Below are 142,208 nucleotides of genomic sequence, written 5' to 3'. Positions count from 1 at the left end.
TATCTGTCTCATATCATACAGTCAGAACATAGAAATAGTTTAAACAAATAATTAAGAATTTTTATAAAAGTTGCCTACAGCAGCTTTAAGGTGGGCTTACTTTCTTTTTCACCATTAGAAGACCTGACTCTTCAGTACATGTGCAAAGATGTCCAGAAATGTGTCAATCCTTTCACATCAAAACTTCAAGGTGATGCTTCAAGTTTGATTCTGCTTAGATATAGCGGTCCATCTCCTGTACACATACCAAATGTTTATCTGCTTGCTTTTTCTTTCATGCCCTTGACCGATTAGCTGCCATTGTTCTGCCAGGATGGTACACATGAGAGGAGGAAGTTTAAGTTTGTCTGACTTTTCTTTCTCCTACCTCCAGGCAGCCTAATGTTTGATTTGGGTGGTCTATTCCTAGCTTTCAGTATTCAAGGTCAAAGCCTAAATGTGTGTTTTTGTGTGTGTTGGTAATTGTGTTAAATATGAACAGAAACTAGGGCTGAAAAAGCAGAGAGATTGGATAAATTGTGTATGTAGACGGCAGCAGCTGCGTGACATGTTGCAGCAACCACACATTGTGTCACTCCTCCCTCCCACTGACCAAATGAAAAACCTGGAAATACATTTAATTATCTATACAAATCACTGGCACCAGCATTCTGCATACAATAATCTGATTATCCTAACATGTTAATGAAATGACCTGCCACGGCTTGAAGCCAGGATGCAGAAACTTCAATTTTAAGTCTTTAAAGTTTAACTTATTAACTCACTTTGTAATATTTAATCAAGACTGCTCAGTCTGTCCTCCTCCAACCTGCTCCGCCTTGCTCTGCTCCAGCAACAGTCTCACCTGTGATCGCTGTGCTGCGCCCACTCCTAAATCTTGCATGTAGACATTTGGGGTCCTGAGGAGTGTTGAGAGGGTGAAGAGGCTCCGCCAACTCTATGGCCACCACCCTCTCTCCGCCATTTTAAATGCACTATGTAACAACACGCATCAGCACCAACACAAGAGTCTTATCAGTTATGTATTTATAAACAGCAACAGAGACAATTATTTAGCTGTTATGTCCTGATGGTGTCCCAATATTTTTTATTTTCATCTATAAATATTTAGAATCCTTTATAGTCAAACCAGACTGGCACCAGATAAGCGTTTCAGCTTAGAGGGGGAGTCAGAGTCATCCATGTGACACCTGGATGAGAAAGAAAGGGTGAAGATTCTAAACAAGATCATCTACGTTTCAACAAGTACAGATGTAAAAGGTTGCTGGAGCTCTTCTGAACAAGTGTGGGTTTGCTTTGTGTAGTATTTTCCAGGTTTAGCTATGCTCGGCTTTGTCTTTCGGTCAGTCTGGAATCCTTTTTAATTTCTTCTTTCATAGTTTGTGGCTTGAGGCAGCAGCTGCCCTGACGCCCACACAGGAGCCTGGCTGATGAAGTAGCTTAATCTGGAACCTCTGATAATAAACCCTGCAGGCAATTATTCAGCTCCATGGAATAGTTGACATTTTCTCCTCAAATGCGTCCTTCTTCTGCCCCTCCACCTTATTTACCTCAATCCCCATGAATAGAGATTATCAACATGGCAGTTTGCTGGGTGTTAATTGAACAAAGTTGTGCAGCCAAGTAACCGTGTGTGTTTAGCAGCACATCAGAGGCCATGTTGTTTCCATAGGTGGAAGCATTTGTCACAGCACAAGGAAAGTGTTGATCTCAGCTATGAAGCAGAAAAGATAACGGTAACAGCAAAGGTCATATGCAGGCGTGTTGAATATTGCACAAATAGCCACATAACGCTGAACCACTTTGTTGTTTGGAAAGCAGGATGTTCAAGTAAATTGTGTCTGGTAGCTGATGTGGGAGTAACAACAGCATGCCAAGAAGTCCTCATGTGATACTACATACAAGAAAAGCAACAGTTGTGTGAAAGTTTAAAGAAAGCGATGAGTCACTTCCTTCTGTTCTTTGTTTCATAATGTTTTGTTGAAACCATTTTAGGAATTTTTTAAATTGTTTCTGCAGCCAGACTAAACATAAGCTCTGTACAACTCCTAACAAACAGTACCCCGAAAAACAGTTTACTCCCTGCAGTCTTTTTTCTGTGGGAAGTTCTTATTTTTTGTCAAATATCATCTAACAAATTTGAATGTCTTTCAAAGATAAACTGTTAACCCAAAATAAATCAATGACTCCAAACCCACAGGCCTGAACATGAAGTGTAATGACGGAACCCTTACACTGTGTCTCCCTTTAGGTAAGCAGAAACAGCCTGATGAAAGTTACATCTCAACCAGATATTAGCCTTCTCTTGGACTAGACCAATAGAAAACCTTTTTTGAGACGTTGAACATGCTGGCATCATCTGGTTCAGCAGAATAACCCTCAGCAGACTGTATCTCTGCTTCGAGAACTGATCTTGTCTCTATTGGAGCAAGTATGGCATCAACCTACAGAGGCCCCATTAACAGAGTAATGAACAAGCACATCTGGATTTTCAAAGACAGACTGCATATTCTTACAATTATAGCTATATTAATACATATATGGATTCATCCATATATGTCTTGTCAAGATTTTTTATATGGCTATACATAAACACAGTGGATTTCATTGTGAATGTCAAGACCTCGCGCTCATGTTGTGGTAGGAGCATCAGACAAGGCAGACAAAGTGAGAGCAATGGATGGAGAAATGTTATTTTAGAAGTTGAGGACTACAATACTTTATGATTCCACTTATCCTTTTCATCACTGGCTTCATCATGCAATAACCAGACATTCTTCTTCTTCTACTACAGAGCAAAATTTATACTCCATCACGTCCAGAAAGTATACTGACAATAGTCAGAGTTGCTCCCAGTTTCTCAGCAGAAAATCCGACTTCAGAGAATATTGCAGTTCTGTCTAAGAAGTCAGAATTTCCCATTTGTGAGTAAAACATTAATTCTAGGATCATGACAACTGAGACAATATGAATTTCAAATGAACAAACCAAATTTCTCAGCTGAACCAATTTTCTGTCATTGTGAACACACTCAGAGATGTTACAGAAACACATGTGGCACCAAGTCTTTTAGATAACTGTCTCAGGCTGACTTATGCTACTTCATGTCTCCTACTGTCTAGAAAAAAATATCTGGTACTTCTATTCAGTTACTTGTTGCTATTACAGACATTTTATTCAACATGAAAGTCTTCCTGGAGTCTGCAGCCCCTTCCCTCTGGGTGTAGCTTTAATCGGCTCCAATCTGCCCTGGACCCATTTATCTCTTTTAGAAGGTCCTGCCTGGTTCTGCCCTATTATTCGTACCTATTTCAGGGATAGCATAAGCAAGGGTGTGTATTGTTTTTAAGCGATTTGACAGACAGCAGACTGAATTTGTCAGTTTGTCTTGGTGTAACATTATTCTCATTCTTTTCTCTGTCATTGTAGAAACTAATGTACACTTGAGAAATAGTGGCAAAACATGAAGAAATTAGGAACATAGCATAATGAGTCCAATAAGCATAATTTCATAACTTCATTTCAGTAAAGCGGCCATAGAGTGGAACCCTTAAAACTGATATTGAGCTTAAAGAAAATCAAATAAATGTGAACTCTCCCTATAGAGCTCTGGTGCACTGAAAAAAATAAGTCATTGGATGAACATAAAAAAATTATGGAAAGGATTTCCACGTGATTACTTTGCTTTATTTCAGCACCATGTACTTGTGTTACTCTTATTTAAAGCAAATGTGTTAGGTCAACCTAATTTATTAAGATTATTCCAATGTAAAGCAAATGTGTTGACTTAACTTGTTACTATGGTTATTCAATGGGCGATTCTAAATCAAACATGTTGGCTCAACATAATATTGTGGTTATTCTTATATAAATTAAATGAGTTGGCAAAAAATAATTTATTATGGTTGTTCTAATTTAAACCAAATGTGTTGGCTTAACCAGAATTATGGTAATGCAATGGATGATTGTAAATCAAATGAGTGGCTCAACTCCATTCATTAAGGTTATTCAAATTCAAATGAAATGTGTTGACTCAACATATGTTTTAAAGGTTCCTTTAACTCAGTTACTATAGTGTGACCCAGTGTAATGCAATACAGCCAGTCCAACTAATCTGCAATGTTTAGGACAAATCATTGATGTAACTTCATTAAGATGAATATAAATCTAGTTGAAACCACCTTATTTTACAGTGGTACCTTCACACTACCTGATTCAGTAGGTCCAACTCACTAAAAGCAAGTTAGCTCAACAAATATGCTTCATGCTAAAAGACAGCTAGTTAATCGTGTGGAAATCCTTTCCATTATTTCATGATGTTAATTCAAAGACATATTTTCAAGTGTTAATCAAGCATTTTAAGATAGCACTAGGTGAAAGTGTAGGAAGAACACTCAACAATTAGAAAAGGTACAACACAATTGTATTTTCAGAATTATTATACATCGTTTTTTACACAGCACAAAACACAGCTGAGTTGGACATTGAAATAAAAAAAACAACTACAAAAAGGTTACAGTTTCATTTTCCATCTAATTCTTTACAACATAAAACATGTCAGTATAGTTGCTCAACTTAGAGAACTGTAACAATATAAATCTTTTCTACTGCAGACTTTAAACACTCATTTTCCATATGAAACTTTGCTCAACTTAGCAGCGAGTTTCATATTGAGAACTTGTGCTTTCTTTGATAAGTTCTTTCCATCCAATTTCATTATTATTTTCTGTATTACTTCAAAGGTATGCTTGAGTTACTGAGCAAGTTGAGTGCTGAACGCACTAAACTTGAGGGTAGCTCAAGTTTAGTGCGTAGATTAGTCCCAGCAGCATCACTTTTGCAGAAGATACACTGCCCAAGCTGTTCATAACTTCCACCTCCTCCAGGACAATCCCAACATCCAGATGAGGATCGGCAGCCTCTGCACCCTCTGCTCAAATGACAACGATTCCGAGGACAGTCTCGGCTTTGGCCATTTCTGCACATTCATCAACGTCCTAAGGGAGTTAGGGAAGGGTATTGGGGGGGGAGACAATTCACATGTAATTAAATAAATAAATTAGACTGACATTGATTGAGTCACTCATGGACCTTAGTTGGTGAAAGTATTTTAACAACTCTTAGGAGTTCTATTGTAAACACAAAGAGAATTTAACATACCATGTACTCTCTCACCAGCTTCTCTGGATCTTCATTTAGGTACACACAGACCTTTGAGGATGCACTCTTGTCTGACCTCAGCAGTGTCTTCCTAAATATGCAGATCAAAAACAATGAGAACAATCTCAAAACTCCAGCAGTATAGGTTCACACACTTGAAAACATAGCTACATTCAAAGGAAGTCACAACAAAAGTGATCAGTGGCTTGCAGTCTATTTGAAAGATATTTAAAATTGTTAGTATCCCTTCATTATGCCAACTAAAATGGAGTTTAACATCGTATTTAAAACATCTAAATGAAGCCGTTAGAGGTTTAAATAAAGACATGAATATATCACCAAAGAAATATGTGAAAAGTACAGAATGGTCAACACAGTCTATATCCTTCTACTTTAATGAATATGCAAAGCATTCCATGTCTTACAAGTACATGGACAGTCTATGTGTGGGCATGGATAACGTCGCATATGCCGGTGTTTAAGTGTAAAATGTTTTAACAGGTCATATCTACGAGACAGAGAGAGACTACACTCCTTACATTTCCACATCCCCACGCAAATAAAGACAAATAAAACAGACTGGCCAAATAAATGTTTAGCTGAACCCTAGCTCTATAAGCTCTCTAACACTACATTCAGTCACTTTAGATCTGGCAAAACTTACTATTAGCCACTGAAATCTATAACTTGATAGCCAATGATCCCCTTGACCAGAACTTAAGCAGGTGGATTCCAGACAGGTGATCAGGTGATGTTCTGAAAGAGATCAGATATATTTTCAGCCATTAAAATATGCAATTCATACTGAACTGAGTTGTATCTTAAGTACAAGTCCCTTGAATGCCTCATGAATATAATCACTGGACACATGCAAACACATATGTACAGAATAGTGGTGAATTGAACATGGTAGAAAGCAATAGTAACATAGGTCAAAATGAGCACAAACAATCAACACAAAAAACATCAACATTTCAAAATTCAACCAATGAACTTCAATATTGTTTCTGAGCTACAATTATTTGGGGACAACAAAGAAGAGTCCAAAAAAAACAACAACATCTTTACAGCAGAGGAATATGTATTTTAAAGAAAAAAATAGAAAGCTCAAGTCTGTAATAATGGATAATCCATTGAGAGTTTTAGCCTGACAAAATATACTAGAAATCCATAACTAACAGGTATTTTAGGAACATTTAACAAAGCTCAGAAAGCAATGCTTTCTGCAGGTTTCACCGACTGAAATGTAGGACTTTTTATTACCATAAATAATTAAGAATCTCGATGATGATAGAAAGGTACCAAAGTGTGTGTATCTACATTTACCTCCATAGTAACATTACTGAAATAGAATTAAAATAGTTAGAAATAGACTGATGTTAGATCCGTGTGTTAAAAATCCTCTAACCTCCAGGGAGCTCAGGAGGAACAAAACTGTGACATTTCTGGGTCCATTTGTGTCTCTGGCAGCAGCTTTGTACACTACATATGGCTCTGCAGACTTTTTTCGCACAAAATGTACCTAACATGGTGCGGCGATAAATGTAAACAAAAAGCTATCTGCCTTAACCTAACCGACTTAATCTACAGAACATGAAATAATGTGACACAAGTATGGAACAAGTAGAAAATGGTGCAAATGGTAGAGAAATTTTAAGTTACATATTTTTATATGGATTTAGATGAAAATAGATTGACTCTTACCTTCTTCAAATTAAGTAGATGCACGCCAGGAATCTCCCCTCTGCCCTTGAAAAACCCAACAAGGTGCAAGCCAGTTATCTCGCGTGATTTTCCGTAATCTCTTGATGTCGCTGGATCCTCTTCAGCGGGAGATGAGTCTGACACAATAGCGCTTTGGAACTGACGTCACTGTGTTTTTTTTTATTAGATTAACTTTGACAAATATTGATATTGAATAAAATAAAATTATATATATATATATATATATATATATATATATATATATATATATATATATATGTATATATATATATATATATATATATATATATATATAGGGTCCTGCGCAGTATCTTGGCACAGCCAAGATACTGCGCAGGACCCTCAAGCTCCCAGGATCAGAGGATAAGAACCACCCGCGGTGGGTATATATATGTTAATTAGATGTATTCAAGTTGAGATAACGTCATTCAATCACGTTAGCTCACCTTGAATACGTTTTAGTTCAGTTGAGAGAAAAAAACCGATTGTCTCGCGTGTTCTCGCGTGATACCCGTGATCTCACTCGTTGTCGTCAGCACAATATCAGTCTGACTATAATGAATCATGTTAGCTCAACATGATTCAATTTTATAAATGTGAAGTCGTGGAATATCTTGTTTATCCAACATGATTTTATCACGTTTTCGTTTCAAACCCAACATTATTGTGTGAAAGGTACATGATATTCTTTTGTTAATGTAAAACGCCCCGACGTTCTTTTTTTTTCGGCGGAAGATCTAGCTGACGTAATTGAATCACGTTATCTCACCTTGAATACATTTTATTCCATTTGCGAGAGAAAACCGATTGTCTCGCGTGTTCTCGCGTGATATCCCGTGATTTTCCGTAATCTTGCGTGAACTTGCGTGATATCCCGTGATCTCACTCGTGGTCTTCAGCATAGGATCGGTCTGACTATAATGAATCATGTTAGCTCAACATGATTACATTTTATAAACGTTGAAGTTGTGGAATATCTTGTTTATGCAACATGATTGTATCATGTTTTTAGCTCAAACATGGAAATTTAGTTAACAGTACATGATATTCTTTTGTTAATGTGATAACCCCTGAGGTTCCTTTTTTACAGTGTGTTCAGCTACACATAAGAAAATTGAAGCCTTTACATTTAAGAAACATAGAGTTCTGTTAAACAGCTAATTTGGCTCTCATCTTGAGCTTATTCTTTCCTCACTTCTCTGGAGTTCTCTAAATGTGAAGCAAAACCAACTGGGCTGGAGTGATTATATTGGAGAATCAAGGGAAGCTGAGAAAAGACAAATTAAAGCTTTCTGCTATTTTTCTGCCATGAGCCTCATTAAGAGTAAATATATTGTTAGCAGTGTAAAGATTCACCACATGTAGGCGGATGGCCAAATCTCCTGGGTCAACATCTCAACTCCCAGAAAGTTTTTTCAGAGTAAAGCTGCATTCTTGAGTTCTGAACATAAAACTAATCACCAACACACCAGACAGAGTCCAACAAGTCACTGTAGCTGGAAGGGAAGTCGTAGGGTGGTGTTTGCATTGAGCAAATCATTTCTAACAAAAACACAAATGAAATGTTCAGAATAATTTTTACATTTATTTTAAATGCCCAGAAAGCCTATGAGCTAAAATACAACAAATTCATAATGTGTCATTTTTGTATTTATAGAAAATGTTTTCAATAAATTGTCTGATGCTGGCAAAAAACAACTGAGACGAAAATAAAAACCATTCATGGATGAATGTAATAATTAGTTCTGTCAATTGATTAAAAAAGTTCATCAGATTAATCACACATGCAATAATCATTTTTCTTTTTTTTTCTTTTTTAATTGCAGCTTGAAGCAGCAGTGTAGTCAGCCAGAACTCTACAGCAACTAAGGGAAACTAACTGCTCTACACATGAATACAAGTAAGAACAAACTCGCTCGGCAGGTAACTGACAGATAAGATTTAGTTTATTTACTAGTTCTTGGGCGCTCCATGCCTTTCTGATGCCGCCCCAGGCAGCTGCCCACATGGCTCATATCAAATCTACCATTGTATCCACGTTTTCTAAAAATGTTTTGTTTCAAACCAAATATGTCTGAAGACAATCAGTTTTCCAGATTTTTATTTTCAAGATTTAAAGGAAGTTATTTTGTTACGTTAATTTACAAATCTCCAAAGTTAGGTAGTAACTAGTTACAATTACTTAGTTATGTTTATTTTAGACATTTTGGGGAAAAATTTTACTTTTGGGAGTATTTTGACTGTGCTGTACTTTTTACTTTTACTTTACTAATTTTATCATGCTGCTCTTGTATGAGTGAAAATATGTTGAAGCAGTTCTCCTCTTACTGGAGTACAATTTTTGGATACTCTGCCCATCTCTGGAAATGTCCCTCTCCCTTGCTGGATTGACATCAATAAAATGTAACTCTCTGGTGCGCACCAGAAGGTTCCTTTATATTTCCTTCTATGCCCCGTTAGATCAGCATTCTCGAACGGCAATCTTCGAGAGCCGCCGCCCTGCAACTTTTAGATGCGTTCCTTGTCTTACAGCTTGGATGAAATGGATAAACTGCATCACCAGCATGCAGACAGGCACTGCAGAGCTCTGCTGATGAGCTGATAGTGGAGCCAGGTTTGATGAAGCAGAGAGACGTTCAACAGCCTTTAAGGACTGGAGTTAGAGACCACTGCTTTAGGGTCTGTGTAGGACATCACTGTTAGGTCTATGAATAACATCCACATGAAATGAGAGAGTACAAATGATGAACAGATCAGAGTAAAGCTCTGCTAGACATAGTCAATATATCGGTTTTATAGTAAAGGACAAGAATCATAAACACATGAGACAATCTGGATCCCAAGAAGCTGCAGACACCATCATCTCCAGGACAGCGCGCTTTGGGTTCCCAGCTCAGATTGCTTATTTCAATGAAAGCTAATCAGCATTAAAATAAAAACAAAACATGGCCATCCACTAAATAAAAGCTATAAGCTGTAATAGTTCCTCTGCTGCTCTCCTGAGCTCCACTGGAGCTTTTGGACTCTTGAACCCTGTCGGGTTTTCCATGCCTGTAGGATTCTCTGTGGGTGGCAGCCTGTGATGTTCCAGTTGTTATTAATCAAGGACGACTCAGAGCAAATGGGATTTTAGCCTTTTACTTGAAGCTTAACTCACTTTTTAAATAAAACTTTCAGTGCTTGTTTAGAAAACCTAGTTGTAGATGTATGTGACGAAGTAAAAAAATCTGATCACCGATGGAGCCAGTTTAAATATTTACTGTACCTGTTCTGCTGCAAATCTTCAACCTTTTTATGTGCAGATGGAAAACACGCATAAATTGGGTGAAAAGAGCAAACAACACAATCTGCTGCTATCAGGATTATTTAAAAGTTATAATAGCTTTAAACTCCCTCTGAGTAAAGACCATGTGAGCAGCAGAAATCAAAGGCAGTACTGGAATAAAACAACTGCTTATTTGAAATTTTTGATTTGCTTAAGAATTGCTGATTTATTTTTTATTTTTTTTCAAAATAAAAGCTGCTGTTTGTGTGAGGTTTTATTTTCCTTTTCTTTTGGCTCTTTGTGTTAGACTGATGTGTGCCAAAGTCTTATCTCAGATTCAGGTAGGTAATAATCCAGCTGGACAGATATTGGCAAAAATAACACATCTTTCACTTTCTCGCCCAGGTTTTCCATTCCCTTCACTTAACCATTCCTGTTTTATTTCTCAGTCTCTGCCTCTGTCTCCCCCCACCAGTCCCCTCGTCTCGCTGCCATCCACTTGCTCTTCACTCTACTTATTTCTGACAGTTCGACAGGTCTGTAAGATGCCACACAATGATACCCATTTACAGCAAGGAGTGTTCATAATGACTTCAAATCGCCTGTAATGGGTAGTAATAGGCACTTCCCCTGCGGACATGTGCGTGGTACATTGCGTTCTTAACATTTCTTATTGTGCATGTATGGTCATCAAAACAGTATAAACATTGAATTTAATGTCTCCTGTTGCTCATGAAAATGTATGAACCACTGAAGAATATGTTGCTGTTCTGCTGTGAGAAAGTATTTGCTCCATTTTATTTTTCACATTTATATGTATCAGAAAGAAAATAAACACAAACATTTGTAAAGCATATTTCAAAAGTTAATTTTATTAGTTTAAGGAATACATATATTTACATATACTAGTTTTTTTTCCTGTCTTTGTCTTGTCCAGCTCTCAGTCTCAGGCAGTAAGGCTGTCTGGCCTTAAGGCAGGGATTTAACGTTATCCTGATTATGTCTGTCTATGACAGACAGACATAAATCATGTCAAATTGTATCATCAAATGAATGTACTTCATATGCATCTGATCTCAGGTGAAATAGCAAATGGACCACTGAAGGCTGTACAGTGGTGCAGTTGATAGCACTGCTGCCTTGCAGCAAGAAGGTGGGTTCACTTCCTGACTCGGGGTCTTTCTGCACGGAGTTTGCATGTTCTCCTTGTGCATGTGTGGGGTCTCTCTGGGTACTCCGGCTTCCACCCACAGGCCAAAAACATGACTGTCATGTGATTTCATATTTCAAGGCCTAAATGCATGCAGGAGGATTTGTCTTGTTTGTTTGTTTTATTTTGTTAACAAGCGTCTAAACATATATATCTAAGAAATATTGCAATCAGCTTGTTTCTAAAAGCATCTATCTAAAAATAAGATCACAAGAAATACTCAGCATCAGACCTGCAAGAAAAACAGACAGAGAAGAAAAATCCTGTATGTTTGAGTTCCAGATAAGATTGCTAAGAAAAGCAATCCACCGCTTACAACAAAGCTGAACATTGTGGCTTTTTGCTTAGCTTGAGTACCTCTTGTGGACAACTTTACAGAAAACTACTGAAATTTTCACTACTCTTCTGCTGTATGGTAAGTGCAGCATTTGATTTCCTTTCTAGCACACAGTGGGTGGCACAGAAATAACAAAGGGGATAACTGATGACACACTTGGCTGTTACTGAGACTGCTTTAACAACGTCAAGAGGAAGAAATCCATCAGAATTCTTTCTTCAGCACAAATAAACCTGGACAAAAGAGAACAGAGTGATGCTTCATGTGTTATGACAACGTGATGCAAATCTTTAACTTTCTACTGTCCAGTCGTATGATTACAAGTTTCCCTTAGTTAAGATCAATAGTTGTATCTGAATAACTGCATGTTTTTGATGCTGTTGCAGCATAATAAAAAATAAAAATAATGGTAAGCATTGTATTTTCCATTAATTGTGTAGCAGAGCCAGATAACGACAAATGGTTTGACTCTGTAGGACTTTTGCAAATATGAAATTTTTCAGCAGCATCCAGCTGCTGAAAAATGTCTCAGTCTCAACTTGTTTGAGACAAAGTTTCACATACTTGGATGCCAATCATTGCCTTTCATTTTGAAACTGGGTAAAATCTATTTATAAACCAGTGAAAGTTTTCCTTGCCGGTTTGGAACTCTGACTTCTTGGATGTTCGAGATAAACTTGCCAGCAAAAAAGTAGATTTTGGTGGTTAGTTACACTGTATGTCTGAAATCTGTGTTTTTGTAACTTGGTGTGACTCAAACTCAAGTCATAATCTCTACATAATAAAAAAGATTAAATTCTCTTAGTGCACAGAAGCTAAGAAACTGCAAAGCTTTCTGCATGAAGATGTTTCCTTGTTGCTAAATGAGACAGACAAGCTCATGAGTTAAGATGGAGAGCAGATAGCTATTTACTGAAGCCGTGTTCTTTTTTTTCATCGCTGCTCAGTAAACAGCGACTCTTGCGCTTTCATTAACAGACATGACAGTAGAAGTATTGGACCTGTTGACTCACTGTCACTAAACTTTGTAATTAGCTGATGTATTTGCTTTGACAGACAAATTAGTGTGTTGTGTGTGTTGACAGCCTTGTGTTTGGTTGCTGTTGACAGAACGCTGTCTGTGTGTCACCACTCCTCCCGGCATGCTCTCTGCTTCACACTGAAGCTGATTGCTGGCTGTCAGCTCCACTCGTGTCTGCTCCACTCAGTCTCTTTCTGCACGCGTCTCCCTCACAGAGCTGTCACAGCCTCTAATGTCTCATTCTCTGACAGTGCCACTCCTCTTCTTATTCTTCACTCTTGCCAACTTGCATTCACATTGAATAAACCTCTATTCATCAGAGTAGCAAATCAATAAAATCAGGCAGTTCTGACAAATTCATTTGTGAGTAAACGCTTTGGAGCCTTTGAGGCCGTGACTCTAAAATAAATTGATTCTTGCTCATCTTAAATTGAGAGATAATGCATCAGGTTAGTCTGTGGTCAGATCTCTGAGGAATAGATATTCAAGACTCAGATGCTTATAAATAAAATGTTGCTTCTGCATCATAATAGTAGAATGTAAATTGATTCGGAGATCTAATAAAATTAGCCAAGTCATCAGGAAGAAAGTTATGGACGTGCACCAGTTTGCTTCATTCTGGGGAACAAATCCTGTCTTCATCAAACAGTTATAACAAGTATAGAAATAATAGGAAGGAGACAGAGGACTGTTTTCTCTCTACCATGTATGACAGGCTCAGGCGGTTCTACTGCTGTCATTCATCAAAGGACTTTTTTATGTCAAATGATTGCTTCAAATACTATCTTCTCTTTGATTTAATTATGATCTGAATCTACAAATTAGAGCATTCTGATTTATCAGTCACCTGTATCTGTTTTATGTTTTCTCTAAGACATTCCCAATTTTTTTATCCTTAACAGTCACAGTAAGTAGGATCATCATTACTGGATGTTTCAGGTTTTCTCCCCAATGCACACTTTGAGGAGAAAGCTGAGCAATCTTTTCATTTCTGTCTTCTGTTTCTTCTTGTCCATTCTGCTCCGTCTTCTCAAACACAGTCATATCAGATGGTCGCTTGTACTGAGCCCGGTTCTGGTTCTACTGCAGGTTTCTTAAAGGGAGTTTATTCTCTCCACTGTCACTACGTGCTCAGCATGAGCGATTGCTGTGAAGTCAGCAACACAATGCAAGCGATTGTGGCTCACTGTTGGTCCAGGAGTTAATCCTGCAAGTCAATGAGTCGATGCAATCTGATGGGTTTCCGTAGACAGAAACTTTTTAATCTTCTTTGAATCATAAATTCAACTTTGTACTGTTTACACAGGAGGCCCCTGGTGGCCTGGTGGGGGCCCTGACTTTGGCTCTTTGAACCATTTGGAAACATATTATTGAACATGCGTAGAGGGAGGAAAGTCAAAGTGAGGTAAAACATTTTAAAAACGTTTTTCCTTCATTTCTGGCAAACATAAATCTAAAATACTGTTGTCTCAAGCTTGGTCACAAAGAGTTCCTTCACACCTTGAACCTGTTTACGGGACTGTCAGTCTGAATACAAGTGTAAATTAATTTCAGTTGAGTTTGTTTGATGCATTATTCTAAATCTCCAAACTAAAGGTAGTGAGAAAATGATTCTAAGATAACATCTGCTCGTTATATTGCATTATATATTATTCCATATGCTTGTGAATTCCCACTGAATGAAGCTATTTGGGTTACTTGAACAGTTGTTTACCTGCAGCTGTATGAGAGCCAACAGACTCTCTTGTTCTTTTGGATCATTATTCTTGGTATAAAACTTCTGTGGTGTCTCTGCCTGGTAGAACTTTTCATTCAGGACTTTTGATTGATTGTTTTACAAGAGTTCTGTGTTGTGCACAATATTTGAATAAACCTGATTGAGTGATTTCACCTGACAGTGCTTGGCAATACATTTCTACACAACACTAAACATGGAGGAACTGTAACCAAAGGTGTTCTAGAATATGAACTAAGTCAGATCAATGGTAGTGAAAAAGTGCAAAGGGAATATTGTCTCTCATGTGTTAAGATTTTTTTTTTTTTTTTTAATAAATCAACTCTGGAAATGTGCCATTAAGCATCACATTGCAAACCGTGAGCGGCGTGCAAAAACACAAACCAGAGAAAAAGTGCAAATTAACAAGCAGAGACTTCACATCACCCATCAGTTCACCACATTTTTATGATGTTTCATTCCTAAACCTCATCTCTATTTAAATAAAACACTTTGAGCTACAAAATGTGCTTTAACAGGTTAACAAGTTCCAGCAGCCAGCACATGTCCTCACACTCTGGCAGAGCTGTGTAAAAACCCCAAAGATAATTTGATATTGTATCACAGCAGGATATTCTCTCACATTTTTCTTAGCTTTTTTTTTTTTATAAATCACATTTTTAATTTCAACACATGAAAAAAACCAAGCAGAGGCTGCTGCTTTTTTGTTTGTTTCTACAAAATTCCTGCTGTCCCTCTTTTTGGCAGCTTTTATTGCTCGTATTTCCTTTTATAAATGGGACTTTATTTTTCATCAAACATCATCAGCTATGCACTTTGTCACTGAAAGTCGAGTAAAACCAAATGTCTTCAGGAGTCACTGAATCATTCATTAGCAGAGTAAAACTGCTTGTGACATAAACTCAGCAGTTCTCTAAAGTCAGTGGTGTCCTAAGTGGGTCCTGGAGGGTCGGCATCCTGCATGCTTCAGTTCTCTCCCTGGTGGTAGTAACAACCTTCTCAGCATGTCAGTGTTCTGACCTAAGGCCTCTAACAAGCCATCATTGGGTCCAGGTGCGTTAAACCAGGGAGAGAACTGAAACATGTAGGATGCCGGCCCTCCAGGACCCACTTTGGACACCCCTGTCTAAAGGCTTTATAGTGAACTCACCAATATGATTTACCTTTTTTATTTTTACACATAATGACATTACATAATGCACACATTTTGGGTTGTTACTTTAAGTAGCAATATAAAGACAAGAACTAGGTTTAAATAAGGCAGTGATTTCATTTAATCTTGATGAAACTTAACTTTCACATGTCTCTTGTCCTACAGCTTGAATGAAATGTTTTGTTTTTTTGATAATAGTATATATTTTTAAATTCAATTTGACTTCATCTGACATTTTGGGAACCATCAGCCTGCAGAGTCAACCCAGAGTGTGATGTGTTGGTGTTGATTCTTTTGCTTACACTGACATGACTTCCCCTGCATGGTGCAGTACAATGTGACTGTAAGCATTATGGTGAAGTGACTCAAAGATCCATCCATTATCCAACACACTTAGTGAGGTTGCAAGGGGTGCCGGTGCCTATCTCCAGCGGTCAACGGACGAGACGTGGGGTCACCCTGGAGAGATCATCAGTCCATCGCAGAGACACACAGGACAAACAACTATGCACACACACACCTAAGGAGAATTTAGACAGACCAGTCATCCTGACGGTCATGTTTTTTGGACAGTGGGAGAAAGTCGCAGAACCTGGAGAGAACCCACGCATGCACACGGAGAGTCCATGTAGAAAGACCCCAAACCAGGAATCGAACCCAGAACCTGCTGCTTCAAGGCAACAGTGCTGCATGACTGAAAGTTCAAATGTTGAAATTTAGAATCTTTGATCAGAGCAGTCCCTGACAGTAAGCCCTTTCAAATCACTAAAATCTGATAAGCAGACAGCGACAAACCGATCACCCTCAACTCTAACAACAACAAGCCGCCATCAGTAAACATTCAGGCCAGAGGAATGATCACACATGAGGACTTTTTGGTAATGTTCAAGAGGACCAGCCAAGAGAAAAGGCATTGAGTTCAAAAAGCAGGTTTCATATATGGACTTCGGATACATTAGCAGACATAACCACCACTGTGACCTGAACATGCCTATCAGGATGACAGGCATGTGGTAATGTAAACTTTGAGGAGAGAGTGTGTTGATCAGAACGCCATACACAGGCTGCTGTCCTGTGATCAGGGGGATTTTACAACAATTGGGCCAACATTTCCTCATAATTCAGTTATTTCATTCTAATTCCATGATTATTGAATTCCTTAATTTGTTTAAATGAGTCTTGTTTCTTTTTCACTTTAATTCAGTCCTTTCTCAGTGATTCTACTTTAGTATGTTTATGTATTCCTTGTGTCAGAATTTAAGTTTCTTTTAGATCAATTTTCCTCGTTCTCTCTCTCGCCCCTTGTGCAATTTCTTTCCCTCTCCTACGATCTGCCTCCACCTGTTTGCATTTGGATCAACTCACAAACCCAACATCATGGCACAACCAGCTTCTGGTAATCAGCTCCCAGTCAGTTTTTTCAGTGCATCTCTAATGTCGTATATTTAAATATTTAAGATCTTGTGTGTAATGTATTTAGAACTACCTTGTTGCTGAAATTTACTCTATCCATCCATCCATTGTCCGGTCACCCATCTCCCTAATGGGGTCGGGAGGTGCTGGCGCCAATCTCCAGCTGTGTTCCAGGCGAGAGGCGGGGTTCACCCTGGACAGGTCGCCAGTCTGTTGCAGGGCAACACAGAGACAAACAGGACAAACAACCATGCAACACAACTGCACCACTGTGCAACCCGAAATTTACTCTACAAAATGTTTCTTTTTACCTGTGTGATTTCAATCTGTCTTGATATTTTCTGGTTACATTTATTATAAAGATAAAGGCTAAATAAAGATTTTTGCAGATCGTAGCGGTTTGACTGCTGAAAGTCTGTTGTGTCCTTGGACGGAAAGTGAAACCCTGGCAGGCCGGATCTGCAGCTCAGACTCCTGACCTCCACTCCTGCAGAGAGGGGCCAGGAACCCCCCGGTTTCTCCTTCAGCGAATAACGTGTCACTAATGGTGGAACACATTACCCTTCATGAAAGACAAACCTTTGTATGCTCTAATAGCTTTGTTAATTCTGATGTGACGTGCTAAAGTGAAGGCTCACCTGTCATATGCTGAAGTAATGCCTGTGGGCAGGTCAGGAGGGTTTTGCTTTGCTGCTGCACACACACCTGTGTGTGTGGTGAGCTGAGGGAACATTCAGGAAGACTTCAGCCTCACTGTGAGGCTGTGAGAGCTAAACATAGTGTGAGTCCAGGACATCGTTTTTATTACCAAATGTCCTTTTTCTGATCTTGATCACACAAAGTGTGGAGTTGCTGTTAATGAGGCCATTTATTTGCAAGATTTACCATATGATGCAAGAACTGTGAAGATGTATAAATATATTTCATCATGATAAAACAAAAAAACAAATGTTACTTTTGGAATACAAAGAAATGAACAGAAATATTTCTGAGGACTGTGGGGATATTTGATTCTTTTTAGAGAAAAAGGTTCTTGCTGACAGAGGAGACGGTGTTCAGGTGTTCCAAGTGTTCAAGTGTTTAGGTGGCGGTGAGCATATTCACAGAAGCTGAGGTCAGCGGGGGACCAGTGAGTGGGATGGGTGGTCTATTTCCAGGGTGGAGTGGTAAAGTGATGGACACAGACGGAGGAGTGAGCGATGGGAAATTCATGTCGGCGTTTCCAGGACGGCGGCCCGAGGAGCTGAAAGGAGAAAGTCCTGATGGAATCTGCAAATGGAGAGGAAGAGGAAACTGAAGATCAGGAACAGCGTTATTGTTGATGCTCGCAATCTCACAAGTTCTTTTCGCTTGTGAGAGGAGCATCACAGTGCTTGTTGTCCTCGTATTTCTCTATCTCTAGATCACACAAACACACCAGTAAGAATCTCTGATCCCAGGATGTCATCAGGATGTGTGTTCTCTCAGTTCATACAGCATCATTTTCCACACCATCAGCCTGGAATCACCTCCAAAACAAACTTAAACATCCTGATTGCATCTTGGGTGAATTTAAAAAGCAGTTCAAAAATAATTATAAAGCGGCTGTTTGTTCTTAATCATAATGCTGCAATTATCTTGCACATTTTCATTTCACGCCGCACTGTGAAATTATTTGGTCAGTGAGTCTTTCTGGAAGAGGCTTACAGGTTTTCCAACCTGGTTTTCAAACATAAAGACAGAACAGAGTAAATGCTTTAAATGATATAATCTTAGTGTAGCCAGTAACTGCCTTCCTGCGTGAAAAAATTTCCTGGCTTCTGGTAGTCTGGGCTCGCTCTTCTTCTCTTGGATTTTCTCCAGTCAATTTTCTACCAGGCCAATCAGAGAACAGAATTATCAACAATGACTTCAATTTTCTGCGCTTTCTGTAGTTTTAGCGATGCAGATCATCACCATGAGTTGCTCACCTCAGCTTCTTTTGGCTGGTTCTCAATACTCCTTACATAAATTGGAGAGGGACTGTCATGGTCTCTTGTTGACTTTTTCTGGTCTCCAGTCGGCTCCCCCTTACAGCCTCCACAGTCTGAAGAAAAAGTCAGTTCTTCAGCTCTTTTGAAGGTACTTTCTGAATTGTGAATTAACATCAACAATATTCAGAAACTCATGACTTGCAAAGAGTTTTCAGCAAATCTGGAGCTTCATCTCTACTACCACACAGACCCTGACTGAGCCATCAAGCTGGTGGTCCACTCCCCTCAAAGACCTGTTCAATCTGTCCAAGCCTGAAACAGAGTATGCTCACAAGACACTTAACATTTATTGCTTATGGCTCAGTCCCCCATCATAGAGAGAGGGTGGCACAGGGGGCGAGTGAGAGAACACAGAACACAGGGCATAGATTTAACACTAAGGAATTATGACTGCATAATAAAATCAAACGCGCCATTTCAACCAAAGATTGGAATGCGCTTCTCAACCAGATGCACTCTGTGCAATAATTTTATAATTATCTTTCATTAAAAAAAAAAAAAAGGCGGGAAACACCACAGACATTGCGATGAATGAACCATGTTCAATATTCCCGATTTTAGATCAAAGCGGTCCCGACGTTCCACCGACTGGAGCCGATCAGTCGTAACACACCACACACAACAGGATGATTGGTTACAATTGTCGGAGGCGACAATCTTAGAACTCAGAATGTTCTAAGATTGTCTTAAGGGCAAAATCGGGCCAAAAAATCATGTAGTGTGGACTGGGCTTAAGAAACATAATAAAGCTAGAGTAACTGGATCAAGAAGTAAACATAACTAGAAGCATTAAGAACGATTGAACTAAAGTAAAACAGAAACAAGACTGATCTAATCAAAGAAAGAGAAGAAGGAACACAGAATAATCTGTCTAGAATAAATAAATCAAAGTCTAAAACTACTAAACAACAAAGATCCTAATTAAAGTGTCCTGACGGTTTGACAGGTTTACATGTTGGATGTGATTTTTGTCATATTTGTAAAGATCCTGAAGTGAAATAAAAGCCCTGTAATCCCTTTGATATAGTTACATGGCTCATATCAGACTCTTGCTTTTCTGCTGAATTTTTCTCTTTCACACCTTTCTAATCCCGGGCTTTAAAAAGCTTCCATTTTTTATCAGCAGGAACTCCCACTCTGTAGCTTGCCTGCTCAGTAGTTATTTGAGACAAACCCGAGTTACACATATGACTAGCATCAGCATATTAAACAAGAAAACAGTATAATCAGCAAGCCAAGAGTGGAGGCAGTAAAAATGCATAAATACAGTGAAAATGTTCAAAAAGACAGAATGCTATTTCAGCAGCTTTGCCCTCATGGCTCTACCTGTGTCAGGTAAAGGACGAGGTCAGGATAGATGGATTCACAGGCAGCCGGCTGGGGGGAGCGCAGAGAGAGGACGTTAAAGGAAACTCATCTAAAAGGTAGAGAAAAGAGTGATGGAGGCGGAGGGGAAGAGGGCACAAATGGGAGCAGCTAACATTAGTCATTCTGTCAGTGTTAATTGGTGTGCAATTATACAGCTTTTGGTCCTATTAAGACTCCTATAGATGAACCATTGTGTCCATCCATCAAATGATGTGAGCATCTCAAATGATGTTGGCGTGAGAGAATGTTTCCAAGAGCAAACAGGGGCAAGAAGAAAACTGTGAGGAAAAGTGTTAGCACAGTCAGAAACAGTTTAAATCAACAGTTACCAGTTATAAAATTTCAATTTTATTAATGTTGGCAGTCAAACTAGACACATAATCTCCCTTGCATGTTTCTAAGACATTAACAGTGTAAATATAACAAGCAGTTTTCCAATGGTGGTTTCAATTATGAATCTACCAGCAGTAGGATTTTGTTATTCAGCCACATTGCAAGGTTATCAAATATCAACGTTCAATTTGAGCTCGTCAGAGTTTGACCAAGCTTTGTGTCCTATACAGAAGTGGAATTTCTGCTGCGTTTCATGACTTCCTTGCTGAATAATTGAAGCTGATTTGTGGCAATACTCAAATTTCCATCTGGATTTTCCATAAAACACTCAGGCAGGTGCTTGGCTGTGCTGTTATTAGGGAAACTTCTCAGTAGTCTGTAGGACATCTCTTCATCACAACCATAACTGCTTATGGTTTGCCTGGTGGCATCGCATTTCTCAGCCAGCTTTTATTTCAGGCTGACCTGCAGTTGCTTTAGTCATGCTGGCATGAACAGAAAGTGCATCCCAGCTGATCCACTTGTTGAGGTCAGGACTGCAGGCAGGACTCTGAAACTCCACAGGTAGTTTGTGATGAACTGGGCTTTGTGGGAACAGCAGTGCTCAGTCCCAAACAGTGGAGATATGGGAGTATTACCCTAGTAGCAATAGTTCTTGAAAATCAAGAGGTGGAAGAACACTTTCTGGTCGACTTTTGAATGTTTAATATTATGGACCATCAATTGTCGACAGTAAGTGGAAAGAAGTGGGAAAGCATGGAAGTTGTCAGCGGGTGTTTTTATAAACAGTTTGTCTTGGAGTATGTGAATTTTTTTCAGCTTTACATTTTCCAACAGTGATGTCGTCTGCCTTAACTCTCTGTCTCCTGTTCCAAATTTACGCTCGACTGCCTGCTGACTTCATCATCTGCCACCTCTCCATGTCCCCCTGCCTCGTTCCCTTTATCTGGGCTCTCCGCTGGCCAGTGACTGCAGAGGAGCTGAGGTGAGAACATGCCAGCTCTGATCCTTCTCTGTCACATCAGCATGTGCTCTTATCAGATAGTGGAGCAGGCGTGCAGGTCTGTCTTGGTTAGCATTCAGCCTGCGATCGGCGGCTTCCCGCAGGCCTCGGTTTTGAGTGACTCGGATGGGAATGAGATGTCAGTGAGCGTGTAAGGGGACGAACACCTGCCAGCATCAATCACGGGCCTCCAGCCCCGAGAGCAGCACAGACACACACACACACACACACACACACACACACACACACACACACACACACAAACAACTGCGTATCACCACGCACACATCATCACAGCTATGCCCTTGTCCTCTTTAAACTGCAATTTGCCCAGCGAGACTCTTTACACAAATACAGTTGTGACTAGGCTGGATACACACATGTCTGGCAGCTAAAAGCTACCATTTTTTGTCTGCTTACACACATTATCAAACACTTATTGCTTTCTTTATGATATCATAGGGTGTGTAATGGCTGGCTTTTGACACAGATCCCTGTTTTATAAAGCAATGCTGAAGTAGAAAAGAATTGCTAAATAAAAAGAGAACTTGACCTGGACAAGCATCCATGTTGGCCTGAGTGAAAGTGACCAGAACAAAATGTCAGTCACAGCTATAACGGAACCTGGATAACAACACAGAGGGCAGGAAAATCCCCTTATTTATTTTAGTGTCTCAGGTTGAATCAAAAAGAGAATGAAGAGAATCCAACAGGGAGTGAGCTGGTTGAAATCACATCAAACAGATCCAAGTGTGTTCATTTTGATAATAAATCTTCCATGCAGGCCAAGGTTAACAGAGACGTTCCACAGGAATTTGTCGTTGACTCATTACTGTTTGAGAGTTGATATTTGCAGAAATGCTCATGAATAAATCATATCAAACCAACTAGTCAGTTGACATTACAAAAAATGACAGAAAATGACCTTTTTCTTAGAATTTTACAATGTCTGAAATTTAATAAAGTTTCTATTGACATTTCTCTGAGGTGTAAATAGTCTAAAACTAAAGGGTTTGGATATGATAACCATCTGTATATTTGGAGGAAAAATAAGAGGCTGCTGGTCGATACATCGCCCTGGAAGTTGAAGCTTAGGCACTATTGGATCTTCCACATAGACACTGACCTGAGTATCCCAGGACATCATGTACCAACGGACATGAACACAAGAGCGTTTTAGAAGCGTCCAACCAAACCCAAACCTCAGGCCCTGTAAAAATTTGTGAGCTGACCTGAACAGGCTTACAAATCTGACTTGGTTCAGTGATGATGAATGAGCTAAAATTCCTTAAAGAATACTATAAAGAAAATATACTGACATCATACAAAAATTGATTTCTCTCATTGTTGGGGAATTTAGCAAGTGAAAATGATTTTGACAATCCTAACTGACCCAAAAAAGGAAAGGTTTAGTCTTATTTAATTTCTGGCCGTGCCTTGATGTTATCTGCTGTTAGGAATGATCATGTTTGCTGTCATTCTTACATTAGTACTTTTACTAATTTGTTTTTTATTTAAAGGTTAATGTTCCAACAAACTTGTGTTTTCTTTTAACCTGCCTGTCTGATCTCTTGGTTTCAGGATCACTTTGCAACCTTGAACATGTTTTCTGCAGCTGTTTCACTATCTACTCCTTACTTGTGAAACTCCCTGTGTGCAGGAGGTTAGTTCCCATGTTCCATCTTCTTATTATCAGAATTGCCCCCTTCCTTGATTTATTACTCTCCTACATTCCACTCACTGGTTTAATAAAAAAGACAAGTACTGAAGAGAGTCAGAACACATGGTGAGCTGTTCGAAGGAGCAGTTTTCTGTCTTCTCACTTTTGCAAAAGGCTTGATTGAAAACTAAGAAACGTTGTCTGTGGTTCCTTTTTTATGTAGGTTCAGAAAATACCTGTAATCTGTCATGTTAAAATCCAGTATTAAAGTTTCCTATAATGTCCTTCTTTCCATCATGCAAATTCTGTATAAATATCCTCTCTCAGAGGGATGCATGAAAACCTCCTCATGCATTTCTTGCTTCTTAGCTGGACTATTATTATTTCTATTTTTTATTTACTATAATGGTCATCTCGTGTCAACATTGTGTTTGTCTCATTCATGAAAATATGAATTTAGTGGTTTTACATGAATAAATCCCTGCTTGCTTTCATCTCTTTTAGAGACAGAAAACCTTGAACACCTTGAATAGAGTGGAATACTCTGGCCTCCAACCAGTGAGATCTCAGTTTGTTTTATAGTGTTCCTGTTCTCAATACAGTCCGAGCAAATATGTGGCTTTATTAATGTCTGTCTAATGCAGCCTGTGACACTTTCCTAAATCTCCCTGGTCGTAGCCTTCTGGATGTTGGCTAATGCTGACCAAGAAGAAAGCCAGAGTGATGGACTCAATCAGAACAGAAGCCAAGTCTGATCTCCTGGTTTCAGGATCACTTTGCATAATTGCTTTTGTTCACAGGTTCATCTTCAAAGTTCCATCTTCATTTCTTTGACCTTCAAGCCAGTTTCTTCAGTAGGATGATTCTTTAAGAAATCAGCTCTAAAGTCCAAGTGAGGAAACTGACAGGGGTAGAAAAGGAGCTGATATCCAGTGTGAGAACGACATTTCATTGAAAACAACAGTGGTGTGTGTTGAAATGCTTCCCGTCACTATGATCACAGATTAGTGTATGGGAACTGAAGTTATCTAAAGTTCCACATTTTCTTCATGTTTGTCGTGGTTCATGTTGTCCAGAGCTGATGAGCCCAGCGACATTCACCTGAAGGTCATTTCTCTTGCTAGCAAACATTTTCCTTAAGCTTCAGACAAGTACTTTAGAGTTTACTCTAAAACACTAAAACTTTAGAGTTTACTCTAAAACACTAAAACTTTAGAGTTTACTCTAAAACACTAAAAGTTTAGAGTTTACTCTAAAACACTAAAACTTTAGAGTTTACTCTAAAACACTAAAACTTTATAGTTTACTCTTAAACTCTAAAACTTTAGAGTTTACTCTAAAACTCTAAAACCTTATAGTTTACTCTAAAACTAAAACTTTAGAGTTTACTCTAAAACACTAAAACTTTAGAGTTTACTCTAAAACTAAAGCTTTAGAGTTTCCTCTAAAACACTAAAACTTTAGAGTTTACTCTAAAACACTAAAACCTTAGAGTTTACTCTAAAACTCTAAAACTTTAGAGTTTACTCTAAAACTCTAAAACCTTAGAGTTTCCTCTAAAACACTAAAACTTTAGAGTTTACTCTAAAACTCTCTAAAAATTTAGAGTTTACTCTAAAACACTAAAACTTTAGAGTTTACTCTAAAACACTAAAACTTTAGAGTTTACTCTAAAACTAAAACTTTAGAGTTTACTCTAAAACACTAAAACTTTAGAGTTTACTCTAAAACTCTCTAAAAATTTAGAGTTTACTCTAAAACACTAAAACTTTAGAGTTTACTCTAAAACTAAAACTTTAGAGTTTACTCTAAAACACTAAAACTTTAGAGTTTACTCTAAAACTCTAAAACTTTAAAGTTTACTCTAAAACTCTAAAACTTTAGAGTTAAAATTTCCGAGAGAAGGATATATTGTTTGTTTTGTGGTAAAGTTAGACCTTAAATCAGTAAAAATGCCTAGAACTTTCATTTCCTCTTTTTCTTCTTCATTTTGGAAATCAGTTTAGTTTTAATATCAGCTCCTATGATATTTATTGATTTATTTAATTATAAGCTGTATGAGTGGAATTAAGAAAATATTAAATAAGACAGTCTATAAGTGGTCTGGTCCAGTTTTAATTGAAGTGTCAATGCTGCAATTGTGAGAAGATTTGTATTTTTTTTTTATTATGTATTTATTTCTGTGCTTTCTGTAAAGTATGCAATTAATACTGACTGAATTAACAAAAGATTAGATAAAAATAATTACTGATAGATTTTATATTGATATGAAAATATATTCTCACTCAATGTGTCCTGCAGACAGGCTCCAGGGCAGAAGAAGGAATCTTATTTTGACTTTTTGTGGTTCTAGTGTCATCATACTCCATGGCAGCACTGTGCACAGAAAAGTGCAACACATTCATTACTTTGGCAGCACAATAGAGACAAGCCAAAACCTTACTTTTTATAATTTTACTGCTTGAGACTTTTCTGCCTGACACTGTGATAACATTTGTGTTTATAAGACAGCCTGTTCTTGTCCAAATCCACCTGGTCTGTTACAGGAGCTTCAGTGGGATTTAGGATTCTGCAACAAACAAACTCCTAGATTAGAATCACAGTTTTATAAACTAATACCATGTGTTTATATTTGTCCAGCTGGTCATCTCTTTGGACCTGCCCAGGAACTGTGCATGTAGAGAGCAGAACTGAAGTTTAAGGTGAGGTGGCTCAGAACTATCCTTCATCTACCTCCAGCCCCCCTCCAGCTGTCTCTCTCTGAGCCTCAAGCAGAAAAGTATTGTTTGTTTTGACAGGCGCTGAAATCCATTTTCTGTATCTGTCACATGCTGGATGAATCCCTTTGAACTCTATCTGCAGTGTTTCTGCCTCATGGATTTGTTGGAGTGTTTGTAAGTGACAAGAAGCCTCAACACACCAACATATGTCCAACTCCAGATACACTGGAGAGACTCCAGCCTGTTTCTCCAGAAAAATGTAGGGATGTGGAAAGGTGCAAAAAAGACTGCTGAGCGCACATGAATGCATAAACACACACAAATCTGGTGGCCCATCCTTTATCTGCCATAATTCAAACAAGAGCCTACTGCTGTCCCCAGGGAGGAAGCAGCAAATGAGGGTTTGTTAGGATGACAAACCAACAGAAAAGAGCAGATTGGCAAAAAGAATGAGGGGGATGGCTAAGAGTGAAACAGAGTCAGTGTGTTGTCTGTGTTTTGTCCTCCATACACTTTTAACTTTTCATCTTCTCCTCTTGTTTATTTCATCTCGTCTTCTCTTGTCGTATTGTTAATGTTTTTGGTTTGACTTGTTTCCTTTTCTTTGGTCATTTTGGCTTTGTTGGTTGTCTTGTTCTTGTTTTTCTCCATCCTAATCACATAGAAATCTTGTTTTCTATAAGATGTTACATCCTACTGTTACCACTGATGTCTCAGGGGATGTGGGAGTTTGTCCCAGAGTTGTTTCAGAATAAGCACTGACACCATTGCAGGTTTTCCTGGGTTCTCCAAACTGCCTGACCGCTCATATCCCAGGTTCTTCTGTCCTCTACTCTGTCATGACTCCTGAGCCACCTCAACTCTTCCAATGGAAATCTTCTGGACCGTCCACCTGAACCGTGTTTCTTGTTTAGACATGACCCTCCTTCTAAAACCCCTCCGCTCGCCTAATTTGGATCGTTATGGTAGAACATAGATCACATGGCGGGAGGGCAGGTTAAGTGTCACAGTGCTCTTGACCAACAGAAATCGATAATTATCAACTTTACAGGGAAAACAAACTGAATTTTTTTAAAGATTGTTTTGGCTCTAGTGGCCTTTATTTGATAGTTAATTGACAGAAAAGTGGGTGATGAGAGAAAAGGTTGCCAGGCCGGGAATCGAACCTGCAACAGCCGCATCAAGGACCAAGGCCTCCATATATGCTTAACCCCTCTGCCACCACAGCACAACCGACAAACAGACATTTTAAAAGTCAAATCTTTTGATTATATCTGGTATAAGCAAAAATGTCTTGGGTTCAAATCCTGATCTGTGGTCTTTCTTTGTGACTTCCTCTCACAGTTCAAAAACTTGATTGTCAGATTGTTGTTTTTTGTTATTACAGTGAGAGTTCCTTGCAAAAGATCTTACATGATTAATAGTAAATGATTAATAAGATGCCACTTACCAGTGTGTGTTTCATAGTTCTGATCAAACCCACAGAAAGGTTTCTGGTGTATAACCTCTAGCCACTACCTGTCTAAAATCTTGAGGAACTTTTGCAGAAACTCCACTGAGAATGCTCCAACATCCCTGCAGCACCATGTGACACTGTCTGCTGCAAGAATCCACAGACAGCTTCCAGCAGCGACTCCATCCCCATCCACTTTGAATGAGTCACTGAGCACCAGGGTGGCACAAGGCCAGTCACTGTGAGCAATCACAGCAGTGTTGAGAACCAGACCTGCCACTGTCAATCAGCATAACAGCATCACTCTCACTCATTCACTTCCCTGTCAGTCTGCATAGGAGGAGAGGAGGATATTCCACTGAAGTGGAGATGATGAAAGTCAGCATTCCATGTCGTCTTCAAAACCATTTTGATCAAATTGTACAAAATATGCCAATGTTTTCAGACCCCTTGAGCTTCCATTACAGTCAAAAACTTTAACGTACTGCTTAGATTATATTTATGCCAACAGTAGTGCATTTTGTTTCATGGCAGAAAAATCATTATGTGAATGACTGGAGCGTGAAGAACTTTGGGTTCTCTGGACTTGATAAGTACAGAGCTAGTTCTCATTTCTCATTCATTCATCCTCCTTGTTTGCCTATAATATAATATTTTTACAAAATACAATAAAATATTTGGTTTAACTCCTGAAGTGTCATCTTCAGAACTTTCCTGCGTAGTTTAATGTGTCCTAGAGGACACCAGTGTTATGATGATTAAAATGACAAAATGTGAAAATGTGTATTAGAGCTTTTCAACATTTTCCTTGTGTTTTTGTACTGTCATGAAGCATTTTAATAAAGCTAAAAGAGAGTTACCTCAGATTATTAAACCGGCCCATACATGAAAAATAACATCCATATTTTTGTATCTGGAAGTTGATAGAATCTACATAGAGAACATTCTAATCCATGGTGGGAATATGGAAGGAATATAGAATATCTGAGTTCATCTTGGAACAGTTTTCTCTTAACCATAACTGTCTCTGTGTCCCAAAGACATTTTTCTCTGGTAAATTAATGATTTTTCTTGCATTAATAATTAGACTAATTGTGTGGTAATGAACTACCTCAAGAGTTCACTGCACTTTTCACAGCAAAACTAAACAGAAACCAAGGAAGCCTTTATCCTCTTCCAGCAGGTTTTTAAGTGTGTCTCGGCTGTGTTGTGCGCATGAGACACACGCGTCCACTCGCACTTTGGAAGGTTAACACTTGGCTGACCTCTGGGGTGGAAACGTCTAAAACTGCCACCCCAAGACTCCGGCTGATTTACATGCAGCTCCCTGCAGACCTGTACTGACGCCTCACCTCGACACCCATCGCTGCAGAGTGACGGATGGGCAGACAGGACGGCAACATTGGAGCACACAGGTGAACAGGCACACAAGCTGGAAGAAGATTTGCATTTTATTTTTGGTCAGGAACTAAGCCAGTGTAAGAGGATAAACCTGAACTGGAAGAATTCCAGAAAAAAGACAGATGCAAAGAAAAAGAGCTCACTTAAATATATCAGTCTCACTTATTTAATCATTAATTAAGCAATCTGACTTGAATTTGTTTCCTTAGCAGTGTAATGATCAGTTCCATGGGAAAAGAGCCCAGGAGTTTCATGTATTTCTCAAAACTATGACTTATTTCCCTCCAGAGAAATGAACTGTTAATCCAAAGAGAAGGGGATAAATATCAGCTGCCGACTGAATCAAACTATAAATTTATTTCTAGTAATAATTGGACATCCTGAAGCTAACAGACATACATCCTCACTTCAGAAAACACGGCAGGATTATTTACATGATCGGAGGCATTCATGGCTGCAGGAGTACTTTTCAGTTCCTCAGTCAAGTTTCAGAACTTCAATTGTTTTAGAAAGCGATCATAATGAACAGCATGGCTGTGGAGGGCCTCCGGAACCTGGCCCCCTGCAGCCTGGCCCTCCACAGCCTGGCCCTCCACAGCCTGGCCCTCCGCAGCCTGGCCCTCCACAGCCTGGCTCTCCACAGCCTGGCCCCCTGCAGCCTGGCCCTCAGCAGCCTGGCCCTCCGGAACCTGGCCCCCTGCAGCCTGGCCCTCCACAACCCTGGCTCTCCACAGCCTGGCCCTCCACAGCCTGGCCCCCTGCAGCCTGGCCCTCCACAGCCTGGCTCTCCACAGCCTGGCCCTCCACAGCCTGGCTCTCCACAGCCTGGCTCTCTACAGCCTGGCCCCCTGCAGCCTGGCCCTCAGCAGCCTGGCCCTCCGCACCCTGGCCCTCCGCAGCTTGGCCCCCTGCAGCCTGGCCCCCTGCAGCCTGGCCCTCCGCACCCTGGCCCTCCGCACCCTGGCCCCCTGTAGCCTGGCCCTCCGCACCCTGGCCCTCCGCAGCCTGGCCCTCCGCAGCCTGGCCCCCTGCAGCCTGGCCCTCCACAGCCTGTAGCCTGGCCCCTGTAGCCTGGCCCTCCGGAACCTGGCCCCCTGCAGCCTGGCCCTCCGCAGCCTGGCCCTCCGCAGCCTGGCCCCCTGCAGCCTGGCCCTCCGCAGCCTGGCCCCCTGCAGCCTGGCCCTCCGCAGCCTGGCCCTCCGCAGCCTGGCCCCCTGCAGCCTGGCCCTCCGCAGCCTGGCCCTCCACAGCCTAGGCCCCTGCAGCCTGGCCCCCTGTAGCCTGGCCCTCCACAGCCTGGCTCTCCACAGCCTGGCCCCCTGTAGCCTGGCCCTCCACAGCCTGGCCCCTTCACAGCCTTGCCCCATGTAGCCTGGCCCTCCGCAGCCTGGCCCTCCACAGCCTGGCCCTCCACAGCCTGGCCCTCCACAGCCTGGCCCTCCGCAGCCTGGCCTTGCACAATATGCTGGAAACCAGGCGGGACTGAACAGTGCTGCCTCGCTGACTAGCTGCATCAAGTAGCAGTGATACCTAAAATAAAATAATTATTTACGTCATTCTTTGGGCTGACAGAAAATGTTGTCTAATGTTGTAGTTAATATTGTCTTCCACTCATCTAGGCCTGGATCAGCAGCCCAGATTTCCAATGGAGGAACAAAGCTTTGCAAAGGATTGTTGTAGCTGTTTAGGTTTATTTGAAGTTTTGAGGCCTATTTTCTCCCTGCTCTTGATTCCAGACAGCCAATATCTTCTTTTTGTTGTTGTTGTTTTTTGTTTTTTTCTTAATTTCTGCATTTGACATCAGAAAACCTACATTCCACAACACCTTCTGAATCTGTAAATAACTCAACAGGCCTCAGGGGAGACTTTTTTCCTGAGATCGCCAGGGCCAGTCACATAGAAATCCAAGCAGCAGAGTTTCTGTCAAATATCATCGTCTCCTGAGGAAACCTGTCAAATGTTGGATTTATGAAAAATGTATTTTGCTTTTTTACGTTGGATCATTATAAAGATTTAAAAAAGAAAGGTTTGAAAAGTAAATAAAAGGCCTCCGACCCTGCACTGTTATAGTTTAAATGATCTGGGGGTTTTTTCAAATCATATTTCCAATGATTAAAATCTTTGAGACAAAGGACTAAACTGTCATTGATGATATAATCCAGAAACTTTACTGACCAGTAATTTGTTTAACATTTACATGTTTAAAGGTCTTGTTTTTGCACGTCTAGTCCACAACTTGCACAGCAAATGAATTCCTCAACATTTGCACACAAATCCTTTGAGATGTCTTTTTCAGAGCTCTTTCCATTTCTTATTCAGCTGCAATTCCATCAATTTTGAATCCCAGCTGCAAAAGCTGCCGCTGAATGCCATCCAGCTTCTCAGGATGTTACATTTTACCACATGGTTCTGTGCTAGTGATGCAGTTGCCTTCCAATCATCCAGCAAAATTTAATGGAAGCTCAAGGATATTTATCCTAATAAAACAATACATAATCTCTTGATTACCAATTATTTTTTTTCTGAAATTCTCCCAGGACATTTGTGTTCATACAAGCATCAGTATATTCATTCCTCCATTCCTCCACAAAAGATCCATTTGCAGACTAATGTAATTCTTTATCATTGACAAAAGCTCTAAAATTAAGTTAACACATCTGTGTAATTCAAAACTTAGATGTCATACTAAATGACAGGTTTTGGTACATATCAAAAAATTTCTTTGTTTTGGTTTCATATGTTTAGGCTTTCAGAGGCTCTGGCGAGAAGGTCTGTTGGATAGTTGAACCTCAGATTCAGGAATAATAGTGTGGTGTTTGTTCTGGTCATGGAACAATGGACCCATTGCACTTGGTTGGTCCTGGGGACTAGTCCACAGCTACTGCTGTGCATCATGTAGTAGATTTTACTACATAACGCACATATAGTGATGCACGGCTGCAGTTGCCTTCTAATCTTCAACCAAAATTTGTAGCTTTCAACTTGGAGAAGGAGTTGCAACAGTGTCCCTCTGGGCACCGTGTGAGGAGTGCTCTGGGTGTATGGGATATGTTTTGGTACCCTTAGGATCGCATATCTGCTCTTTGCATATGTATAAGTGTGATATTAGTTTTTTTAGTTTTTGCTGAAGCAGAGCATGAAGTGACCAGGATGGAAGTTGTCCTGTCCAAAGTATCTCAGAAACTCACAAATGAGGGAAAAATGGAGCAGGAGATCAATAGGCTGATTGGTGCTGTTTGCAGTGTCATACAAATAAACTTGATTGATTGATTGATTGATTGATTGATTGATTGATTGATTGATTGATTGATTGATTGATTGATTGATTGATTGATTGATTGATTGATTGATTGATTGATTGATTGATTGATTGATTGATTGATTGATTGATTGATTGATTGATTGATTGATTGATTGATTGATTGATTGATTGATTGATTGATTGTGGTTACAGGAACATGAAGCTTTTGTAGATCTATGTTCTTGTTTGGAGCTCTAGCTTTAGCTTCCTCTGCTCCATCCTTAGTGTGGTGAACACAATGTTCCCAAACTACCCAGCAGCTTGTTTGTTCTCCTTAAATTGGCTGAATGGCTGATGAAAAGCTCCAAGGCATCTGTGATTCTAATTAAGGTTAAACCTTGAGCTGCAGTCATGACTATATGATCATTCTCTCAAACAATTCTGCTGTTGCTGTCGTAAGAATAAACAAATGATTTCTTTTCACTTCTGTAATTATCAGATAATCAAGACACAGGTAATAATTGCTTGTTTCAGGTTCTTGTAAGAAGGTCAAACAAGTTGTCGTACAAAGAAAAAAAAATCTTCCCTGAGAGTCATTTTAGAGCTCTTTCATCTAAGTGCATTTAAAGTTCAGGTTGAATCCCTCAATCAGAATTTGTGACCAGTGTTTGGGTTTAGCAGCCATTCAAAGTGCTGCTTTCATCTTTCATAAGGTCTCTATGAGATGCTGCTGGCACTTAACCGACGCCGACTCTCATCTTTCAGCTGAACTTTCACACATGACCTGCTGGTATTTGGAAGACGCTGAGATGGGAGAGAAGTGAACATCCTCATCCTTGTTCACCTTCGGTTTTATTATTGGACTTCAGAATGGCAGATGGCAGGATCAATGGCTGGGTAATCCATCACAGTACCACAGCACCTCCCTGTGGTCACCTGGAGATCTACAACCTTGGCCAAAGGTTTCTGAGACAAATAATGGTTCACTTTATATTATTATTATTATTATTACTATTATTATTATTATTAGTAGTAGTAGTAGTAGTAGTAGTAGTAGTAGTAGTATTTTTATTATTATTTCCTCCACCACATGGTGCTTGGTCACCATTTGTTGCTTCTCGTTTCTCCTCCTGCTGACCAGGTTCTCAGTGGGGTTAGAATATGGAGGGTTTCTTCAACCACATTTCGTTGTTCTAATCATTGAGACCTTTTATTATTTTGCCTTGTGACTATATATATGGAGACCCTTTCCAGCCAATATAGCCAAAACATGGAGAGCTCAAGTGGCTCTCCATATCCATACACTGCTGCATTCTTGTAAGTTGCCTTGGATAAAAGTCAGCTGAACAAACATACATGCCACTCATGGATCCAAACAGGAAGCTTTACCACACAGCTCATTCTTGCTCTCATCTTTTCAGCTTCGTTCAGTTCATCTATGCAGCACCAGTTCACAACACATTGTCTCAATGCACTTAACAAAAAATAAATATAGAATTGAAACTAATCCAATCTTATAGACAGATTCACAAACAATACGTTCCAGTTGATGCTGGTTATCCAACAATGCAGTCAAGTTGAGTTTAAATTGGTTTAAAATAATGTAGCATACCATGATCAGTGTGTGAATGTGTGTGTGACTGTGTGACTGTCATCAATCACTCTGCCTGCATGAGCAACAGTCTACTGTCACTTGCAGTGACAATCAGCAGAAAGTAAAACTCTCCTTTGACTGGAAGAAACCTCTAGCAGAACCAGAACCAGACTCAGTGGAGTTTAACTAAGTAGCAAAGCCCTGATCCAGGAATACATTTTATGCGAAAGAAAAGCATTAAGTCATGGCAGCAGTAGATCCTTCACCACATACAGAAACACAACTTAACAGATGAGCTCTGAGCCATTTTCCTGGAGAGAACATGCAGTTATAAGCAGGGAAAGCTCAGCTCAGCTTAGTTCAGTAGTCTGAGAAGAACAGATAAGTCTTCTGCTCAGATATAAATAAATAACCCAAGGATATTTATATTATTAATTTGAATTGCTATTTTAATTTACTGTTAATTTTGTCATTTGTTCAGCACTTTGGTCAATTGTTGTTGATTTAGTAAAACATTGTGACTAGTCTTGAATTTTAGAAGGTTCATTCAGAGAGGTCAATGTTTGGTGACCTTTTACAAACAGAGAGGAAAACGGTTCATTTTAGACTCCTTCACAATAAGTCTCCAATTAAAAGGACTTTTCCTCAGTCTGAACGTCCTGAGTTCAAAGCTTGATTAAAGCAAAGACCGGCTGTGTTGGCACACTGATGAAATAATAACTTTGTGATAATTATGGGTCATTTGTGGATTATTAAATATAATGTAGCATAATCAGAACAGATTCTTGGCAAATATATGGGCCAGAAGGTTCCCACTGTGATTAATACTGAATTTCCTCTTGATTTTTTAAAAATCACTTCAATATACAATAAAGTTATAATTGTTATTTTGCCAACAGTTTCTGAACAAAACCTTTTAGTTTGAAGGTTATTTAGGATTTAGAGTCAAAAACTGACTGTTTTAATGGAAAAATGACGAAATGAGAGAACTTCTTGTCCTGTCCTGACCAATGGGTTGAACAAGAGGAGACAAAATCAACATCCCAGATAAGGTGGACCCAGGTGGACCCAGTCCTGATGTCACACAGAAACAATATGAAATCTCATATGACTGATAAAGTAGCAGTTGCAGCAGCACTGTTACAGTAAAATACTTTTGTTATGTCTGTTGTTGGAAATAAAGGTTTGAAAATCTAAAACATGCAGCATCAGAACCAGGAACCTAAAAACCTGATGAAGAAGGCTGGTTCTGATCTGGTTCTGTTTTGGTCCTGTTCTGGTTCTGTTCTGGGAACGTCTGTGGAACCGCATGAGATGATGATGCAAAGAAGGATTTTACATAAATTCAAGAAAGTTACTGGTCATCCTCTTCTTCTGCTTTACAACCACAGTATCTTCTGTCAGAAGCTTCTTCAGAACCACTGCAATACAGACTGCTACAAGAGATCCTTCCTGACCACAGACATCATTACCCACATCAACTCTTTGAAGAACTTTGAGTACTATGAGTTGAAACATTTAATTTTCTACTGAGATGAATACAGTATTTTGAATTAAATTGCATTTATTATGTCATTATTTCAATTTTGTTGGTTTCCCTGCTTTGCCACTTTAAGTGTCTGCAGCTACAAGGACAGATAAAAGTCTTATCTCACTGCAGCCTGATAAGAAGCTCATTCAAAGTCTCTCTTACAAATATTTCTGCACTTCTTCCTTGAAAAACATGTTTTGAACTGTGAGTCAGCGCTAACACTGATGGAGATTTTCTGACACTGTTTGCCCTCGTTTTGCCCTAAATTAAAACAGCAACTGAATACGTTCCTAATTTAACAGGTTTTGGATCATTTCATTTTTTCCCGCATCACTGTCGATAAATCACAATTTCAGTTCAGCTCATTTCTATTTCAATTACATAATTAAATAGTTGGTCAGCTGCCCAATATTGCAAAATAAAATGAAAATATGAGAAAAATAGCTGGACAAACAGCAGCCTGAAATAGCTGAATAAAGAAGTGACAAATATAAACTTTAAACTTTAAATGATGCATAGTTCTCTTGACCTCCCGACCTCAGAAGGGACAAGGGTTAAGAAAATGGATGGATGGATAGTTCTCTTGGTGTGAGCGCAAAGACTGTGAATGCAAAGTGATCAGTTAGTCAGGTGTAGTGATATTGGGATATCTAGTCTAATAAAATAGAAATAGAAATAAATAAAAGCTGCTGAAATCATTCAGAAAACTTATTTCATGATTCATTTTTCAATAAAAAATGAATTCTTCACCTTCTCAAGGTGTTTTCTTGCAGACATTATCTATACAATCTGCCATACATGACCGCCATGCTCTGCTGTTGTTCCAGGTTTAAAAAGTGGCTAAAAGAAATCTAGTGAAAATAAATTTTCTGGTCATATTTAATAAGTAAAATATACATTTTAATAAATTAATGAGTCAGATTAATTTGATAGGAATTGTGGAACTCTTTTCTCAAATGAAAGTTTGAGCTTTTCTTCATCTTCAATGATGTGCTTCATATACAGTACAGACAACATTCTCATTCAATGGGTTTCCTTTATTTTCATGACTATTTATAAGGCAAGAAAGCCACTTATCAACCTGACAGGGCACACCTGTGAAGTGAAAGCTATTTCAGGTGATGACCTCTTGAAGCTCATCAAGAGGATGCAGAGTGTGTGCAAAGCACATTCTCTGGAGCCTCTTTAAAAGACTTTTAACCACAGGATTGGTATGATGGAATTAGCCGTTTTGATAGGTTTTTAAAATCCTAGTGCACTTTGGTATCCGGCCCATGCCTTGTTGTTTGTTTCAACATATTTCATTAACAAACACAAATATTTGTCTATTTCTGTATCTCTGTATATATACATTCTGAACATTTTAGAGTGAAAAAAAAGCTAAAGAAATTGTTTATAGATGATTGTTCAAGATGAATGAACATCTGGCCATAAATATGTTTCATGTCATATCGTACACTTAAACACAGCCATGGTAAAAACTAAAAGTATTCAAAATATTTTCTAAACATCTGGGATTGAAGAGTGAAATATTGCACATGGCATATTTTGTAATGTAATCCAGTTCTATCTTTGTAAATATGCAGATAATAAAAGCCACTAGAAGTACTGAGGCAGCAGCCTTTATTTCACAGTCAGACATGAAACCCGAGGCAACGACAAGAGACATTTAGTAACAAAGCATGCACTTTCTTCTGAACCAATCAATAAGCTCACAGCACATAACCACAAACAGTTTACACAGATGAATGAGATTTTAAAACGACTTGTACACAGAGAACAGGAACAGACATTACTTTACACAATCATGACCTAAAGACATCCAACATTCCAACACATGGAGCGTATTGTTAAAACCCAGGCAGCTTAACTTCAGGCATGACTGGCTTAAAAGGACCATCAGAACAATAATCACTACAACAAAAAAGAGCTCTGATCAGACAACGAGGGTCTGTCACCATCATACTGTCCAATCAATGTGCAACAAAGCAGTCTGAATCCCTCAGGTTATAAAACTATAACCTACATATAAACTTTGAAATGAACTTTTTTATCTTACATCTAATGTCTTTAAATGATGATAGAAATAAATCTGAAGAAAAATAAATATTTTATAAATACAGAGTTGGAACTGTTGATTGAGAAGTAAAGGTAGACATGACTGATGACATCTGATGTATACATCCAACCAATCACAGGACGAGCTGAGGGAGAAAACTAAAACTCAGCAGCAGATGTTCAATATAAAGACAGCAACGAAACACACAACTAAACATGTTGAGTTTACAATCAGTGTCAAACGCTCACACAAATACAATCCACAGTAATTCAGCTCATGGTCTGAAGGCAACAAAGGAACTTTATAACAAAGTGATAATTATACTTGGACTCAAACAAAAACGGTTAAATTAAAAGCTTTTTAAGAAGGCCAGAAGACATTTTATAATTTGGCTTCATTGATTGAGTTCTCTTCATATCTGACATGATCTAAATCAAATATGACAAGTGCTGAGAGCAGAACTGAACATTTAACAGATTTCCACCCAAAAAAAGAGAAAAGATTGAGGTGAGATCATTCAATTTCAGTACATTCTTAAATGTATAATTCATTCTATGATGTTGATGGTCTATTCAGGGACAGCCCAAGGTATCAGCTGACTTTCTGTCAGACCCATCAGATCTTAAATGTGTGCTCTAATCGTACACAAAGTAAGGAGAACCTGTTCATTTTGAAAGAAATGTTAACAGAATTGTAAATTAAATTTGGTCAGTTCTGCAGCTGCAATCTGGGTTCTTTCTCTCTGGTCTGGTTCTAAACGAGACAGATTTGTCTCCATAACCCAGTGTCTTTGTTTGCATGGTAAATGGATGTTGTCCTGTTTTTTCTGTCATATGTAAAGGGAAATGGAACTGCACAGCTCAGGCTGTCCTATGGATGAGAGCCCGTTCTGACTGACACCTCCATAACAAGAATCTGTCAAGAAAAGCCGAAGGAACCAGGAATGGATTGTGTTTCCATGAATGGATCGGCTGGCTTGTTATCTGATTTTATACTGATATGAGCGTTAAAATGCATCCATCTACCTTGCTGGTTATAAACTCAGAGCAACAAACAGTTTCTTTATGACAGATTAAATACTTGACAAAGCTGCTGAATGGCAGAAATTTTTATGGGAATCAAAAATTCTCAGAAGCTTTTGAGAAGCTCAGGCCTGTTTATTTGGTATTCTAAAGCATTTTTTATGCTTTTCTTTATGTGAGCTGTCATAGTAAACAATGGAGCAAATTTACAAAATGATATCAACAATACACAGGAACAACTGCACCCAGATCACTGTTATAAAACCATCTATACAGGATATGTTTGCAACTGGTAAGAGAGTCTAACCAAAAGTTTAAATGCTCCAGTTAGAAGAACAAAACTGGGCCCAGCAGAACAAGGTGAGTTTAATGAAGTTTACATTATCAAAATGAAGCTGTTTGATTTACTAACTTGCTCCTTTTCTGCAGTTTTCTTTTGGTATTTTTATTCAACTCTAGCTCACTCTGACTTCCTGAGATTCAATCAGATTTTCTATGCCACGGACAGGAACACACAAAGCACATAGTTTTCTTCATGCGATGACAGAAATGATGCAGACATTCAGTAAATAATAACGCTCCCGTATACTTCAGAACCGAGCCCTCAGTTGGACTTAAACTCTGCCACTCTATAAGTCATAAATCTTTTTATGAATTATGTCCAAATCATTTTCTTGACACACATTTAATGTATATATTATTCTCCACAGAAGCTCTTGACATTTACTCTGGAAACAAACTTCTAAAAGTCCATTCTTTTTTTCTCCTTCTGTTTATGCCGGGATGATTTACCCTCAACGTCAGATGAAAGCAGCAAGCATCGGCATGGTTACAGCGTCACAACACTACACTGTATATACAGAGTGAGGCCTCAGCCGGATTAGAGGACAGGAAGTGGAGTGTGTGCACGTGTGTGTAGCTAATGTTTGGATTCCCGGGGGTAGAACTCAGCCAGGGTGTTCTGAGGGATTCTCTTCAGCATTTCTTTGGGGAAGATCCTCATGAGCTGCCATCCGATATCCAGAGTCTCAAACACACTCCTGTTCTCATAGGCTCCTGAACACACAAACACACACACACACAGCACATGTTAAATAAACCAGCATTCTGTTGGTCTGTGTACGGGGCTGATCTTAACCCTTTAGGATGAAGTTTTATTTCAAAATGAAACTGTTCCAAGGTCGGAGTATAACAGCTCAACTTATCCTCATACATGACTGACCGACCAACTGACTGACTAACCAATCAACCAACTAACTTATTAACTAACCAACCAACCTACCTACCAACCAACCATCTAATCAACCAATAAACCAATCAAGAAAAGATTAAAACAATAAATAACCTTGTATAACTAAGAAGTTAAATGTGATGCAGTTGGACAGTTTTATTGCACCAGTAAAACCAGAGCAAAATGTTGGCCCAGAACTTTGCATTGGCATTATATGATTTGACTGAACTGCACTGAATTAAAAATTAGATCAATTTTGACTGTATACAACAAATTCTATCTATATTTAGTAATTTATTATATTAAATAATTATAATAATTGGATATGAATTGGGCTGTTATGAAATATAAAATGAATTGAACAAGTTACTAGCAGAGCTTTACAGCAACCATTAGAAATAAATAAGAGTAGAATATCAAGGTATAACAATATATCCAAATCATGAGAAAAGACACAAATGTTGAGTTCAACAGAAAGACACAGGATGAGACCATATGATTATGAAAATAAGACCCATCTATTTAAAGGAAGGAACTGAAATTTGGTTTTGTGAATTCATGTTTAAATATTATTCCTGCCAAGGCGTGACTTTTTTTTCATTGCTTCTGTAATTCTGAGGCATTCCTAACACCAAAAAATGATCATGACAGGATATCAAGGTCATAGTTTGAGTCATAGTTTAAGCTCAAGCTGCTAACAGTGGGTCCATATATCACAAAAAGAGAGACCATTTTAATCTATAATATTTACCCACCCAAAGAGGACAACTCAAGAACTGCTTCATTTTTTCTTACTTCTTACAAAATCCGATTCTCCAGCACAGAGACAACAGTTTATAAACCTTAAAGACTTTGTTTCTCTACCCAGGGATCATAATAGCTGACACTATTACCAAACAAAGTGAATGCTGAGCAGAACTCCCAACACCTTGTTACACCCCTAAAAATTTAACAAAGTTCACTTTTGATTTTATTTACACATATTTCATACAAGAACACAAAATATCTGGTCATCACTGCACCTTGGGAAATGAAGTTCTTCTCAAACTTGGTAAGGAACTCCAGATATAGCAGGTCATCAGCAGTAAGAGCCTCTTCTCCCACCACCGCCTTCATGGCCTGCACATCTTTCCCTATGGCATAGCATGCATACTACACACACACACACAGCACACACACACATACACACACACATGCATGCATACAAGTTAAGTAAAGTGTACTAAATGTCTGTTTGTGCTGAACAGGGAGAGCTTTGAACATACAAGCTGGTTGGAAACATCAGAGTGGTCTTTGCGGGTCATTCCCTCCCCAATAGCAGACTTCATCAGTCGAGAGAGAGATGGAAGAACATTGATGGGGGGGTAGATCTGACCAGAGGAAGAGAAGAAGATGAGGACAGAAGAATTAAAATAATCATTGAAGTATTCAATTCAATCTATAATAAAATAAACTTGACATTAAACTAATCTATTTCTTTGTATACTGGAAACCAAATGGAACAAAAACCAAAGTTTTGTTTGAAACGTGGGAGAATGTCCAGCTGTTTTATGGAGGAGGATGTTACCTGTCTGTTGTGAAGCTGTCTGTCCACATAGATCTGTCCCTCAGTGATGTAACCGGTCAGGTCAGGAATAGGATGGGTGATGTCTGAAAGGCAGAAAAAGGATCAGTCTGTGACAGTCCTGGAGCTGCCACCATGCTGAGCTCCGGCAGAGGGAGTACCATCATTGGGCATGGTGAGGATGGGGATCTGGGTGATGGAGCCGTTGCGGCCCTCTACTCTGCCGGCCCTCTCATAGATGGTGGCTAGGTCAGTGTACATGTAGCCAGGGAAACCTCGGCGGCCCGGCACCTCCTCTCTGGCAGCAGACACCTGGGAGAGAACATCCAAAGCTTGGTTCCACTTCCAGCAGTCAAATCAGAATGAATGCTGAGCAGAGCATGGCAGACCTCTCGAAGGGCCTCGGCGTAGGAGCTCATGTCGGTGAGGATAACCAGGACGTGCTTCTCACACTGATAGGCCAGGTACTCCGCTGATGTCAGAGCTAAACGGGGAGTGATGATTCGCTCAATGCTGCACAAACCAAGACTTTAGCTTAATTTACACATTATTTACAAATCAGAAAAAAGCATCACATTTGATGAGCACAAACACATCTCAGAAAAAAGCCATACGTGGGGTCATTGGCCAGGTTGAGGAACAGACAGACATTGTCCATAGATCCATTTTCCTCAAAATCTGACTTAAAGAACCTGGCAGTCTCCATGTTGACCTGAGGAGAGAGGACAGATGTGCCGACTACTCTACAGCTGTGTCAAAAATCTGTCAGAAATTAATTTTAAAAGATATTTCAGCTTCAGAATAACTTTGAGTGGTCGGTATGACTAGAAGAGCACTATACAGTACGATGGCCAAACAAAAACACCAAAGTATTTGGAGTCAAATGTGAGTAGCTGTGTTTCCATTAACTGTAAAAACTGAAGCACAGGGTGTCTTAGTCAGAGTGAGTCTGGGACAGAACAGCATCAGGATCTCACCCCCATGGCTGCAAAAACAATAGCAAAGTTGTCCTCACTGTAGTCCATCACGTCCTTGGACTTCTTCACCAAACCGGCCTGTCGACAGATCTGAGCTGCGATCTGACAAAACCAGGGAAAAAGGAAATGAGTCCCAAACTCTCAGAGAAGATGATTTATTCACCTTCCACCTAAATTAGAGACAAAAACAGTTAACGTTTTTTCATAAGTATAAAATTTCAAAGGAAATGATATTGAATGAATTTATCAACAGACAGAAAATTAACTTTCTTTCAGTTTTATACAACCAGTAATTAAACAGAACCTTCACATCTCTGATATCCACAGGTAAAACAGAGTCTAGATATTTAGGACAAAAGAAAGAAGAAGCTGACTGAAATATATGAACAAGTAAGGATTAACTTTGAAGTGACAGATAGACGTGTTTGATGTTTTGGCTCCCCTTTAATTGAATGTTAAGAAATGAAGACTTTGGGTAATGTTGCTGCAGGAAGATAGCTCAGTGGTACCAAAAAACAGCAGGCCACCATGTGGCTTCATGCATTGGTTCAGTTTCCAGTTCTGAACGTATATCAAGATTCTGTTGACCATACTTTGGGTCCTGAAAGGGCGAACCCACTTCATGTGGAGCCAGTTCTCCATCATTTATTATGTCATTAAGTTTAGGCTGAAATTGATTTTTCATTGATTTTTTTTTTTTTAGTTTTGGCTCCAATTTTATTTGTATTTGTGTTTTATGTGTTGTTGATTAGGATTTTTTTTTTCATCCTTAAATATTTTTATGTAGCTTTTTTACCCTTGTTGAATTTTTAAGATGCTTTCAGATATATCTGTAAACAGTATGAACTGTTTACAAATGTCTCACATTGCATAATTCTTCATATTAGAACAAAACCTCAGTTTTTATTGGCCATAAGCTGACCTCATTTTGCATAAATGCCCAATTAAACTAAAACATAAAGTATTTCTCAAACATTTGTCCTTCAATCTGTTTATAAGCCTGAGGCTATACAGATTTTGTTTGGTTCATTAAAAAAAGAAGAACAGTGAGCAGCTTGATCAGCTCTGACAGGTGAACGGCCCGTCACAATGTCAAAAATCAGATCCTTTTCCGATCAGTGAATGCAACACATGAAAATACTAAATAAGTTTATTCATCTTTCTGCCTCCGTCAAAGAGCACGACTGGTTTGGAAATCCCAGATCCAGATCTACATTGTCTTTGGCATGCACACAGAGACTGCAGCTTTTCTGATGAAAAACAATTCAAAAAGTACATTCAGTCAACTTTGATTAAAAAAACAACTAGTTCTAAAAACTGGGAATTCATTTGTATTGATAATTAATAAACAATTAATGTATTAGTACTAAAACTTCACACTTTTAACAATCTGCACATGCATAAGAATACATTTTACTATTGACTAATTTTATTATTATTGAGTCTTCCTAAAAACATGAAAGTTGCCATAACAGTGCAGTGCTGAAGGTGAAGGACTCTATTAGACTCATTAAACTCACTACAGAGGCTCAGTCAGCTGAAGGAATGACGCGGCCCTCTAGAAGAGCTGGTGAGAGACAGAAAGCTGAAGAAGACATCATCCAGCTGTGATGGACTATGTATGATTCCCTCCTTATGGACATGGTGGACAGTCTAAGAAGCAGTCAAAGGTCACTGCAGCTCGCAGGTGGTAATGCAGACTGCAAGTCTTTTCTCAGAGTTTTTAACATATGTTGTGTTCTAGATAATGTCAATATTTTTATCTGTTCATTGAGTGACCTGTGTGTGTGTTTTGAGTTATCAATAAAGGACTACCTATTCTTCTAAAAACAGAATCAGTGGGCCATAACTCAGGAAAACCAGAATTTGTTGTGGGCCAATAGAAGTGTCAGCGGTACATCTCCACAATGAACTCTGCCTGATTCACACACATTTTGTTGACACCTTAGAAAGTCTTCCAGTTTGTGGACAGAAACTAATCTTTTAGGTGTTTTGATTCCCTGAGATGGGAATACACAATGTTGGTGAATGCATGTGTACCTCATTGTGTGGCAGCCCAGCAGCAGAGAAGATGGGGATTTTCTGTCCCCTAGCAATGCTGTTCATGCCATCGATGGCAGATATGCCGGTCTGGATCATCTCCTCTGGGTAGATGCGACACTGGGGGTTTATGGGCTGGCCTGCGGAACAACATACACAGAGACAAACACACTGAGGAAGACTGTCACAGTGATTTTAGAAAACATGGAAAACAGTCTTCACTTCAGCATTTTACACTGAGTGAATATTGTGAAAACTAAAAGTCACGACATACCCATGATGTCCAAGAAGTCTTCTGCCAGCACTGCCGGTCCTCTGTCGATGGGTTTGCCAGAGCCGTTAAACACGCGCCCTGAAACCGTATGAGAAATGCTGCTCTGCTGACTCAGAGGAAACACACTAGACTAAATATGGCTGAATGGAGAGCAAAGTCATATACCCAACATGTCCTCAGAGACAGGTGTCCGTAAGATGTCTCCAGTAAATTCACAGCTGGTCTTCTTTGCATCGATGCCTGCAGTGCCCTCAAACACCTGCAGAGAATTTAGATACAAACAGCAGAATGGCAACTTATCACATGAGGTGAGCGGGAGTAATGCAGTAATAATGGAGCCTGTCTAGTTTATGGAGACAATTTAGCCCAATCTTCTTTCAAACTGTTGCTTCATTTTCTTGGTAGAAGGTTTTGGCTGTCCCAAAGTCTTCTGATGTTTTCAATCAGTGTGACTTCTAAGCTTTTCCTCAGTTGTTTTCAACACCTGGACTTTGTTCTCTTTCACTAGATATTTGAGAGTTCATGCTAAAGTCAATCACTGCAAGGTGCCCAGATCCTATGGCTGCAATAAAAACCCAAATCACCACCTCTACACCACCTTCTTAATGGCTGCCAGAAGACATTGGTGCTGACTTGCTGCTCTGATCCCCATGTTGTTCTGGGAATTAATGTTGTTTTTCTGGACGTTGCTCTAACCCCTCAGAGGGGATTTGCTATAATAATCAAGGGTTGTCCTTAAAGTTCCCATTATTTATGAATACAAACAGACTCAAGAGTTATTAAAAAATTACAGCACAATTATTAATTTCCAAATAAACATTCCATGGTTCTGTAATAATATTATTACTGTACTGAAGCTATTGCCTTTTTTCTGTACAGTGTTATGCAGCTGAAACCAGAAGTTTACATGCACCATAGAAATACATTTTTCTCTATCATTATCTCACAATAAATCCAATTAGACTGTTCCTGTTTCAGGTCACTTATCATTATGCAGTAATAATCTTTATACAATAAAGATGCCATGCTTTGTACAATAATTTATTTTTTTATAGTTGGGAATCATGCTAATGATTGTTCTTCAACTGATAGGCAACAGAAGACCAACTTTAAGTTCCAGTGGTGTTAGTGGTGGAGGGTACTTTCTTTCAAATATTACTAATTTGTGCCTTTTTAGGGAAAGTCGACTACATATTTTTCCTTTTTGCAGTCGACTGCATAATGTAAGATTATTCACATTATGCAACTAAACATATTTTAATATCCTAATATTTAAAGCAAATGTTTTTATTTTACAGTTTTTTTTTTCTATTTTCTTAGTTTTACCTGATATGTTAAGATTTCCCACTGAGACACAAAGCACTGAATTGTTTGGAAGGTTTGGAAATGTCAGTCTCACCTGCACCACAGCTTTGGAGCCAGTGACCTCCAGCACCTGCCCACTCCTCTTGGTACCATCAGGCAAAGTGAGATGGACAATCTCAGCGTACTTTGGAAACTGTTCAAGTGACACATGACCAGCAAGCATTAACACCTCCATGCATGTTCCATATCAAAACCAACTGAATAGTCCTGATATGTCACAGTTTGACAAAGACTCAAGAATCTTATTTTATTCCAAATTAACTCTGCAGTAGAAACCCATCTGATGTCATCCACTGAATCGCCACAAACTGCTGGTGTGAAACATTCTGAGCTGGGCTTCAGGTGTCTGCAGAGGTGAGTCCAATCATAGTTGGATTGATGTGGACAAAATAATAGTTTCCAGATTCTACACACATCTCTGCTTCTTACCTTGACTTGATCCAAGATCACCAGAGGACCATTGACTCCAGAAACAGTTTTATAGGCTGAAATACAGAGAGCAGCAACCCAGTGAAATACAGCCTCATTAAAACACACCTAAAACCAAAATGATTTTTCTCACTGACATGAAGTCAATTTGAATTCTTTGAATGTATTTCAATGCTGAAAACAGATTTTCTATTGGATATTTGAAGGCTTTTTGATTTCCACTCCAAATGTAGAGAGCTAATCTGGTTGTAGGCCTGGGGTCATTGTTCAATTCTAAGACGTTTGTGGTCAAGGTTTAGTCATGGTCAAAGTTTATAGATGCTGATGGTGCAGAAAATGTTCTTTTGTTTATCTCTTCAACATCTTGGTCTGTTCTGCTGATGGGGATCTTTCTGTATGCTGATGCTGTTCAATGTCTGGGTCCAGAATAGTTTACATGTCTGAAAATAGATTAGGATTGAGATTAATGACCTATGAACTAAATAACTGGATGGAATCAATATGGATGGCAGAATATGCTGACACAAGTGAAGCACTGTGAAAAATAAAAGGCATAAGGTTATCGAAGTCAGAAAGCAAATCCATTTTCTCTCTAACAGCTGTCTGCCTGGTTACACAGTGCAGCAAACAGCAAAGCCTTCTCATTTTTTGACTTGCTTTAGCAAAGTTCTGGCTTTATAAACCCAGAAGCTTTGGTAATGTTCAGGAAACTCGGGGGCAGGTGGTAGAGATCAAATTCTGCCCCAAGCCCTCCATAAAACCAGTGGCCAGTATAAAGCAGCCTGGGCTTTCCTTCACTGAGACAAAGTTGCTGTAATGTTTACTGTCACTTTAAGTCCCAAACCATTTCCAAAAAGGTTTGAATCAGCTGGAAAACCCGAGGACAGAAAGACTAAAGTGAGCAAAGGATTCATCTCTGTATCAGCTGTTAACAGATGATGTTCAGTGACTGACACCTTTCTGACCTTCTTCTGCGCTTTCAGAAACAATCAGCATCATCATCCACACACTCACTCAGGCGGGGCTGGGAGATGTAATCCCGGCTCACAGCCATCGCATGCTCCCTGGAGGCGGAGGCGGCGGCCGGGTGGACCGGAGCGGCGGCCGTCGGTCTGTTCCCGCTGACGGCCGATGAAAACTCGGTCATGGCCCCGTTCACCATCCCTCTGAGCGCCCGCATCGCCATGTTTCCACCGCAGAAGCCGCAGCGATGGTCGAATCGTGACAGCTGAGGCGCATGCGCACACCGCAGCTGTTGCAGCTCATAAAAAGGTAATTTATATTTGGCAAAGAGATTCTAATCTTGTGTTTTCATCTACAGTGGTTAAACTTTCTGAGTAACATATATTAATATATAATATTATACTTTTAGATATTTAAAATATTAAAGTAACAGCGAACTGAAGTTAATGTAACTTACTTGTGTGCAAAAGTCTTACTAGAATAGAATGTCTGCTTTCTTTTCCTTCTTTATTTTTTTTTTGGTTCTGGTTCTGGATGCAAAGCAGACCAGAACCAGAAGACCTGAGACATTAGTCCTCTAATCCTGGAAATGTTCTTCAGATGATAGAGGCCGACTTTGTAACTGTCTTTATGCGACTCTGAAAGTTCAATGTTCAGCTGTAAAATTACATTACAGCCATACAGGAGAACTGTTCTGCTGTAGTGATGTGTCCAGGTTGTCCAGCAGGCCCCTGCTGGCTCTCGCCTGTTCTTGTCCAGGAGTCCAGAACTGTCAGGTTACCTTTCATCTACTTCCTGGTTGACGGATGGACGAGCTCAGCACTGGCAGCAATGCACTCTGCAGCAGCAGACCATGCAACAGTTGCCTTTTCTACATCTGCAACCTGTGACCTTTAACCCTTTGATGATTCAGAAAATATTATGCCTTCTCAGATACAGTCTGACGGTTTGACTATACTGGCATGAACTCGGCAAATCATTTTGTTCCACAACAAAAACACAGTAAAAATGTCATTTTTATTATAAGGAAAACAGATAAATGTGCATCTGAGATGATCACATTCAATAATTGGAAAAATAAGGCTCTGTTAGCACAAAAATTGAAAAACATCCTCAAATGGTTTTCACCCAAAGTCAGACTTTTAAGACTGCTTTAAACAACACAAAAAAGCCAAACTGAAAGTTACAATGAAATAAAGTTTTATTTGGATCAGTTAGGGGAAGAGTTGTAAAAAGGATATCTTTATATGCAGTAAAAAAATCTGATGAAAAACAAAAACCAGTGAAGGCAGCAGCTGGTACCAGAACTGTGCTCCTCTTAACACAGCTAATGTCTCTGCCGTCATCTCCACTCCAGGGCCGGCCCAAGGCATAACCAAACCGAGCAGCCGCTTAGGGTGTGTCTTGGTAATGTAAACGATTTGTAAAGCGACCTGGAACGGTCCAGTTAAACAGCCAAACATGTATGCAAGGGTCTTTGTGTTTGTGTGAAACAGTTTACATTTTTAATGAGTTGATTCTCATGGTTGGCTTTGTATTTTTCTGACGTATTTTTGGCATCAAAACGCAGTGCTTGATAACATTTGATAACAATAATTAAAACTTCTCAAGGACTCACCTGGTATTAATTACATTTTTAGCTACTGAAGTAATGCTTAAGAGAAATGTATTTAATCAAAGAATGTCATGAATAAATGTGTAGGGCTGCACCGTTTGCAGTTTTCTGGCCAATCTTCACTGGTTACTGATCTTTAAAAAGCCTGACCTGCCGATTTTGATTTTGGCTGATATGAATTTTTGTTTTGTCTGAAATGTTGCTAAATATAGCAAGAAAGTCACTGAGTTAGCAACAGTGGGATGAATATCGTTAACTGCAAACATGTTAATGTGCAGACTTGACCTGTTGGGCTGGTCTGTCAGTCAAACCTCTCACTGTAGAGCAGAAGAGGACAGAGGCTGATTTTTAAACCTTTGCTGATGATAAAATTGGTGGATAAGATGGGCTTCATATGTAAGTATTAGCAGATCACGATCCCCCAAAATTAAGGAAATCGGCACCCAGAAATCAATTGGTCGATAAATCGATTGGCCAATAAATGTGTCCTATATTATATATGTATATAATGTAAACAGCACTGACGGAGATGCAATAAGTTTATAGCAGGTGTATGAATGATCTAATGATCAGACTGCTGATTGCAGCCAGTCCACATCTTTAGCAGAACTAGAGGGCCCCAAAACCAAATTTTGCTTAGGGCCCAATGGTGGCTTGGGCCGGCCCTCCTCCACTCGATTGCAGCAGATTCACACTGAGCTCGGATCTGGTTCTGTTGGAGCTTTCTTCCTGTAAAAAAGGCACATTCCAGGGCGCTGTGTGGCGCAGTGTTTAGAGTGGGCCGGATGCCAGGCTCTAATTATACAGAGACCTCAATGAGTTCAAGTCCCATCTCTCCCCTTTCTCTCTGCCCACTTCCTTTCAAATACAAACCAGTAGAATCAAAATAAATCTTAATAAAAACCACAAGAGACAGGGTGCAATGATTGTCCAAGGGGGAAGCACAACCCACATAAGGAGGCCTGGGTCCTCGCCTGTTGACCTTTGCTACATGTCTTCCCTTCCTCTCAATTTATACTTTCCTGGCTGAGCACTTTAAAATAAAGACCATTAGAGTCAAAAAACCCACTTTAGTCGAAAAAATATAATCAATTCGACTAAAGTCAAAAGAATTCTTTAAAAAGGCAAATCTGTTTGTGCTGTCACTACATTTTGGGCCAGGAGGAATCAATCTGCTGGGTTTCCTTAGAAAACTGTTGAACCAGTTTGAAAAATAAATTGAACTTGACTTTGAATGTGTTTATGATTCAGTTGAATTGACTTTTTAGGGGAGTTTTGGTGAGACGATCTGTTGTGGACAGGATCAATCTGAACGAACAAACTGAGTTAAATGTTAGGTTTAGCTCAAACAGTGAGGACAGTCTGAAAGCCTGGACTGCAACAGGAACACGCAGCTCTGCTAGAGACTCAAATTACCAAAAAACTGAATTTAAGTGCTAAAAAATGGGTTTTGTACGTTATGTCCCCTTTAACCTGCTTTGTCTTGGTAACTAATAGCCATCGTATCTGTTAGCGCTGGGTCTCTGGGAGGTTCTGACCGGGTTCCTTAAATTTGGCCCACTCCTGCCCTCAGCTGAACCGTCTCCATAAGCAACAGATGTCCAGTTGGGGGAGTCGTGTGGAAGGTTGGGAAGAGCTCCACCTCTGTCTAGCAAGGCAAAGGAGGGGTGCCACTGTGGGTCAGGTGGAGGGGGGTGCCTGAACCTGCTGGTGTCTGAGTGAGGGGCGCTCCATTGAGCTGGGTGCTGAGGGGCCCATTTGTAGGGCTGGAACAAGGCTGGTGGAGGAGCCAGAGGAAGATGAGCGAGTAATGGAGGGCGGGGAAGTAATGGGGTGTGGGGTGTGTGGGCGGGTTGAGGGGAGTACGGGTGAGAGCGGTGACTCGGTCCTTCATGCCGATGTGACCTGCAGGATTCACAAAACAAGAATGAATACTACTTCACTTCTATAAACATATTTGCTTTGTTCTTTGGGATTTTCTTCTTACTCAAGTTAAATTAAACATTTATTTTTATTTTTTTTAGACGATCACATTCAATAATAATTAAATCAATGATTCATATTTACATTTTAAGAACAATGTTCCGAGGCATTTTTAAAATATCTTTATGAGAAGTTTTTACATTTTTTATAACTTTTTTTAAACCATGTGTTTGGATTACTAAAATATGTTTAAATATTTTGTATAAAGACACTTTTATGCTTTAAATGTTTTATGTCACAAGTCCTCTAACATTTATGAATATTTCATTTCTGATTTAGAATTATTGGAACAGTGCATTTGAAACCAAAGAATTTTCTTTCGCTTTTAGAAGTGTTCTAGATTTCTTCTGATATCTCATGTCTTAATATACAAAATACAGCGTAGATAATTATTATTTACATTTTAGCAAAAATTGTGGGTTGATAAAACATTTTATGTATTTTTAATGTTTTCACATTTTACATGAAAACATTTATTTTCACAGTTACAGTAAAATGTCAGCGGTTCTGAAATGAGTTGAGCCAGTGGGAAGGAATATGTTGCACCTTCTGAGAAAGCTGTCAGATGTTCCTACGGCAACCTGCTCCAAGGAACCTGAGACAGTGACATGTCCTTAAAGGTACAGTGACATGTCCTTAAAGGTACAGTGACATGTCCTTAAAGGGACAGTGACATGTCCTTAAAGGGACAGTGACATGTCCTTAAAGGTACAGTGACATGTCCTTAAAGGGCCAGTGACATGTCCTTAAAGGGACAGTGACATGTCCTTAAAGGTACAGTGACATGTCCTTAAAGGGACAGTGACATGTCCTTAAAGGTACAGTGACATGTCCTTAAAGGGACAGTGACATGTCCTTAAAGGTACAGTGACATGTCCTTAAAGGGACAGTGACATGTCCTTAAAGGTACAGTGACATGTCCTTAAAGGTACAGTGACATGTCCTTAAAGGTACAGTGACATGTCCTTAAAGGGCCAGTGACATGTCCTTAAAGGGACAGTGACATGTCCTTAAAGGTACAGTGACATGTCCTTAAAGGGACAGTGACATGTCCTTAAAGGGCCAGTGACATGTCCTTAAAGGTACAGTGACATGTCCTTAAAGGGACAGTGACATGTCCTTAAAGGGACAGTGACATGTCCTTAAAGGGATGGATGTACCTGTAGGAGTTGCGGTAGACTCTCCTGGTGGAAGCTGCGGCAGGCGGCCGCTGGACGGCCTGGCCTCTCTGTGGCTCCTTCTCACACTTCTCCATGCCCGCATTACTATGGTAACAATCAGAGAAAATGGTCACCCAGCAATCAGCCAATAAAAATCACTCAAAAGCATGAAAAATGTTTTAGGTAAAATTTTTCTGCACAATTTAACAAACGCAGAACAAGTTTCCAACATTCAGATGAGTAAACTCTGTTTCCCAACTATAATGATCCAGGGGTCACAGGGGTCACAGGGGTCAGGAGCTGCTCCCTGTGTAGAGCAACAATTTCTCCTCCAGATGTAAAAAAAAAAATCAGTTATTTTAACTGACAGAGATAATGCAGGAAATGAGGGACGAGGAATGACAGTGTCACTGCCTGGATGGAAACAGGCTTGATAAGCTGATCAGAAAGTGAGAGTGGACTGCTGGGTTGGTGGACAAGGACATGATGCGTCACCTCCGTTTTGGACCGTGCTGAAGGTCATCCAGGTAGTTCTGTCTCTCGATAGCGTAGCCCCGGGATGAGTTGAATACTGAAGAGAACAGCAGCAGAGTGAGATGGATCACAGAATCCTCCTGCTGGGATCTGAACGCACGAGACTTACGCTGCACTGCCTGGGCCGGGTCCATCCCGTCCACGTCGATCAGATACCTGCAGGTCACACGCAGCAGTTAGAGCAGCCTGTGGCTCCTGCTCATGCTGCAAGTGGTCTGGATGAACCTACCTGCAGATCAGGTAGCCAGTGCGGTTCAGTCCATGGGTACAATGGACCCCGATCAGCTTGTCTGCAAGAGAACTTGATGATTAAACAAATAGAAAAAGAGATGAACAAGGACAGAAATGTAGGTCAACTTTTTTTAGAAAGTTATCTCATTAAAACCAACTCTTTAGTTATTGATTTTATTGTCTATTTGTGGCTCAGCTCTTCCCTCACCGTTATCCTGGTTGTCTCGGAGGAACCTGCGGACGGTGCGCTTGAAGCTCAGGATGGTTTGGTCACTGGGAACCTCATGGCCAGCTGTGTAGATCTTCACGCACTGCAGTGACTGAGGAAGGTCCTGCAGAAACACACACATGCACACACACGTGCACACACACGCACACATACTGCCTCAACTTCAGCAGCTTCACAACACGTCCGTCTTAAGGGACCGTTGAAGTAAGGGACTAATTCAACGGAAGTCAGTGTTCTTGTTAGGCCTTCTAATGAGCCATCATTTGTGCATTAAACCAGGGACAGAACTAAAACATGCAGGATGCCGGCCCTCGAGGACCAACTTTGGGCACCTCTGGGTTAAGGGTTTAGGCTGTAAAAAGTGAATGGAAGTCAATGTAAAGTACCCCCAAGTCACAAAAACACAACTGTGTGTGTGTGTGCATACATGTGCGTGTGTGTTCACCTGCAGATTGTAATAACGTGTGGTGAAAGTCAGGTCAATGATCAGCCCCAGCTCATGGTTGTCCTCCTTCAGAGCATCCAGCAGCTCCCAGGGACCAAACACCTCAGAGGGTGGAAGCGTCCTAATCAAAGCCTGAGCAGAAGCAGACAGATTGTCACTGCTAAAAACAGACACACTTCTGTTCCCACAGAGTCCACTGTGACACGCTGCTGACCTGCTTCAGAGGGACTTTGAAGGCGATGAAGCGAGTTCCTTTCAGTCTCTTCCCCATCGCTGTGTAGTCCTGCCACCTGTTGGACACAAACCCACAGTCACACTGTCTGTCTCCATGATTGTCTCTGTGACTCTCTCTTAGTGTGCTTCAAATCACAAAACACACAATGTCTAGGACAGCTTCTGCTTCAGGTCTGTAGCAAGTGGTTAGTTCACAGATTTATTTCGATGGGCTCCACTACCAGATCTGTAACATTCAGACCTGTTAAACAAGGCCCATGACCTCCATCGCTGATTACTGCTGTGTCCCTCAAAGCAACTTTCTGATGTATTTAAACTGTTTCTAAAGACTAAATAAAACAGAGATAAAGAACCACAGGTCTGGCTTAAACCTGATCTAAAGTTGTCTAAAGCCCACAGAGGTTAGGAGAATGCATTTATCAGCTACAGTCTAGAATCACTAACAATTATCCATTCTATTTTCCTTAGAAACATTAGAATGGATAATTGGTCTTACAAAGCTTTTAAGACCAATTGTGAACCTTGTAAAAACATAAAATAAAAATCATGCAGTACTGGTCAATTTTCCCTTGAATGTATCTGATCGGAGACAAATCGATCAAGAACTCAAAACCATTTTCATTTTCTTTTGCATTCAGGAAAACAAACAACAGCAATAAAGCAGGCATCAAGCACAGCTGCAGAAAGACGAATCATCGTGTGTGTTCTGTCGTTTCCATTGAACAGCCAGCTGCCAGCTTAATTCTTCTTCAATGTCAATGTACAGAATGGCACCACTCACCGTGGCAACCTGATGGAGCAGCTTTGTTACGTTAGTTCTTTTTCTACTTTAGTGCATCATTTGCCTGGGTTGAGGTGTTTCATGTTTGGACAATAATTCACTCTGGTTCTGGATACTGTACAGCAGCTGATTAGTGGCTCCAATGCTCAGACAACACCTGAGCATCAGAGGAGTTGATCAGGAGGTTCCATGGAGCAGAGAGAAGGAAGAAATGTGAACCATCTCTTCCATCCATCATAACCCAACTCCATCTGCCTGGCATTCAAATCACAATACCAGGAAGAAATTTGAAGAGCAGCAGCAAAGCAAATGAGGTGGATAAGCAGCAACTAATGGTGTCATCCAGGACATGTTAGTGTGGAATAGCATCTCTGGTTCCGAGATGTTGACCTATCTTCACAGGGGGTCTTCAACACAAAACCTTGTCCAGTTGCTCGCCAAGAAGTCAAGAACTAAATGATCAATAAAATAACAAATATAGTTTGATGATTTTACTCGACAGAAATGGCGGGAGGGCTTAGTTTGACAAATTTACTGAATTTAAAAGAATCAGACGTTTCAGTATTTGACCTGCTGGCTGGTTTCTCATTCATTTCTTTCTTTTAATAACGTGGTGAATTGATGTTGGGTTTCTCACACAGGAACAGAACCAAAGGAAAGATTGTTGGTTTCTTTTCAGTTGTGATTAGATTTTCTTCCTCGTACGTCCGTAAAAACTTAACCAAAACCTACTGAGAGCAATGAGACAGATCTACAAACTGCCTGGCAGATGTCTCTCACCTGTCCGGGATGTCCTCCTTCCTGCGCGGTCGGAAAATGTCTTTTCGTTCCATTAAAACACTATAATTGTTGTGAAAGCCTATAAAACCACGTCAGACTCTGGAAGCATATGGAGAAGACAGACCAGCTCCTAACAAGAGCACATTCTTCTGAAAAATATAACAGACATGTCCAGTCTGTCCTCTGCTCTGACTGTCCAGCAAAAAGGTCAGTTAAAATGTCCAGCTTTCGGCTTCCAGCTTGTCTAAAGTAAAACTGAGCCGGGGACAACTGCGGGCGCATCTAACCTACGTCACAGGAAACCGCAGGTTCCTCGTCGCCCCCTGGTGGAAATCATGAAGTATTGCTTCCTTACGGACAGCATACGACCAATTCTCCTTTATTACGCTTTTTGTGATATGGAAATACAAAAATAAACTGTTTTGTGAAACATTCTAAACAAATAAAAATATTTCACTGAGAATTATAAACAAATCCTTTAGTATAAAACAATGCGTACAACAATGGAACATAATCTCTTATTGAACAAAAATAACATTTGTGTGAAAGAACAGGATTATTAATAGGTACTGAAGCATTAAATGCAATAATACCATGTATGATTAGCAAAGTTTTGCTGTTAACTGTCTTTAATATGTGATAAACTCTAAATATGATGAAGGTGTCGTCATGTTGTTCTGTAACAGATGTAAAAAAAAAAATGTTGACTTGTTGCTGCTTTGCACATTACTTTTACAAAGTAAATCAATAATTTTGGTCACGGAGGTTCCTTAATGCATGTTTGTTTTAAAAAGTCTGTTTCATCAGGTGTCAAAAGTCCATTAAAACATTCATTCGTATTTTAGTATTTTGTTGTCTTCTGATAACAGATTTAAATGTCCAAACTCTCTTGTTTCCATCAACTTCCAGGTTCCTAACACTGGCAAAAAAAAGAAAGTGACACATACTGTATACCTTGAGTGATCAAAAACAATGTTTTACCAACTTTTGATAACAAAACATTGTGCAACTTACCTTGTTTACTGTAAAATCTGAATCTGTTTTTCTACTTTCAAAATTTGATTTTCTATCTTGTACGTCCATAAAAACTAAACTGAAGTCCACTGAGAACAATGAGACAGATCTACAAGACTCCTAAAGCCTTCCAAACCATAATTCCTTCTGGCTGTCATACCCAGTGTCCGAGCAGTCAAAGTTGAGCCAGGCATAAGCTTAAAATCAAAAACAATTGCTTTTTTCTTAACCCAAAACAGAAACTTGGGTAAATAATAATAATAATAAAAAAAAAAAGATAAAGTTGGGCCCATAAAAGAAGACAAAGTAACAGACGTCAACTCAAACAAACAGACCTCTTTAAATGAGACAAAGGGAAAACTTAAGTACTGGCTGATCAGGTCACAGAATACACAAAGGGGAGAAACCAAACTGAAACTAACATTAGAGAATCCCCCATCTTTCTGCACCCTTAATGCTGAGTTGTGGTATGGACCAATTTGCAGTCCCACCTCTTTGTTCCCCTGAAGGACTGGAGCACTATTAACTCAAAACAAACAAAGGTTAAATCAAGCAAAACATATCACAGTGTAAACTAAAATGTGTGCACTTATTCTAGAATCCAGTGTTATGATGTGTTGCCTTCTAAACAAAAAGCTGTTATTCTGTAAGTTAAATCCTAGATTTTAAAGAAACCCAAATATAAGTGTGGTGAGACTGCGAGAACTATTGTGTGTGATGTGATTAAATGTTACCACATTTGCATGGCTGTAACAGCAGCCATCACACACAGCTAAATGTCTGGTTCTGCCAAAAAAACACCAAAGAAATACTAGTAAAAAAAAAAAAGAGTGAAATAGCTAGCTTCTATGCATATTCCAATGTATTCATAAATGAACCAACAGAAACATAATGCACTCCTTAAAGCAGAGAGCACTTGCAATGGTATGGTAGAAATCTCTCCACCAGTTTAAAATATCCCAAGGTCCACGAATGCATCAAAGGCCCCTGAGCCAGATCCAGGCAGAGGCCAGTGCACACACTGACCCAGAACCCTGGGATGTATTGACCAGGACCATAGTCTTGGGGCCATGGCAGGCCCCCAGATTCACCCAGGAGCAGTTCAACTACCAGAACAATAACTATGAACTTTATCAAGATGGAAACCCTTTCAGAACTGCGAGTTCTTTAGGATACAATGGAAAAGAAATTTGATGTGTTCTTTTCTCAGCCTCAGTGTGTGTGAGAAAAGACACAGAGATTCTGGAACAACGAGATTCCTCTGTTTATTTTCCTGTCAACATCAGTATTCCTCTCAAAGCTGATTGCTGATGTTCTGACAGATCAGAACATTTACGCCTGAATGACACTGCAGCATCATTCAGATGTAAACGCCTGAATTGTTGCTCTCAAAACTTTGGCTTTGAGAGTTTTGATCACAGATTGGAACGAAATGAAAGTTAATCAGATGCAACAAGCAGGAATCTGTTTCCTAGCATTTCTTATAACTGTGGAAAGAGGAAACTCTTTCCGGAAGAGTAAATGTTGCAACAATGGAATTTCAAATCATGTGACTTTGCAACTCAACCAACAAGGTGTGTTGTCAAAGAGGCGTGGTTAGAGATTTATAGCTGACCTGGAGTTTGAATGGAGAATGATACACAGACTCGAAGTCTAACAGAGATACTGCACACATTGAAGCTGATAGACAGAAGTTCACATAAACTACATGCCAGTGTGGAAAGGAATCATGGACAGACCAGAGAAGTGCAACAGGGCCGTGTTGGTGTCTGTAGCAAACTTTGACTATGGGGTTCCCTTAGGAAAAAGGCCCGGGGCCAACTGTGATGATAAGAAGCTCCACCGCATCCTAACTAAACTGGGCTACAAGGTGGAACTTCACACGGACCTGAGCAGCAAGGAAATCTATAATCTGTTCTCTGAAGGTAACACATCAATGTCAACTTCTGAGTTCTTTTAACTCTGTAGAGAGCAAATGGGCGTTCTTTATTTTCCTTCTTATTTGGATTCATGTACATTTTTTACTGTAACTAGAAAAGGGATGTGATCAGATTGTAGACAAATACCAAAGCTGACAGACTCACACACAGATTTCCTGAAGGACGTTGCAAACCTAGTTTCAGTTTCAATTTTCCCTAGACTGATGATTCCCATGACAGTTTCTCTAAAATTAGCTAAAACGTGTTGTATTATGTTAACAAGTGGTGGTCTGATTTTTTCTAAGCTGTATATCAATATAGAAAATGAAACGTGTGGATGAAGCTGCCTGAGCCATGGAGAACGACCACTCTCTTTGGTTCCATCCCTTCAAAGATCAGCTGAACTTAAAGGTCTCAAAGCTCCACATATCCTGGGAAAAGCTTTGCATTAGTGAGTTGCAGTCTAGAATAACTGAACCAGCAGGTCTGTGAAATGTGTTCTTGATTGGATGTTTTAATCAGTCTTTTTTGCAACTTATTTAAAAAAAAAAAAATCAAGCCAGACAAAAACTTCAGGTCTCATATATAACATGTTGCCTATACCAGCTGAATCAGGGAATATTTGATTTTGATGGGTGATTAAAAATCAAATAAACAATAATAATAATACATTATTGAAAAGTTAGTTTTCCAGTTGGGATTACATAACACTGAGTCAGAAAACTATGAATCATTAGGAAAGCCTCAAGGTTCAGCCTGTAATATATTGCTTTTCTTTAAAAAACTTTATGGTAAAACAACTGATTGAGATGAATGAAAGAGGAGTGCAGGAACACCTGGTGCCTGTTTCTCTGTCAACACCCCCATAATTAAACACAGTTCAATGACTGTTATACAGGAAGGCACGTTAACTGAACACATTCCTAATACTCTTAACATTGTGTACAATCACATGATGCTTGTTGCTTAACTTACTCCCTTCGTCACTCACTCATGTCAGTAATGTTGGGTGTTTGCATCGCCTCAGAAAGCAGGCGGCCTGTGAAGGACTGCTTCCTGGCTGTCTTGTCGTCTCACGGGGAGGAGGGCTGCGTGTTCGGATCAGATGGGAAACCTGTCCGACTGTCTCGTGTCTTCACTTACTTTGATAATGAATGCATGGAGAAAAAGACCAAACTGTTCCTCATACAGGTATGCCTCTATTCTTAGTGACACACAAACAGCACAGCAGTGACGATTTAATTTGAAAACAAATTACAGAAGACTTTGACTCTTCCTCACGCTGATGTTTTCTTGGTTGTTTTGATGCATCTCCATTCCACCCTTGCAGGCGTGCCAGGGCGGCGCTCTGGATGATGGAGTGGAGGTTGATTCACCAGCCAGCAGTTTCCCACACTGCCATTCTGTTCCTGTGGATACAGCTGTGATGTTCTCCACAGCACCAGGTTAATAACCAGTTAGACTGGTAACTTAAAGAAGCAACTTAGAAGCACCAGTCTATTAAAAGTGAAATCTGACATAAATCATACATGAACATAAATGAATCAGTTTATAAATATTTTGTCTTTTCCTTCAGGGTACAGTGCGTTCATAAACTTCACTGGGTCAGTCTTCCTGCAGACGTTCTGCTCATTATTGGAAGAGAAGGGTCACTCTAACCTGGAGCTGACTCGGCTGATGACCCGACTCTCCCACAGGATTGCCTACACCTTCGAGTCCAGAGGGAGGAAGTACGGCGGGAAGAAAGAGATGCCATGCTTTCTGACACGACTGACCAGAGATGTGTTCCCGTTTGCAGAAACGGAGAAAGACAATAATGCGGAAACAATATCTGCCACATCATTGGTTGTTTCACAGAGTGTTAGACAACGAATTGTTTCACTAAGTTAGGGAGCAGTTCCCCTGCCTGCTGACTCGGCACATATGAAGACTGGCATGATCAGTAAACATAAAAGTATCGAGAAGTAAACGTGTGTTTTTCTGGAAATGAGTTGTTACATAGCACATTACAAAAAGAGTCTCTTTGTGTCAATATGATTTTAAAATAATCTCCCAAAATGTCAAAGGGTTCAATAACATAAAAAAAATAAAAACTTAACTCTTGAAAAAGCAAAAATCTTAAATTGTTTTACTATTACAAACTCATCAATATAATCTGTAACATATAAAGTGAAAGAACAGTTGGGCTGGCCAAGTTTTCTACTCATCTTGCAGCACATACAGTTAAATTGTGGTCATCCTCAATGTCATATTCCATTAACCGGAGAATTAAAGTGGACAAAACCCTGAAGTTTTGTACACTTTACTCTTTGGTCATTAACTTTTATTTGTTAAAACAATCATAAAAAGTTTGGACTAAAATGTGTACTGTCTTAGTCCAAACACTAAAACAGTAAAACCTTAAAATAATGGGTTTAATGAGCAAAAACATTTTAAATGGATATACTTACTGTTTATGATTGTAGAACAAGAACTGTAATTTGGGGGGAATATATTAATTAGTTACTGAATGTCTGCTGACTTCTGAGAAATGGAGTGCTCAAAGTTCATTAGATATGAAATACTCATTCTATCTCTTTCACTTGTAAGTGAAAGAGGTGAAAAAAAAATTAACCAGAGTAATTTAGGGTTACTCTTATCAAAGCTGATTCTGCAGGATGTGCAGATCTGAACCCAGATAGAGACAGCTGCTGTGATGTATTTATGTGGCAACAACCTGAAACTTCAAACGTAACATCTAGAGCCACAGCTCTGAAGTCAGTGAGGAGTCCTGGGTTTTGGGTGGATTGTTTTTTAGTCATGGCTTCACTCTGACACTTTTGAGTAGGGCTGGAACACATCCAGACTGGAGGGACTGGTTGGCTATAGAGGTGATCGGTGGAGCAATACTGGAACATGTGCCTTAACCAGGGCAGTGGAAAAGGGGTCAAGCTCACACCTGGAGAACTTCATTTTCCTCATGATCTCCAGGATCTCTGTTTGGATGGTGGAGGGGAAGGAATGAAGTGGCTGTGAGATTCCAGACTGGCTCAGCCCAGCTGTTAGCTGGAGCAGAAGAGTTGATTTTAGCTCTGAAAGTCCAGGAATCTATCACACTGATTGTCTGTTGAATGAAACAGAATGATGATGACCAATTTTGCCTCTGATCCATGTTGGAGAAATGTAGCAACTGAACTTCTTTCAGAGATTCTGTCGTTCTTTCATTAAGAACCATCCCAGGGTTTATAAAAGGTCCTGTCTGGCTCTTTGCCAAGTCCAACAACTAGAAATAAATTACATAATTCTAAAATAGAATATTTGAATATTGAATTTTTTCCACATCCACATCAAATACTCAATCTATTTCAAGATATTCAACAAATAGATAATACAACTGAATAGATGTTCAATAGGAAAAGAGATGATTTTGAGCCAGGATTCTAAAACCCTTCTAAATATATGACTAACGTTGTTGTGTAGCTCCGATTGATTCTACCACATAAGAATTATGTTTTTTACTTTTTGGGAGGATTCCAGAAAATATTATTGTGAGGGAAAGTCTTGGTTTTAGGTTCCTGATCTTCTGATTACCATTCTGAGAGACAGCCTTCGTTTCAAGCTTCACCTGCTCATCAAACACGTCCCTGGCCTCGTTCAACCCAAGCATGGCATCATCCATCTGAACTGGTTCTCCTCTTGTCTGGAGCCAAACCAAATCAGTCAAGGAAATCTGTGAACACGCATTTATTTCCGCCTACTTCCTTGTATGGATTCTGCTCCTGAGTTGTTTGAATTACGGAAGTGTCTCTTTCCTTCAGCGTGCTCCGATAAACGAGACCAGACATTTTACACAACAGCATGAGTCGCTCTTCACCTGTAAGCATTAATTCATTTATGGTCTGTCAGGAAATGGGTCGGTGCTTTGAAAAGGTGTTTATTGCTTACAGATCTCTTCTGATTTTTCTTTATTTGTCTCACTTAAAGTAATGTTAAACAAATGTTAATTTTGGGATAAAGCCAACATGAACAAATAAATAAATAAAAACACCCAAAGCCAGCAGGTTCTGTGGGAAAAATAAATTTCCTCTTAAACCAGTTGGGACTAGTTGTTCCACTCTGGACAAATTTAGTAATTGTCCATGCATCTTTAGCATCACCCTAAGCCAGAGATTTTGGCAAACTCTGTTTTATAGCAATGTTTTAAGGTTTTTGAATGTGCATGTGTGTGTAGGTGTGTGCATGTGTGTGTGTCAAATGTCAAACTAAAATGCATGTATTGAATTTAAATCTAGATTTTTACTCAGCCACTCAGATTTTTCTCTTTGGAGCCGGTGTCTCAGATGGGGACTTTTGTAAATAAAAAGTGGCCTGCTCCTCCTTACTGGGCTAGTCTGGTATGAGGTCATGTAGTAATGGAGGTCAAAGTTCACTCCCCCTTATGCTAAGGAAACGTATGGGGTAGGGTTAAGTTGAGACCGATGCTCCGGAGTGAAAGCCTTCGTCATCCAGTCTCTCTGGCAGAGACAAAGAAAACATAGAAATATGAATATACAAATTGTTCAGCCCATTTTAATGAATCATATGACTGATTTATTGCTTATTGTGACAGGTTTAACCATGTCCTGATTTAATTAACAGACTGGAAATAGACTACAGGTTGTCTCCATAGAAGCATAGATCTTTACAGATGCTACATAGAGGCCTGCAGTTGAAGCTGGTGACAGAAGAAGCTGAAGTTTGGGTTTAACGCTTAAGATTCAGGTTCATAGTTAGCATGCTCTACCAGTGGATTCTTGGGTTCTCTCTGGGTACTCCAGTATCCTTCTCAATCCAAAAAGTGATAGGTTCATTGTTGCTTTAATATCTCATTGGTTGTTCATCCAGTTTGCTTTTCTCTGATAGACTCCCCCTAACAAAGTCGCCTTTCCTCTTTTAGTTACGATTAGCAAAATGAAGTGATTTTTTATTGGCTAAATAATGAGAGCATGTTTGTATTCTGTGTGAATTTATTAACATGAAGAACCATCAACTAGCTTAACATGAAGCACTACAAAATGGAAAAAAAAATCTCAAACCTCAACTTCACATAAAACCTGTTTCCTCCAAGTAAGAAAGTAGAAAAAGTGAAATAGTCAAAAATACAGATTTTAGATGCAGTCAAATATTGACCAAATATGTCCTTTTCATACTGGTATAAAATATGACAAATCTATAAAAAGTAAAAACTAAAAAATAAAAAAGCTTATTTACAGCATGTAGAAAGAGGCACATTTCATGTTTCAGATCCTCAGAGCTGATTGGCTGTTCAGAGGAGACAACTCATCAGTGGGAGGAGGAGGGAGGGGGAAGAAAGAAGGGGTGAGACAGTGGCCCAGGGGAGCTCCTGGAGGGGGGGAGGTGGGTGTGTCTGTGGAGGAGGGTCCTGGGGTGATGGTATTGCGGCCCACTGAGTGGGTGGTGCGAGGGGGCTTGGTGGTGAGGGACAGTGGCTGCAGTTGCTCACCATAGGGGGAGCCGTGTCCGCTGTGGCTGTAGGAGGAGTGTGTGTGCTCGGTGTGTGTGGCAGCCGGGCCGGCGGGCGAGGCCAGCGCCGTGGTGGGGGTCGCCGGGGAGTCCAGGGAGGAGGCAGGGCTGGCCTGGGACAGCTGGGTGTGTGTCAGATGAGACACTGTGTGTGTATGCGTCAGGTGAGGGCGTGTGTGTGAAGCTTGTGTTAGCGGAGTGTGTGTGTGTGGAGTCTCCTCTCGAGGTTTCTTTAGCTGTGCAGGGAAGTCGTCTGCTGCTGCAGCAACTGCGGCACATAAACACACAGACATACACAATACAGAGTGTGAGAAAAGAAAGAGAGAGAAAGAGAGCTGAAGCTGGAACCTCAGGTCAGATCCAGGTTACAGCAGCTCCTACATGATTCATTTATAACTGGATGACTGATTCAGGAAGTAGCTTGTTTTAAATTGTCAATTAAGCTGAGGCTCCATCATTCATACCAGTCCTCTTCAGAACTCCAGTCTGCTGATAATGATAATGTTCAGGTTTGTATTATTTTTCTGGGGACCAATAAGCATCCTTATAATAACTGATGTGATAAATGGAGTTCAACAGATTTTTCGGTGGGTGTATGCATACAGGTGGAGTGGAGACTGATGCAACTAGATTGAACAGATCAGGCAAACCTGGAAATAAATTTCCTATCATCTTGGCCACAACAAGCACATCATGGCAGTACATAACTGATAGATGTGTTTCTGTGTGATGGAGGTGCCAAAGATCCTGTCACTAACATGAACACAAAACCCATAAATGTCTGGGGAAAGTGAGAGGTCTGCAGCTGCTGCACTGGTTTGGTGCTTACAGACAGAACAAAAGCTGTGCTGGATGAGGAGCCTCCCTGACTCAGGTTTAAAACTTCTCATCTTTTTGTTTGATTTCTGCTTGATGCCTATTTAAAAGCAACAAGACTTTAGTTTAACCAGTTGGGAAGAAAATAAAACTAGATTTGTACCATTTCATAGGAACAAAAACTAAGGTGGTTCATATTTAAATAAAAATGTTCCAATTAACTTCCTGTGTCTGCAGTGGAACACAGTTCCTCCATAACTTACAAACCCCAAACAGACAGCTGATCACTATAGCCATGTTCTACAACATACAATAACTGAATAACTTAGCAATATGTCATCTCACCTTCCAACTGAGTTTCACTCTTCACCCTCTTCCTCTTCTTCTTCTTCCCCTGCACAGACATGAGTCAGGTGCGGTAATGTGATGGTGTGTGTTCAACAGTGATGGTGTGTGTTCAGCAGTCAGTCAGTCTACTCACATAGTTGTCTCTAGCTGACCAGTTGGGGTACAGCTTTGAGTGCAGCAGTCTCTCTTTGCGAGCCAAATCATAATATTTGGCTTGTTCCTCTTTTGACAGAGAATGCCACTGTGTACACATGGTAGCAGAGGGTAATTAACTTAGCATACACACACACACACACCCGAATGGTGCCTACCAGCTGACCATTACATTTGGTACAAGTTACCCGAAGGAGTTTTTTTGCTATGGATAATGTCTAGTAACAAAGCGACTGACCCGCTGGCCCAGGATCTGGTTGATGGTGGCACTCTCCTTCACTTTGCACTGAGACACAACTTTGGGCCTCTCCTCCCTCATGTAGAGCATGAAGGCGTTGAGCGGCTTCTTGATGTGGGGCTTCCGCTCCTCTTCCTGGTCATGCTCGGAGGTGGAGGGGGGCTTCCTGCAGGGGATCAGAGGAGGAAACATCAGAGTTCCTCTTTCTTGAACTCTGACTTCAGGAAGTCATCACAACATGGCTCCTCTTAAACCTTTGAAAGTTTTCAACAGCGATGCACTGAGAAGTAGCTCATATGAGCTCAATAGATGGGCAGTTCCACCAGGTGATTGCTAATTGATGGTGGCTAGTCTTAAGGAGATGAGTGGGGGAGAGCTGCTCTGTGAGGTGGAATCTTAGAAACTACAGCCCTGAGGAGGAGCTGTGCCTCAAAAACAGAGCTTGGTCCATCCAGGCATTTAGCAGAGCTGAATGGGAATTAGAGAATTTCTCCAACAAGAATGAAAGAAACAAGGCAACACCTCAGGTGTGTTTTGATGAGGGAATAACATTATGGCATGTTAAAAAGTTAATTTTACATATGACTGCCTGTTTGAAAAGAAACTACGAAGGCCATAAAATATTTTTAAAATTGGTTTTAATTTTAGACATTTCTTCTGTGGGTTGACCTGAATTCAGAGTAGAGATAAACAGAAACTGTAAGATACATCAAACAAAAACTTGTTTGACATCAAACAAGATGTCAAACAAGATGGCTGCTTTGGGTGAGCTGACATCACTTTTAATGATGGGAATCTAATGAATGCACTGGTGGAAACAACACCTAGAGTTTCTAAAAAATGAAATCTTCAAAAACGGAGAATTCACCAGTTGGATACAACGGATTTGCCACTCAGCCCAACATTGCAAAGAGTGTGGTTGTTGTTACCCAGGCTGCTGGATGTGACTGGCTCCAGGCTCCTGCTTCACTGCTACGGGAACAATAGCCGGATGGGGAACCGACGTCTGGGGGGCCGGAACCAAACGTGGTGAGAAGCCGCTTGACACCAGACTGCAAGGAAGCATTCAGTGTTCCATCAAACCCTGCTGACCTCATCATTGCACGAGTGGTAAACTACACCATCATAACATCATTAAATTACGCATTTTGTTTTTTGAGAAGGCTGTTCACTTATTAATTGATAAACAAGAGCACAGCTAGAACGCAGTAGGACCGGCAGAACTTCATGGTTCAGTTTTGTTCTAAACCATACCCGGAACACAAAGAACCTTTCAGTAGCTGTGACTCAGCCTGATGTCTGGACCGGCCCAGAACTATGGCAAACTGCCACATAAAACCTGATGGAGATGGTTATCATCATGGTGTCCTAACAGCAAAACAAACCAGCCGTCACTGAGGAGTTATGATGACTCATCCATCAGTAAATTCTTCCACTCAAAAACATTATGAATGTAGAGTCCAGCAACACTCAGTCCAGCTGACTGAACCTTTGACTATCAAGCAGGCTCAACCTACCCACAATTTGCAGGTCCTGTTTCATTAGGCTACCTGCTGCAGAGTGCACTTAACTGACACTAAGAGGTGGGTGTCAGTTTACTGACTCCAAAATGTGTGCAACCATGTGAAACAGGAAGGAACAATCACAGTTCAGAGATAGGGAGGAAGTTGAACATGAAATAATCTGGCAAATTCATGAATTCAGTTTATTATTGTAGGAATATTATTGAAATGTTCTGTACTGATTATGTTAGGGATGCAGCTGACCAGCTGTCTTCATACTTGCAGACTGAACACAGGGTCCTGTTTTGGGATCATTGTTCTATCTGCTCCCATATAGTCATTTTTTAAATATATCTCCTACTGATAATTATATTTGTAGAGACAAAGCAGATCATTGGGCCTCCTGGTGTTTTGGCAAAATCTTAGGATGACCTTTGACTCCGGTTTTAAGCTTGGAAATCATGTGAGATCTCTGATTTCGTTCTGTTGCTGTTAATTGAGAAATACTGTTAAACTTGGGTCTGTTTGCTTTCATCTGAATTTCTATAATGCACTCTACATATGTTCAACAGAACATCCCTGGACCAGCACCAGTCTGTTCAAAATGCTGCTGCTAGGCTCTTGACTAGAATCTCACATCATCTCATACTCCTGCCTCAGTACGACCGGGTGCAACGGCACAGTCCATGACAAAAACGACCTGACCCGAGTGGTGAAAACCGCCCAGAGGCAAACCTGGACAAACCTGGACCTGGATTGGAACTTCATTTATCGCTGCAGGTGGACATCTGAGAGAGTTTGAATCGAGATCTCTTTGAAACATCAAGAGATCTAGATTCTCTAGATGTTTTTAAAACCCGGAGAGTTTTAAATCATCTTTACACAAAATTATCTTATGAAATTCAGTCAAGGGGGTAGTTATTATAAATATCAGCTGTTTTTTTTTTAACCAGCAACAGAAAAAAACAAGATACAGTGCAGACTGTGTGCTTAAGATAAATGACAAAGAGATCTTTGGAGATTAATAGTCAGCCTCTGTTCTAAGTAGATATGCACCAAATATGTAGTTATTTCTCAGAAAATGATTTAGAAAAAGAATAAATATTACTTGACCTTTGTGCAGCAATGTGGATGTTGTACTGTCAACATTTATGGTGACCTCTAGTGGCAGACATTTAACACTACAGCAGATCCAGTTAATCTGCTGGATCAGATCTAGTGGAATTGTAAACAACTAGATAAATGCTAGAGATAGAAGTCCAGGTTTTGTGTAAAAGCTGCTGGGAGTCCAACTCTAGTCTCTATCAGACATGATTTAGAGAGATAAACCTGAAACAAACTAAGAGAAGTAGTACAGATTAATCCAGCATCAATCAGAAGCTTACAGTTCATACCTGGACATGGAGGCATTCATGGCTAGAGCCGCAGGGGAGAACCCCCCCGCAATGGGATACATGGGCTGCCCCGGCCTGCAGACAGAAACACACACATACATACACACAGTTCAGTTAGCTTCAGACTTCTGAGTCGCACATCAAAGTAGCAGCAGGTCGATGTGTTGGTTTGCACGAACACACTCTGCTGAGGAATCTCTGCATGTCCAACAGGTTTAACGAGTTCAGTGGAAACAGAAGTCCGCGGTGTGGAGGAGCAGGATGTGGAAGGTGGTATGGATGGCATGTAACAGGACATGGCAGTGTAACAGCAGTTAAATGGAGGAACTGAATGCATGCAGAAACCTTTGAAAATCCCTCTATAATTAGCAAAGTGGTGCTCAACATTCTCAGTAATGAAGATAAAGATGGATGTGTTGGAATGGAGACCCCTACAGCTGAAACACTGGAGGCGAATGCAAAAGGCAACAGAAAGAGAAAAATCCTATGCGTTTCTGATCAGCGAACACATCGTATCCATGTGATCACTGCTCTTCAGTGTCCGTGCTGTTGCCAGACTCCAGCTCCACTACATCCAGTCTCAGTGATGCGTTCATTCAGGCAGAGAGAACCATTAACATCCAGGTTGAACACACACAGGTTCTGTTCTGTTCCGACCAGCAGTACAGTGAGGGATGGGCTACATGCACAGAGAAACTCAGTACAATATTTTATGGTGTTTATAGAGACGCACCAATACAATATAAATTCCAATATTAAAAAAATTATTCTACATTGTGTATCAGTGATGATGTGTTCGATCCAAAAGGGAAGATCTATTCAGTCCAATTGCATGCTTTATTGTTAACACTGACAGGATCACAAGGCCTGTATGTGTGTAAGAGTGTGTGTGTGTGTGTGTGTGTGTTACTCACAGCCAGCCCAGTGGGTGTGGGATGGGAGTCATTCCTCCAGAAGACACAGGATAACAGGCAGTGTGAGGGCTCCTCGACATTCCTGCTTCAAAAAAATAGAAGAACAAGTCAGAGTCACAGAGGAGAGACAACATTGTACAGATGTGTCTTGACACTTGGCAGCAGGAAGCAGGCAGCAGAAAGTAGGAAGCAGGAAGGAGAAAGCAGAAAGTAGGAAGTGGGAAACAGGAAATCGGAAGAAGCCAGCAGCAAGTGGAAAGCAGGCCACGGACGTAGGGAGCAGGAATGCAGGAAGTAGGCAGCAGCGACTTACCAGGCTCAGGAGAGAATCCAGGAGACGCCCTCTGAGGGGAGAAGGCTTCTGGACTGTAGGACAGCAGGGGGCGGAGATGGGTCATGTGGGGATGCTGCACCACAGGGACGCTGTTGGACTGGAGACGAGACAGAGGAAACTCAACATGTTGGTGTTTCAGCAAGTTGCTGCTGCAACACCAACAGCAATTCATCAGCATCATCTGGAACTGACCGGGTTAACACTGCTGGTGTGAAACAGCTGCAGTCCAGAAAACCTGCTTCACATCCAAATCTTTTCACTAAACACAAATGGATTTCATCTGAGAGACACTTGGCAGCAGGAAGCAGGCAGCAGAAAGTAGGAAGCAGGAAGGAGAAAGCAGAAAGTAGGAAGTGGGAGACAGGAAATCGGAAGAACGTAGGGAGCAGGAATGCAGGAATATTTTATGGTGTTTATAATCCAACATTGCTCTTCAGTGTCCGTGCTGTTGCCAGACTCCAGCTCCACTACATCCAGTCTCAGTGAAAGTAGGAAGCAGGAAGGAGAAAGCAGAAAGTAGGAAGTGGGAAACAGGAAATCGGAAGAACGTAGGGAGCAGGAATGCAGGAATATTTTATGGTGTTTATAATCCAACATTGCTTGGATTAGTTGACAGAACGATCCACATCCACGATGTGGATCGTTCTGTCAACTAACTGCACTCTACCTTTTCTATTTATTTCACATTGAGAAGTAACAGCAAAACTAATTTTAATGTGAAACATCCATCTGTGTGGAATTAATCTAGTTATTACATTCACACATCAGGTGAATGTGATCCAAAGCTGTTTTTTCACCGCAGTCTGAATGGTCCAGTTCTTATCTTTTCACTCCAAAAACATCTGACCTGTGCCACTTCCACATGTGGAACTAAATTGGATGCACATCAGATAGGTTTCAAAGTGCTAACTGTCTGAATGGTCAAGTAAAATTTTTAATTATGTCATTGACCTGAGACATGCGTCCATAAATCTGGACATATAGAATGGCAGAATATTATAGTGATTATCAATTATGAACTTATGAAAGCAGTTTGTGTCAGTGAAGCACATCACATCCCAATCACACGACTCCTGGCTCTGTCTACACATCCAGCCTTCTCTACAGAAAAACGTCAAATGTTGTGTGAACTTTTTTCACAGAAAAACTTTTCTAAAGCTTCATCAAATAGGATGAAGTGGGGAAGAACAAAAGGGGCTCACTGATGAAGGATGTGGATCGTTCTGTCAACTAACTGCACTCTACCTTGGTTTACAGTCAAACAGGTGAAACTGTAAAACAGACTAATTTCTGGACTGATTTTTCATTTTTATTAAACAATCTGAACAACCAGATGATAGAAAAACTATGTTTGTAAAGAGGACATAAAAAGTAGTAACAATTCCACTTTTTTTTCTTAATTAAACTTGATTGAGAAATATTGTTTTGTACTTGTACAGGGTTTAAGAGCCACTGCTGGATGTGGGACGTTTCCGGTGAACTGCAGAGATCAGAACCAACATGAGCTGAGAGGAATAGAGAAAAACACATCTGGATGGGGAAAAAAATGTCTTAATCATGACTGTGACTATAATAATAATCATAATAATAATAATAACAATAATAATAATAATAATAATAATAATAATAATAATAATAATAATGGAGGAGGTCTGAAAAATTCAAATGATTGGAAAAATGAAAAATTGTTGAATATTTGCAAGTCGTTGAATCATTACACTGAACACACTAGTTGTTTTGCTGATAGAGTTCAGTCGTTTCTCTTCATTGATAAATAAACAGTTCATGTTAGTAGATCTACTGCCCTCTTCAGGCAGTGAAGAAGTACTGCAATGTTGGATTAAAGTAAATGTTTAATGATTAAGTAAATGTTTTATTTGTGCATGATGTTTGTTGAACATTCCACATCCTCTCTGCTGTTACAGCAGCATAAAAATGTGGGAAACCCAACATGCTGTGTGTGTGTAGCAGAGAGGGAGAGTCTTACCAGGTGTGCGGGAGCAGCAGAATCTCTGATAGTTGCTCTTCCTGGGATGTCAAGGAGAGGCCACTGAAACGGCAGGTACTGTGGGGAGACAGAGGCTGCTGTCAGCTGTTTTATTGTCAAGGTGTGGTGCACTTTTATATTCAGACCATTTTATCCATTGTTGGCTCACAGACAGAGCTACAAAATTGGGGTGTACCAATATAAATTGGCCAGCCGATAAATTGGCACCGATATCCTTAATATTGGTAGATGAGTGATCAACCGATACTTGCATGTGAAGCTGGTCTTATCTACCTAGATCTCAGGTCTATAATCAGCAGCTGCCCTCTTGTACTCTACTGTGAGAAAAGTTTGAGTGACAGACTGGCCCACCAGATCACGTCTGCACATTTGCAGTTCTTCCACTTTTGCTAACTCAGCAACTTTCTTGCAATATTTAGCAACGTTCAGACAAAAAAACCAAACAAAACAAAAACAAAAAACAAAGTCATTATTGGAATGGCTCAGTCAAAGTCTATACCTAAATCCAGTGCATGATCTATGGCAGGACTTGAACCATTGATGCTCTCCATCCACTTTGACTGAGCTTCATTTTTCCTTTTACAAAGAAAAAATAGAAAAACCTTCAGTCTCTATATCAGTACAGCTGAAGCAACACTCCCAAAACATGTATTTTGGTATAAATGCATTTATAAATGTATAAATGCACTGATTCTATCTAGCTCAATTGTAGAATGGGTATCAGTGACAATGTGTCCAATACATCAGAGCAGATCTATTCAGTATAATTCTATGCGTTGTGCTCTCAGCAACAACATCTGTTGTTTCTGTAGCAGTTATAGTTTCTTTATTATTTATTTCACATTGGCTGTTTTACTCCTAACTGCACTGAATGAACAAATGAAAGTTGTTTTTACATGTTTATGCATTTAAGTGAGCTGCACTAGTGCAAAGTTATCAAATTAAGTTGTAATTCAGTACATTTGAGAATTTGTTAAAAAAAAACATTTTAAGTTAATCACCATCTTTGGCCAATACTACGACTCAGATATCGATATATGCATACCACACTTTTCAGATATTATTCTTCCCCTTCATAAAGGGAAGGGTCTGTCAGGCTTCCCAGTAACAGAGGTAAGCAGACTTTCGGAAGGTGACGATTCTGTGGGAAGCAGAGGCAGAAGGCAAGATGGGAAATTTAAATGACCAGCCTCAAGAGGAGCAAATATTCCCCCTGGGATTCTAACACAAGATAAGGTGGTTAAGTGTCCTCCTCTCCTCTTCATTTGTCACTTGTTTACATTCCCCACTGCCCTCTCAGCCCCCCCCATCGATGCTGAGCCACCACAGCAGGAAGCTGCCTGCAGATAAGAACTCAGAGCTGATGGTCCTGATGAACAGGCTGCAGGGTGGACATGGGTCTGCTGAAAGGCCCTTTAGTGCTTCTTCAGCTGTGAGTGACGGCTACAGGCTCTCAACTGTGACCTTTGACCCTGACTGACAGAAGATAAACCAAAGCAAGGCAGGGAAGCCTTCTAACGCTAACCCGACACTTTCAGCTATTTATATATGTTGGAATATTGATTTATGATTTGAAAATGAGTCAACAGCTTTCACCATGGCTGGAAAGTAACAGAGGAAGATTTTAGCTGCTTGAGTCATCAGCTCAAATAACAAGAGCAACAAAAGTGAAAGAGGCAGGGCTGTGCCTGCCTCTTTCTTTCTGTTTTAGTCGTAGTTAAATTACTACGACTAAAACACTGAACAGGATGGCCCACCTGTATAGATCATCACTGGGGGTCACCTGAACACTAGGCGACCTTTAAGTGCAGACATTTTGCACTTTACACAGAGAGTACATGGCAGAGATAATGGAATTAATCAATAAAAAGTAAGGATTTCCATCTGAGTATCATCTGACATGGAGGCATGGAGGGTTATATCAAACCCTACTTCCATCATGGGAGAAGAAGTGGAGGAATACAAATACCTCTGTGTTCATCTGGACAACAGACTGGACTTGTTGAAGAAGCTAAGATCCTTCAAGGATAAGACTGTTGAGAGCGTCATCTTTTTTGAGTCAATTGTTGAGGCAGCAGCATCAAATTCAATTCTCTGAACTAATGACTAGGAGGCAGAACTCAAAATAAGAACACCAAAAACCATGTTAGTCTCATCAGCCTGGAACTACGTCAGACAAACATTTAGGCATGAATGAGCGAAACCTCCTCCCCCCACACCAGAGCAACAAGACCGGCCCCTGCACACAGCTGGTCTGTGGCCCAGGCCCGGCTTCAGCGCTTAGAGGAACCTGAGGATCAGCGCTAACTGGATCCAGCTGCTGGAAACACCACAACACTGCTCTATTCAAACATACACACACACACGCACACAAACACATACACACAATACAAGCCCATTACTGAGCCTCGGGTATGGATCTGAGCTCAGGGGAAACTTGTTAGGATTACTGCTGCTTATGAGCAGCAAACAGCTCAGGTTCTATTCAACGAACCAATGAGATGCCAGCTGAGAACGGCTACAGGAGTTCGGGGAAAATCCGGGAAATCCTGATCTGCCTTGGGTGGTGAATTTTTGACTCAAGTGTCAGAATAATTTCCTCGAGCAAGTCCATCAGACATTAATGATGGAGTGTTTCCTGAAGATGGATTGAGTCATTAGTTCAGAGACCAAAGCCAGAGAGGAAGCATCTAAACACACTCAGGAGCAGAAAGCAGCTGAAACATCTCTGGAGTCAGAAACAGAAAAAGTGACAGATTTATAAGCAGGAAGCAGCAACCTCTTCTGGAACCTCAACCTGAACCTAACTACAAGACAGAATGGTAATAAATAGTAATAATTATAATATTTGGTGGTCACTCCAAAGACAGGAGGCAGACTGTAGAGCAGGGCATTCTGGGTAAAGCACATGACCATATACAACTACAGACAATTTACCAATTGTTCAGAGTGGGACAGATGTTTGCAGATTTAAAATCTCTCATTTTTAGAAAAAAAAATATATATATCAAATCTATTTAAAAAAAACTCTGGGAAGGTGTCACTATTGAAAAAAATTTGGAGGTTATGTTCAACCACTAACATGAGAGGAGCTGGCTGGAGAAGAGAGTCAGCTCTGGCTGGGATTACCACCAAGTGCCCCTAAATGAGGAGTGTCCAAAGTGTGGCCCCTGGATCAGTTGTGTTTGCTCTCCATTCCAAGAGCAGCACATTGTGTAACCTGACCTGGGTCCCCCGAATCTGTATGACTGATTTATTCAAGTTGGCTAAAAGGCAAATGTTCAATGCTTGCCTCAGTCAAAATAAAACAAAAATTTCATCAAGCTCCCAAATAAAAACTGCATGTATTATAGTAAAGATGGTTTTATAGGCCTGTGTTATGTTTTGGATTTGCAATTCACTCTAAACAAAGTTTATTAGCCTAAAATATTTTTAGGGGTGTGAGGGTCACGTTTACTTTCTGTGCAGAACACTAAAAAACTACCAACAAAAAAGTGACTCACAGATCAGATCAGATGTCAAATAATTCTGACATACTGCGGAACATTGTTAGCTATGCTGTTAGTCGCCTGTCGCTGCGGTGAAGCAACATAAACAAGGAAGTGTGCATCAGGCAACAATGACCTACGATAAAACAGAGGTCAGAGTGGAAAAATGAGGAGGAATCATTTCACTGAGAGTCCAAAACCATTTACAGCTGGTCACATTCTATTATTATTGTTATTTTGTTCATTAGCTTTCAGCCACAATATCTGGAATAAAGACTCATCGCCTGTTCTCCCACGCATGACCATGTGACCAGCATGTTTTCTAAAGAGGCAGCATTTTAAGTGACGAGCAGGTTTACAGGTTAAATCATGAGCAGACGGATGAGTCTCTGAGCTGCAGCGGCTTGCGGCGCTGTGGGGAGGAGCCAGGGCGTTATGGGAGGAGGGCGAAATGAGCAGACAGGTCGTCTCTGTACGCCGCCTCCTGCTTCCTGCCTGCACCCATCAGCACAATAAACAGTCTGTATTATAGTTCAGCTAGCGAGCAACCAGCAGAGGTTTGTTTACAAAGACTCTGCTTGAGATAGCCGGTCCATCTCCTCATCCTCCATAAACACTCCCAACAGTCTGAGGAGGCAGAGAGTGACTCCTCTCTTCGAAGGTCCGATAAACAGCAGAACAACTCTGGTTCTGAGGCTTAATGTAGCCTTCAGAGGAAACAACGGCCTCAGTGAATGAATGAAAGTGACAGCGTGTCATCACGTCCCACAGGGGCCTGCTGAAGGTCCATCACCAACACCAGAACCAAGAAAACAGCCGAGAAGAAGGTCAGCAATGGAAACAATTAATCCACTACTGAAATAATCAACTACTTTAGTAATCAATCCTTATCTGGAGTAGAAACACTCCCTCAATCAGACACACATCACACAGAAAAAAAATGACACAAAAGTCTGCAAGGCAGCAAAGATGTCTGACGTGCTGAAGTTCATGAACGTGATTTGGCCCACCAGCTTGGTGCCCTGATCCTGCCAAGCAGCAAATCAGCCACCCCTCTCTGGTCCAGCTGTCAGAGGGAAATGTCCCCCATGGCTGCATAACACAGTAATACAAAACTTAGTCATACATCTATGATAGTTAGAGAGGGAGAGAAAAAGGTACAGTAGAAAAAAATAATTTATTGAAGTGATATACAAATACAGTTCATAATAATAAAGATGAATAGAAAACATTTTCAAGACTTTTTCTTTAGGAATATTCTGTCAAATATCTAGACATGTTCAGGACAGCTATTGATAGCAGACTGATTGCTATTATTAAAGTAGGGATACACTTGGGTCTGACTGATCACCAATATTTAAAGAGCTTGACTGATTTTGGCCTTTAGAAATTTGTTTCTGAACTAGATATAGAAAAAAGTAGCAAAGTAGGCAACAGCAGACAGGCTATTGTTATACACTGCTCTCTCAGAATGTTGTGGTTGTAGAAAAGATTGGTGGGTAAGACAGGTTCACATGAAAGTTTTGGCATATGGTTGATCACCCAAAATGAAAGAAACCAGGCCGATAAAGCAGCAGCTCCTGTGTAGCTGCCACTGGGGTACACAGAGGGCTTAACGACCATTCAGACTCTGTGATGGACAACAATGAGCCAGAAAGAGAAAGGATGGCTGCTACAAAACTGAGGAATGCAGGTGTTTGTGTGAGGAAGCTGGGCTGAGTGTTTAACCTGCATGTGTAGCTTAAATAAGTAAAGGCAAGACTTCCAAAAACAAACATGGAAAGGACAAAGAAAGGCAGACTTCAGCCCTGAGTCTAAAGGCTTCAGATGCAGCGTCATGTGAGGCTTTAGCTGTGAGTTGACAACTTCAGTTAAGCTTTTCCCCTGAGGTCATCACCTCAAACTTTCCTTTGCTGTAACACTTCACATTAAATGTCCTGAAACTTCTCCCACTTCCACAGAGCCAACATTTAAACATGGTTGGGTGCAGAGATGTATTAAACCATCAGACAGCGGTCCCTAATCCAAGCTTATCCTCAAAAACGCTGTAGGGACAGGAAATTGAGCAACACTCTGCAAATCCTGCTTGGTACCTGGCAGCTACAGCAGCTAATCTGCAGCAGAGAATCAGACGCAATCAGAGCTCATTCCTGCTAGAGGCAGGCATGCAGGCATGCAGGCAGGCTGTGTCCAGGCCTGTCTAACACGCCACTATTACAAAGCGGGTCAGAAACACACACACCGTGCACACACAGCAGACCTGCAGGCGGTGGTGCCGAGGCCTCAGTTCGCTAAAATATAATATCCCTGTAATATGAAGCAGCAACTGCAGGTTTCAGCTTCCTGAGCGGCCCTTTAGTGGTGTCGGTTTCTGATAAGGTTTAACCAGCAGGTCCCTGAGGAGCCTACAGCCGAGCCAGAACACCCACACATGACCAGAGCCTCGCAAACTCATTAAACTTCTTAAACTTCTTCACGTTCCGCTCTTTTCCTGCACAAATCTCAGGTGTTTCATGAAGATTTAATGTGAAAATGCAACAGAAAGTTTACACACATGGTTTAAGGTTATCTGTCACAGTTTTTCTTGATTGTTTACTCATAAATAGTGGTACTTCAGACACAATGACAACAATCCATGCTTTACACTGAAATTGCAGTTGTAAATCACACTTTTTTTCAAAACACTACACACAATTTCCTGCAATGGCACAAAGTTCATATGAACGGTGTGCAAATGTTTTTTGTTGAAAAAATAAAATATATTTATTACACTGTATTTGTGTGTTCCAAAAGCTATATTCTAAAATATTTTACAACACACCTGCATGTACTATGTGGAGTAAACGCAACACAGTCATTATGATGAATGGAGACGTGTTTTACACCAAGCACCTCAGTCTTCAACTGGTGCTTATGTCTAATCACACGAGGCTCTGTATGTGAATCTGAAAACAAAATACAATTTTAAGAAGATAGAACATTGTTTTGAATGTAAAGTTTCATCTTGCAGGAGAATTGGAGGGTTTTGCCCATTGTGTCGGCGTGTGTGTGTGTTTCTGATATGTGTGTTGAATTCTGAGAGCATGAGGCATTCTTTCAGAAAATGTATGTAAACAATCAAGAAACACTGCAATAAGAGCTTCCACTGTCATCCAGAACATGTCACTGTGGAATATTATCTCTGATGTCCAGATATTGAACAAGTAGCAGGTCAGACTGACAGTCTTCAATAAGAGGTCTCTTCAGACTTGTTGTAACACTGCCTGCTGCAGACATCCTGTCCCTGCACAGCAACTCTTTGAAGAACCTTTGAGTCATGACAGCCTTTACCTTCCCTTTGGGATGAATAAAGTGTTTAACTGAACTGTGATGGAAAATGTTTTTTTATTATTATTATTATTATTTTTAGAATTCATCAACAAATAATGAACAAACAATCAAGCAAGACACATAAAGAAGCAGGGTGGCATTCTGATGGTCGGCCATCAGTGTTTGGTGCTGACTTACCGTCCGGCCGCTTGGGGCCAGAGCTCCGTTAGTGATGTAGGGGCTGCAGAGGTTCCCAAGGTCCGAGATCATGAAGAAGGGATAGCCCACATACGGAGAAGGCTGGAAGAGGCCCGTGTCATACTGCTTCCGGGGCCCTGAGGAACAACATCAGCATTTAGCTGGGGGAACCTGAGTCTGGGAAACTGAGTCTCCATTAAAAACACTGATTCCATATCTGATGGGCAGACAGTGAAATGGAAAAGGATTCATACCTCTTAAACTTTTCTATATTTTCTCATATTACAACCACAAACAAATATTTTTTATTGGAATTTTATGTGAAAGACCAACACAAAATGATCTACCACTGTGGAGTAGAAAGAAAATTATGATTCAAAATATTTTTTACAAATAAAAAAACGAAAAGTGCAGTGTGTAGAAGTATCCAGCCCCCGTTTCAATCCTCTGTGAAACTAGGTTCTGCTTCTGTTGCAGCTGCTAGTCTTTAGCTCTGACCAAAGCTCCGTCTTCCACACGTTTGCTGTGTCCAACATGACTTCTTGCAAAATGAACTTCATATGGTTTTCTTTTAACAATGGCTTTCTTCTTGCCTCTCTTCCATAAAGACCTCATGTGTGCAGTGATGACTAGTAGTTGTCCTGTGGAAAAAACTCCCCCTATGAGCTGTGGATCTCTGCATTTAGTCCAGAGTCACCATGAGCCTCTTAGCTGTATCTCTGATCAGAGTTCTGCTTGTTCAGCCAGGAAGTTCAGGTGGGTCACAGTTGTTCCAGACTCTTTCCATTTCCAGATGATGGACTGAACAGTGAGATGTTGAAAGCTTGGGAAATCCTTTTATAGCCTAAGCCTGTTTTAAATGAAAAAGTCTTGAATCATGCATCATTTTCTTTCCACTTCACAGTTGTACACTACTTTGTGTTGATTCCAGTGAAATATTGATGTTTGTGGTTGAAATGTGACAAAATATAGAAAAGTTCAAAAGCTATGAATAATTTTGCTAACCACGTTATTTACATGTTTAACTAACTATAGAATGAATATTTGAAAAAAAAAAAACATTAAAAAATGTCAATTAGGATTGAAATTCAGTGACAATGACAACATGAAAGAATGTTTAATCATCATTTTGCATTCTAGGTAATGAATGCAAAATGCTAGCGCTTCCTTCTAATGTTTCAGATATCTGAGAATTAACCAGAGATGCTGTGCTGAAAATGTTTTCTAAGCTGTCAGTTTCAGCCAAAAGTAATGACTCTGTCACCATGACTACACCCACTTATGTAGAATCACTTCAAACCTTCTGGAAAGGTGGAAGTAATTTTAAATGGCTTGTGTGTTTGCTGCCTCAGAAATGCAGCAGCCTATTCAACTGTTCTGATTTGTTCAGAAATTAGCTCATAATCAACAATCCTGGGAGCTTTGACTGTCTACATCTGGATCGATCAGGAGATTCACACTTTCTTTTGGAAGAATGTCTAGATAGTTGCAACAGCAGGAGTTGATGGTTCAAGCCCTTCAATATGGCCCAGAAGGCTTAAGGCTGAACAAAATGACAAAAAGATTCTCAAGGCAAAATCTATTTTCATTACCTCTGCATTGTACAACAGTCACACATGTCACAGGATATGTCAAAGAAGAGTAGAAAAGTGTAAACTAGAGATGTACCAATCAGGCTTTTCCTAGCTGATGCTGATTTCCTGTTTGTGGTGCACAAAGTGGCTGACTGCTCAAGCCACTTTGTTTCGAGAGAAAGTGAGCAGCAGAGCTAGAAAACACAGGAATTACAAGATGGAGAACTGTTACTTATCAAAGCATGTCCCTAAATTTGATCTGATTGCTACTGCACTTAAAAGTGAATCCATGAACTGATGACTTTACAGACTCAAGATAGCAGTTCTTAAACTCATGTGTATGTTTATTTTAGATTTTGTGAGGACCTCCATCAGCATTCACATACTGCATCTGTATGGGACAACCTTGAAATAAAAGAAAATTTTGACCAAAAAATATATATAAATATTTCAAGGATCACTGAGCTAATGAGGGAACAATCTGCCGTTCTGACTGGTCCACCTCCAACCATGCCAATAATCTGTCAGAAGCACAGGCCCAAATGTGGAACTTCTGCATGAATATCTAAGTTCTACAATGTGAGCAGACATTTGTTATTTAGGGCTGAAACATTTTATTAAATAACTGATTATTGAAACAATAGTAAAACAATTTAGTTATTAAATAATTGTTGAGTTATAGAGACTCAAAGAGGTAATTTGCTGAATGAACAAGAGCAGCAATTAAATAAAATCTTTACAAAAATAGTTTGCATTGAAGATGAAAAACTATACATCTGCCCAACCCCAAACTCCTCAAGTAACAGTTTTTGCTTGACCTAGTTCCAAGTTCTGTAAAAAAAATTATCTTATTAAGCACCTCTTGGTATTCAATTATTAATAAAAGATAACCACCATATCAGCACTACTCTGTTTTGATGTTCAGTCCAGCAGAAAGGCCTGAGCTCTTCACATGTTGATGCTAGAAGGATTTTTTAGTTGTAGATGCATTCTTTGCTACAAGCCATCAAACGTTGACTAAAGGAATGCTGTTATTGCATTTTGGTCAATCACATGTTTATTGTTATTTAAAAATGAATTATTTGCATATTTTTTAATGCATGTCTACTCTTATGTAAATGGCCATAAATAGTTAAATTAAAACTCTGCAAAATGTGGCCATTTTATTTCAATTACGTTATTAATCCTCACAATAATCGATAGAATAATTCATGGCCAAAACAATTGTTAGCATCCCCAACGTTTTAGTTCAAATTTCAAACTGCAGCTCATAACTGTTGATCTAACACTGTATGAACTATTTCTTTGATTAAGAAGTCCCATAGAATTTTTATTACTAGAAGCATCATAACCCAGAATGCCATGCTGCTGCCTACCTTCCTGGAACAGCTGGCCGTGCCTGGCCCTGCTCTCGGCATCTGGATGCGGCTTGGGGCGCCTGTCTGCCTGCACACAGAGCCACAGCAGCATGAAGACACCCGGAGCACAGCGGGAAGCATTCACGGACCTCTGCTCAACTCACCGAGTCAGAGCTGCTGGTGGTCTCCGACTCGTTGACTAGGGACGACTTGACATCATCCAAGTCCCGCTCCGAGGACACATTGGGTTTCTCCTCCTCGTCTTTGAAGGCAATCATCTCATCGTTAGCCCCCAGGTCGTCTCCGTCTCTGCCCAGCTGCGGCATGTTGGGACGTTAGCCGCGGAGGCTAATGGTGGAGGCTGAACTAGACCCGAGTTGGTTTAAACAAAATGCGACCCTGGAAAAGCTCACACAGAGCATTTAGCTCACGTTAGCTGTGTGCCGAACAGAGCAGAGCATTCGTTTGAGTAAAATTAGGCCTATTATGTTTCTCACCTCTATCAGGAGATATTGAAACAATCCTAAAAGTCTCGAGCAAGTTAGCTAGCTACCTGCGGCGTTCACGGACCCTTCAATTCCTGGCGTCGAATTCCTGAGATGTGGAAGTCTCTCTCTCGTCTTTTCCACTTGAAAAACTGTCCATATAAAACACAGCTCTCATAAGAAATGGGGAAAAATATCATAAACGCCACTCATAACACACTCAGAAGCCCTGACATTATAAGACCGAGCCCAGTCCAAAAAAGTTTACGTCCACTTCTGCTGCACGGTTACTTTACTGGAAAAAGTCGAGACTCCTGATTCAATTCCCGCATCTGTAGTCCGATTTGGAAAAAGCATAATCCCCAAAACAATGATTTAATCCGTGTTTATTTCCGTACAGATGCTGGTCCTAAGGGTACAGAGGCGTGGGAACAGCCAGCCTGGTTGGCGTCTCTGAAGTAGAGTGGAAGTGGAAGGAAAAGACTGCGGAGTGGAGCTGCTGTCGGATCAGAGCGCGCGTGGGGAGGGAAAAAGTGTAAGGGTGAGGGAACTGATCTGAGAGCAGCACAGTGAAGGATCCACGGCTGCACGAGCTGAGGAACAGATCACTGAGCTGATCCCACATCAGGGCCAACAGGTTGGCACTGTTTGTTTGCGAAGGAGGCAAAGAAAGGAGAGGAGGAGTTTAGATGGGGAAAAAATGTCCTTTCGAGTTTAAAGCAGCAGTTGCACATTTTTCTGACCTTATGACCTACGTGACTATGAATGTGTCATGTTGCCAGCATGTTCAATCACACACACTTCGGCCTCATAAACTTATATAGTGAGGCCTAACACCAAGAAAGTAGCCTGAAGTAACAGCAAGTAGGAGACAGGTCGCTACAGTAAATGCAGGTTTGTTTCTTTAAGTTTCTTAAAACGAATACAGCAAAAAAATATATAATAATTTAAATACGAATATTTCAGTTCAGAAAAACAATTTTCTGTGAGAACAACAGAGCAGATTTTGAACAGGAACAAGAATAGACAACTTTATACTCATGAAATTTGTAAAGACAATAACAACTACAGATAATGTAGAATATGTTTTAGGCATATCTGATCTGAGACAAGTTGTTGATTTTCAAATATGATAAAGGGAAAATAAGGATATATTGGGAGAGGAGTAGCATTATACTTGAACTATAATAGTAAAGAGTGAACTACAGAATTGCAGGACATTTCAATAAAAACGTTGGTATTCAAACAGGCTAAATATGGAGTTCCCCAAGGTACAGTGCTTCAAGCAGTGATGTTTCTTTTGCATATTATTGATATTTGTAAAATTTCCATAATTTATGTTTGCACATACCGCTGAAGTATTTTGTCATGGAAATGACTCAATTCATTTACTGCAGACAATGGGAGAAGATTTACATTTTAAAAACTGGTTAATGTTAAGACTATATGATCTAAGATTAACAACATTTATAGTTTGGTAATTTACAACTAAACTTTTGTATGTCTGAATGAATATGTAGGAAATGTAAATAAAGATAAATGTCGTGTTATGTTTAACTGTAGAGTATGGCCGAATGAGCTGCAGGGGAGTGTATGTTCATAATTTCTGAAAGGCAGGAAGTGAAAAGAAAAAAATATTTTCAAATCAAAACTTCCTTTGTATCATCAGGCACAAGGCTGGAGCTCCCTCACCAGGGTAAACCCTCACTCAGTCAGCACAGACCTTTTACTGAAGATCTGTAGAAACATTTCTACAAGAATGTGGAACTAGGAATTTTCAGGAACACTTCCAAACTCCAGGACTTCTGGGAGGTTCTATGTCTTCAAAGGAAAGATTTTGAAAAAGTTTCAACACTATTTCTTAGTTTTTACTGACATTTCGCCACAGCTGCCTTTTTTGATCAGACATATCAACCCATCCTGCTGCCCGTAGCTGAGAACTGTCTCACTGTGGAGGTGCAGCATGCAGCAAGACACACAAATTTGTCCTGCTGCAGGACAAAGAGCACATAAACATAGCCATTACTGGTCCCACTCACAATTCAATCGGGGCCCCATGCAGAGAGCAGCCTGGCGGCAATTAGGATGCATTACCTCGTAACCCACCCTCTGTGTTTCTTTGTTAGCTCCCTTCTCTTCCTGAACATTCTCCTGTTTGCTCTTTGTGCAGCTCGGCTTCTCACAGATTACATTTCGAAATGAGGTCACAGTTTGCTGAGTTATGGTTTACATTTCATTATTAAATGGAGAAAATTTTAAAAAGTTGAGCTTTTTAAGATTCTGTATGATTACCATTTGCCCCCTAATGGTTATTTCCCCCCTTTTCTGCTGAAATTAGAAAGGGAAACTACTCTGTTATAAATAATAATAATAATAATAATTTAAAAAAAATACAGAAAAAGAGGTGTTTCCTGAAAAATAACAAATATATGGTTAAAACTAGTCTAACGTACGACCAGGACATCTTCATTATTAAAACATAATTGGCAGCTGAAAACAATAGGATGTTCTGGGTAGATTTAACCTTAATTTATGCTTCAAATCTTTGCTTAAATATATTTATATAAAGTCAGAGGTTGTATGGGACCCAAGCAGTTGATTGGCTAAGTGGTGTTCAAAGCTGCTTCTTATTGGTTGGTGTCCCAAACAATTTTGTCCACCCTTGAATGACATCATTTCATTATGACCGTTAGCATATCCATAAAACTAAATTTTCCAACAGTGAAACATGTCATCTTCTAAATAAGTAGAAATGTTTCATTGAATAGAATTCTGACTAGAGTATTCCCTGAGGACCAGGATTTAGAAAGACTGTTTTAAATAGATGTAATCTTTTGCAGCTCTTTACTTTTGGTAGTTTCTTATTTGAAGTAAATCAAGGTGGGTAAATGATGTACTTGCTTTATCTAATCCAGAGGACTCTGAAGTCCTCTGGTTTCAGTCATTCATTCACACACTGATGGTGGTGAGCCACACTGTAGCCACAGCTGCCCTGAGGCAAACTGACAGAGGCAACGCAGCACCACTGGACCCTCTGACCACCACCAGCAGACAAGGCAAAAACACAATGATGAGTTGAACAGGAGACGTTTGAACCAGCAACCCACCGGTTACAGGCTGAACTCCTACCTGCTGAGCCTCCGTTACCCAGGGTAGGACGATAGGATGGGTATAAATGGCAATGACGTTGGTGTAGGGTCACCTGGTGCACAGATGAGCTCACATTTGATGGTGATGACAGGCCAATATTCAGGGAAGCAGAGTTCTGATCAAAAGTCCTCCAAACCTTTTAGTGGGTGTTTTGAACCAGAACATGATGGAGCTGAAAACCTCTGGAGTTGCCATGGATACCAATCATGTTGTTCTGCAATGCATTTTATACATTTGTTTGGTCCTTTGGTTTCTATTCAGGAATTTTATCTCCATCTGAACACACACAGACCAGAGTTCCCCCCCTTTTGTCTGAAATGAAGAGGTCACTCTGTCACCTCTTGTCTGAGGTCGTAACGGAGCAGACATGCAGCAGCCACCCCAAGCCTCTTCCCCGTCTCCCCCAGGGTAACGGATCTTCACAGACTGGAGCTCTGCCAAACACTGAAGCCTTTTTATAATCCTCTCCTGCCGATACACACAGCTGCTGGTGTGTGTGCAGCACTGGAGCACAATGGTTGTTTCAGTGTGCACAAAGTTTTTTTTTCCTCCAGCCTGTCTGACAGGGCTGCAGAGACCCGTGAGGAATGAGATGGAATTCTGGCGTTACACAGCCGAACCCTCTAAATCAACCGTGAACGTTCGCAGGTCTCAGGTCCATAACCCCCTTTTCCTGCTCCTAATGGTGGAAGTGAAACTGGAGACCCAGGGTGTAGTCATGAATCCAGATGTGCCAATTCTCCCTCTCTTAGCATTTCATAGTTGCTGGCTGAGTGAAAAACAAAGAACACTTCTGAGTTTGGGGTAAAGAGGTGGTGCAGCAGAAACTCTGAATGAAGCTACTGTCTGTGGAAACAATTAGATTGGAAGTGAAGTCAGAGGAAGTTACTACTGATAAAACTCCTTTTTATTTGTGAAGGAACTGTGTTTTTATTCAACACAGGCGGGACTGGGAGGGATTTCTGACATCCAGCCATGGTGGAACCGCAAACAAATCACAAAAGCATATTGTAAAGACAAAGCATTCTGGGATGGGGGGGGTTCTTCCAGCCTGTTAGAATCAGCTGAACTTCTCCAGAAGTGTCTTTGAGTGTCTGAAACAAAGCTATAAAATTTGGCTGTATTATTATTCTAAGACTTTTCCAGTCTTAGAATAAGATAATAATCTCTTTTTTCCACAGCTCTGGTAAGAGTTCATGCCCGAGTTGGTCTTTACAGGCTCCATCTGCTGCCTTCATTCGTTTGTTTGGATGTTTGACCAGCTCTGGTCAATACTTACTGCAGTTCTCCATTTCACTATCAGTGCATATTTTGTTTTTGCACAGGTCAAAAGAGAAAAGTTCTTTCTCACAACAGTAACTAGATATGTTCCTTATTGCTTTTCATTTAGCTGTGAACACAACCTCAGCTCCACATTATTAAATCAAGCCACAGTGTTCTCGCTGAATGTGAAAAAGGTTATGTTCACCTCAAGATTCTTGAGGTGAATCCTGTTGCAGTGTGTAGAGGAATTCTGAGTCCGTTCATGGAGGATCTCTCATGCAGTGGGCTTCCTTCCATTGGTCCTGCAATCTGGATTCCTATTTGCTGAGTAGAGAAAATTGATCTGATAAAACCTGGTCAGATAGTTTCAAGTGTTGCTGTTCAGCCAAGACCACGTTCATTTCTCTAAACCTTCTGAAGCTGTTCCTTATGGAGGTTAAAGCAGCAGCTTTTCTTTTCTTTTCTTTTGCAGCTGTGAAGAAAACTGTGGCTGGATGTGAATAACATGACCCAGCAGTGAGATCATGGACAGCTGTAGTGAAAGTTTGCTGGAGGAAGACAGCTGGTGGACCAGCACCTGGAGCTGAGCATTAGCCCCTCCCCCCCGGCCAGTCATGGCCTCTAACTCTGGGATTGATTTTTCTCTTCCAGATCTACGCATCACTGCAGAATCTGTGCAGTTGAAAGCTGACATCAGACGATGCTGCAAATGGCTGGACTGTTTTCCACCGTGGTGATGCTGATGCCAGAGCCAGGGAAAACAGATCTTCGTTACCAATGGCAACAAGTTTCAATTTTAAGTTATGTTGTCAGGCAACAAGTTTAGCTTTTCTAATTAACCGTCAGCTGCAGCTGTCCTTAAAGGAAATAACTCTAAAAGCCGTTTCACACTTTCATTAAAGACATTCTGATGCTCCTCCAGTGAATCATCAAACGCGTCTGCTCAGCCTGGTTGATTCAGCTGTTCACTCCTGCTTTGTGCTTTCCTTAACTCACATTGAATTTTATGCAATGTCCTCAATTTTTGTCAATTCCTTTATACCAATGGGAAGAAAATGCAGAACGGACAGATTAAAAGGCAGAGTAACAAAAGTTTGTCCTGGTGAAGACTGCAGCTTGCTGATGTTTTTCAGAAACTCAAAAAGAAATGAATTATTTGCTTTCTTGTACTGCAAAGTACAAGAAAGCAAAGCAAATATATACAATTATCAAATGATGGAATCAATATCCAGGATTTAAATTGCAAACAGTAGAAGGTAGCGCTGGTGTTAAGAGTAGCCACAGTTCAGCTGATTGGTTTTGGGGTATTTATTCAGTACCATGTGGTGCAGAGGAGAAAGTACTTCTTTACAAAGTAGTGAAGTTAGAAGGAACAAAGAGGAAACGTAATATTCACCAGAGGAATTTAACAAAAAATTGTTTATAAAGATCTTCAGTATAAAAGTAGCCTAAACTAATTAATTGTGGCTCACACTTTGGATCTGTTAGTCCACTTCCTGTTGCATTATTGTAATTGCAGTCCTCCATCCTGTCCCCCCTCCCTTTTTTAATTCTTAGTTTTAATGGTCACACCCTTTTTATCCAAGGCAGCTCCATCTACAGAACCAGTCACAAGGATGGCTAAAGTTGTCCCTGCTGAACACTACAGGCTGCTGCCCTCTGCTCGATAAATCACAATAAAATGCAAAACAAAAAGGTCCAAATGTTCATTTACCTCTGTTGGTGTCAGTCTGGATAATGACTTGAGATAAGAACAAACAGAGACTAACAGATAAAGGATTCTTTGTGTGTTGTGATAAATGGTGATAATGTTAACTCCTGAGTGGTGAATCTCTGTAGCTCCTCCACAGTAGGCATCAATGGCTTCTCTGATTAATATTGTTCTTCATTCAGCATGCTTTGGTGGGTTTCCAGCTGCCACACCCTGTTCCCTCCACTAGGTGGAGAGAGCAAAGCTCTGAAAGACAGTTTGAACCCAAGCTGCTGGGTTCTCTGTCTCATTGATGCTGTTTGCTCTAGCAAACCTATGAGGCCTTCAGACACCTGCTACATTCATACTTAGTGAGTTTATACACAGTGGACTCAATTCTGATTACACAAAAAATAAATCCTTCCACTTCACAATTATGCTCTGAGAAAATACATTTGGTATTTGTTGTTGCAACGTGATAAAATGTGTTGTGATCACTTCTAGAAAGGAACAGAAAGCACAAGCTCATCTCACTATATCCATCCATCTTCTTCAACTTATCCAGGGTCGGGTCGTGGGGGTAGCACCGCAACTTCCCTCTCTCCAGCCACTTGTTCCAGCTCCTCAGGAGGAATCCCAAGGCATTCCCAGGCCAGCAGAGAAACCCATTTTGGCCGCTTGCATCAGTGACCTTGTTCTTTCAGTCATGACCATAAATGAGGATAGGAATGAAGATCGATCAGTAAATCAAGAGCTTCGCTTTTTGACTCCGCTCTCCCTTCACCACAACGGACTGATTCAGCACCCGCTTCGATGCAGATGCTACACCAACGCACCTGTTGATCTCCCGCTTCATTTTTCCATTATTCATGAATAAGATTCCCAGATACTTAAGCTAGTGTACCTGGGGCAGGACATCCCCTAATATCCCCCGACCCAGAAAAGGCTCTCTACCCATTTTCGGCTTAAGACCATGGCTTCGGTTTGGGAGGCAGTGAGCCTCATCCCAGCCTCTTCACACTCTGCTGCAAACCGCTCCAGCAAGAGCTGCAGACTTGATGAAGCCAGTAGGATCACATCATCCGTAAAAAGCCTCTTGCTATACGTTTATATTTTTTTGCATATACAGTTTTAATGAGGGCAGTCTGAGCTGAAATTAATCTAACTGATCCTGAAACAGGAGGACATTGCTCCACTCAGGGAGCTCTTGTGGCATTTATAAAACTCAGAGCAGAGTCCGTATGACGCAATATTTTAATAAGAAAACCTAAGATTAAAAAAACCCATGAGAAACAGGCCAGAAGGAGCCGAGCGTAGCATTGAGACGTTGTGTTTCAGAGTAGCTGCGGCTCCTGATGCTGCTGCGGCGGCAGGTCTGCAGGCAGGGTCAGTAGCTCATCCACTTCCTCCTGCAGAGCTGCAGCCTTCTCATTCAGGAGCATCTGGAAGACAGAGACACATCAACTGACAGACACAGCCAGGTTACTGTCACAGCTTCACACACCACTGTTGCTGCCCTAGCTTACAGAGCTGAGGCTGACGCAGAAGCAGAGGGCTTCTGCTCCAGACTGAGCAGCCTCAGCGACCCTCACCTTGGCTGAGGCCACCATTATGTTGGCCTGCTTCCGGTACAGGTGCTCCAGTGTCCCGCAAAGGATGGCAGGGTCAGCGTTGGCCAGGTGGCTCAGCGTCCTGTAGCCAGCGTTGTACAGCTGCTTTGCTCTGAACTGCACAGAAGAAGAATGTCAGTGAAGTGCCTCCAGATAAAGGCGTGGAAAAACTGCGCAAGCCTCCAGAGACAGCAGCCGGTCCTGACCTCCAGAACTCCAGCCACCTCCATCAAAGGGATGAGCTCGGCCTTCACGCAGTAACTGAGGCGGCGGTTCAGCTCCAGCAGCAGAGCTTTAAACGGCCACAACTCCTCCAGCTCCTGAATGCATCACCAAGACAAATGTTGGCAGTGCGTACAGTACGTGAATGTGAGAATATGTAGCACAGCCTGCAACTTCACAGCCACTGCATGCAATGTGCTAGCATGCTGGCCGTGGCAGTGAGGCAGTGGTACCTCAGTGAAGTGCAGCACGCAGCAGCAGAAGGCTGAGGCGGAGCTGAGCAGAGTCTGAACAAAGCCTCTGCTGAGCTGGAAGCGGTCGGCCACGACCCACACGTCGGTGTCCTTCAGCAGGGAGAAGAGGACCAGAGCTAGGTACATCCGCTTCACTGCCACCAGATCCACGCTCTGCAACGCAGACAGGCAACCAACACAGCTATACACCATTATGCTGTGCAAAGCACTAACTTTGGATAAAGATTCAAAGTAATGCTCAGATCTTTACTTTGACTTGGGAATTGTAACGTGATCCAAACTTTACCTATCATGTTTTGGAAAAAAGTTTGTTACTTCTACTGTTCCTAGTTGATTAGAGATCCTGTCTTCTTTTACAAAATAACTCATAAAAAAAAATTCTGCTCCTTTTCATAATCACTATTCCTGATATTCTGCCAGGAAAGCAGATGATAAATAATCCAACATTTACAACCTTATTATTTTTCTGTGCTTTTCTTTATTTATCTGTGAAGTCAGACTGCAGACTTCAGATTGAGCCCATGGTATTTACATCACTGAGAGGTTAAAGCAGCATGTCTGTAACATGGACCTCTTCCTTTTCTTTAAACGTGTCAAATTATTGCTTGTTTTTATTCTGTTGGTACCTTTGACAACATCCCTATTTCTATTGTACAATCTAAGATCCATAATAAGTGAACCATTGATTATCTACTCCAGAATTCATCACTAACCTTCTTCCAGCAGTAGTTTGATGAGTATTCTGAATTCAAGCAAATCCACTGGATCTTCTGAAATCTCCCCATTACTTCAGGATCATTTCCTAACATTCTTTCCCTGGAAGCTTATCTGAACTATGACATTATGTGAACATTTAAACAAATCTGACAGCTGTTGTCTTCCCATTAACTAACACTATCATGTGATATCTTTAGACCTCTCCCATCCTGCTGCTCACCCCCAGGCCTCTCTTTCTCTCTACTCTAGTGCCACACTGACTGCAGAAGCTCCTTTTTGTTCCCCAACAACCTGTTGACTCGTTCTTCAGCTCTTTTGGTCCCTCAATTCTCACAGGCTGTGCTTAAATCACCTGCTCCTGCTCTGACATCATGGACTCCCAGGGGCCTTACAGCATTCACCATCCTTAATTCAGTGCTTGGTAACACTGAATTACTCCAGAATTTCCTGCTGACCCCCGTTACCTTCTTGAGTGTCTGTCCTGCAGCCTTCCGGGCCACGAAGCTCTCTGGGACTCCGACAGCAGCAGACATCTTCTGCTCTGAAGCAGACAGCAGGGTGAACTGCAGAGAGGACATAGCAGCCACTCAGCAGGAAGCCCTGAGGCTGGCTGCTGAGTGGCGTCTGACGGAGGCTGGCTACCTGTCTGAAGTAAACCATCCAGTCAGGGTTGCTCTGAGGGACCAAATCGTAGGGGGTCACCAGGTAGACCAGGTGCAGGTGGCTGCTGAGCTGCAGTCCCTCCAAACCTTTCAACAGGTCTTTATACAGAACAGAGGAGTAGGACAGATCCACTGAGCCTGCAAGACAACAACACACATCACATGATGGTCCACCTGTCTGGTGTGTGTATCTAAACGTCCCTCAGTGTTCTGATGACCGGCTCCATGTCAGGGTTTACCTTTGTAGGCTGCCCTGCCCAGTCTAGTGACCTGCAGCAATGGGGAGTGTGTTGCTGTGATGGTGATGAGCTCCTTCTCCTGCAGTGTGGCTACGCAGTCCTGGATGGTGTCCCACAGGCTGCGCTTCACACACAGCTGCTGCTGCTGCACAAACAGCAGCGTCCCACGCAAGAACTGCTCCACTTGCTGCAGCGACGAGGAAATCTGCAGCAACACCACACAGCTCACAATCACACCTTCAACCTCAGCCTCAAACACTTTCTCTTTTCTGAGGAACACAGAAATCCAAACTGGAAAACAGGTTAAAATATCGAATAACAAGCAAGAAAGTCTTAAATGGAGATACAGTCATCAGAACTGTGTTGCTAACATCTCTGGATGTATTCCAGGGATGGAACTTTGTGTTCTGGATCTGTTGCTCACATGCAGACATCCATCTTCCTGACATTAAGACTACAGCTGATCAGAGCTGTCAAAACACAAACAGATCTCGGAAGGAAAATGACCAGGGTGATTTTACTATGTGTGTTTAGATTTAGAGAAAAAAAAAGACACGAAGCAAAAGGAGAGACATTTACATTTAATCCAATCAGTGACAGGATCAGACTGAGGATGCCTTTCCCATCGTCCTGCAGCAGGTTGCTATAGCAGCTCTCCATGGGGGCACATACCAGCTCTTTGGCCTGAAAATAAAACCACCAATTGTTGGATTTTACAGCTCTGCAACCATACAGAATTTACTAAAACAACAATGCTAAACATATGAAGATTCCAGTGCAAGCTGATAGACAGCTCTTCCATATTTCCTTACAGAAGTTTGAACATGTCTAATAAAAAGCAATAAGATGCTACCATGCTCCTGTCTTTCTCCTGCAGGATGAGGATGCTCTCCCCGATGGTGTCGATTCCAGCCCGACCCGCTCTGCCCACCATCTGTTTGTACTGGCTCCTCTTCAGGAAGTCCGTAGCCACATAAGGGGACCGCAGGATCACCCTGCAGGAAGACAGCCACAGAAATATTCCTGTTATTGTTTCATTTGGTTTTGAGTCGCCACTGAAACTACACTTCGCTGAGCCATCATTCTACAAAAAAGCAAATATTTCATTCTGAAATACTTTATTCATCCTAAAGGGAAATTAATTATTATAGGTCATATAATCTAAATAACTTCAAGGAGTTGCTGTGGATGGTGATGCTGTGGAGGAAGGATGCCTGGTACCAGTCAGTCTCACAACAAATTTGCAGTAGGGTCTGACTGAAGACTTTTGGTGTATGACAGTATCATCAGTGTTACGACATACTAATAGCTCAAATTCTGGACAGCAGGGACTAATTGCCACAGTAACATTTGTTGCTGCCTCCATCAGTTGCTAATCCATCTCCTTTGCTTCTTCAGCTGTCTAGAAACATGTCAGCCCTCCAGGAAACTTTGGAGGGTTTAAGTAAAGAAGTGAAGCTGATCTGACCTGCGGGCTGGCAGGTTGATTCCTGCTGCCAGGGTGGAGGTGCAGGCCAGCAGACAGAGCACGCCCCTGGAGTAGGCCTCCTCCAACAGCTTCCTCTCCTCAGCAGTAAGGCCGCTGTGGTGGTAGGCCACGCCGTAGGGCACGGTCCTCCTCAGCACCGGGCACATGGAGCCGTTCCCACCGGCCTTCAGCTCCTGGAGCAGCACGGCCTTCTCAGCCTCCTGGTGCTGCAGAAAGTCTCTGAGGGGAGAAGCAGGAAGTCTGAGCAGCAGCAGGTGGATGCATGGCTGCAGGAGAATACCAGGTGGAGCAGTGCACTCACGCCTTTAGATACTTGCAGATCATTCCTGCAACATTCTCACAGTTTTTCTTTGTAGGACAGAAGACCAAACATGAATGCAGAGGGATGACTTCTGTTACCAGGGCGATGATGTGGTCTGGGTCAATCTTCTGCATGGAGCTGGAGTACTGCAGAATGAGATGGAATCAGGTTTCACCTCGTTACTGATGACCTCACAGCTCTTTTCATCCTGCTATCTTTGATCTAAAAACTGAGAATCCTTCACGAATGATTTGTTCTCCATCATTGATGATACTGCTGACTGCCAGTCAGTCACATGGCAGGAATAACTCCTCCATGACAACTCATTCCACACAATCTGATCAATACCAAACTCACTTTATAGTTGAGCATTCTGGAGAATCTCAAGCAGTTTTCCTCCTTCGGGTCAACTTCATATATGGTGTCGTTCAGTTTGACGTATTCTTTCAGCTGAACCTGGAAACAGACAGCAGACTGGAGCTAATGCAGAATCTGCTTGACAGAACCAAACTGACTGTTTTTGTCCCTGGAGCCTGCGACACAAAGTGTGTTTATTTTAAGATGATCTTTTTCACACCATTAAGAGTGAGAGCAAAGACAGGTTAAGATAGGGTTATAGTTGACATTGAGCTAGGTTTCTGGCCTGACCCTGCACCTTGCCTGAACCTCCATTTTGTGTAACTTGGGCCAGATCGGACATGCTCTATTTGGAAGCATTTGGAAGATGTTCCTGCAGAGCAGCTTCACCTGTATATGATCCCTCTATGAAGGCTCTCTTTTCTGTGAGTACTGCACTAACTTATACATCAAGATTAACAACCTCACCTCTTGTTCGGCTTCCACACACTTAACGCACAACTCTAAAAGCTAAAACAGAAAGGCTTTTGGGCTTTTAGAGGTTCACGTTTTAGAGGTCTGCTGTTGGTCACAGACAGACCAATGGCGAGTTGAGTTTGGTCAAGCACACTCATACAATTCAGAGATCTGATGGAGATATTATTCAGACTCTACACCCTTCACTTACTGGCCTGAAGTCATTTGTGTAATTTTCTGCCCCCAGAAACGTCTGCAGGTCCTTGATGTTCCCCAGGGTGGCGCTCATTCCAATAATCTGGGTTGCTTCTAAAAAACAGAGGAGCGCTTTAGATTCAATTATTGATTACAATCAGAATAAACTTCATTCAAGTGTGTGGGACCAAAGTATTTGAATTTGGTCTCCATCAACTGTATGGTGCAATTATGAAAAAGAAGCAAAAAAATATAAACAAAGAAAAACACACATGGTTAGTGAGGATTAATTAACTTGATTCTGTCTGACAGAAGAAGCCACTCACTGCTCATGTACCGAACCTTGGACAGAGTCATTTCGATCACAGCCCCTCTGCTGCCATCACCCAGCATGTGGAGCTGCAAAACCAACAGGAAAAACCCTGCAGTCAACTTTCTCTGAATCCTTCCTTCCCCTCCTCAGCTGCCACTGAATTGAGAAGAGTTTGCACCTCATCAACCACCAGCAGCCCCAGGTGGTCCAGCCTGCTGCTTTCTATCAGTGAGTTGACCAGGCTGTGGGCCTTTTCTATGGTAGCGATGTACAGGGATCTCTTGTTTCTTCTCTTCACAGGTGGAAACTTGCCTTTGCTGCCAGCGTACTCCTCCACCATGAAGTCCAGCTCCAGGCCAAAGGAAGCCAACCCACGCACCTGGCAAAGCCCGATGGAGATATAAACACAGATTGGGGGGGAAAAGAGGGCGAAAGTCTGAGATGAAGCCGACTCCTGTCAAGAGCTTTAATTCTTTAAGCGTTTGTCAGATTTTATTATATTGTGAGCACACGGAAGGATAAAAACTAAGAAATCATCTTAAGAACCCATGTGTTTACTTTTTTTTATCTGTGTATGACTGGAACTGTGGAAGGTGCCATTTGTACCAGAAATGAGGAGGTGTGCTCAAGTACCTTCTCCTGCACCAGTGATATGTACGGTAAGATGAACAAACAGTCCTTCCTCCTGCACAGCAGCTCTCTGAGGATGAGGATCTCTGCCACCAGGGTCTTCCCTCCGCTGGTAGGAAGAGAGTAAATCAGGTTCCTTCTCTGCTGAACACACTCGAGGTTCAGACACGCCTCCTGCCAGTCTGAAGCACAAAAGCAAATCAGCTGATAGATGCTATGTTATTCTGTAAAGTTTGTAGCTATTCAGAGGCATTAGTAACTCTCTTGATTAACAATATTCTCACCGTATAACTTCTGGATTCCTCTCAGCTTGTGCATCAGCTCTTTGACCTTGCTAGGGAGTCCAAAGAACGGCCCAAGGTCTGGAGTCTCAGCTGATATGGTTTCCATAGCCTGAATGGCGACACTGATCTCCTCAGAAACAACCGCCTCCTTCAGCAACGCCGTCCGAGACACACCGACAGGAGTCGCTGCGTTCCCCAGCATGGTCTTTTTCAGAAGGTCCGCCACACTCCTCCTCGCCTTGTTGTGTCTCCTGCTTCCATCCTCAGAGTTTGTTTCTCCTGCGGCCTCAGTGTGAGAAGGTGTAGAGGTTTTGTTTTGGACCTGCAGCTTGCTTTTCTTTGCCTGATCTTGGATTTGTTCCTGAAACTGCAGCTGACTGGGAGGCAGGTCCTCAAACGCCTTGTCCTCCGGCTCATGGAACACCGAGTCAGTGAGTGGGCCCTTAGGGGACTGGAACATGGAGTCTGCAAAAGGCTGCCGAGTCCTGAAACTCTGCAGGTTCTCTGATCGCAGTCTTTCATGTTGTTCTACTTCCTCCAACTTTGCGAGGATGGCGGTGTCCTCCAGGATGCTGTCATAGTCACCAAACAGATCTTCACTGTCGCTGCAGTACTGCCACCAAAAGACAAGAAGAGAGGTGAAAATGGCCTTAGAAATGTACAACTTTTAACAAGCAAGTCACCAATGTGACTGCTGTGCAAACAGAATAAATCTTTGACTTGTTTATATATATAACTGGTAGAGTAAATGTACATCCATCCCACAGAACCCCGTGGTACCTCCACAGCTCCATGTTCTGCCATGATGCTGCTGTTCCTCCTGGAGAGGAGGCATTTCGCTGCTCTTCCTCCTCCTCCTCTCCCCTCCTTTAGGAGAGGGATCAGGTGAGTCTTAAGAAGGTCTCGCGATCTCTTCCTCGCGCAAACTCGCTTAATTTTGACGTGGAGCCTCCCGCAGCTCATTCCTGACTGGGCCTGGTGTCACTAACGCGTCTGAGGCATCCTGGAGCACACACGACAATAACTGTCTGCTTCCGGGCTGTCGGAAAAATAGTAAACATGAACTCAGAACACTACAACACGCGGTGTAGACAGCTACAGTTAGCTCTAAACACTTCTCATTTTGTTCCCACAATAAACTAAACAGAAATAACATTTTTTTTTAAATTACCCTTCTCAAAAAGTTAAAGGACAGTAACTGGAACTATGCAGACGTAGCCTGAAAGTACAAATAAAATGTGACGACCGCTCAGCACATTCAAACTGATGAAGACTCACGTCAGAGCAAAAATGAAGAAAATCTGACGTCACTTCCGTTGTCATGTGTGGCCTGCTGTTGGATGTTTAAAATATGGGTGACATTTCTACAATATATTTCTCCTATAATGATTATTGGAGGAACTGACGGTGTTTTGCCAAACTAACACAAAACATATCAAATCGTGCTGTTGTTGATAGACAACCCAAAGTGACGTAAACAGAATTAATGAAAGTCTAAAAGGTCAATCAAACTTATTTGGGTTGTAACTGGTTAGATTTTGTTGATTAAAATATTTAGATCTCAATATATTTCCAATTTACAAAACATGTTAATTTAAAAAGTTTTATAGACACACAATTTCTCTCTGCAAATATATTTTTTTTTTATCACAGGGTGTTTTTTTGTTTGAACAGGGTGTTTTTTTTGTTTGAACCTTTGCAACTGTATTAAAAAGACATATATGCATTATATTTAATGTTACCAAAAAAGGTGTCGAACTTTAGAAAGCTTAATTAAAACTGTAAATGCGGGCGGAACCACAGTGACACTGCCAGTGTTTACCGTCGTCCCGGAGCTTCTTCCTGTCCTGCCAGGTCAAAATGTTGTGTGTGAGAGGGCTCCAGAGGCTAAAGGCTGCTTTCTGTCTCCCTAGGAGCACAAGTGAGTATCTGTCGGTCTGAACGGGTTTCCGAGGTGTTAGCTATACACCCTGTTTGTTGAAACGGAACGTTTGTCAATGTGAACGGGCTGTTGTGTTCTCTGTGCAGCACACAGGAGCCTTACATCCGCTGAAGTCCTGCCGAAAGATGACGCTGTAAGAAAAACACTGGCAGAATGTTATGTGGCTGCAATACGAGTCTGTAATAACGATACGTCTTTCTGTGTAGCTTCTAAAAGTGGAGAATCCGTCCAGGCAGACCAAAAAAGGCTGCGTGCTCTGCAACGTAACAGTGGACTTTAAAAACATCCAGGTGGGTCAGTGAACGCCTCGTGGTTCCAAATGCAACCAGAAACAGCCTTTGTCTAAACCTACTCCTCTAAAAATTCTAGTCCTGCCAGAAAATTTGGAATCGCAACTTTAGAGGATAATCTGTGTGTAGTAACAGCTCATTTTCTATATCCTGCAGTGCGATAAATGATAGACTCATTCAGTATTTAGGAAAAATAACGATTTTAGGGGAAATACAGTGAGCCAACAGCTTCCATTCCGAGGCTAAAAGTTCCAACCATCCATCCATGTTGCCCTTTCATTAAGTTGACCTGTATTTGCTGAAGGAAGCGTTCTTTGCTCAGTGGACAGATCCTCAGTAATCTGGACTGACCTCGTCCCTGCATCGTCACTATGGAGACCTCCAGCAGTTTTATTCTTCCGATTCTTTTAGATGGCATCATTGAAACCATTATATACTTGCCAGTGCAGTTTAGGATTACTTCAATCCTGCTTTCATCCAATTATATTCTTTGTAAGGTGTAGATTGGCCCTGTCTGTACATGAATCAGATTGCTTTCACCTAGTTTTGTATAGTTTGCTCACATGGACTCCCATTTCTGTCATTTTTAATTTGTTCAAATTTTCCTATTTCCTCTGTTAAAATGTTTCCTTTCTTATTACCTTCCAGTTTGTTTGGATTCAAAGTTTTAAACCTACCTTAATGGGAAAGATCTATTGGTCCCCAGGAATAATAATAATAATAAAAAACAATACTGTTTGAACTGACAGGAAACAGAGACCCAACAAAACAGCTGTCAGTTCCACATTTCCATCTCTACTTGGATCTCCTATTAAATCCAGTGGCTGTACTGTGTTGCAGTAACCTGATCTCCACTTGTCCTCCCTCAGCTTCTGTCTCAGTTCGTCTCTCCTCACACCGGCAGGATCTACGGCCGACACATCACAGGTGAGCTGCGGCTGCTCAGCCTTGTCCAGAGTTGAAGGCTGCTGTTGCTCACAGTGTCTCTCTCTGTCCTCCAGGATTATGTGGAAGAAAGCAGAAGGAGATCTCTAAAGCCATAAAGAAGGCTCATTCATTGGGTGAGTTAGATTTCAGCTTCTCCCAGTGTGTTACTGCTGGTTTGGAATAAAACAAACACACACACACACAGAAGAGCGCTGCCAGCATCTGATCAGGTGGTTGCAGCAGCAGCAGCTGATGGTTGCATGTCAGCAGTGTGATAGACCTGGTCTGCTGTGGTGTTCTGATAAAACTCATTCTATAGATTTTATATACCCAAAGTTTGTTTTACTCATGTTGTTTCCTCATTTTGCTGAAGGTCAGGGTTTCTTGTTCACCTGCAGGTTTCATGCCAGTGACCCACAAGTACCCTGAGTTCATAAAGGATCCCAGGATCTGCAGCATCAAACATCTGGATTAGAGGATCAGTATTTACTGCTCCCTGTGTGTAAAGTTAAAAACTAATGTTGTTTGTATTAAACTTAAAAATGTCCACCATCTCTTCCTGCCTTTCCCCTGTTTGTCCTGCTGAGACCTGTGTTGGAGAGTGACCCAGGTTGTGGTCCTCAGAGGGCCATTTAGTGGTTCTGAACCAATGAGGAGATTGTAGACCAGGGGTGTCAAACTCCAGTCCTCGAGGGCCATTGTCCTGCAGTTTTTCAATGTGCCACAGATACAAAACACAGGAATGAAATGGCTGAATTACCTCCTCCTTGTGTAGACAAGCTCTCCAGTCTTGCTAATGACCTAATTATTGTATTCAGGTGTGGTGTAGCAGAGGCACATCTAAAAGTTGCAGGACACCGGCCCTCGAGGACTGGAGTTTGACACCCCTGTTGTAGACCATTAAACAGAACCTGTTGAGTTGCAGTCAGAAACCATGGAAGACCTTTCAGTCAGTATTAAATATGGCTATGAGGCACCAATATAAATATGAATTTATTCCAATAAATTCTAAAGAACAATTGTTATTCTGAACCATCTCCAGGTAACATGTTGTAACATTTATCTGAGAACTTAGAAAATACTCTGGATTTTTCATTAAAAAAAATATATATTTTTTTTCAAATAAAACATATCCACATATTTAATTTCTGCAGTTAATTTAAGCCTAGCATTTATTTAGGCGTTATTTATTTAGCATTTATTTATTTATTTCCCCTGCATCAGGAATGGACTTCCCCTGATGCAGGATGCTGAGTCAGCAGTTGTTCCTCCTCCGTTTCCTGCCCCTGCCCTGCAGTGCCCCCTTCTGCTTCGTTCCACAGCCATCCTGCAGCAGGGCAGGCTGCTCCTGCTCCCTGTCTGAGTCTGCTGCCATCGTGTCTTTGCTGGGGACAGGGAAGGCCTGTAGGGACAGCCTCTGAGTGAGCAAGAGAGGGCAGGAGCCCAGCAGCGCTCTGACGGCCTTTAGCAGCAGCTGGTTGTTCCTGGGCTCAACTGGGCTGCTGGTTTCTATGGAAACGGACAGTGTGAGGACTTGCTTGGAGGCGGAGCAGAAGCATCTTCAGGTGGATGTGGGTCTTACCTGCAACTTTTTCTGCTGAGCTCTGCTGCTTCTCTCTGAGGCTCTTCCTCAGGGCTGAAACCTCCAGCTGCAGCGCTTCTACTTCACGCTCGCTCTCCTCCACCTCTCTGCATGCTTTCTGTCCACACACACAGCAAAATAGACTTTCACAGTCAGATTAGCGTCAGAACTCAAACTTTAAATACAACAGTAAAGAGGAGAGGAAGGAAAAGAGAAATGTAGAGAAGAGGGAGGAAAGGAGAATAAAGTGTGGTTTATCTGGTTCTACTAGAGATTTCTTTCTCTTCAAGGGAGTTTTTCCTCTCCACTGCGTGGTCAGTATGAGGGATTTCTGTAAAATAAACCCGAGTTGCCCACCTCTGATGTAAACAATTGTCTCTGCGTGTTCATCCAGGAGGAGTGAACGCTGCAAGTCAATGATTTGATTTGATGCAAGCTGATGGGTTTTCTTAAACTGTTTAAGAAACTTTAATGTACAACTCTTAACTGTTTGATAATTAGTTTAAATTGGAATGTATGTGGGATTGAATTGAAATGAATTTTTGTGAAATACCTTGAGATGACATTTGTTGTAATTTGGTGCTATATAAATAAACTGAATAGAATAAAGGAAGGAAAAAGTACAAAATGGATGGGAAAAAGAAAAATGGGACAGATGGAGAGGAGAGTCAAGCTAGGAAGTAAGGAATGACAAAAACGCAAAAGGGGTGAAAAAATAAATAATTAAAGGGAGTGTGGATGGAATCACACTCTGGAAATACAAATATTTTTCCATACTAATCCAGAATGGGGAAATAAATAAACTTCCAGACTTTTCCAGACCGTGTAGGAACCCTGATGATGAGAATGTTGTGACGCTCCTTCACTCCTCCCTCACCTGTAGCTCCACTTGCAGAGAGTCGTTCATCTTGTTCATCTCATCTACCTCCTTCAGCAACCCACTGGGGGAGAAGAACCTGGACCTGGAGCAGACGGGGAAGCTTTGTGAGCAAGACAACGGCTGCTACACATCTGAGCCGGCCTGAAAGCAAAGCTACCTGTGTTTGTTCATGGTGAGGCTATAGCCTGAAGCGGAGCAGGGAGCGGACATCTTCCAGTAGCCCTGCTGCTCCAGGAGACCCAGGTTGGTCACCAGCACCGGGATGTTCACGAAGCGCCTGAAGAGAGCAGAGGACAGCACTCCCTCAGTAAACACACCAAGCCGACCCGTCCCACTGGAGCGGGCATCACCTGCTGCGGGATGTGAAGGCGGAGTACTCCATGCGGTGGGTGGAATCTGTGGGGGTCACCCTGCTGGACGTCAGCAGCAGGAAGATCATGTGGGGGTTCTTCAGAGCGCTCTTCAGCTTGTCATGGACCAGCTTCTCCCTGAACGTCATGCGCTGCTCTGAGTGTCGGCGCTGCCGGTACCAGCCAATAACACTGTCCTGCACCACAAACACTAAACTTCACTCAGACACACTCACACCCCACCTGTCATCACACTACATCATACAAGAAGTGCTCACTACCACTACACTGGTAGAGATGCACCGATGCAATATTAATATCTATACTGATCCTGATGTTGAAAAAAATTTCAGATCAGGTATTGGTGACAATGTGCCTGATCAATCCTGCTAAGTCTGTACACCTGAAAAGCATCCAGCAATACTAATGTCATTAGGCCCACAGTCAACTCTTACTTTAAAAAGACATAAGACATGCTTGTCTCTTAATTACTGAGATTTTGGACAAATTGTGAAAGACCAACAAAACTGAAAACCAATTAAGGGTTTGTAGATGATTGGTGAAGAAAAAATCTGAAAGGTGCAGCATGCATGTGCATGTCACCCATTTCATTTTAATGCCCTAAAATAAAATAAAATCACCTTTAGATATTAACTCAGGCTGTGTCCAGTTTTATCTCAGTATAAATGCAGCTGTTCTGTTTCTGCTTAGTCAGCATCATGAAGACCAAGAAACTCAGCAGATGGACCTGGGAGGAGATTAGGATAAAAAACTAGATCCCAAGCTTTAGACTCCTCACAGAACTCTGATTCATGTGAACGTGGAGCGACTGTGGACAGAAAAGAAAAAATAAAAAGGCAGAATGGCCTAGTCAAATGTCTGACCTTCAACTGTGAATATGTGGCAAAATTGATTTTGAGAGAGGAAGGAGATCAACTTTGTGTTGTGGACGTTATGAGCCAATTACACAGAGAAAGGTAGAAATACTTTTGCAAGCGAATAAGGTAAGTCATACAGGTTAGAATACAACCCCAATGTATGCTACACATTATATGATAATCCCACATATATTACATACCCAAATTAACCTCACAGTCATATTCTTAGGCTTTGGGAGGAAACTAGAGTACTCCGAGAGAACCTATACATCCACAGGGACTGAACCCAAAACCTTCTCGCAGCAAGGCAGCAGTGCTAGAACTGTGCGGGCTCACACATTAAACACATCAAGCTACATAAAATATATATATATATATATAAAAAAACCTGAAATGTTACCAAACCTTCCACAGAGAGCTGAACCAATCCCTCACCAACCTGCTTGTTATCTGCAAGCATCTCCTGCAGCACGTCCAGGTTCACCTCACCAGAGCTGCTGTACAGACTGACACACACACACCCACACCCACACACACACACACACTGTCAAACAGCACACACACATACAGTAACACTGTGCTGATGGCTGATCTGCAGGACTCACGTGTTTAGCTTAAGGCATGCGACGTGCTTCTGGATGTCTGTCAGACAAACACATTACACACACCGGTGACACACAACTGCTGAGCTCTACATACAGCTGAACATTTGTTAGAGTTTAAATCATATTTTTTAGAATTTTTTGTGTACACAAAATGAGAATATAACACACCAAGTCTAATAACAATCCTCCATGACTCAATAATGGTACTGCACTAGTGAGTACTCACTGTATATTTCTTCAATGTGAATGTGGTCAGACTGGGAGTCACTGATGGTGACCTGTTCATGGAAGCTGCTTTCTCCCAGCACCAAGCCTTCCTGGCAGATGAGAGAGTAGACAGCAGACATCAGGCTGCAGTCCAGCATGAATTGTTCTCTGCTGCAGGAATTATCTCCTCAAGGTGTTATGAACAGTAAGACTTGTGATAGAGCGATGTGCTGCAAAAACAGGAAGACTTATTTCTCCTACTGGTTTATGTGAACTGTTGTCTGCAGAAGTGGAAGAGTTCTTTCCTTTCTGCCCACTAAATTAGAGTACAGTCCTCTTATACTGTTAATGTTCCAAAGCCTTCATCAACATGGAACATGCAGTTAAATGTACTGTACATTTAAAGAAAATCACTATAAATTATAACGTGTCTCTCATTATGCCCTTTCAACAAATAATAATAATTAGTTATATAATTCCGCCCTGAAAAAAACTCAATATTAAAAAGCCCAAACTACGAGTATTATTGTATCCCTCCTGCCATCACAACAGAGCTAAGATTCAAGTTAAAAATGGCCCTCTGAATCTCACTTTCAAACTCCATGTATGCCGAATATATCTGCAGTGTACAGCAGTTCTGCTGATGCACTTAATCAGTTCCTCATTATGTATTTTCTACTTGTAAATGCATTACTCCTCGACATTTCAAAAATACTTGAGCAGAGTCTGGTGTGTTAGCTTGGTTTTAGTGTCACTGGAGCAGCTTTGAATGCTCTCGTGCATTTCATTCCCCGCAAAACGTTAAGTTACAAATAGGGCAGTTTAAATGCAGTTGACTATAAATTAATTTTGCAACTTCTTTGCCAACTGCCATAACTAGAAACAGCGTCGCATCGTCAGCAAGACTCGGAAAGCTCGACTGTAAAAGTTCTAAAAGACTTTCTCACCACGTCCGAGTCGTTGTTGACATGCTGGAACATGAGAGAAGCTAAAACAGTCCCCGAAATACGGACACTAGGCTCCGACATGATGCCTCTACATTTATCAAATCCAAACAGCCGCCTTCTTCTACTTCTTCTTCTTCTTCTTCTTCTTCTACTTCCACGCGCATAGCGGTATACCACAATACTATATCTGCGTAGTTGCCGCCATCTACCGTACCGGAGTATACTCAGTTTCTTGACGAGCTTGGCTGTGCCTGTGGGCAGATTTCACAACGCCCACAGGGAGCGAGCGAGTCCTCGTTCTTCTGTCCGTGGACCAAACACATCCAGAGGTTCTGCTGGGATCAGCTGGACGCTGAAGGACCCTCCACTGTCAGGTCTGTTCTGCTATACCCACCCATGACATTTTTGTCAGTGCTAGTTTGGTTGTTTTAAACATAGAGCTGCTAATGTTTCCACAGGAAGTCCTCTCCCTTCAACAGGACGGTCACTGCAGGTCATTTATTAAACTTTTTTGCGCTGTCATATTTTCATCTACCTAACTATATATAACTTATTATTTCTTGTGGTTTGTTAACTAACATGCAGTGAATGCACGTGCACAGTTGACGCTTTTTAGTCCTCAAAAGTTTCTGAATTTAAATAAACAATAATATTTCATATTTGAGCTGTACCTTACCGTCCTTTGGTCGTGTTTATTAAATTAATAGTAATATGACTGTAAAATGACTCTTGATAGTTTAAAATCAAAAAGGGTGTCTTATAGAATTCTGTCTCAGTAAGCAGGACTAACATCAGCAGTTCTGTGTGTGTTATGCTTGGGTGTGCACGTGTGTTTAAGTATTTTCACACTCATTTACAGGAACAGTTGGGCATCAAGTTAAGCTTTAAGAAGCAATGGAGCAGTTTAAAGTCTTCAGGTCATCATGTGTTATCAGGCAGTAACCTCAGCTTTGGATGTCTGCCTCGGGTCAGCAGACACTCTAACTCTGACCCTCTGTTGGATTCTGCAGCATTGTTACCTATGAACTGGATCATGATCAATATTATGTAGCAACTGATTGTGAAAACACTCCTCTTGTAATTCCCCCACTTATCCTGTCTGGTTCCCAGTTAAGATGTGCCAGCTCTTTGCAAATAGAACCGTTTCTAGTTTGCACCAAAGGAGGAGAGAAACGATTATTAGTGTGTCACAGCAGTTCGCTTGTTAGACTGAGAAGGATGGTTACTGGTTTGCAGATGATGAGGTGACCTCAGAGCTGCGGTGATGGAGAACCTTGGGTGTGTGGCTGGGCCCATTTTCCAGCTGTGGATGTTCATGGTGGTGTTCATCGTGCTTCCCGCCATGTTCGGCCTTTCTCTGGGGGTCACCGAAGTCTACATCCAGGTTCTGGTCAAAATACTCGAGGTAATGTTCTTATTCTCTGTTCTGTTTGAGTCTTCACTGGAAAGTTGTTGTGTGTCTTTGTTTAAGCATGCAGCAGTGTGTTGTTCAAAATCATCTGAAAATGTGTTGCAGTGGGCCACATTACGCATCCAGAGGGGTCGGCAGGAACAGCCCAGCGCCCCAGTCCTTCTGCATACAGGTTAGTCCTGTACGCCCATGGAAGCATTACAGGTTTTTATGGAGATATTCAGATTCTCTTCCTCAGTCATAAAATATCCACGTTAGACTGATTTGTGACCCTGTTTGTCTGATTCTGATGTTCCTGCTGGGAGGGACTGGCCTGTCCTCCACCTGCCGACTGTGACAATATGATCCACATATTGATGGACTTTGATGAAATAACCAAATAAGTAGTGCAGAAATCAGGAGTTATCTCACTTTAGTGACAAAAAACAATAGAGGAAAAGGCAGATTAAGGCAATTAAACACTAAAAAATAACCAAAGACATGAAGACAATTGGAAAAATGCACAAATAACAGTAATACAATAAAAATTTATAGCAGATAAAAGAAGCAGTTTATTACACATGTCATGCAATTAAAACTTAATAATTTCATAAATTCTAAGCAGCAGGAATAACCTGTAATTTTTATTGATGAAATAAATGACATTGAAAATGGAACAAAGTAACTAAACATAGATGGAGCAAATAAAAAAAGTTCTAAAATAACAAATAATTTTGATTATAACAATGATATCGCTAAATGAGTATTACAAATGAATAACGTAAGACTGAACTTTATTAAAACGGAATGTTTGAAGTCCTCAGTTACTTTCTTCACTAACATCCCTCAGCTAGAGGAGCGCAGCTCTAAGTTAAAAGGTTTCCCTGTAGTGGGACTCTGAAACCTTGGTTGCAACATCTGGAGAAGTTCTGCCACGCTGCTGCTGATCCTGTATGAGGCGGTCCTTGGCAGATTCTTGTTTGGGCTTTAGTACACAGTGTTCTGCTGCAGGAAGGATTTGTTTTTCTAACACATGGCGATCATGTGACGCTGTGAGAGAGAATCAGGACTGCCTATTGGTCAGCTGCACCATCTGATGTTGGGGTTGTTGCTCTGTGTGGGAAAACTCCTGGCTCGTCTCATGTTGATGATGCAACAGCAGGTTGTGTAACGGTAGCCAAAGAGCAGACTGGGATCAAATGTTTGTTTAAATTGAATGACTAGAAACACTGAAACACAGTGAAGCACTTCTTCTGAGTAATGAAATGTGAAAAATGTTCACATTTGCCTCCTGGCAAGAGGTGATCATTTATTTTTGGAAATAAGTTTGAGAAAACAAACAAGCAGAGAGATGATAATGAAAGAAATCATTAAGAGTAGATAGTATTACCTGCAGCTTTGGATACCCATTTGTTTGTGAGAATATCCACTGTCTGGCATTTCTGATCTTACACAACAGAAAAGTATCAACTCTTCTGGCTACTAGAATAAATCCATATTATTAGTACAGAGAGCTTAAGGTGATAGCCAGTCCTTTGCTGGATATGGTGTGTAGGTGTGGAGATGTCACCGTAATGCCCAGACTGGAGCTGTTCAGTTCAACTTGCAAACTTCAGGTCCATCCATCCCATTCATATAATTAGTTCTCAGAAAAATTGGTATGAAAAAGAAAACAGGAAGCTGAGGGAGACTTGGCTGTGCCTGTGGGATTAAACATGAGGTCAGCAGCCTCATGATCCTCCACATGCTGTCAACATTACACACATTGTTCAGCACTTGCCTGAATCTCATTTCATCTTCATTTTCCCAGCACACAAACAACCGTGTGAGGAAAGACCAACTATTGTTTTCATATTGAGCTTTCAGGGAGCTGAAAGCTCAGTAAGCTCAGTACTGCCTTATCTGCACAAACTGACCACAAGTGTTCCCATGCATGAACTGGAGAGGAACTGGACTGTATGGTTGGTCGACTCTTGAAGTGCCGTTGACATTCTGCACTAATGTAAATGACCAGATGCCACATAAGGTGCAAAAACCCCCATTGTGGGTCTAAACTGATGCATTGTCAGTATAAAGTCTTGTATGAGATATTCTTAACAGGGTGAATCAAACAGTATCAACCTGTTCATATCTGCCACTGTAACTTCAGAAAAAGCAATTGCATCTTTTCTTTTTTCTTAATTTGTCTAAAGATAGTTCTTAAACAAGCATCACTGGATCTTTACTGGACTTTTCTATTTTTTAACTTTGTGTCTTGCTGAACCTCAGTGGAGGCTTTTGTCCTCCTCTAGGCTTTAAACAGATTTTGAAATGAAAGTCTGTTTTAATAATTTGAATCATTAAAACATCATGTGATGATGAAAAAATTATGTCAAATAGTATGCTTTTCCATAAAAATCTAATAACTTAAAGTCGAGCCCATGGCCTTTTTTTCTGCTGTGACATGAAGGTAGAACTACCTCTGGTTCTGCTGGTTGTCTTGCAGGGATCATAGAGCGAGTGGGGGGTTCCATGGAGGAGGAAATGTGGCAGCTCCGGTGCTCTCGGCCCGAGGCGGTGGTGGCATTCTGTTTGAGCGATGGTGTGTATTTCTGTAAGAAGGGTCTGGAGAGCATTGTGGAGGACCAGGTGACGCAGAGATTTTCCTCAGAGGAGTTAGCTTCCTGGAACCTTCTGACCCGCACCAACCAAAACTTCCACTACATCAGCCTCCGCCTCACCATCATCTGGGGCCTCGGAGTCTTTGTGCGATACTGCATCCTCTTACCCTTAAGGTCAGTCAGTGTGTTACAGATCAGCTTCCCAGAGGCTGAGACAGACTTGAGACTAGAAGTTGCTAAGAGTTCAGCTTTCTCTGGCTGACAGTGACCAAACACAAAGACTGAGTCGTGACAGGAATATATTCTGTTTTATTATTTGGTATGGAGTCAGATCAAATGATATGAAACACAGAGTAGTGCTCCTCTCACAGGGGTTTCTCTGTTATAAATCAGAAAAAAGAAGAAGTATTTCAACACAAAGTTCAATCTGTGAGGAGTTTAGCATAAATCTGTTAGAAAACTATGTGACTTTCTGCAGGATTGCTCTTGCCTCTATCGGTCTCTCCTGGCTGGTGATTGGAACGTGTGTGGTTGGATTTCTGCCTGAGAGCAGGTAAAATAAACACATCAGTTCAACGTCTTGTAAAATGATAAAATACTTTTAATATATTTCATTTGGATTTTATGCAACTGACCAACACATAGAAGTGTGATTAAAAACAAATTTCTAAAGAGCAAATTGTTTTCAGATAAATTCTTGAAAAATGTGGTGTTCATTTGAATTTAGTCCCAATGATTCTAAACTTTGTAGAAACATATTTTGCTGTCATAGAGCTGCAGGTCCTATAGGGGCAAATCTCTATCAGCTTGGTACATCTTAGGATTTATTTTCTACAGCCTTATCCTACCCATCACATCCATAACCCCACCCCTAACCCTAACTGAAAGTCATTTCACACCTTAGCCCAAAACCTAACCACTAACCCGAAAACAATATTTCCCCTCCTGGGGACCAAGAAAATGTCCTCATAAGGAGCAATGGTCCCCACAAGAATATAAACACCCAGTACACATACACACACACATTTTTACTGACTATGTAACTTGCATTTAGCTTCACGTTTTATTTATTAGTATCAGAGGGATATGTGCTGAAAATAACTGCTGGCAATTCATCTAATATTTATATTTGTAAAAATACCTGCTTTGTGTTGGTCTCTCATGTAAAATACAATGAGGTTTAGGGCTGTATAAATGTAAAATAAATCAGAAGTGTGATGAGTATTTTGCCAGAGTGTATTTTGAATAGCATTGTTCTACTTTTAAAGCGTATTCTGAAGCCGTCCCAATTCTCCTGTGTTTTTCTACGTATCAGTGCAAAGAACTGGCTGAGTGAGCTGGTCCACCTGACCTGCTACAGGATCTGTGCCAGAGGACTGTCTGCTACCATCCACTACCACAACAAGTCAGTCACACTCCCAACTTCCAACACTTTACTGTACTTTTCATTTAACGTTGTTAGTTTGCAAAATGTAGAGATTAAAGAACAAAGTCTAAACTTAGACATTAAATAACAAATGATTTTCAAACCTTCTAATTTCTTCTTTTATTTTGTGAAATGAAATGATTGGTAGAAAAACAACCTAATAATAAAAATGTATTACGCTCTCATTAAAATTAAATGAAGCCAGATGCTAGATAGTAGTATTCAGGCATACAGACTCATATTCTCTTCCTATGCCTTATTGTTGATGTGATGAAAATGTTCTTTTCAGACCAGGAACTAAGATAAGAGGGCTCTTTAGAAGAATTTCCACTTTCCAATTTGGAAATTTCAAAGTTAGGAATTGTCGTTCAGTTTCCTGACTTTAGTCAGTTGTGTGAGATTCACATTGGCCTTTGTGCTGGTGTTTCTGGAGAGAGAACAGGCCTCAGAAAGGAGGAATATGTGTTGCGAACCACACTACCCCCATCGATGTGGTCATCCTGGCCAATGATGGTTGCTACGCCATGGTGAGTCTTACTTCTGGGGAATATCAGTGAGTCTGTGACTCCTTCTGTAATCCCACCTTGTCCACAGGTTGGACAGACTCATGGAGGTCTGCTGGGGATCCTTCAGAAGTCCATGGTCAGGTCCTGTCCCCATGTCTGGTTCGAGAGGTCGGAGATGAAGGACCGAAACGCAGTGACCAGGAGGTAACGACAAGGTTCACATGACAACAAAGAGCTTTGTGACAACTAGTTAGAAAAACTCCTAAAAAAACAGAACAACTAATGGACTTTATGTCCTATGGATCAATGTGACATAAAAACTAAGGCAGACAATTAGCATTAGCACTTCCCACTCAGACTTAGGAACAGGATATCTCTGAATTTCTGTCAGATGAGATTATGTGTTAAACATTGAGTGTTATCAGAAGTGTTGTCTTGATTCTTTCTGACACATTTGAGAAATCCTTGAGCAAAACACTTGAGCCTCCTTGCCTGCTGGTGTTGGTCAGAGGGTCCGATGCTCCCTCTGTCTGACTGCTGCAGGGCAACGGTGGCCACATGCAGCAGCTCACCACCTTCAGCATGTGAATGACTGAATGTAATGTGAAGTGTTTTCTGTTAAGGGACAGACTTGTCAAAGTACTACACATGTACAGACTATTTGCCATATTTCCCCTCCACTGTTGCTCCATGCATGCCCAGTATGAGGTAATGCTTTAAAGGCACCAACACAATTCAGGTGCCCTCTGCTGGTCCAGGAGGAATGAATTCTGCAATTCAATCTGCTGCATTTTCTTAGAAACGTCTGAATCCACTTTGAATAATTAATTACTGTGCTCAATTTAACTAGGATAAATTGGAATGCTTATGTGACTGGTTGAAATCACTTTTTTGAGATGACACTGTTTATAGGAATTGGTCCTATAAACAAACTGAATTGAAATGAACTGATGAACGTAGTGCTGAACAGGAAAGGCAAAATAAGGAAGGCAAAATAAAAACTTGCAAGACCATGAAAGAAAGCTATAAAAAAGATATAGAAAGCCAAGCAATACAAAACTAAAATCTCAAAATCACACTGAAGACAACACAGACTGCAGGAGCTGCATGTGATCAGCGCAGGCTCCCAGTTCAGTTCAGACTATCACACTGGATGACTCAGTCTGAGTCATGCCTTCAGCAAAAGGGTTCACCTAACACATGATTGGTCACACTCATGCTTTGTAACCACACTACAAGAAGAATACACTATGTGGTCACTGTTAAAGATGATTCAGGATTTATTTAACCCACAAACGAACCAGAGGTTGAGGCGCTCTGTGTGAACTCTCAATGAGGAGATCTGCTTTATGTCCCTGTCTCTGCAGATTGAGACATCACATCGCTGCAAAGACCAAACTTCCCATCCTCATATTTCCTGAAGGTCTGAGTTTTCCATCACATTGTACATATGGTCATTTCCAATGTTTGGTGACGTTTGTCTATTTGTTTCCAACAGGAACATGTGTCAACAACACCTCAGTCATGATGTTCAAAAAGGGAAGCTTTGAAGTCGGAGGAACCATTTATCCAGTAGCGATTAAGGTAGAAAGAACTAGTTGGACTTTCCTGGTTCTCTGGTTCAGGTTGAACGGTTTGCTTTGTGTCTGTTCCAGTACGACCATCGTTTCGGGGATGCTTTCTGGAACAGCAGCAAATACAGTATGCTTAGCTACCTGATGCGCACGATGACCAGCTGGGCCATAGTGGTCAATGTGTGGTACCTCCCTCCCATGTCTATACAGGTACTCACTGCTCCTTCCAATACATCGGACTGGCTGTGAGCACAATCACAAACTGTAACCAAGGCCCCAGCCACTTTACTGCTGATAGATTTTATGTTTTTGAAGAAACAAAAAGAGCAGAACAAGATAAAAACCATCTTACCATGGTGATGTCTGGTTTCTTCTTTCCTCCCCTAATCTGTGCTTCCATCATTCTGGGACATTTAGCATTTTGGACAACATCATGTGAAAGTTGATCTAGTGTGAATATCTCCTGCTGCAAGGCTGTCCAGCTGGCTAAATATGAAAAATACAAGTCTATAACATAGACATTGCTCTCCAAACAGTCGTTAGTCATATGAATATTGGGTTTTCCTTTTAAGACGGAACCTGTATGCTAACTGACACCTCTGTTCACTTTTAAAATCATTGTAGACATTAAAAATTATTGTTCTACTTGTGTGTCTTTTAAGTAAAGGACATAATCAATGAGAAGGTTGCAGATGAATGTAATGTCAGGGCTGGTAACAAACACTATTAATTCTTTCCCCGACATGTTGGTGTACGTTTCATTTTGACCTACAGGTGGCAGTCTTGTCCTTCTGTGAAGATTCACAGCCACAGATATTTCTTACAAACTCCACTGCTTCACTGCTAGACCTGTTCTAATGGTTTGCAATGAAGATCATTTCTAAACATTTCAGAATGTTAGAGAATTAATTGACACAATTTTGTTAAAACCATGTATATGTTGTTCATTTTGCCTCGAAAAAACAACATTGCACTTCATGCTAGCAGTCTGAAGTAGATTTTTGTAATAATGTTAATTTTCAAAAACATTTATAGACTTCAGAATGAGGTGAATTTCAGATGATAACCTACCTAGTAAGGTTATCATCTGAAAAACGGAAGGAGTAAAGCTTATGAAGAACCAGATTTCTATTTAAATACAGGCCAAATTAATCACCTAGCCTTAAAAGGGCAGTATTGTGTAAAATTTACTTTTTTGTTATAATGTTATTTTGTCATCAGTTGCCTAGATTCTTTCATGCATGTTTGAGAAATCCTTTCATCTCCCATGGCAACCATTCAACTGTGCAAAACGCTGACCGAGCTCCTCAGGGACGCAGCTCTTCCTCTAAGTCGTAGTTTCCAAGCCTCCCTGCTTCCACCTCACAAAGCAGCCAAGTGGGCTAGTGGACTCCTTCAAACTAGCCAGCAGCAACTAGTAAACAGCTGCTGGAACAGAGAATCTGCTGAACTCATTATAAGAGCTACTGAGAAGTACAGCATTGAACTTCTCAGAGCAACACTGGTAAAAACATTGTTAAAGGGTTAATAAAGGAGCAGAGCAGGAGTTTTTGAAGAGACAAAGGCCTGATTTCAAGGTATTAATTTACAAAGTCACATTTCTTTTAAGTCATATTTGATATATATAACATTTTTATAACAATTGAAGTTATCCCTCAAATCACCTCCACACATTTGATGGTGTTATAAAATTGCACTCTGTGCCTAGAAAATACATTATATTGTCTCTTTAAACTACACACAACACTCATTACTAATGCAGGCAGTGCAGAGACCTCTAAACCAATCACAATTATTTATCTGCATGTTTGCTTCTCAGAGTGAGATAAGAACTTTATTACTCTGGTCCACTTTTGAAAGAGTTTTAATATTGGACAGAGCTGTTTTTCACCATCAGCCACAAAATAGATTTTGCAATATCTTAATAAGAAATCCAAGCATATATATATGTGTGTGTGATTATAATTTACTGATTCAAATGTATTTGCTTGATTTAAGGATAAACCACATCTCCTGTGCACAAAATCATCCAACATGAAAGTTTCCATCCAGACCTGCCCAGTTCTTTCTACTGTGGGTCTGAGTTGCTATGTTTGGTTCTGACTGACTATTTGTGTTTTGTGAGCAGGATGGAGAGGATGCAGCTCAGTTTGCCAACAGAGTCAAGTCTGTCATTGCTCATCAGGGAGGACTGCTGGACCTGGCGTGGTGAGGATGAGCCTCTGCTCAACACACTGATTAGATCTGATCTGTTCTGTTCTCCAGCCTTAATTCATCCCACTGTGCAACTGAATATTGCTCTTAACTTACAAGTTGCATTAGTGAAAACCATCTAAGTGATTAAATGTTCTGCAAAGGTTTGAATGACAAGAAATAAAGGCAAAGAAAATAGCAGATAGGAAATAAAGCAGCTTATAGAACCTGGTGTGAACAGATGGACTCGTAAAGGAAGACGGATGATTATTATCCAGCTCATGAGACGTATGTGGCTAGAGTTCAGGAAGGTTAGAAGGTCACAGAGGCTAACATGGAAATGTATATGTGGGAAGTTCTCTTTCATTGTAACTGTGATGTGTTTGTGCACTGCAAACCTTTACTGTGGGGTGGCAGCCATTTTAAGCTGAACAGTTTTAAACATGAGGTTGTGAATGTGCTTCTTGTAGGGATGGAGAACTGAAGAGAGGCAAAGTGAAGGATTCCTTGAAGGAGGAGCAGCAGAAGATGTACAGCAACATCATTGTGGGACAAAACAACATCAGAACCAAGTAAAACACATGCAGCAAGACCAGAGAGGATCAATAATGCTGGATCAATGAAGAACGTGATCAGCTGTTAGCTTGGAAACGGCTGAAGTATCAGAAGCTGAAACTGACTGTTCCATTAGGGAGGACTGTGTTAATATTCCACCAGGCTTTTGTTTTCATAAAATGTTTTGAATGTACTTTGAGTTTGCGTGTGCGAGTGTATGTGTGCGCAGTAATGTCCATCCACCAGCAGGGAGCAGTGTGTGATAACATAGTCTTTCACTCCTGCTCCTCCCTGGATTGGAGGACATGTCCTGTTTCTCTTACAGGCAGTGTCACCACGGTGATGGTGTTCTTTCTGAGTAAGAATGTGGGATGTTATTTTTATAGAACTGTAGTTATAGAACAGAAAATGAAAAAAAATATTTCTCATAACAAGAAGAAACTGAAAGATTCTACATTCATTGGTTGATTTTTTTATTGTTATTTTTTTTACATTATATTTTCATGCGATCGTCACGTATTCAATGGTACTTCAGCACTGATTCCTAACTGTAGGGATGTGCAATAGATTGGGATTTTTTTTAAATGACTTCTTTCCTTTTTCATCCTTTTCAGTACAAATTACAATTACGTTTTTTCATTTTCACACTTTTTAAATATGGGAAATACTTTGTCATTTTAAGCCTGCACCGCAGAAAGGATAAAACTGTGGGGATTGAAATGGGGGAAAAAAGGTGAATTGGGACTTCTTTTTTCAGATAGTTCCATGTTTAGTTCACAAACCCTGGAAGATGTGGAAGGTTTAACATTGGAACCTTTTTTAATGTTCTGATTACCAGAATGTTACCAGAACCATGTTAATAATTATCATAATAAAATAAAATGATTTATAATACAAAGATAAAAATCACTAAGTACCTTACAGTAAATTGCAAACACAATACCAGTAACAGTTGAACATTTAAATTACATGAAAATTAAATCCAGAAATCCTAACAGCGTAAATTGTAAAACACTGATGAGATTCTTCTTGCGTAGCTCAATAAGTGAACAGCAGGATTTAAAAAATAGTCTTAAAACAAGAATGCTGTGTATTTACTGAAGAGCTCAGTTTGCACCTGAACATGATCATCACAAAACCTTTTTACGAAGACACATTAAACGACTCAATTAGAAAGTTACCACTAACATGACAATTATACTTTTCGCACATAAGCCTCTTTGATTTTGAAATATTTCCTAAATTAAAAATGAATCTCATATCAACAGTTTAAAATGGCAGTCTGATTAGTCAAACCAGATACCTGACTGGACAGCTTTAGTATGATATTCTGACCAAAAATAGAAGCATTAAGTGATTTTTTTATTGTCTGAGAAGGACAATAAAAATCCTGTTTGATTGGAGAAACGTTAGGTTTTCTAATCCAGAACACAATGAAGGGACTGTGAGATCTGTTCATTCTGACTGTGGTTCTGCTCTAATCAAACTCACGCTGTCAACACCGGATCCTCTACTGGAGATATTTCCTTTTAGGAGTGTTGCAACTAAGTATTTTTCAGAGTAAAAAAGTCAATTTGCTGTGTATTCCCAGAACATTAAATTAAAATCTTTATACATAAAATGTTTTTTCTACAATAATATTAAACCTCCTTATAACCTAATTGTCCAGAGACTGAATATGACATATCAATCGCATTTAATATAATGAGCGTTAAATCATCTTGAAATTAAGCTCATTTTAATTATGACAACGAGTTAGTTCATATTTAATAATTGTAATAATTCATATAACACAGTAGTGATAAAACAATACACAGTATGGAGAAAATTATCTAAAATACTGTGACTTAAAAAAAAAACAGTAAAAGTGCTGTAAACTACTTACAATGGTGAAAATATTAGTGATACTTGTCAAACCGTACATGTACTGTAAAATAAAAAAAGTAAATCACAGAACTGAAATACTGTGATTTATTTATATACTGAAACAACAGCAGAAAAACCTGCCTTCTGCAGACCTGACTGAACAACTGTTATAATTCCATAAATTTCATCATTTGTGAAGCATGCTGTCAAGGTCAATAATAATACATTCGGGATCATATTTTCAATTCTGTTTTATTTTTTTATTGTTTAATATCTAAGAAGCCGGTCAGAGAATGGGACATTTATTAAAAACTCAGAAAAGAGGTTAGGGCAGATCTGACAATTCATCACGCTGCCATGTACTATGACTAAAAAATATAAATCAGGTGGCACTGGATTTGAAATCACTATTATTATTTTATCACTATTCTGGTGATAAAATAATAATAATAAAAAAAATCAACATATATTTTATACACATCAATTATTTTAAGACATTTAAAGTATTTTTGTCACATATTTGCAATAATACTCCTCGTAGTTATTGAGGTTTCGCTTCAAAGAATCTTATAAATACATGACTTAATAATTCTCATGAAATAATTCATGAGAATTATTATGAGATCTGATGATAAACTGAATACAGTAGAGCTTTAAAATAAAGAGGCAACAGAACCTGATCCATTTAAAAGCCGTGTTTGTGCATTAAAGTGTCCAACTGTGATGTCGGCCAAGCTGGTTCTCCTGAACAGGACAAAAAACCTGTTGGTGTCCTTGTGAGAAGGAGATGCTAGATGAGACAGAAGAGAGCTGCAGATCAGCGCCGGTGGCAACATGTTTACTGTGACGGCGCTTTAATAAAGAAAGCAGAGGGTGTGAAATAGCATGGAGTTATTCTTCCACACACAAGCAGGCTTACATTTCACAGCCTCTCCTCCTCCTCTTCATCCGCCTGCCTGTAATAACAATCCCACAACTCAAATTGCTTGAACAGAAATGTTTGTTCTCCCCTAACAAGATTGTGAATTATTAATAGGATCTAAAGCCGGTTCTATAACCCGATTGTTGAGGTGGGACTCTTGGCGAGCGATGCTGCACCATTCACCATTTACTGTGATGTATGTGTCTGCACATCTTTATGTCCAATTTAATGTGATTCAGATAGATTTCAGAGGGACATCATAAAAGGCATTGGAGTGACCCCGACTGTGGACTCCATACAACCACCCCGTCTGTCCCAATATGTTAATTCGATTTGGTTCAATTTTACTCTTACCCGCAGCTGATCCATACAAATTCAATGCAGGTACACTAAGTAAATATGAATACATTTCCAAATTGAATCCAAGTGAGTGTAGTCTGCAGAGGACATCATTTTAAATGGTGCTGTGCTGGGAAGTGAGCGGTCACAGGGTAAATGACTGAGGCTCCCTCTAAGACTTGCCATTAGTTGGAGTGTAATGCCTTTAAATACATTGTTCTGCCATCTATTCTGTGCTGCTGTGGTAATGTATGTGATGCTGAGGAGGTACAATGCAGCTGCAGGGAGGGATCAATACAAGTCCTGGGATGTGCCCACTGTGCTGCTGCTTCTATTTAACTCTGAGGTTAAACACAAACCTGCATTAAATGCTAATTTCATGCTAAGGCATTTCATTCACTTCATCCACACCCATCATACCCGTCGCTCTGACAACAAACTCTGGCTTTGGACAGCAGCTGTTGGTTGCAGTCTCCAGTTTGTGCCACTAGATGCCATCCCATCATTTCACTCAACATTTAAAGGAGGGTAATATGTAAAATCCAAATTTCTTTAGCTTTACATGAGGTTGTAATGTTTTTCCCTCATCAAAAACAAACTTGGAGTGTTGCTTAGATTCTTTCATGTGTGATTGAGAAATCCTCTAATCTCCATGGCAACCATTCTGGGTGCATAAACATTTGCTCTTCCCACAAAGAGACTCCAGCTCCTCCCTGGAGCTGGAGTCTCCAAACCAAATGTCTGCTTCACAGAGCACCTGTCCATTACACTGCCCCAGCTCTGCTCCTCCTGACTAGCAGCAGCAATTAGCAAATATCTGGTGTCTACTGATCTGATCACACAAACTAGTTCTCAGTCCAACACTCCTAAGAATAGTTGTTAATGGCATCATAGAGAAGCATTACTCTGATGGCATGCTGAAAGTGGAGTTTCTTAAAGAGACAGAGGCCCAATTCCAAAACATTAGATTCCAAAGTCATGTTTTATGTGCATTTTCACCACTGAAGATAACATGGTTACTTGATTATGCTATAAAATGACATTAAGTGCCTTGAAAATACATAACGATGCCCCTTTAAAGTGTTTTTCCACAACATCTTGGGGTTTAAAATGTGCAAAAATGAAAATAACAAGTGAAGACACTCTGCAGGACGATGGAATGGATTAAAATCCAGGCAGATGAAAACACTTGGTGCTATGCAGCAGTTTTCAGACTTCTGCTAGAGAGATCTGCCAGTGGCACAAACCCCAGACCAGACACAGCCTCTGACCAGAAGGGCCAAACATGAGACTATCAGTGCCCCCCCCAACTACCCCTCTTTTTGCATACTCTAACCAAACAGGCTTTAATTGGTCGGAATTGATCTCTTTTGCTCTGATTGGGCTTCAATTGAGGTGAAAGTTCTTCAAGTGGAATACTGCTTAATTTGTGGTTAAATTCCAGTTTTCTTGTCTTGGAAAAAAAAATGATGCAATGATTGGATGGCAGAGGTGAGTCTCTGACCTCCTCCTCCAATCACGTTCAGTCCTCCTCCTGTTTGTTATCCCAGGAATCATCTACAAACTGTCGGCTGGCTTTTAGTGAATGAGATAGTGAAGGCACATGAAAAATGTCCTCCGGCAAGGTACATGAAGGTGTGAAATTGCAGACTCTTCTTTGCCCTCAGCCCTGTGCCTCAGAAGCTATTTCTTCTTTTATTGACAGCACGGTTGAATTTAAGCCTGATGGCTGCCACGTTCACCCCCCCTAACCGTCCCTCCTGGAGTCTTGATTGCTTTTGTTTCCAGGTCACCTCCTATCTATTGCTGCAACTTTTCCAATTTCTCAGGGCTCTTTGTATGAAGACAGAAGGCGCCGGCGTCACCGGCTCTCCAGGAAATATACATAAACCTCAGCAGAGAAATGACACAGAGGAAACACAGAGAAACCTTGTCAGTTTCATGCTCGCTGGGCAACACGCATGCTGTCGTGGCTGCTGCAGACACGACTTCATCAAAGCAACAATCAAATAAAAGTCCTGCTTCATTAATATGGAATTATCTCAGCATTAAGATTAATTGCATTAAACTGATGAGAGTGTGTTCAGTGTGGAGGGAAGCTGCAGAAATGATGGATGATGAGAAGCATGATGAATGGAGAAAGCAGCGGAACTAAATTGAAAGTGTACTCATCCGTTCCCCCCTCACAACTAATGATAAATTGAGCGTGTCACATCGAACAATACATGTTGAGCTTTAAACATGGCCCCCTCCGCCTTCTTTTCACCCCTTCATCCATGCAGGCCAGCGTGGCCGACACCCTCCTGCACTGGTCTCCATGTGAACTTTCTGGGAGTGGTTATGTTGTGCTCTATTTGTGTCCTTTGGGAAAAAAAAAACTGATGCTTTAAATATGGTGACAAAAACATTATGGACCAAAATACTTTTCCCAATTGCTGCCTGAGCCCAATACCAACTTCATCTTACTAGACACAACAAATGCTTGGTAAAGGGACAGTATTATGTATTTTCCATACACATAACTATTCTGAAGACAATGAGCTTAGGGAGCTGAAATGCAGGCAGGATGCTGCCTGACATGCTGTTGGTGGCCTGCAAGGTCAGTCCAGGACCACCATTCAGTTCCCTTGAATGAGTGTGGACGTTACCTTCTGCTTATCAAAGCTGTTTCCACTGTTTATTAACTCATATTAAGGTATATTTGGTGTCATTCCCAAAATAGGCAAATATATGCATTATTAGAGGGGCTCTCAAGAAACCACATAGTTCAGTTTGCTGGGTTCTGGGACGCTGTTGTGGTTATACTCCATAGTGCATTCATATAAACGTTTTAATCTTTTCCCATCATTAGTAAAAGTTTGTGTATTGGTTTATTGGCATGTGTTTTAGCTACTGAGCATGTGTTTATGCTAGTTTTATACCTAGCTATGAAAAACTACAAAAACACAAAAGACACCAGATTCAAAACAAAAAATATAAAAAAAATTAAAAACACATTCTTGTATCTACCAAAATAGTTAGTAAGTAAATAAATAAATAAATAATAAAGTGCCACTATAATATTTTTCTTTGCACTTCTCTGTCAGGATGTTTATGTTTACGGCTGTTCAGGCTTTGCTTATACCTGATGTAAGATGTCTCAGACAGCAGCACGGTTCAGTATCTCTGGGTTTCTGCTCTTCAACTGATTTCTCTGCCTGTGTCTCAGATTACTTTGATCATTTCTAAGATCAATCAACAGGATCATTTCGGAACAATTTATTGGCTGAATTCAGCTTTTAATTATTGACAGACCACAACGATGGACAGGCAGCCAAAGACACAGATGATCAAAGTTGCATTAAAAACATGTCTGGCCCAAATCCAACCGACAGCCTGTGCGGTAAATTATACTGCCATCTGTGAGACTCCAACAGACGGTAGAAGAAGAAGAAAATGATCAGTCTCCATTCAGCCAGTTTACATCACAACACTGCAGATCGAAGTGGTACCGGGGCTGCTGACATTTCCTCAAATTTCCTTGACTAAAAAAAGTGTTTTGAGGATTTCTCCTTTATCTGAGTCAGAAAGCATAACCATGATGCTGCATTACCTGCTGCCTTCTTATGCAAACGAATGATGAGATAACAGAAAGTTTTGCTACAGGAGGCCAGATGCTGACCAACTATGATCTGGGAGGCTCCACTGTGCTTCTGCAGCTCTTTGGCATTTGACCTGTTATTTTTCACTGTTAGGAAATGTGTCAGACAAGAACTTCCTGTTGACCATAATGTCCTGGTCTGAGTGCCTTTAATATGTCTGAGATTATTATTAGAAACAAAGAGCATGAACCAACCTGGGGAGGGCAATTTTAGCATTTTAACTAAAAGTACACAACACAGTCAATTTGAGACAAACCTCAAAATATCCAAAATGAAAAGATGCAAATAAAAACGTACTAATAAAATATTTTGAAATGAGTTGCACATAAAAAACAAGCAAGCCCAGTAAAATATCTGAAAGCTGTGGTATTAAAAGCTGCTGAAGCATTTGTCTCCCACAGAAGTTTGTAAGAAAATTACCAGGCCCGGTTTTAATCCAGGTTCATATTTGCCAAGTTCACATTGACTGTCATCCATCATGGCCTGTAGCTCCTGATCACCGTCTCCGGGGGACCAGGTTCATCTCTCCTCTGCCTCCACTCTGTTCCACCAGAGCAAAAAGCAACAGCATCTCCAATTTCCCTCTCAGAAGCGATTCAGGAGAAAAAACGAGTCCAGTGGAGCTGCACGCTGTGCAGCTTCTTTGCAAAATGAATACTTTTTAATTTGTCTGCCAGGGATGGCCCCGGGCCCCAGGACAATGTTGATGGATGATGTTTTAATGCTGCTGAATGTTAGTTTTACCGAACAGGGAAAACTATAAATTTTTACTTCATTGGCAGTGATTGTGCCCTATGCATACAGGCGCCGTGCTGCGCGATGCCCATGAATAATCGCCTCTCGGAGCAGATGTTACTTTGCAGAAACCAATTCCTCAGATAAGATTTGCACAAGATTAATTGTCTACAGCTGTTTCATGGGCCGCTGCAATCTTAATACATTTATGATAAGTTTAAAAGCTCACCAGAGGCAGCGCAGCCTCCCGAGTGGGGAGTTGCTTTATTCTTACATCTGGATTCATATTCTCTGTCAGATTCATCATTAGCCTTTATGCAAGATGACTAAGAGGCTGGCTGTCATTACCGCAGGACATGCAACAGTGTCTGCTCTTTCTTCTCCCTCTCTTCAGGCCCATATTTTCATCTCTGCTCTCTTTGACTGACTGAATTATTCAGATATGTGCAAATGAGTTGTTTTCATTTTTCTCCCTAGGATGTGGAAATTGAAAGTGACCCAGTGTGACCCCCATCTATTACTCAAGCTAAATTGCAGTGAGTGTGCAGTGTGGATCATTGTAGCCATGCAGGGCTTTGTTAACCACCACACCGTGACCCTGCCCACGGCGCAGCACCTCCAGCAGCAGGAAGAATCATCATGTTACGACCCGCTCCCCCCGGCTTTATGGGGCCCATTTGAATATTCTCCGCAGAACAAAGGCAATCATGTTCCATGTGCGGGGCCAGGTCAGGGGCCGGCGCTCTGCCTCTGGTTTAAGGGGAGGTTTTGAAGACCCATCCGGGGCCTCAAAGTTTCTGACACAGACGTAGACAACATGAATACCCAGAGCTTTTCATTTGCTGAGCATTTAACCTCCCTCTGCGCTCTTTGGGCTGCTCTCATTTCTTAATGGATCATTTGACACCAGAGAATGTCTTTTCTTCAGAGCTGTGATGCAACAGTCTCCATTAGTGGACTGCAGAGAAAATTCAGTTTAAGGTACACTTAAATCTCCTTAAAGCTTTAAATGTTTTCCTTATGACTTTGTGACACTATAAATGAACATAAAGTAATGTAAGCATTACAATCTATGTCAACTAAGCACAACATGCTTAGAATGTGACAACATAACTGTATTTAATTTCAGTAATACTTCATTAATCCCAAAGGCAAATTCAATGTTTTAACTCATGTCATCCAAGAAGTTTTTTTTAACTGGCTATAAATGCTGACGGTTGTGGACAGGATGATCTCCTGTAGCAGCCTGTATTCCTGCAGATCTGAAGAAGTTTCTGACTGAGAACACTCTGTCTAATGAAGAGGATGGTCAGGTTTGTGCATAATGTTTTTACACCAATCAGACGCTCCACTTGCTAGCCATCAACCTCACGTTGCCCCTCATGGCAGATGGAAGAGATGGTTGGAACTTGTTGTTCTCTCACTTGGAGGAAAGAGTCCAGGACTGATGTGAGATTTTCTGATGTTAAACAGTTGCTCCCAGTTGGAAACCACATTGTTGCTATGGCAAAACATCACAACAAATGTCCAAAAGTAAAACTGTATCAAAAAAATTATTTCAGCTATATAGCATCCAAAACCATGCAGTTCCTATCCAACCATTTGAAAGTGCTTTGGTACAGGCTTCTGTTCAAAGTTAGTTTATTGTTCTCACTTGTTGCCTAAAATCCAGTTTATAGTCAAGAGAAGGTGAAGAGACGATGCAGTCCATTTGCACCTTGGTGTTTCCCTGAAAGCAGTACTCAACTCAGCTCAACTCAGTTGTGTGAGTGAATATTTGCCTGGCTTGTTTGTATATGTTGGTTCTGATACTTAATTAGTTAATAGACACTGATTGATGAGCTGCTTAGAGTGACTATTTGTTATATATCGGTTAAACATTTCAGTTTGATGGAACATTTTAGAAAACGGGAGAAAATGACAAAATGTGAATAAAATAATTACGCATTTTCTATAAAAATCATATTTACAAAAATCAAATTGCAAGGATCTGGTAAATCTCTGTTATGGAGGGGCAATAGATGAATGACCCCAGTGGCCCCAAGGGAAATAGCACATGTACGCACATATGCACACACACATACATACACACACTGTAGGCTGTTATCCAGCTGTGTTCCGACTAACAGGAAGTGTCCATCAATAATTCCAACACAACACCTGCCGCCCGGCCTTTACCTTCTTCCTGTGACAGCTCAGACATCGAACATGACATAATACGCTGTAATAAAACAAAACCATCGCTTTATAAATTTGCATGATTTATAACGGGGTGTGCGATGAATTTAGCATCATAAATATGCAAACACATGAAAGCATAGCAGCCACAGAGTTGTAATTTATTCCAGCTTAGTGTATGGACTAATTGGTTTCTCTCTTAGCCATGTTCTCATTAGCAAATTAGTGTTAATGAACTGAGAGTTTGTGTGTATACTTTTAATTCAGAGTAGATGAAACCACAGTGTATTTCATACAAATTTAAGATGTTTCTTTTTATGCAGGGGTCATATGTGGGACGGCATTAGGATAATAAGAGTCCTCTCACGTCAGGCCGCCTCATCCCCCTCACACACCTTACCACTCTGTACAAACAGATACCTGTCAGCTCTGACAAATAGCACCACTCCTTAACAGATTATTTACTTTTAATGGAGGGGGTGAGCGGGTGGGAGGATGAGCGAAGCACTTAATATGTGCTCTCACGAGGTGTGATGTATGGGATCACCGCAACACAGCGGCTCCACCCCAGGCTGCCTGTGTGAAATAGATCTGTGTATGTGTGTGGTGGGGTAGTGGTGGTGGCGCTGGGTGTAGGAGCTGTTAGATCAGCAGGCGGCCCCCACAGGAGCGTGGCGTTTAGCTGCTTTTATCATTTAGGGATCTGTAATTAGGCGGCTGGATGGGAGGCGGCTATAGGTTATAAGGCCGGAGGTTAAAAATTAAAGAGGTGGCGATGATTTCAGGTTCACTGTGTTTTCATAATCCTGAGAAACAAAATGGCTTGTTTAGACTAAGTGCTGCATGTCAAAGCAGACATACTGTCTGGATGAACATGTCTTCATAGACGGCTTTTAAAGGAGTAAATCCCACAGGACTGTAGTTGGCTTAAACCATCACAGAATCCATCAGTCAGAAAAAAATACTTATATTTTTATTGTGATATTAAAGGGTGGCCTGAAGAATGGAAAAGATGCTGGCTGAACGTGGTGAGTATCATTACTGAGCAACATCTTAGCTCTTTAACATTGTATTCAAAGCAGATGTAGATAGTATAATGGTTTGTAGCATCATGAAAAGATTTAAAGAGCATTATATACTTTCATAGTCTGGTGAAGATCAAAAACAGAAAATGTCATTCTTAATGAAGAGGTAAAAAAAACCCTACTTGGAATGATTAAATGATTATCAGCATTAGTTTTAGCTCATTTCCATATTGAAATATTTTGATCCTTCAAATACCTTAGTACACAATTTTACCTTGTGCCTTTATATTCGAATGATGTTACGCAGTAAGTACATGTAATTGTGGTTGTTTTGAGGCTTTTAAAAAAAATCTGCATTCACTTAATTTAAATGTGTTTGTTTTCATAGCAATTACACCACAGAACAAAGTGACCTAAGCAATAATTAGGCCCTAGAACAAAAAGTTTCCAACTTTTTATAAAAACATCACAGAAGCAAATCACGACAGTTAAAGACTGTTTGTGTTAGAAATCATAAAAAGCATTTCAGCTGAAGATCAGATGCAAACATCTACAGGTAGTGAAGAGCAAAGGTTGTTATATTTGTTAATTACTAAACTGTTATGCATCCAGTCAGCTCTTCTTCTGTGATGTACTTCCTGCCAATGCCCTCCAAGTTTATTTTTATGGCAGTCTTCTGCCTCACTTATATATTTCTTAGATCTGATTGCGTCCTTCTCCTTTCCAGTCTGGAAGTGTTCGTTTAGTATCCCTTCTGGAAATGGTAGGAGTGGATTGACAGCAAAGGAAGAAGATGCATGCTACAAAGAAACAAACATAATTAAAACTTATCTTTGCAGCATTTTCTATTGACAGCATTCTAAGCAACTACACCACTATATGGGGACACACTGCTAAACTGTGTTACACTCACTAATGAATGACATGGTGGTTTACTGCTGCTAGTCCAGAGGTGCTTTGTATGCTTTGCCCACCTGACCACAATCTCCTGCTTTCTCTCTCTTTGACAGCTTTTCTGCATGAAATATGTTTCCACTTTTAAATGCTGCACTTCCATAACTAGACATATATGAAGGATTTAAATGGAGCCATCTATTTGCCATTTTGAATAGTTAATATTTATGATCAATCACCTGCAATGAGGCCCTGAAGAGCCACATCTTCTGTTTTATGATGGTTATTAATGACGACCTGAGCACTCGCTTCTTCTACTCACTCAGTTCTGAACCCTTAATGATCAAAAGTATTAATTCACAGTGTTCTAATATTAATATCCTGGACAAAGATAAAAGGCAATAATAATGTAAGGCCAACATAAAGACAGAGTCATTATTTAAATCCTGTCATCGTTTGTCTTATTTAAATACCATGGTGATAAGCCCTTCTTTTAATTTAAATAAAGACATTAATTTCTTCAATGCTGAGTAATCAAAGGAATTATTTATGTGTTAACTGAGAATCTAGTTAGATCATCCATAAATCTTTCTGAGAATTTCCGGTTGTGAATCACTTGTCTTTAAAGGTGTTGCCAGAGCAGACAATGAATGGAACAATCAGCAGAGAACCCAACAAATAATAAGGAAAAATCACAAACTGAGCACTTCAAATGTTCAGTGTGTATCATGGCTCACTTTTATAGGGGTTTTGTTTCGTCAAAAGTGTCCAAAAAGTCTTGTTCTGTCAGATTTTTCTTAATAATGTCATCCATCTGCTGGGATTTCAGATTTAGAAAAACATTGCCTCATAGAATATTTGAAGGCTGTTATTCTTTGCATTATCAACTGTATAGAAAATAATTTAGATTGTTCTTTCTGGTCTGCTCCTGAAAAGTGATTAACATCACTTTTAATTAGCAGTGATGTTATAATTAAAACTGATACATCTATCAGTATGTTACTATACTGATAGATCTTTAGCTAACAGTTACATAGCAAATCCAATGTTTCTGTTTATAAGATGCAACAGAAAAGCACAACCTTATGAAGTCCTTTGAACATCTACCGTTCCCCATTATACTAATCAGAAAGCTTCTACCAACCAGCGAGTCTGATTTGTAGACTCGCTGGTAAGCATGTTGTCCTCGAATGGTCATGTTTGTGTACTCTGTATTTTTTTATAGCGATTCACAAGGATGGATTGTGACTCATTTCATATGAAGTTGCAGTAATAATTATGTTGAAGCAGTAGAACCAGCATTTGTTGACAAGAAGAGGCGGGTGAATGATAAGATGGGCTGAGACACGGCCTGCTGCCTTGTGATCAACCTTTTAATAACATGTAATCTTGTGGCAGAAGTTATTTGCCTGAATGAATCTGATTGATGACAGCAAAGCAGACCAACTTCACATCTAAAGGTACAAATTATTAAAAAAGGAGGGGTCACACGGTGAACCTTGGGAGAAAACTGAGTCACCTTTAGTTAAGAGGATGCCCATTCTCCAAGAGCAATTTGTACTCTATTGACTGGAGAAAGTGTCTTTTCAGATGTGCGGAAATTGTCTTACATTGCAGATGAGATCTGCTGCTTGACACCGGATTCAGGGGCCAGGCGGCTGCAAATATCACATTAGCTGCTCAGGAGACACACAGATGATATCAGACTGTGTTTAAGGTCTGGACAAACAAAAGTGCATATCAGCCCATCTCCCAAACAACACCAAGCACCTCACTGCAGAGGGCAGACACACACTTAGAGAAGGCTACTCTCCTTGAGAAAACGAAGGTGGAAAAGTCTCCTCTGGGTTAGAAATAAAGATGTGGATGTCACTGTGTCAGATGCTGTGCATCTGACTTTTAGATATTTAAATCATGGACAAGTGGTTAAAATTAGCTTATGACAAGAACAAGTGACATGTTGAAATTGTTTCTGTTGATAGGATTACATTGCATTATTCAGATTAGGCTTTTCTGAATGAGATATTTTTATGTGAATTTGACCTTATTAAATTATCTGTCTTCAATTGAATTGCACTTGTTGCACGTTTCGAGTTCTTTAATGTACTCACAGATTGAAGAGTGAAACATCTTTTTGATGCCACTTGTCAGAAATCCTCTGGTCAGCAGAGGTGGTCAGCATCACCTGGATCAGGTTTGGGTTGCCTGGTATAACTCGCAAATGTCATCCATAGTTCATGGATTATGGGGGTCATTTGACCAGTGGGAAGATGTCATGGTTTTACCTAAGCTCACTTGACTCCATGTTGTTGTTACTTATTGACAATGAATTTATTTGCTACAGGATAGTGCAGTTTCTTCTCTTTGGCTCTGAACAATGGGCATTACTTTTACCCTAAACTTCTAAAATCTTTTGAGGCAAGTTAAGTTAGCTGTACCGTTACCCCGTCATCCATACCCCACTCCAATTGGAAGCATGCTAAGGAGGAAATACAACCATTTGGCGTGATGGAGCAACAGAGATAGGACTTGGTCCTGCACTTGGTGGCCACAGGATGGATTCCCTGCCCATCTCTGTTCTTGTGTAACAGCCTCGCCTCTGTCAGACTGTCCCAGGGCAGCTGTGGCTATAATCCAGAAAATATAATATAATATGATAACATGTTATACAAGCTCGATATCATTTCATTTATAATTAATCAGAGTTATTGCATTTCAGTGGCCTTTTTCTGAGACCAGCCTTAAGCACATTTGCTTCTAGAGACAATATATTCTGAACATGAGCAACAAAATTATCTGATTACCATTTGACCTTCCCTTATTTAAATGTACTGTGTAGAATCAACTTTCTACAGTCTATAACTCTTGCTAATGCAGATAGACCGATGGTTTCCTAGGCAATCACCTTTTCCTAGCAGCGAACATATTGTGAGATGTTGTAGGAAGCTCAAGTATTGATTCTATTGCACGCAAAGGCTCACACAAATCATCCCTTCCCCCACCATTAACCCCCTTCACTCCCCTCACCCTCTCACACACACACATGCACGCACACGCACGGATACGCCCACACACACACCAACACCCCCACACACACCTACACACCTACACACACACCTACACACACACAATCGAAGTGATTGAAGGAAGGAATCTGGAGATCTGTATTTGAGTTTACACTCAGGTGATGTCCCTCATTACTTCTTGGTCTGGGATTTTTTGACACTGAAGAATCCTTCACTTGCCATTCAAGTCTATCAATGTCAGCAGCAGGGCTCAGCCACACACCCATATATTTGGATTAAACAGTCAGAGTCATTACAGCTGGTGTTATTGACCTTTTAAGATACAACTTTAATAGCTTTTCTCTCCCCTCTCGTTCTGTCACGGTGTAAAGCACCAGAGGCTGCTGGGCTGATGAAGTCCCCCTCAGGGTTTGCCTGGAATTGGAATCAAATACTTTAGATCTCCTCTTCCGCGGAGGTAAAGCCACCAGCTTTGTGGCGCAGAAAAGAGAAATTAAAGAAAAGGCACACAATGAGAATGAAGAGCAGGCGATCAGGATTACCAGAGAGGACACACATTTTCCAAGAGGCTAACCAGGTGGGCAAGCATGTTGGAGTAGGTCTAATGCTGTTATTTTAGGATGTGACAACATACTCTCCATGGCAACATGATGTTGTAGGGCACTGCACATACACACAATCGAAAATGTACGGTAAAAACTATTTGATTATTTGATTAACGTTTGAAAAAACGAAATTAAAGTCAGAGTCAGACACAATAAGTGAACACTTTAACAGTGTGTTTTATTATTTATAGCTGTGTCACCACTGCAAATAGTATTTAATATTCTTAATATTCAAGTACAATAAAAGGAGGTGCAGATTTGAATTCAATCTGCACCTTGAATGTATAAATGTATTGAGTTTGGTGCTCTATTATATTTCTGGATCTGAATGAAGCAGGGATTTCTGTTCCTTGTGTTGCTCTCCAGGTGTGTTTGTGTACCGGCCTCTAAGGTTAATATCCTGCTTTGTCTCTGCTCCAATTCATCATCTCAGGTGTGTTTAAGTGCTGCAGTGTGTGATGGAGGCAGACTCACATGTACTGACAGCAGCCATTTGCGCAGTGCAGGTCTGCAGTATAATCCCTCCTCTCACTTTATATAAAAGGAAGATAATGCGATAGAACTTTTCTGAACTCGTAACCTTTTATCTCTGCGGCCTTTGCGCTCTCACACCTGTCCACACGGCCCTTATTGTTTTTGTGCTCGTACCTGCCCTCAGCAGGCGCCACGGCCGTGTCCTGTTATTCACTGTCTGCAGCCATCAGCCTTTTCCAATCTCACCATCAGGGGAGTCACAGCTCTTTGTACAAGTGCCTTCAGTAATTGAATTTGCTGCAGAAATAGCTGCCTGGAAAATTTCATTTTCGCTCCCACAGGGTATGTGTGTGTGTGTGTGCTTGCGTGTGTGAATATATGTGTGTGCCACTCAAAGTTCATCCCCTCCTTTCTAACTGATCTATTCTGTCCTCCATTTCCCAGTCTAGAGCCTCTCTTCATTGGGACACTGAAGTGTTGCTCTTAGTCCCACTCTAGCCGCTTTCAGCCTCCACTGCTGCCTCATTCAACTGCAACATCCACAGCACTTTTGTATTGTTGTAAGACCTGGACACAGAGATGTGGCTAACTGTGTAGAAAACAAGAATTTACTAAAACCATGTGGAAGTTTGACTTCCTCTTTGACAGAATGAGCAGCTGTTTTTCAAGTCAAAAATGCTTTTCACTGAAAGAGTCAACATAGGGCTGGGCAACATGGCTGAAAATGTATTATGACATAAGAGTTTCAGGACAGTAAATATGAATAATTATTGATTAAGGTTTTGTTTTAAATTTATGAAATACCACCAAAACTATCGATGTGACTTTTACTGTTTAATCCACAGTTTCCTCTCCAGCTGTTTCTTCATTAGCTCCTCTCTCTCCTCCTCATTGTTATGTATTTTCAGGCAGATGAACACGAAAACTGCTGATGATACTCAACAGATTGTTGCTAGGTAACCAAAGAGTGAGTGAGCTAGTTGTTGACACCAACCTTGCTTGGCTTAAAGGTTCACCGCCTAAAGCCTTTCCTCTGCGTAAATTTCCCAGAATGTTGTGCGGTAGCATCGACAGACAGACATAAATGTCTGGATGCGCTGTAGTATGAAAATCTGATGATTGGTGTTCTGACGGTCTGTGCCATCTCGTCAGATTTTCCTATGAGCTCTGCCACAAGGAAGGATTGTTGGGTAGCACAACTATTCAGAACACCGGCACAATAAAAATAAGTCTGGATCTTGGCAAAGTAATTCTTAATTGTTTTTTCTTTTTCTTCAAGTATCCTTAGGGGCTCTGTACATCACAGATCTCTGATTTTTTTTTTCTTATTAAAAGTACTTTCAACTCATCATTTAACAACTTTCTTCTGCCAATATTGTGTCTTTTCTACCAATAGTAAATACTCTGCTAATATGACTTTTTCTTCTTATTATGACATTGAAAAAATAAATATATCTCTTAGCATGGCCATAAAACTGTTTACAACCTGTTTACAACATTGCTGTGTGTCTGCTTCTACTGGCTTGAACATGTAACTTCTTGATTAGTTTGAACACTGCTGCCACCTAGTGACTGGAGGCTTGTTTATCAGTTCAGCATGAATAAAGACAAATAAAGACGCACCTCACCACACCTGTGGTGAGGAGTACTGCATTTTAGTAACTGAGAGACTTGTTTACATGTATCAAGCTAAGATGCTGTGTCTCAGCAGCAGGGGGCACTGCAGCAGGTTCAAATCATTGCTTTCACTATTCGTCACTATCAGATCACTGACTCTGATGTGTTAACTCTCCTCCAAAGCTCTGACCACAGCTAGTGTGATCTTGGTGCAGACAGAGATGGGGGCTGGGGTTTGGCATGGGGGAAGGGTGGTATCACAAGGTTTGTCACGGTGGCAATTTTCTCCTAAATACCTTCCACAAATAATGGTTTTCAGAATGAGCATTAACAGGGTTGATTACACGAAATGGCCTTTTTAATTTACAGCGGGCTCCTATTGATCACAGGAGTGCAGATTAAAGCGTTCAATGAAGCCAGTGATGAGGTATTAACCAGCTGGAGGCCCCCAAGGGCCCGAGGGGATCGGCAGAGGCTGGCCCGGGCTCTGTCTGTGTACAGTTATTCCCCTGTAATGAAGTGCCTCTATGCAGAGGCATGGAGCCCCTGCAGGAAAAATAGATTGAAGATGATGAGCTCTTCAAAGTCATTTCTTGCTCTCTCATTCCACCTCATGCCCGGCGCCTCCTGCCCCATCGTACCCGCTCCTGAAATCACCCCGGATTTACTTAGCCGGACGGACCGATGCAATTTTTATGACCTTATTGCTTTTTTACCATGGTAATAGTTTTGAATCAATTTATCAATCTGCAGGAGCCATCAGGCATGTTGCCCTCAAAGATCAAGTCCAGGTCATTCCATCATTGCACTCCAGAGAACTGAGATGGAAAGCTCCCTCTTTCCCCCCCGTACCCATCACCACTGCCAGCGGCCATATGAGAATGCTCCTCAAACAGCTTAGCAAACATGCTCCCACCACTTTAACCCCTCATTCAGAGCCCCACCAGGCTGCTGCCTTTAAAAGCACAATGCAGGAGTTTCTACTTGCCTCTCACTGATGAACAATACACAACAGCAGTTTCTATTATCTGTAAGTGTGCCAAAATCTCTGCTGCGTAGGTTCAGATATTGCATAAATGTGCTCCCCTAATCAAATGCTGTCAGTTGAAATAAATTCCCATAAACCACAGGAGGCTTGTCTCACTAAGTGTTCTATTTGCTGGATTGATTTAGCTCATTTTAGAATCAATAACAGATTGAACAGGTCAATATAATCAGGGGATTAATATGTTTGAATGAGCGTTACTGTCCTTTGTTTGGCTTCAACAAATGTCCATTAATGTTCGTATCACTCAGATTGGGCCTGAAAGCTTTTATTTAATTAAGCTGAATCATCTGCGCTTCTGTCTACTGTACACACAGTGTTCCATCAGTAACCTGCTAACAGCAGATATTCACACAGCTGTGGAACTTTCCTAACACGCAGTATCCCATACAAGCATGTCTGACATTTTTCTGACTACATAGAGAATAAAATGATCATAATGCTGACCCTCCCCCATGTATCGCTGCATATTGCCAGAATGGTAGAAAGTTCCAAACAAGAAGAAAGAGCACACACATGTGTGTGTTTGAAAAGACTGATGTGAAAAACACAGCGGTTGCATGAAAATGAGGAGCAGTGCCTGTCTCTGTTTTATTAAGGTAATAATGTTGCAACACTACAGTTGGTGAGATATGAGCAGAATGTTTGTAAGCCAAAACAAGGCAAGCATGTTTATTTCTGTGCCTCCTGTCATCCATGAGGCGATCCAAAGTACATTACTGGTCTTCAACGGAATGGCAAAAAGAAAACAGCAAAGCATAAAAGCATTAAATAAAAGAAAAACATTTTAAAACACAGATGTTTTAAAACATCTGTTTCAAACAGAAGCATCTGTTTGAAACAAATGTTTCAAACAGTTAGACATAGACTTTATTGTCATTCATCTGTACATTTAAAATGTACACACTGAGCAAAATGTTGTTGCAAGATTCCTGAGTCATGCTTTAATTCAAAGCATTATTCGTTTTTTTATTGATGATATCAGGACAATATAAGAACTCTGTTCTTTTAAACTCATGTACATGTGAAAACTTTTATTCTCAATGTCAGAGGTGTCAAAATTCATTTGTTGTGCTTTAATTGTTGGAGAATTTCTGCAAGATGACTTTTTCTTTCCAGATGGAAATTTGGGGCTTTATTAGGAAAATTTCACCAATAAACATGTTATGACAAATGTTATAAGTATTATCTTTAAAAGAATCAAGATGTAATTTTTCTGCAGCTGTGGAGGCCAAGTTAATGTGAAGTAATATTCAGTTATTGTTAAAACATTTTGTTTAATATGTAATTTAATAAGTGAATTTGTTTAAGTTTAGGAAGAATTATTAGTACTGCATGTAGCTAATTTTGTAATGTTTTGTTGTCAATGAGTGTTTTATTTTAAGTTGTATGTTTATAGTTTAAGTGTCCATTTCGCAATTTATGCAAATGAGGTGTGGACGCTGTAGCGTTAACAAGAAAGAAAGGAAAGGCGCTTCTAGTTTATCTACAGAGCCACACGGTTTTTCAACCGTAGTTGTTTGTGAAGGTTAGATAAGATACAACTGCTCTTGTAAAGGATATCTCACAAAACTGTGGAATAAATTATTGTTTTGCATCCTTATTTCGGAGCGCTGTGGAAGTTTTTATTTTCCTCTACAAACACGCGAGTGGATACAGCAAAGAAACCTTGTGGCATCACATTTCGTTGAAAAACCTGCTTTGTGGATTAATTATCATCTGTGGACGGATTAAAGCAGCAAAATCAAGCTGGAAGAAAAGTGAGTAGTGTAAACATTTCGGAAACATTTCAAAAAAAAAAAAACTGCCGAGTCATTCTGGATGCTAAGTGCTCTTCGACACAATCTGCAAGCTTTTCGGATCAGAAAGGAAGTTTTCTGCTGTTGCTGTTTGGATATTTAATGTCATGGACGTTGAAAATGAAGATATCGTGGCTACAATGGAAGCTAGAGCAGTAAAACTCACACCTAAAGCTATGGAGGAAAAGTTGCAGCGTGCAATTGGTTTACGAAGAGCCAAGTTAGCAAAGTTAACAGGCACAGTGAATCAGGTGCGTCAGCTGATTGAAACTGAAGATGATATCAGCTTAACTGAAGCAAACCAGTTAATGAAAGAATTTAATAGACTGTTTGGAGAGTTTTGTGGTTTGAACACAAACGTGAAGGAGCTGCTCCAACAAATGTCAGAAGAGGATTTAAAATTGGATCAAGAAAACTGGTTTGAACCTAAGGCTGATTCTTTCAAGGCTTTTGCAGAGACAGCTTTGGCTTGGATTGATGGAAAGGCTAAGAACACAGCAGAGGCTGAAAAATGTGACGAGGAGATTAATCCATTCGACAGCGTATCTAATGCATCTTTGTCAAAAAGAAGACATAAGAGCTCTTCTGAACGTGGTTCTTGTGCATCATCGACTGCCTCTTCCACACGAATGAAAGCAGAGTTGGAACGAGCTAAGTTGTTGGTTCAGGCATCATCTTTGAAACAAAGACACTTACTGGAGGAAAGAGAGGCTAAACTCAAAGCTGAAAGGGAGGAGCTAGAAATACAAACAGCTCTAGCAGCAAATGAGGCAAAGATGAAGATCCTATCAGAATATGAAGTGTGTTCATCTAAGGCATCCAGTCGTGCATTCAAAGTGGATGGAATGAACTCCTATGTGACTTCTCACAGAGCTGAAGATTTGTTTGCTCAGCAGCAGTCAAATAATCCTTTCCCAACACAAGAGGGTCAAATTCAGAACAATAACGTTGTCCAAAACATGCAGCAAACACGCGTGGTTACCTCTCATCCAGCACAGACGCCAAGTGCCCTGCAGGATGTAGTCGAAGTGCTAACAAAGCAGCAGAAGTTGGCAGCATTGCCCCCTCAGAACATTTCCGTTTTTAAAGGGGACCCATTAGAGTATCGGCTGTTCATTCGGGCATTTGAACATGGGGTGGAGGATAAAACCGAAAGCGACAAAGACCGGCTGTACTACATGGAACAGTATACAAGTGGACAGCCACGAGAATTGGTAAGAAGTTGTCTTCATATGGAACCAACGCGTGGGTATAAGGAAGCTAAGAGACTTTTGGAAGAGCACTTTGGCAACACCTACAAGATATCGGTGGCATACGTTAACAAAGCTCTTGGTTGGCCAACCATCAAGGCTGACGATGGAGAGGCTCTTCATGCATTCGGACTATATCTCACTGGATGTCGTAATGCAATGGCAGATGTAGAGTATATGGAGGAGTTGGACAACACAGCCAACATGCGTGCCATCATTGCCAAGCTCCCATATAAATTGAGAGAAAGGTGGAGATCGCATGCTTGTGGAATCTTGGACAAAGAAAAGCGCAGAGTCAAGTTTGCCGATCTGGTGGATTTTGTCAATAAACAGGCCAAAGAAGTTTTACATCCCCTGTTTGGTGACATAAAGGACAGCACATTAAAGCTTCAAGTTAAAGGACAGGTGGATGAAAGGTTGCAAAGAAAAAGTGGCTTCAAAAAGGGATTCACCACAGCTGCAACTATTACCACTACACAGGACACACAAACCAAGGCAGAGAAAAAGGTCAGCAGAAACCAGACGTGTGCATTTTCCAAACCTTGTCTCTTCTGTCATGGTGAGGAGCACACTATGGAACAATGTAAGAAGATGAGGAAGTCACTTCACAAGGAAAAGATTGATTTCTTGAAAACTAAAGGATTGTGTTTTAGCTGTCTTAAAAAGGGACACATGAGTAATTTATGCAAAGAAAAGGCCAGCTGTCAGGTTTGTGCGCAATACCATCCCACAGTATTACACATAAAGAAAAGGCCCAGTTGTGTTAATAACGAGGCAGGGCCTGAAGTGGCAACAAGAGAGGGAGAGGAACAACCGACAGAGTCAGTTGTGAATGGATTTGTGGAAATGGATGCACCCACTTATGGTGCAGAGAAACCAGAACACATATTGGCGATAGTTCCAGTCAAAGTCAAACTAAAAAGAGGTCAAAAGGTGACATACACCTATGCATTTCTAGACCCAGGCAGTACAGCTTGTTTTTGTACTGAAGAGCTGATGCATGAACTCAATCTTTCAGGCAAAAAAATGAACATTTTGCTGAAAACAATGGGAGAAGAAAATGTCGTCAGTAGTCACGTGGTTTCTGGGTTGGAAATAAGCAGCTTAGACAATAATGATTTTTTCGAGCTGCCAGAAATGTTCAGTCACAGCAACATCCCTGCTTCTATCTGTAACATTCCTTCACAAGATTACGTGAACAAATGGCCCTACCTTCAGCAGGTGTCAATACCTAAGATTGAAGCAAAGGTTGGACTTCTGATTGGGACTAATGCTCCTAAAGCCATGGAACCTTGGCAGGTTATTGCAAGTGAAAGGGGAGGTCCATACGCTGTGAGAACCAGGCTTGGTTGGACCATCAGCGAACCCCTCCAAGGACACATTTTACAAAGTGCAACGCAAGGGTTGATTCAAGTTTCAGCAAATCGCATATCAGTAAGCAGATTGGACGAACTGTGGAGTCAGCAGTTTAAAAGTGACTTTCCTGAGTGTGAAAGAAATGAGAAACAGGAAATGTCAAGGGAAGATTTGCAGTTTTGGATATTGCAACACAGTCAGTTACCATTGTGGATGGACATTACAGTATTGCTTTGCCATTACGGAACAAGCATATTCGGATGCCTAACAACCGTAAAGTGGCAGAGCAACGTGCCTTAAACCTAAGGCGGAAATTGGAGAAGAACTCTTCATTTCACACTGAATACTCAAGTTTCATGAGTAACATTATAGAAAAAGGTTACGCGGTGAAAGTTCCAGAAGAAGACCTTGATCGTGACGATGGGAAGGTTTGGTATCTGCCACATCACGGAGTCTACCATCCTAAGAAACACAAACTTAGAGTGGTTTTTGACTGTGGAGCGTCGTACAAAGGCACCGCTCTAAACAACCAGTTATTACAAGGACCAAATCTTACGAGTACTCTGCTTGGAGTAATTATCAGATTCAGGCAAGAAGAGGTGGCAGTTATGGCAGATGTGGAAGCAATGTTTCACCAAGTAAAGGTACCTAATGAAGATTCAGACCTTCTACGGTTTCTGTGGTGGGAATCTGGCGACACTACTCAGAAAATGGTGGAGTACAAGATGGTGGTTCACATTTTTGGCGCAACTTCGTCGCCAAGCTGTGCTAGTTTCGCTCTCCGCAAATGTGCCGAAGACAACTGAGACCAGGCCAACAATCAAGCAGTTGACACAATACTACACAACTTCTATGTAGATGATTGTTTAAAGTCTGTGAGCTCAGAAGAGGAAGCCATCCAGTTGTACCACACCCTAAGAGCGGTATGTTATAGAGGTGGATTCAGACTCACAAAATGGATTAGCAATAGCAGAGCAGTACTATCAGCTATTCCAGAAGAAGAGAGGGCAACGGAAGTTAAAAATCTGGACCTGGAGCAGGATATGCTTCCTCTAGAGAGAGCGTTGGGAGTCCAATGGTGTATTCAGTCTGACAGCTTCAGATTCAAGATCATAATGCCAGACAAGGCTCCTACTCGGAGGAACATCCTTTCTATTGTGAGCTCCGTCTACGACCCATTGGGTATCTTGTCACCAGTTATGCTTCAAGTTAAGAAGATTCTGCAAGAGCTTTGCAGGCGGAAGGTTGGATGGGATGTCATCATACCTGAAGACTTGGCTCATAAGTGGCTCGAGTGGAAGACCCAGCTCCACCAGCTGGAGAACATAAATGTTCCAAGATGTTGTAAACCTGTAGGATTTGGACAGTCAGTATACAACCAGCTGCAACATTTTGCTGATGCCAGTGAAGAAGGCTATGGCACAGTTAGCTACTTGCTACAGAAGAATAGCAGTAACGAAGTTCATTGTGCATTCATGTTAGGGAAAGCAAGAGTGGCCCCACTTAAGTCGGTAACGGTTCCACGTATGGAACTTACTGCAGCAGCCATGGCAGCACGCATGGACAATGTTCTAACATCAGAGCTGCAACTTCCACTCCAACCATCTGTGTTTTGGTCAGATAGTACCACGGTACTGAAATACATCAACAACCAAACTAGTAGGTTCCGCACATTTGTTGCTAATCGTGTGGATGTCATCCTGAAGTGCTCCAATCCTCAGCAATGGAGGTATATCAACACCTCATTGAATCCCGCTGACTGCGCATCCAGAGGACTCAAGGCAGAAAGCTTCATTCACCACCATGTATGGTTACAGGGGCCGGGCTTTCTTGTTAAACACATGGACGAATGGCCAGAGTGTGTGCATACTATTGGAGATCTGACTACAGAAGACCCAGAGGTGAAGAGTACACTGATTTGTGCTCACACTGTTAAGGAACGTAAAGATGTATTGCAAGAATTCCTGCAGTACTTCTCATCCTGGTTTCGACTAAAAAAGGCAGTTGCGTGGATGCTTAAAGTTAAGAGTATTCTACTGCAACTGTGTCGCAAAAGAAAAGAGTTAATTGCTGTGAAATCTCAATCTGAAGTTGAAAAGGAAATGAGAGGTTTCAAGGAAAGCCTGTTTCAAGCAAACCACAAGAAACATACTATAGAGAACCTTGCAAAAGCTGAAGAAGCAATTGTTCGCTTTTGTCAAGCAAGGGCATTTTCCGAAGAGATTACTGCACTTTCTAAAGGTCAGGGAGTGAAAAGGACTAGTTCTCTTTTCAACTGAATCCAGTACTTGAACAAGGCATTCTCAGAGTTGGAGGACGACTTAGGAAAGCTGCACTACCGGAAGAGTCAAGGCGCCCAGCAATCTTAAGTAAGGATCTACACGTCACAAAGCTTATCCTCAAAGAAATTCATGAGAACTTGGCGCATTGTGGTCGTAATCATGTAATCTCAAAGCTGAGAACAAAATATTGGGTTCCTGGTGCCAACTGCAGTAAGACAGATACTCTCCAAGTGTATTGTCTGCCGACGTGCGCATGGAGTTGTAGGAAAGCAACAAATGGCAGACCTTCCTCAAGACAGAGTTCTGCCAGATGACCCACCATTTTCTAACTGTGGCGTGGACTACTTTGGTCCGTTTGAGATTAAACGTGGACGAAGTGTGGTGAAGAAGTATGGTGTCATTTTCACCTGCTTAACCACTCGTGCGATACACTTGGAAATGGCAGCCTCACTGGATACGGATTCCTTTATTCACGCCCTTCGTCGCTTTATTGCTAGACGAGGCCAAGTAAAGATCCTTCGTTCTGATAATGGAACGAATTTCATCGGTGCAGAGCGTGAACTTAAAAGAGCCATTAATGAATGGAATGTGTCCAAGATTGAAGACCACCTTCAACAACAAGGCATTCAATGGATGTTCAATCCTCCCACAGGATCCCACCATGGCGGCGTCTGGGAGAGATTAATAAAGTCGGTGAAGAAAATCTTAAATGTCACGCTACAACTGCAGACACTGGATGAGGAGGGCCTACACACACTTCTGTGTGAGGCGGAAGCTATTATTAATAGTCGGCCAATAACTAAGTTGTCCAGTGATCCAAACGATTTGGAGGTACTCACTCCTAATCACCTCTTGCTTCTGAAAACTAAACCATCTCTTCCTCCTGGACTGTTCGATAAACAAGATATCTACGCAAGAAGGAGATGGAAGCAAGTACAACATATGTCAGAAATATTCTGGAAACGTTGGACACGAGAATATTTGCCACTACTTCAGGAAAGGCAAAAATGGAACCGTCCGTCTCGCAACTTTGCAGTTGGAGACATTGTGCTTATTGTTGATGACACAGCTCCACGCAATTCTTGGGTTACAGGGAAGATAATCCAAACCATCTCTGACAAGACAGGAATGGTGCGTCAAGTGAAAATCAAAACCAAGACAAGCATGTTGGACAGACCCATAACGAAGATTTGTCTTTTACAGGAAGCGGACTGAAGCAGTCATTCATATAGAGACTGAGAAGTTTGTTTTAATTTGTTTTTGTTGAATGGCATTTGAGTACTTTGGCTCCACAAGTTTTAAGTTGGTAATTGTGTAATAAGGGTCACAATTAGGGGCCGGAATGTGGAGGCCAAGTTAATGTGAAGTAATATTCAGTTATTGTTAAAACATTTTGTTTAATATGTAATTTAATAAGTGAATTTGTTTAAGTTTAGGAAGAATTATTAGTACTGCATGTAGCTAATTTTGTAATGTTTTGTTGTCAATGAGTGTTTTATTTTAAGTTGTATGTTTATAGTTTAAGTGTCCATTTCGCAATTTATGCAAATGAGGTGTGGACGCTGTAGCGTTAACAAGAAAGAAAGGAAAGGCGCTTCTAGTTTATCTACAGAGCCACACGGTTTTTCAACCGTAGTTGTTTGTGAAGGTTAGATAAGATACAACTGCTCTTGTAAAGGATATCTCACAAAACTGTGGAATAAATTTTTGTTTTGCATCCTTATTTCGGAGCGCTGTGGAAGTTTTTATTTTCCTCTACAAACACGCGAGTGGATACAGCAAAGAAACCTTGTGGCATCACAGCAGCTTTTGGGAATTTTTGTTGATTTTCTGTTTTAAGAGTCATTATATCACATTATGTTTTGTTGTTTTTTGTACATACAGTTCAGAAGTGGCATCAGTCTTAAAGGTTACTCTCTGATACCTTCCATGTTTATGGGAGCTTGTAAAACTGCTGAACATGTTCTGACTTGTAGTTCAAGGGATTTCTTAAATTTTTTTTTATAAAACTATGAAGTATTTTTGGATGGTTTTGGTACATGAGAGTGCTATTTTTAATGTGTGATTTTGCCATCATTTGTTCGTATTTACACCAGAAAACATCATGAAGACACAGGGTCTCATTGTCCAGAAAAATAATTTAATCAGTACATAGTTTTAGACAACTGATGATTCTGCCTAGACAAGTTTCAGCCACGATTTTTTTCCTGCTGCATGGTGCTTATAGAAATACTGACCTTGAGCAGAGACCCATGTTTGACATGGACTTGGAGAAGGTTGAGTATCATAGGTTGATATGATCCTCATTAGTTCACACAGCTGAATTCATCTACTGCCTCTAACACCAGTGCCATGCGCCTTCCCTATTCATCGCCTCCTAATATATTGAAATACTATGCAACAGTCTTAAGTAATAGATGAGCACAATCATAGCCAGGGCATGTGATTGATTATTTGACGACACTTTCTGCGGGTTTGTAGCTCACCTTCTGCACGATGTGTGTGTTGGTTCTGAACATGGAGCACTGGAATGGGTTCACGAGGCCAAACGTGATGAATATTTAAAATGTAACTTACATATCACCGTGTCAAGGACACTGACTAAATGATTAGTTTTGCCTCAGAAGGACAAGTAACAATGAGTTCATAAACATACCATCTCTTT

At 40.7% G+C, this 142,208-nt stretch overlaps 8 protein-coding genes across 17 annotated transcripts; 3 read left to right on the top strand and 5 right to left on the bottom strand.

The window, feature by feature from the left end:
- Positions 1–36,941: 36,941 nt before the first annotated feature.
- atp6v1b2 (ATPase H+ transporting V1 subunit B2) lies at positions 36,942–47,553 on the bottom strand. The gene is made up of 14 exons (XM_055060757.1): positions 47,311–47,553; positions 46,297–46,352; positions 45,902–46,000; positions 44,668–44,761; positions 44,503–44,580; positions 44,229–44,368; positions 42,189–42,290; positions 41,826–41,923; positions 41,601–41,724; positions 41,373–41,523; positions 41,215–41,297; positions 40,913–41,017; positions 40,670–40,799; positions 36,942–39,472 (listed from the first exon to the last, which is right to left on the bottom strand). The coding sequence occupies exons 1-14, from the start codon at positions 47,480–47,482 to the stop codon at positions 39,336–39,338; spliced, it is 1,569 nt and encodes a 522-aa protein (XP_054916732.1). The 5' UTR covers positions 47,483–47,553; the 3' UTR covers positions 36,942–39,335.
- Positions 47,554–48,257: 704 nt separating this feature from the next.
- On the bottom strand, positions 48,258–55,537 carry LOC129379857 (RNA/RNP complex-1-interacting phosphatase-like). Its single transcript, XM_055060782.1, has 9 exons — positions 55,252–55,537; positions 53,671–53,746; positions 53,457–53,588; positions 52,991–53,114; positions 52,781–52,841; positions 52,661–52,707; positions 52,513–52,588; positions 52,018–52,122; positions 48,258–50,779 (listed from the first exon to the last, which is right to left on the bottom strand). Exons 1-9 carry the CDS (start codon positions 55,302–55,304, stop codon positions 50,365–50,367), a joined length of 1,089 nt encoding a protein of 362 aa, XP_054916757.1. The 5' UTR covers positions 55,305–55,537; the 3' UTR covers positions 48,258–50,364.
- A 2,381-nt stretch (positions 55,538–57,918) lies between these two features.
- LOC129379829 (caspase-3-like) lies at positions 57,919–60,244 on the top strand. 2 transcript variants are annotated; one of them, XM_055060732.1, is made up of 4 exons: positions 57,919–58,190; positions 59,212–59,375; positions 59,515–59,629; positions 59,761–60,244. In XM_055060732.1, exons 1-4 carry the CDS (start codon positions 57,974–57,976, stop codon positions 60,072–60,074), a joined length of 810 nt encoding a protein of 269 aa, XP_054916707.1. In that variant the 5' UTR covers positions 57,919–57,973; the 3' UTR covers positions 60,075–60,244. The 2 variants fall into 2 exon arrangements, with proteins under 2 accessions (XP_054916707.1, XP_054916708.1); XM_055060733.1 differs by lacking the exon at positions 57,919–58,190 and adding an exon at positions 58,229–58,635.
- Positions 60,245–62,087: 1,843 nt separating this feature from the next.
- LOC129379828 (transcription factor 7-like 1-B) lies at positions 62,088–82,343 on the bottom strand. Of its 4 annotated transcripts, none has more exons than XM_055060728.1 (13): positions 81,818–82,343; positions 81,485–81,728; positions 81,339–81,408; positions 78,389–78,525; positions 71,373–71,450; positions 69,365–69,482; positions 69,052–69,136; positions 68,138–68,212; positions 66,171–66,293; positions 65,242–65,407; positions 64,984–65,091; positions 64,848–64,896; positions 62,088–63,954 (listed from the first exon to the last, which is right to left on the bottom strand). In XM_055060728.1, exons 2-13 carry the CDS (start codon positions 81,644–81,646, stop codon positions 63,443–63,445), a joined length of 1,683 nt encoding a protein of 560 aa, XP_054916703.1. In that variant the 5' UTR covers positions 81,647–81,728; positions 81,818–82,343; the 3' UTR covers positions 62,088–63,442. The 4 variants fall into 4 exon arrangements, with proteins under 4 accessions (XP_054916703.1, XP_054916702.1, XP_054916704.1 ...); XM_055060727.1 differs by having other exon boundaries at positions 81,485–81,719; XM_055060729.1 differs by having other exon boundaries at positions 81,485–81,719; positions 81,874–82,343.
- A 6,801-nt stretch (positions 82,344–89,144) lies between these two features.
- On the bottom strand, positions 89,145–99,692 carry helq (helicase, POLQ like). Of its 5 annotated transcripts, XM_055060587.1 has the most exons (20): positions 99,557–99,692; positions 98,714–98,864; positions 96,418–96,640; positions 95,638–96,250; positions 95,357–95,535; positions 94,902–95,102; positions 94,737–94,809; positions 94,427–94,524; positions 93,760–93,858; positions 93,403–93,548; positions 93,081–93,320; positions 92,466–92,607; positions 92,192–92,296; positions 91,613–91,817; positions 91,354–91,511; positions 91,176–91,274; positions 89,974–90,147; positions 89,725–89,838; positions 89,501–89,635; positions 89,145–89,350 (listed from the first exon to the last, which is right to left on the bottom strand). In XM_055060587.1, exons 3-20 carry the CDS (start codon positions 96,598–96,600, stop codon positions 89,243–89,245), a joined length of 3,072 nt encoding a protein of 1,023 aa, XP_054916562.1. In that variant the 5' UTR covers positions 96,601–96,640; positions 98,714–98,864; positions 99,557–99,692; the 3' UTR covers positions 89,145–89,242. The 5 variants fall into 5 exon arrangements, with proteins under 5 accessions (XP_054916562.1, XP_054916560.1, XP_054916559.1 ...); XM_055060585.1 differs by lacking the exon at positions 99,557–99,692 and having other exon boundaries at positions 96,418–96,676; positions 98,714–98,732; XM_055060584.1 differs by lacking the exons at positions 98,714–98,864; positions 99,557–99,692 and adding an exon at positions 97,460–97,555 and having other exon boundaries at positions 96,418–96,676.
- mrps18c (mitochondrial ribosomal protein S18C) lies at positions 97,461–99,350 on the top strand. The gene is made up of 6 exons (XM_055060592.1): positions 97,461–97,558; positions 97,666–97,712; positions 97,786–97,869; positions 98,739–98,796; positions 98,871–98,930; positions 99,195–99,350. Exons 1-6 carry the CDS (start codon positions 97,498–97,500, stop codon positions 99,269–99,271), a joined length of 387 nt encoding a protein of 128 aa, XP_054916567.1. The 5' UTR covers positions 97,461–97,497; the 3' UTR covers positions 99,272–99,350.
- Positions 99,693–99,936: 244 nt separating the features above from the next.
- abraxas1 (abraxas 1, BRCA1 A complex subunit) lies at positions 99,937–104,431 on the bottom strand. The gene is made up of 9 exons (XM_055060591.1): positions 104,246–104,431; positions 103,318–103,408; positions 103,092–103,128; positions 102,926–102,992; positions 101,609–101,805; positions 101,416–101,535; positions 101,256–101,340; positions 100,379–100,496; positions 99,937–100,305 (listed from the first exon to the last, which is right to left on the bottom strand). The coding sequence occupies exons 1-9, from the start codon at positions 104,324–104,326 to the stop codon at positions 100,052–100,054; spliced, it is 1,050 nt and encodes a 349-aa protein (XP_054916566.1). The 5' UTR covers positions 104,327–104,431; the 3' UTR covers positions 99,937–100,051.
- A 93-nt stretch (positions 104,432–104,524) lies between these two features.
- gpat3 (glycerol-3-phosphate acyltransferase 3) lies at positions 104,525–116,396 on the top strand. 2 transcript variants are annotated; one of them, XM_055060590.1, is made up of 14 exons: positions 104,528–104,619; positions 104,704–104,738; positions 105,482–105,650; positions 105,762–105,828; positions 108,121–108,409; positions 108,714–108,788; positions 109,551–109,640; positions 110,095–110,188; positions 110,256–110,371; positions 111,535–111,590; positions 111,666–111,751; positions 111,823–111,951; positions 113,870–113,949; positions 114,405–116,396. In XM_055060590.1, exons 3-14 carry the CDS (start codon positions 105,510–105,512, stop codon positions 114,508–114,510), a joined length of 1,329 nt encoding a protein of 442 aa, XP_054916565.1. In that variant the 5' UTR covers positions 104,528–104,619; positions 104,704–104,738; positions 105,482–105,509; the 3' UTR covers positions 114,511–116,396. The 2 variants fall into 2 exon arrangements, with proteins under 2 accessions (XP_054916564.1, XP_054916565.1); XM_055060589.1 differs by lacking the exon at positions 104,704–104,738 and having other exon boundaries at positions 104,525–104,619; positions 109,551–109,641; positions 110,093–110,188.
- Positions 116,397–142,208: the final 25,812 nt, after the last annotated feature.

Source organism: Poeciliopsis prolifica, unplaced genomic scaffold (assembly GCF_027474105.1).
Source record: "Poeciliopsis prolifica strain line A6 unplaced genomic scaffold, Auburn_PproV2 SCAFFOLD061, whole genome shotgun sequence".
NCBI lineage: Eukaryota > Metazoa > Chordata > Actinopteri > Cyprinodontiformes > Poeciliidae > Poeciliopsis > Poeciliopsis prolifica.
Note: the sequence above shows the minus strand (reverse complement) of the source record. Positions and strands in the feature narration are given on the sequence as shown.

Coding starts and splice junctions, on each gene's coding strand:
- abraxas1 (XM_055060591.1), bottom strand. CDS start 104,326: ATGTCGGAGCCTAGTGTCCGTATTTCGGGGACTGTTTTAGCTTCTCTC. Junction 103,409..104,245: donor TCAACAACGACTCGGACGTG/GTGAGAAAGTCT, acceptor CTCATCTGCCAG/GAAGGCTTGGTGCTGGGAGA. Junction 101,806..102,925: donor TGCTTGCAGATAACAAGCAG/GTTGGTGAGGGA, acceptor TTTGTGGTGCAG/GACAGTGTTATTGGCTGGTA.
- LOC129379857 (XM_055060782.1), bottom strand. CDS start 55,304: ATGGAACGAAAAGACATTTTCCGACCGCGCAGGAAGGAGGACATCCCG. Junction 53,589..53,670: donor TCAAAGTCCCTCTGAAGCAG/GTCAGCAGCGTG, acceptor GCTTCTGCTCAG/GCTTTGATTAGGACGCTTCC. Junction 52,123..52,512: donor CAGCACGGTCCAAAACGGAG/GTGACGCATCAT, acceptor TTGTTACCATAG/TAATGCGGGCATGGAGAAGT.
- gpat3 (XM_055060589.1), top strand. CDS start 105,510: ATGGAGAACCTTGGGTGTGTGGCTGGGCCCATTTTCCAGCTGTGGATG. Junction 109,642..110,092: donor CCATCCACTACCACAACAAG/TCAGTCACACTC, acceptor TGGTGTTTCTGG/AGAGAGAACAGGCCTCAGAA. Junction 113,950..114,404: donor GGACTGCTGGACCTGGCGTG/GTGAGGATGAGC, acceptor TGCTTCTTGTAG/GGATGGAGAACTGAAGAGAG.
- mrps18c (XM_055060592.1), top strand. CDS start 97,498: ATGTTGTGTGTGAGAGGGCTCCAGAGGCTAAAGGCTGCTTTCTGTCTC. Junction 97,559..97,665: donor CTGTCTCCCTAGGAGCACAA/GTGAGTATCTGT, acceptor TTCTCTGTGCAG/CACACAGGAGCCTTACATCC. Junction 98,797..98,870: donor CTACGGCCGACACATCACAG/GTGAGCTGCGGC, acceptor TCTGTCCTCCAG/GATTATGTGGAAGAAAGCAG.
- atp6v1b2 (XM_055060757.1), bottom strand. CDS start 47,482: ATGGCGATGCGGGCGCTCAGAGGGATGGTGAACGGGGCCATGACCGAG. Junction 42,291..44,228: donor CTGGGCTGCCACACAATGAG/GTACACATGCAT, acceptor TGGTTTTGTCAG/ATCGCAGCTCAGATCTGTCG. Junction 39,473..40,669: donor GAAGAACTTCATTTCCCAAG/GTGCAGTGATGA, acceptor TTGTGTGTTCAG/GAGCCTATGAGAACAGGAGT.
- LOC129379829 (XM_055060732.1), top strand. CDS start 57,974: ATGCCAGTGTGGAAAGGAATCATGGACAGACCAGAGAAGTGCAACAGG. Junction 59,376..59,514: donor CCAAACTGTTCCTCATACAG/GTATGCCTCTAT, acceptor CCACCCTTGCAG/GCGTGCCAGGGCGGCGCTCT. Junction 59,630..59,760: donor GATGTTCTCCACAGCACCAG/GTTAATAACCAG, acceptor CTTTTCCTTCAG/GGTACAGTGCGTTCATAAAC.
- LOC129379828 (XM_055060728.1), bottom strand. CDS start 81,646: ATGCCGCAGCTGGGCAGAGACGGAGACGACCTGGGGGCTAACGATGAG. Junction 69,137..69,364: donor TGGATTCTCTCCTGAGCCTG/GTAAGTCGCTGC, acceptor ATTTTTTTGAAG/CAGGAATGTCGAGGAGCCCT. Junction 63,955..64,847: donor GAGTGAAACTCAGTTGGAAG/GTGAGATGACAT, acceptor TATGTGCCGCAG/TTGCTGCAGCAGCAGACGAC.
- helq (XM_055060587.1), bottom strand. CDS start 96,600: ATGAGCTGCGGGAGGCTCCACGTCAAAATTAAGCGAGTTTGCGCGAGG. Junction 94,810..94,901: donor GGCTGCTGGTGGTTGATGAG/GTGCAAACTCTT, acceptor TTGGTTTTGCAG/CTCCACATGCTGGGTGATGG. Junction 91,512..91,612: donor GGGCAGGGCAGCCTACAAAG/GTAAACCCTGAC, acceptor GTTGTCTTGCAG/GCTCAGTGGATCTGTCCTAC.